This window comes from Crinia signifera, chromosome 5, assembly GCF_055691185.1.
Source record: "Crinia signifera chromosome 5, ASM5569118v1, whole genome shotgun sequence".
Lineage (NCBI taxonomy): Eukaryota > Metazoa > Chordata > Amphibia > Anura > Myobatrachidae > Crinia > Crinia signifera.
In genome coordinates, this window is record NC_139221.1 from 125311340 (window position 1) to 125455518 (window position 144179).

Here is a 144179-nt window from a genome sequence, read left to right on the forward strand (position 1 = left end):
TCATACATATAAACCATGCATTAAGCACTCTAAAACAAAGCTCTTGTTCCCTAAATAGATTGGGTCTCATTGTGCTATACTGTATTACTAAAGGCATTGGTAGCAAATCATTTACCAGAATACGAACTGCCTGCCATCTCCCAATATCCATGTGTGCCAATATTCAGTACCACATATTAACCTATTGCCAAATAGCATTTGCTTTGCGTAACACATACAGTGTATAAGATAAACTGTTGCATACATTCATTGCTCACAATCCGGAGTATTTCCCCACTGAATTATACAAGATTTCACCATGACTAATTATCAAAGTGAAAAGTTCTACAAATAAAACTTGCTCTTTCACCCCAATGTAGCATTGTCCTTTAGTTGAAATTGTCCCAATCACTTTCACACAGTTTCTAGACTTGAGTTATAGTGACGGACGAGGGGATGCTTTGAACTATTTTAGAACAGACAGGCAGCAGCAGCTGAGATTGCAAGGTGCTACCAGAGCTGGGGACCCCCCCACTCGTCCTGCTCAGGGCTTGAGGAATGGACTTCGGGAAGCTGATCTTGCTGAAAACTCACAGTGTAATTCACCCCCTTGTTGTTGTCCCACAGTTCTTGTCCATCCCCTGCATTTAAGCATATGGCAAAATGTAAGCAGGAGGTGGAGGGTGGGTAGTTCAGATTAAAGTGGAAGCGCTGAATCCCTGGGACTAGAAATGGGGCACTTTCTTCTGCGGCAAAGGCCAAGCAGTCCAAAAAAGACAGCCATTCATTAAAAGTGTATCGGATTTTAACCTGGGTCTTTTCTTCTGGGGCCTTCACTAAAACAGATCCACGCACCCCCCAACTAGATGTGGATACTTGTTCCAGACACACCCCCTGCTCATCCAGCTTGGTTAGTAACTCTGCAGGGATGATGGATGGAGGAACCCATTCTGCACAACACATTTCTTCATTTGAATGTAACTCTGCCCTTTGCGCATACACAGTGGGAGGGTAACTCTGCAGTCTGGCTAGCACTGCCTTTGGTACAAGTGGCTCATCAGAAGCCAGGAAGTGTTTCACACTGGCCAGAGTGAGCCCAAAAGAGTCTGCAAACTTCACTTTCTTTTTTAATTTACAACAGCACATAAGTGAGTCTTCGTCCTCTTCCACATCGGCCTCAGGAATAGTGTTCCATGGCAGGGACAGGGCTCTCCTGCGGGGTGACTCTTCTGTGGACAGGGCCTCTGGGTATTTGATGTCAGTAGAGAACAGTTTTTGGCTACCATGAGTTGGGTGCAGCTGATGTTCCTCATTAGAACTGTACACATCTTGCTCCCCCAAGTTTAGCTCATGCAATTTCCTCAGCAGTTCTCCCTGTGGATCTCCCATGTGGGGACCACTTTCCTGCAATGTTGTCAACTGCACATTATTACTCACAGCTGTTGGGCCAAGCTGGTGATCAGCTCCTACTCCTGCTCCTTGCAGTAAGTGTCCAAGTTCTGGTGAGGGCAGTGCAGCTCGGAATATCCGTTCCTCTTGGTCAGCAATGGAGGAGAATTGCAATAGGAGAGGTCTGCAATGCTGCTCATGCACATCAGACTCCTGCTCCTGAAGATCGTTCCCTGCTGAAGTCATATCCTGGGGCTGCTGCTGCAGATCAAGGGGGTGCAGCACTGGTGGGGCGGGTTGTCGGTACTGCCAAGTGTTCTGGAGTTGCTCTGTGCACAACTCACAAGCAGAGCTGATCTCAGTTTTTGGCTGCCCCACGGGCATCTCACCATGCAGGAACAGCTGCAGCTCCAAATCAGACATTTATATACCATGCACATTACCTGCATGCACTTCTGTGGTATCTGCCACGGCCATTTGCAGCTCCTGTTGCCCTGTGAGCACTAGCTGCTGCCTGCGCCCAGGCAGAGTGACAGCCTGTGTTTCCATGTCATCACTAGGCAGCTCCTCTGTACGTACACTGCTGTGTGAGCGGGTCCCCACCCCCAGCCTGGCGGCGTCCGTGCAGCTCGGCATGGAGGCAGAGAGAGCAGCAGCCTCTTCAAACTTCCTTTCTGCAACAGGAAACTTTCTCCCGCCCCTCCTGCGCCGCACACACCTCCCAGTTCTCCCGCCCCTCCTTCGCCGCACACACCTCCCGGTTCTCCCGCCCCTCCTGCGCCGCACACACCTCCCGGTTCTCCCGCCCCTCCTGCGCCGCACACACCTCCCGGTTCTCCCGCCCCTCCTGCGCCGCACACACCTCCCGGTTCTCCCGCCCCTCCTGCGCCGCACACACCTCCCGGTTCTCCCGCCCCTCCTGCGCCGCACACACCTCCCGGTTCTCCCGCCCCTCCTGCGCCGCACACACCTCCCGGTTCTCCTGCGCCGCTGCCTCATCTGTCGTCTGCACCATTCGGTTCTCTCGCTACTCGCTACTCTTGTGCCGCACGTCCCCTCCTGGTTCTCCCGCATCTCCTTCGCCGCTGCCTCACCGGCTGCACCTCCCGGTTCTCTCGCTACTCCTGTGCCAGTGTGCCGCACAGTACAGCATAACGGCACACCTGCAGGACTCAGGGGAAGCCTAATCGCTTATATTACTAGTAGGCACCGAGATTAGTCCCATCTCTGTATTATCACCGAGCTTCCAAGAAGAGAGGACAATAGCCGCACCTCTCTTTATCAAATTTAAGGGGCCAATTTATCGCATTTAGGGCAGGATGTACTAAAGGGAAAATGCGGTAAAACGGGGGTTTTACCGCATTTTCCTATGTACCATTAGCCGCCTGCCCCGTCTCCGCCTGGCAGGGTATCGTGGCGATACCCTATAGAAGCCTAGGCTTCTATTGCCTCCGCGTGACCCCCCCCCCTCTTGTCCACCATCGATCTCCTCCTCCCCCAGCAGGTGTCACAGCTGGGAGGACATCCGGCTGCAGGGGGGAGGAGGAGACGCAGGGGGACACTTGTGGAATCCCAGAATTGGGGGTACCCTTGTCTTTATGAGGAACACCAGGTAACGGGCGCACACTTGCACGCAGTCTGACAACATCACACACTGACAGCTGCCGGGATGTGACGGAGACCCCCGCAAACCACATTACAGGTATCGCGGGGGTCTCCGTCACCGCAACCCGATGCCAGCCGCATATGTTATTACATATGCGGTAGCATCGCGGCGTCTGGCCAATGTATATTAATAAATCCCGCCCTTACAATAAAATCTGGGCGGAATGTTACTGCCCAGTGCCCAGGATCGTATTGTAAACATTGTAAAATGCAAGCCTACGCTGGGATGTATTATCCCACAAGCCCAGGCACAGGGCTCTGAAAGGAGCCTGTCCCTGCAATGCGCTCAGCCAGAAGCCGGGGGGGTCTGCGCATGTGCTGTTAGCGCTGACACCCTGCTGACCACACTGCAGTGCGGTGTATAGCCCATAGACTACAATGGGCTAGTGCTATCTCAGAATGGTGATAGCCCAGGGATGCGAACCGTTGCTGCTCGTTGATACATCGAGCAGCTTTGCATCCCCCATAGAAACCTATAGTCCGGCAGCAATACAGGGGGGATTGCAGCAAGGATTAGAGATTTGGTACATTCGGGAGATAGTTAATATTTGCGGCTAACTCTGGAATTTAGCCGCAAATATTGTTTGATAAATGTGGCTCTAAAGGAGAGAGTAAGGCCTGCTGCATCCTTGCTAAACTGACCCCAGCATACTACCAACTGAAATTGTACTCTGAGATGAGATCAGGGATTAAATTGTTGCCCGCAGTTTTATTACATAGTTACATAGTAGGTGAGGCTGAATAAAGACTTGCGTCCATCTAGTTCAACCTAGGTTAATAATAGTTTATCCCTTGCTGCATAGTATGTTCTGATATTTTAAAGACAGATTATGTTTCTTATTTGTACCCATGGATGTTTTTAACCAATAAGTGTTTGTCCAACCTTATTTTAAACATATTTATTGAGTCAGCCGACACCACCTCTCCAGGAAGAGAGTTCCAGAGTTTGACTGCTCTGGCCGTAAAGAAATGTTTTCTTCTAATCTATACTCTCCTAGATTCCTTTCTAGTAGAAAAGAGGGTGTGTGACAGTTCCTTATATTGGCCCTTGATATACTTGTACATGTTGAGCATGTCCCCCCTTAAACGTCTCTTCTCTAGTGTAAATAGTCCCAAATTGCTTAATCTCTCCTCGTAGCTTAAATTCTCCATTCCCCTAATAAGCTTTGTTGCTCTTCTTTGGATTTTTTCTAATTCTATGATGTCCTTTTTATACTGTAGTGCGGGGCCCAGAATTGTACTCCGTATTCGAGGTGAGGTCTAACCAATGCTTTGTACAGAGGCATAATTACTTTTGAGTCCCTAGATTCAATGCCCCTTTTAATGCATGCTAGAATTTTGTTGGCCTTTTTTGATGCTATATTACATTGAGCACTACACCGCAGTTTGCTGTCTATTTGGACTCCTAGATCCTTTACGAGTATTGAATTACCCAATTCCTCTCCGCTAAGGTTATAACTAGCACACTGGCTGTGTCTCCCAAGGTGCATATGTGATCCCCTACTAAGTAGGAATTTCCTTTCCAATAGCCGTAGGTTGGACTTCTCACTAAGGTAAGTATTATTCTTCTCGTCTTCTCAGAAAAGCTCACGTAGAGAATTTTAAATGATTTATTTCATCCTAGTTTTGCATACAATATATATAGAAACAATATTTCAAAACAGTACATACACTGCAACTCTTATCAATATGAACAGTTTCACCTGGTATCTCCTCCGGCCCAGACTGCCTCGGCTTAAAGAATGTATTACCTTACCGTATACACTATAAACAATGCCTTAAAGTATAACACTGTTAATGGTAACAAACACTTTTATACACAGTGAACCTCAGGATTTCTCTTCTATACTACTTTTCAGTTATACTAAACTCATCTATGTTCTATGTGTTAATTAACACCTTATCATTGCGCAATAATAATATTAACTTATACTTTATCTATACTCTACACAGTAAGCGCTTTTTCTCCCCTTACAGAGCTCTACCTAGTGGCCACAGTCCAGGAAAAAAGTTCAGTCTATAACACGGATCAACAGACCAGGAGAAGGTAGGTACAGTATGATTAATTTCCACAGACGTTGCAATAAAGTTATCACATAAATCAGTAGGCGTGGTGCATCCTGCTAGGCTGAAGCAACACTGTATCCTTGAAGGTCCTTTTCCATTACAATGAAGCTTACTTGTTAGTGAGATGTATCCTTTCCTGTCACACTATCGCCGCTGCAGATTATTAAGTGACTTCCCTGGACTGGCTGCCTGCTTTACCAGTCTCCCGTATGCTGCTGGGTTCCTAGGCAACCAGGATTGCTACAGGATAACTAGAGCACTTGATTGCAGTTAAGAAATATCTTTCCTCTGTTGGCCTTCCCCTGGCTCACAAAGCCGGGTTTCGCCTATTCCCTGCACTGTAGTGTAGATATGAGACTCTCTGGTTAAGATCTTTTCCTTTGGGCGTCCCCTGACTGAAATTCGTCGGGTTTAGCCCGGATTATTCTGCGGATTTTCTATGCCTGAGCCTGCTGCTGCGCTGTGTGTCCACTCACTAAAACGCCTCAGACTATCTGTTGATTTCACACATCCATCCTCTGACGGACTCTGGCAGGGTAACGGTTACTCTTTGCTGTACCGTGAGCTTGGAGATATGCTGGTATGCCTGCCTAGAACTGCACTGAGGGTGTCAGCTTCACTATATTGTTATAGTGGGGAGGACAGGCTGCTACAGTAACTAATGTGGATGCTGGGGATCTGATATATCTTTCCTAGTTCATCTCTGTCTCTCTCTCTCTCTTGGGGCTGCTAGGGAGACGTGCAGGGGAGCTGGCTGTACTGAAGTATATTGCTCCCTATATGGTGCTGGGCGGTTCAGAGCTGTCTAGAAGTTGAACTGTCACTGTATATTGTGACTCTTCGTTTTAATGGGTATCCACTAGGGGGTGGGGGTTGTGTTTTGGTCGTTAAACCCTCCTGTGTAAGTCTCTGTGGGTGGCTGTGCCTGGTATGGGGCCGTACTGGGGACGTGCTATGCTGCTGCAGGGGTTGGGTTTTTCACTCACCACTCCCCATGGCATTCTCCAGGATCTCCTTTTTCCCGGCTCCGACCCCTCCTTCTCCGTCACTCTCCGCCTCCCGTCCGGCCTCTCTGGGCAGCGACACTCTCCCCCTTTAGTCCGACCTCCGGGCTTGGCGCCGCCTTTCAATGACGCGGCCGCTGTCCAGCAAGATGATGCGGCCTCCTGTCTCTCTGCGTCACTCCTCCGGCGCCGCCTACCTCCGTCAGTCCCAGGCTGGATTCTCCGGCCAGCGTTTACCTGAGCTCTCGCCGCCTGTCCCCGCTCAGCACCCGATCCACCGAGACAGCGCGCCTCAGGACTCGTAAGTTTCCCTCACTTCCCAGCAGCGCTGTCCGTCCTTCCTGCTGCGCAGCTCTGCTCGATCTCCCCCTCTCCTCAGGAATCTCTCCCTTATTTATAACTATAGGGCACGCGATCCTCTGCCTTCCCGCTCCCAGCGCGTGCATAAAAACTTTATTAAAACAGTGTTTTGCGATAGTTTATCTTCTCCCCTCAGTGCAGGGCATTTGGACTTGCCCTCCATTAGTCCCTGCATCTGGGCAGCTCAGTCCAATCTTTCCTGGGGGGACACTGCAGTGGGCCACGACTACAAACATATTTACAGTATTTTTTCATGAAAGTTTATCTTGCCTTCTGTGAAGGCATCCATGGATATACATTTACAGGTGTCCATTAAACATGCAACGTCCCCTATGGGGATAACAGATAGGTACACAGTAACCATGTTTGATAATACAGTATACAATAGGGCATCCTAGGCACACAGCACAAATACTACACAGGATATTACAATTCTTCCCGGTTGGAATATTGCATGTCCCCATGCAACAAGTTATGCTGCCTAATAACTCCAATGGACTTAAAATATAGTCTTCTCACTTTCCAATCGAGTATCTGCATCCCAATAAAGTGCTTTCCGTTTGTTCTTTTCTTCAGGACCTCGACCGCTCCGGGACCACCCAGCCTCAGGGGGTCACACCTTTTGGTGGACCAGCGCAATGCCCTGCACCGGTCACCGGCTTTCCACGGGAAGTCCACTTATTTCTACGGAAAGTACCTAATTGTGTCTGTCTAAACACGATAACGTAGGGGCAATACTCCTCGAGTGCTTCGCAATGGTCTTTCCGTGAGACGGGTGGACGCCTCCCTCTCGTCTCGTTCTGGCGGTGCTACTTGATCCATTGCTGAACTCGGGGTAAACTCTTGTCTTGACGAAGGGCAATTACTTTGTTGCTTTATTTTAATACTTGGGCGGTTTTAAGGGCGGTTAGCGATTCCTCAATCCTGGGTAATGGATACGCATCCTTGTGTGTTACATTATTTAACTTGCGATAATCCACACAGAACCGCAGACTCCCGTTCTTCTTCTTGACCAAGACAATGGGGGCCGCCCATGGACTATGACTTTCGGTGATCACTCCGGACTCCCTCATGTCGGCCAGCATTTCCCGTACTGGCTGGTACAGTGCAGGGGCTAACGGACGATGTCTTTCTTTAATAGGTGGGTGGTCTCCTGTGGGTATGTAGTGAACCACATTTTTTGCTGTGCCGAAATCTGAGGGGTGCTGGCTAAAGGCTTGAGAGAATTCTTTCACCACCTGTATCACACCGTCTTTCTGTTTGGTTGAAGTACTCTGGTCCCCAATCTGAATGGGATCCCACCATCGTTTCTCTTCAACCCCTGTTGGCGGAGGTGGATCCGTTACTCGTTGTGTGGTAGTGAAGGCCTCCCCGTCAAAGACATCCTCGAAGTTGACTTCGGTCAATCTAGCGACTGGGCAATTTTTCTTCAATTTGATTGGGAAGCTATGCGGATTGAGTACTCGCACAAACACTTGACCCTGGTGGACTCTGGTGACGGCCCTCGCTACTGCGAATGGATATTGTCCACTCGGGTCGTGGGGTTCTACCATAGCATCATAGTCTGTTCCGCCTACTCCGAAGCGGGCCTTGCATTGTAGCATCACTTCTGAGTTCGGCTGGATGAGGAGGGCGGTCCGATCGCTAATTCGAGCTTTCCCAACTTCTCCACGGTCGTTAGCGAAGCTCCCCACTCCCTTTAACCATCTGACCGTCTGGAGCAGAGCCTTTCGTTCTTCTCTATCTGCCCGCCCTAGTTCCTGTTGTAAGGATTCTACTAGTTCTCCTGGGCAGTTTTTAAGCACGTTCATCCCTAATATCATGGGTGGGAGGTGTTCGTTATATTCCTTGGTGATCAGACACCCTTGACGGATCAGCCGTGCTTTCCCGATCGTCAGTTCGGCTTCCCAGTACCCGCAATATTCAATGGCTTGTCCGTTGCTGGCCAACAGTTGCAGCCAGTTGTTTGGCGGCGTCATAATTTCCTCCCTTGGCCAGTACTTGTCAAACTCGGTGAGACAGATGGTGGTGACCTGGGATCCCGTGTCCAATAGTGCCGAAATCTCCACACCATTGATAGCGATGGTTACGTGTGGGCAGGCTCCTACGTATCGGGAATGCCAGGTTGGCGGGGTCGGACCTACTGGGGGGAATCCTCCCGAGGGTGGGTCCGCGACCTCGGGGCGTCTCCATTTAAATCTTCTTCTCTGCAAAAGCGTTCGATGTGCCCACTCTTGTGGCATCGTCTGCAAATCGGGCTCCCTTGGGCATCGAAGCGGTCGGTGGCCCGTCTCCCTCTTCCGACCGGGGTCGTCCAGGGTGTTCGGCCTCGGCCCGAAGCTCCGGCGTTGTTTCCCTTATTTTTGAGCAGTAATTGCTCTTGTCGGAGGTCCTTCAATTCTTTTCCCATTTCTGCCAAGCTTTTGGTAATCATATCCAGCTTCTCTGCCAGAGGCCCAGACACCTCTCGTCCGGTCTGTACTTGCTGGGTGACAGCTCCTTTCCCTGCGCGGATGGAAGTCTTAGGTGCCGGTTCTTCATCCACCTCATCCTCTTCATCTTCCGTATCGGTGGTCGCTTGGCTCTCCTCGTCGTCACACTGGTTCAGCCCTAATATGTGGAAGATTGCCTCTTTGAATTTTGAAAAAGTGCCGCCCGGGTTCTGTTTCCTCCACATTCTGAGTTGTGCTCGTATTGTTTTTTCCCGAGCTCCTTCCACGAAAAGGTTAATCAGAGTTTCATTTTCCTGATCCTTGTCTCCTGGCTCGATCGCCTGAATAGCATGCGAGGCCTCTTGCAACGCCAGGGCGAAGTCTCTCAATGACTCTTGGGGTTTTTGTTTTCTTGCGTATAGCTGTCCCTTTAAATCTGCCGGGGTGCGTGCGTTAAATACGCTGGCCAACTTTTTGAAAATGTCTTGTACTGTGACCTTTCTTTCCCCCATCCACGCCTTCACCTCTCTCCTCGCCTGTCCTTTCAATTGTCCTAGCAGCATTTGTACTTGCTGTTCATTGCTTACATGCCCCAAGTCGAACATAGACTTCATCCTATCTTTAAAATCTCGGAATGTTGTCGTCCCCGCCGTGCGTTTATTTCCCGAGTACACAGGCAACCATGGGGCCCCGAAGTAATAAGGCATGGTAATGGTCGAGTTCTCTGCCATTTCTCCTCTTCTTCTTATCCCAATGTCGTTCGGGGATGGGAGGACTCTTCTTTTTACTGATTTGGGGGTTTGGGGTTCCGACTCCGCCATTTTCCTATCCTGTCCGTAGACGCCAATTGTGATCCCCTACTAAGTAGGAATTTCCTTTCCAATAGCCGTAGGTTGGACTTCTCACTAAGGTAAGTATTATTCTTCTCGTCTTCTCAGAAAAGCTCACGTAGAGAATTTTAAATGATTTATTTCATCCTAGTTTTGCATACAATATATATAGAAACAATATTTCAAAACAGTACATACACTGCAACTCTTATCAATATGAACAGTTTCACCTGGTATCTCCTCCGGCCCAGACTGCCTCGGCTTAAAGAATGTATTACCTTACCGTATACACTATAAACAATGCCTTAAAGTATAACACTGTTAATGGTAACAAACACTTTTATACACAGTGAACCTCAGGATTTCTCTTCTATACTACTTTTCAGTTATACTAAACTCATCTATGTTCTATGTGTTAATTAACACCTTATCATTGCGCAATAATAATATTAACTTATACTTTATCTATACTCTACACAGTAAGCGCTTTTTCTCCCCTTACAGAGCTCTACCTAGTGGCCACAGTCCAGGAAAAAAGTTCAGTCTATAACACGGATCAACAGACCAGGAGAAGGTAGGTACAGTATGATTAATTTCCACAGACGTTGCAATAAAGTTATCACATAAATCAGTAGGCGTGGTGCATCCTGCTAGGCTGAAGCAACACTGTATCCTTGAAGGTCCTTTTCCATTACAATGAAGCTTACTTGTTAGTGAGATGTATCCTTTCCTGTCACACTATCGCCGCTGCAGATTATTAAGTGACTTCCCTGGACTGGCTGCCTGCTTTACCAGTCTCCCGTATGCTGCTGGGTTCCTAGGCAACCAGGATTGCTACAGGATAACTAGAGCACTTGATTGCAGTTAAGAAATATCTTTCCTCTGTTGGCCTTCCCCTGGCTCACAAAGCCGGGTTTCGCCTATTCCCTGCACTGTAGTGTAGATATGAGACTCTCTGGTTAAGATCTTTTCCTTTGGGCGTCCCCTGACTGAAATTCGTCGGGTTTAGCCCGGATTATTCTGCGGATTTTCTATGCCTGAGCCTGCTGCTGCGCTGTGTGTCCACTCACTAAAACGCCTCAGACTATCTGTTGATTTCACACATCCATCCTCTGACGGACTCTGGCAGGGTAACGGTTACTCTTTGCTGTACCGTGAGCTTGGAGATATGCTGGTATGCCTGCCTAGAACTGCACTGAGGGTGTCAGCTTCACTATATTGTTATAGTGGGGAGGACAGGCTGCTACAGTAACTAATGTGGATGCTGGGGATCTGATATATCTTTCCTAGTTCATCTCTGTCTCTCTCTCTCTCTTGGGGCTGCTAGGGAGACGTGCAGGGGAGCTGGCTGTACTGAAGTATATTGCTCCCTATATGGTGCTGGGCGGTTCAGAGCTGTCTAGAAGTTGAACTGTCACTGTATATTGTGACTCTTCGTTTTAATGGGTATCCACTAGGGGGTGGGGGTTGTGTTTTGGTCGTTAAACCCTCCTGTGTAAGTCTCTGTGGGTGGCTGTGCCTGGTATGGGGCCGTACTGGGGACGTGCTATGCTGCTGCAGGGGTTGGGTTTTTCACTCACCACTCCCCATGGCATTCTCCAGGATCTCCTTTTTCCCGGCTCCGACCCCTCCTTCTCCGTCACTCTCCGCCTCCCGTCCGGCCTCTCTGGGCTGCGACACTCTCCCCCTTTAGTCCGACCTCCGGGCTTGGCGCCGCCTTTCAATGACGCGGCCGCTGTCCAGCAAGATGATGCGGCCTCCTGTCTCTCTGCGTCACTCCTCCGGCGCCGCCTACCTCCGTCAGTCCCAGGCTGGATTCTCCGGCCAGCGTTTACCTGAGCTCTCGCCGCCTGTCCCCGCTCAGCACCCGATCCACCGAGACAGCGCGCCTCAGGACTCGTAAGTTTCCCTCACTTCCCAGCAGCGCTGTCCGTCCTTCCTGCTGCGCAGCTCTGCTCGATCTCCCCCTCTCCTCAGGAATCTCTCCCTTATTTATAACTATAGGGCACGCGATCCTCTGCCTTCCCGCTCCCAGCGCGTGCATAAAAACTTTATTAAAACAGTGTTTTGCGATAGTTTATCTTCTCCCCTCAGTGCAGGGCATTTGGACTTGCCCTCCATTAGTCCCTGCATCTGGGCAGCTCAGTCCAATCTTTCCTGGGGGGACACTGCAGTGGGCCACGACTACAAACATATTTACAGTATTTTTTCATGAAAGTTTATCTTGCCTTCTGTGAAGGCATCCATGGATATACATTTACAGGTGTCCATTAAACATGCAACGTCCCCTATGGGGATAACAGATAGGTACACAGTAACCATGTTTGATAATACAGTAAACAATAGGGCATCCTAGGCACACAGCACAAATACTACACAGGATATTACACATAACCTTACATTTATCCACATTGAACCTCATCTTCCACTTTTTAGCCCACTCATCTAGATTTGCAAGATCCTTTTGAAGCGTGGTGACATCTTCTGACATGATCTGACAGGTTATTCACATTACCTTAGTTACATTTTACAGGGTAAGGGCAGAGAACAGTGGGCAAGGCACAAAAACCTATCAATGCTGATCATTGATTTACGATGGGGCATGCCACATACCTACGCTGTAGGCCCTCAACAACGCCTTCGCTATGGAGCCTTCTTCCTGCCACTGAGGTTCTCGGGCCTGCCCGGGTACCGAAAACCCCCAGCCTGCAAAATGCTCTTACTGAGACCCCAGCACTTCCTGCAGTGCATTTTTATAAACAAGTCGTGCCAATGTCTGACAAATGAACGCTGTCCTGTACATGCCCTTGATTTTATGAGTGTTACTTGCCCCCACTGTCATTGCGCACTTGGCTACCGCCACATTTACCTTTTACGTGGCACCTTTCTATGGTGCCCCCCTTCTTCGCCCTGCACCATGCTAACCTAGTCTATGATGGAGAGCCTGGGGCAATTGTCATAGATTGTACTGTACACTATATTTGTTCTTGATTGCTAGAAGTGGGGGAGAGCAATTGCATGGTAATTTGTGTTGTTCAGCTTGCGCAATTGTGATAGAATTAACAGGACCCTTGGCTCTTTTGTACATGATACAATTGGCTAAGAGATAGTATATGCATTGGGATTATTTAATTTGTCTCAGCCCTCACTACATCAGGATTTGGTGATCTTAGTACAAGAGGTGCCATCCATGGATAGATACCAGCAGATCATATGGTGGATCAATTATACAGTCTGCTGGGAGGAAGGCAAAACTGAGAGCCGCAGTACCACCGGTAGAGTCGTGGGTTCAACATTGAGGCCAAAGCTTCATCTTCAGCTGGGCTACTTCTCAGCTGAGTGCTTAGTGCCTAGTCCTGCCCGGCTGAAACTGAATGTACATGCGCATTGTAATCCCGGAAATCAAATCCCTGCAGTTTTCAGCTAATATCCCAGGATCCCACAAATGACTATCCTGGGATTTTCCACACTAGTGCTGATTGGTGAAAGTAGTCAGTGCCATAGCAACCATTATGGCACTCTCAGTCAATAAGCAATTCTAGAGAATACAAATTGTATGGAATAGCTAAGTATCCAGTGCCAGAATGGTAGTTGTCAAAAATGAAGATGTCAACAAAGACATAAATGTAACTTTATGTATCTTTTCCCAGCAGCGTCGGTGTTCCTTGAACTTCCAGGAAACGCTATATGCGCAGTGGCATAACTTTTCATTTTTTGAACCAGCATTTTAGTGCTACTTACACGATCACTCGCCTCTCCCCCGCCAAGCGAATCCCTGCATTTAGATGCAAGGGGATGTGTACATTTACACATTCCTTTAGAATGCGGTTGAACGGAGCAGAGATCATTCGATGGTCGCTGACCATTTATGCAGCCTTCGGTCTGAAAAGTAAGTCAATACGTACCGAATCCAGGGGGGATGCTGACATCATGTAACGTCATTTGTGCGTTCTGGCAGTCATCGACGCGCTTTCATACCCAGGGGAATGCCCAGCTTTTTAAAGCAGATGCCCATAAAACGCTGGAATTTCCCCTGCTCCTGTCCCCTGCCTGCCCCCTTCTCTTCCCTGACAGTGCGAACGCCTCGACAAGTGTGATACTCACCGAAGGCGTTTGCACATGCACATATTCCCGCTGCGCAGACCACCACCATCAACAATGGGGCAGAATTTGGGTCTGAATCGGCCCCATAATGACCACCAGTAGTGCCATTTATATATAATACCCCCAGTAGTTTACTCTGCCTCACCTCCGCTGCTGCTACTGCTGTAATGCCGCTGCTGTTTGCAGCTACCACCAGCGCTGTCTGTCTCTGAGGGGAGCACAGCATGACTCTTCTGACCCTCACTGAGGGCCTTATTTTGGTTCATTCTTTCTGACAAAATCCTTCTTAGATGGACAAAACCATGTGCACTGCAGGGGGGGGCAGATGTTACTTGTGCAGAGAGAATTAGATTTGGGTGAGTAATTTTGTTTCTGTGCAGGGAAAATACTGACTGCTTTATTTTTACACTGCAATATAGATCTCACTTTGAAGTAAAACCCCACCCAAATCTAATTCTCTCTGCACATGTTACATCTGCCCCACCTGCAGTGCACATGGTTTTGCCCATCTAAGAAGGATTTTGTCAGAAAGAATGAACCAAAATAAGGCCCTGAGTCCAGTAGCCATTTCAAATACATTAGGCTGGTTTCACACACTCCGGCTCCTGCCGGACGGTGAAATCCCGCACGGCCAGGGAGCCGTGCCGCACACATTAGTTGTGAATGGACACTATTGTGTCCATTCACACGGGACGGCCACGACCCGGCCGCACGGTTGCAGCCGGATCCCACCACTGGAAGGGACGGCTGCCGTGCTGTGGCCATCCCCTCCATGATAAACTAATGTGTGCGGCACGGCTCCCTGGCCGTGCGGGATTTCACCGTACGGCAGGAGCCGGAGTGTGTGAAACCAGCCTTACCGGTTCGTGAGCCAGTCAGAGGTTGCGGCCCAGCAGCCAATCACAAACTGTGGCTGCCGGTATGTGATCTCTGGTAGATGGCATTTGAAGTGTCACAAGTGCATGGAGCCGGCCATGGTGTGAGCAACCACTGCACCCCCAAGCCAACGTGGACAGCAGGGGCTATTGTGTATACCTGCTGTAGAGGTTTCAGTCATAACCTCACATGGATGCAAGCATGGGTGTGTGGGAGGTGGGGGATTTACTGGCTGACACGTCTGGGCCTCATGGATAGTGGGGCCCTTGGGCAACTGCCCCATGAGCCCATACAAAGAGACATCCCTTCTGATAGTATCTAGTTGCTTGGTGTAAACTCATTCTGTTATCCCTGTGTGCATATATAGGCATCACATACATAATCAAACTGCAGGGAAATCAGTGCTCTTCAGGCTCACTACTTTAAATGAATGAAATAAGTATATACATGTAAATAATATTGAAATTGGAAAAGGCGCTGGCATGTAAACCTCTGGTGCTATAAAGCAAATAGTATATCAGGAGTACAGTATGTATCTAAATATACATCAGTAGGAATTTTCATGCACAGAATAACTATTCTGGGGAAACTCAGGCATGTGAGCTTTCATTTTCACACAATCAGCAGGGAAAGTCAGGGACTGTGCTAGCACGGAACGTGTGAGGCTCAGCTACATCAGCATAAACATCACCAGTCTGAAAATAAAACAAAAAAATATATACCTGGATACCTCTTTTTTTGCAGCACAGCCTTTTTATTTAAATTATATACAGCACATACAGTAGATACTTTTGGACAAAATAACTAAATTGACTTTAGTATTGCACTTATACTTACAAATAAAATCATTATTATACAATTTCCTTCTTTACGATTCTTTATGTGCAGACATAAAGGGCCTTATTTTGGTTCATTCTTTCTGACAAAATCCTTCTTAGATGGACAAAACCATGTGCACTGCAGGGGGGCAGATGTAACATGTGCAGAGAGAATTAGATTTGGGTGAGTTATTTTGTTTCTGTGCAGGGAAAATACTGACTGCTTTATTTTTACACTGCAATATAAATCTCACTTTGAAGTAAAACCCCACCCAAATCTAATTCTCTCTGCACATGTGATATCTGCCCCACCTGCAGTGCACATGGTTTTGCCCATCTAAGAAGGATTTTGTCAGAAAGAATGAACCAAAATAAGGCCCAAAGAATTGTGGCCCTTATTCTGGTTGGTGCAGTAATGTCCGCGTGCGGTCGGTCCGCCGATGTTTTGTGTCTGCGCATGTGCAGAGGCGTCTCTGCGCATGTGCGAGCGGGGCGTACGGCCAATCCCGCATGAAATGTGAACACTCCGAACAGGGGGTGGAGAGGGGCGTGAAGGGCTATTTGGGCTCATTACCATATGCATACGCCCCGCGTTTCATGGGCGTTCCCATGCAAACGCTGGGCGTATGTATGGTAAAGCAGTCGTGACGCACGTGTAGGGGGCGGACATATGACATCGCCGGATGTCAGCTGCCCGCCCAGATCCCTGCTTTTGCACGGAAAAATGTCCGTGTGGTCTGAGGTTGCGGGAGCTGGCGGACCACTCGGCCCTGCATTCGATGTTCTGCGACCATCGAATGATGGGGGAGGTTCCCTGAGATGGAGGAGGTGTATTCATGAGAAATACACGTGCGGTCCGTTCTTCCAGCTTCTTACTGCGTACGGACGGAGTTGGCGATCCGTATGGAAGGCGGGGTTTCGCACGCACGGTCCTGGCCGCATATTCGGATCCGGCCGCACCGATCAGAATAAGGCCCTGTATTAGGCTGCGTCTACATATTGCATTTTAGCAGAATGCAGTCGAACAGGATCCTGTTTAGCAGGATGCAGTTTCTTGCATCTACACATTGCGTTTTAGCAGCTCCTCGTCGACTACATCCTGCTAAAATGCAATGTGTAGACACAGCCAGAGTTCAATGTGCAGGCTCCTTCCTGCCAAACATGTCCGTTTAAAAGGGACCTGTCAAAACGCAATGTGTAGATGGTCTATCTAGGCCAGTGAAATGTACACTATCCACAAAAGACAGCACAATTGTAATTAAATCCTCCAACTGATTTCAAATTTAAAATGTTAACAGTTTTTGCTACCCACAGAACAGCCGCACACGGACGGTCACAGAAACAGACAAAGGGGAGTGGCGTTCACTTGAGCGTACGCCACCGTGCACGGACAGATCTCCCTCTTAGCCACCGATACCTGGCGTACATCTGAGCGTATGCCACAGTGCACGGACGGATCTCGTCCGTTTTCCCACCGACACCTTCTGTATATCTGAGCGTATGCTACATGCAAACATGTTCTAATATTGTTCAAAATAAGACTTTAGAGTGTGATAGGCAGATGTTGGGATCCTTTGTTAGAGATATGTGATTGCAATAATGTGCTTGGTGGCATCTGACATAAGGAGTGTGCTACATAAAGTTCAGAGCAGATATGAAAGTGCATAATGTATGTTCTTGGGAAAAAAAATACAGATTGTGTGCAAAATAGTGGCCATGGCCTTAGGACATTGCTCCACCATTGCAAGTAGAAATTGAGTCTAAAAACATGATTGTTGCTCTTAGACATGGTTTACGTGTCTTTTTCATAATAAAAAACTGGTATGTTTGTGTTACAGTGAAAAAGTTGACACATGTCGACTCCTGTGAATTGAGTGTCCTGCTTTTTAAAGTATAAAAAAACACTTTCTGAATGGGTGTAGATGGTTATAAAATAACTACCTGGACATATATAACCAGGTATTAGAATGAATATTACCTAAAATTAAACCAACCTTTACATGTTGAGAAGTGTAGAAAGATAAGCTTCCAATGTGTTTGAGGGCTGTGAGTGGCTTGCAGGTAGTGAAATAATGGTTTTCACTTAATAGCCTGCAGCATTGCTTATTACATTCAGGTGTATGTGTTTGTCTAGTTATCAGCGTAATTAGCAGACCCAGGCGTCCGCTCTCATGCGGTATCTTTGGGCCAAAATGCACGGTGCATTCTCCGATCTAGGTGGTTGTGGCACCGTGCATTTTGTGTGCACACCCCCGTGTATGCCCATGTTTACACCCAGTTTTCCTCCTTATTCCGGCCGCTCCCATAAAAACGCCCACATGCCGCCCACAATGACAGTGTTCTTGTGGACAGGTTTTTTTGCACGGAGAGACCCGTCCATGAGCGGTGTGAGGTCGCTGCACATGCGCATTGCGAAAGATACGCATGTGCAGATGAAAAAAAAAGCCTGATCTGCCCGTATACGGTCCCACCGTATCAAACAGAATAACCCCCTATGTCCCTCTAGTCTTGTAAATCATGTCATTAAAACTTCTAGGATCCAGGAAATTGGTCTACTTGCATGGTGTCACACACAGCAGTGCGCGGCGGGCATACTACTCACCCGTCCGCGCCCGCCGTCGGCTAGCGTGTAGTGGTCTCCAGGTCAGCGGCAGCAGGCAGCGGCAGTCTGGTGGGCAGCAGGCAGCGTGGGACGCTGGCAAGTGTAGCGGTGTGTGCTGTAGGGGCGCCGGGAGGCCGGCGCCGCCATCTTGGTTAAGGGCAAATAGCAGATTGGCTCATGTCTGAGGTTTCCGCCCATACTGACCTGACAGCTAATGGCAGCCGCCCTCTAGGGATATAGGGGATCTGCCTAGGCCTGTTCAGTGTCAGTACAAAGAGTCTCCAGAGGCGTTCACAGCTCCCAGCTGACTTCGGCTCTCTGACTCACCTCTCCTGACTTGGTGCCTTGCTTCCAGTGCTCTGTGGTTGATCCAGGTTCTGCTTAACCCCATCGCTGCCAGTTCTCTCCACAGTCTGGTTCCTGCCTGCATCCCTGAGCTCCCTGGCCTCGCTCTTCAAGTCTTCTGCTTCCAAGCAAATTCTTCATTCTTCAGTCATCATCCATCTTCTTTCAGTCTTCAAGGATCCTTCATACCATCAAGTACATTCTCTTTCCGGATCCTCTCATTCTTCAAGACCCCAGCCTGCCGTCCTCAGTGCCTTGAACTGTCATTATTTAAATTAACTTTTCTTCTTTCAAAGTGCCGTGCTGGCTCAATTATTATTTCCACTAACTGCCACTTAAAGAAAGTATTCAAGTGTGTATTGTTCCATTTATGAATTCTATTATTAAACCTGCACGATTTAATCCTTCCTCCTCTGGTCCGTCTCCGGTTGCTACACACCACACGACTTCATCCAGCTCTTCAGTTGTGACAGTTTGTACTGACCCGATGGAGTCGGGTGAAGAACAGGCTTCCATGGCGGACGCATTTCACAGCATCGTGGCTCGTCTGGAGCAAGTAGAGGCTACCCAACGCCAAGTGGCTCAATTTCTTCAGGCCTTGTCTCAGTTTCTGTGGCTACAGCACCAGAGGTTCCAGTTCCTGTTCCTATACCTGGACCCGTAGTTCCTCATCATATGCAATTACCAACCCCCAGCAAATATGATGGTTCACCGAAGGGATGCCGTGGGTTTCTGAACCAATGCGATGTTCATTTCACCTTACAGTCATCTCACTTCCCTACCTCCAAGGCAAAAGTGCATATATTGTGTCTCTCCTTGCAGGGTCAGCTCTGGACTGGGTGTCCCCTCTCTGGGAACGCGCTGATCCCCTGCTCAATGACTATGAAGCCTTCATTACCTCTTTCCGTCACATCTTCGACGAACCTGGCAGAGTGTCTTCTGCCGCTACTGAGATCCTGAGGATTCGCCAGGGTAGTCGTTCAGTGGGACAATATGTTGTGCAGTTCCAGACTCTGGCTTCGGAATTAAAATGGAACGAAGAGGCTCTCGTCTCCGCCTTCTGGAATGGGCTGGCAGGTCGTATCAAGGACGAATTAACTACCCGTGACTCTCCTGCTACTTTGGTTGAACTCATCTCCTTGTGCAACAAAGTAGATCTACGGATGCAGGAGCGTCAACTAGAGAGAAATCGCTCCGATCGTCTCCGCCCTCGTTTCACCACCAACGCTGTTTCTGTTCCTAGGCCAGGTTCCTCCACAACTACTCCACCAGATGAACCCATGCAGATCAACCGCTCCCGGCTCTCCTTAGAAGAAAAATCCCGTAGACGTTGAGAGAATCTTTGCATGTACTGCGGTTCTTCCGCTCATCTGTTGTCTTCCTGTCCACTGCGTCTGGGAAACGACCGCTCCTAACCTCCCCGAGGGAGGCCAGGTTAGGAGTCCTGCTTTCATCTCCCTCCTCAACTGTTTCCACCATTCCGGTTACCCTTGTGTGCCCTCAGGGGAAAATCAAGATTCAGGCCTTACTAGATTCCGGAGCGACTGGAAACTTCCTTTCTTCTTCTTTCGTCTTTCAACATTCCTTGGCGGTGCAACCTTTGGTCCATCCCTTGGTCCTCACTGCAGTAGATGGGAGTCGCATCAGCAGTGGGCAAATCACTCTTCAAACCAATCCTGTGACGGTTCTCGTGGGTGCTTTACATCAAGAGACTCTAGAGTTTTTGGTCCTTCCTCAGTCGTCACACCAGGTAGTCCTGGGCCTACCATGGCTTGCTAAACACAATCCTCATATTGATTGGTCCAGTATGGAGATCAAAGCCTGGGGTACGAACTGCCTAACTACTTGCATGCCTCGTGTCATTCCACTCCATCAAACTAATCCTCAAGAAGAGGGAGGCCCCAGTCTTTCGTCTTCACCAGCTTCACCCTTGTCGATACCCACACCATATTCTTCTTTTTCGGACGTCTTCAGCAAGGGAGGTGCCGATACCCTGCCGCCTCATCGTCCCTGGGACTGTCCGATTGAGTTGATGCCTGGGAAGTTTCCACCTCGGGGCCGCATCTACCCCTTGTCTCTACCTGAGACCAAGGTTATGTCTGACTACATTCGGGAGAACTTGAATAAAGGGTTCATTCGCCCATCTACTTCACCAGCCGGAGCGGGGTTTTTCTTCGTAAAAAAAAAAAGATGGAACTCTCCGGCCGTGTATCGACTACAGGGGTCTGAACGATATCACGATCAAGAACCGCTATCCTTTACCCCTTATCACCGAACTTTTTGACAAGATCCGAGGGGCTTCTATCTTTACTAAACTGGATCTAAGAGGGGTGTACATCTTGATCCGGATCCGTTCTGGAGATGAGTGGAAGACGGCTTTCAACACCCGCGACGGCCACTACGAATACCTGGTGATGCCATTTGGTCTTTGCAACGCTCCAGCCGTCTTCCAACAATTTGTAAACGACATATTTTGAGATTTTCTGTATCATTCCATTGTGGTGTATCTCGATGACATCCTCATCTTCTCGTCTAACCTCCATCTCCATCGTCAAACAGTATCTGAAGTCCTACGGCGTCTTCGCCAAAATAAACTATACTGCAAGCTAGACAAGTGCGTCTTTGAGGTCACCTCCATTCCATTCCTCCGCCACATCCTCTCCAGCACTGGGATAGAGATGGATCCAGAAAAAGTAAAAGTCATCTTAGACTGGACAGCCCCCACCACGCTCAAAGGCATCCAAAGGTTCCTGGGCTTTTCAAATTATTATCGTCGCTTCATCTGGAACTTCTCCACCCTTGCTGCACCTCTTACTGCTCTAACCCGTAAGGGGTCAGATCCAAGTCAGTGGTCACCTGAGGCCTCCCAAGCCTTCCAGCAACTAAAGAATGCTTTTATCTCCGCCCCAATCCTTCTCCAGCCAAACCTAGACAAGCCCTTCATTCTCGAGGTGGACGCAAACCTCAGAAGGGGTAGGGGCAATCTTGTCGCAGAGAGGGGAGGACCAGGAACTTCATCCATGTGCCTTCTTCTCCAAGAAGTTTCTTCCCGCGGAAAAGAATTACCCCATTGGGGAGCAGGAGTTACTGGCAGTCAAATCAGCATTGGAGGAGTGGCGGTACCTCCTGGAGGGGGCACGACATAAAATCACTGTATATTCCGACCATAAGAATCTCTCTTTCCTCAAGCACGCCCAATGTCTTACAGCTCGTCAAGCCCGCTGGGCCATGTTCTTCGAACGTTTCAATTTTCAAATCAGATTCCGACCCGGGACGATGAATGCCAAGGCCGATGCTCTTTCACGCTCTTTCGAAACCCCAGCAGACCTTGAGACTCCGCCTCATCCAATCCTCGACCCACTGGTCTTTGCTCAAGTAAGAGTCCAGCCTTCACCCCCACCAGGCAAGACCTTCGTTCCTCTCAATCTCCGCAAGAGAGTGCTGTCCTGGGCACACGCTTCCCGTTTGCAGGGCATACGGGGGCACAGAAGACCTTAATGTTCCTGCTGCGTTCAGCATAAGTCCTCCAGAACGTCCCCTGCCGGTCCTCTTCTACCTCTAGCCATACCAACAGAACCATGGTCCCACCTGTCTATGGACTTTATCTGCGAACTTCCTCCCTCCAAAGGGCATACGGTAATCTGGGTGGTAGTTGACCGGTTTTCTAAAATGGTGCACTTCTTCCCATTGAAAGGCCTCCCATCCGCTCCAGTTTTGGCTCAGCTCTTCATTTCCACCATCTTCAAACTCCATGGGTTGCCCAAAGAGATTATATCCGACCGTGGAGTACAGTTCGTCGCAAAGTTTTGGAGGGCCCTCTGTTCCTCTGTACAAGTCAAGCTCAAGTTCTCCACTGCTTTCCACCCACAAACCAACGGACAGACAGAACGTGTCAACCAGGACTTGGAAGCCTTCATTCGTTTGTTCATCTCTTCCTCTCAAGACGACTGGGTAGACCTTTTGCCTTGGGCGGAATTTGCGCACAACAATTCCTATCATTCATCCTCCGGCACCACTCCCTTTTTTACTGTCTTTGGCAAACATCCCCGATCTCCAGAGTTCTCAGATTTATCGTTGTCCGATGTCCCTGCAGCTGCTTCTTCTCTACAACGGTTTGCAAAAATCTGGTCAGACGTTCATACCGCTCTCCTCAAAGCATCCGCTCGTTATAAAAGGATGGCGGACAGAAAAAGAAGAGCGGCTCCTAAATTGAAGGTTGGAGATCGAGTATGGCTGTCTACCCGCCATATACGCCTTCGGTTACCCTCCATGAAGCTGGCTCCCCGGTTCATCGGGCCGTACCCAATCACTCAAGTGATTAATCCGGTGGCCTACAGACTACAGCTCCCTTCTTCCTTAAAGATATCGAATTCTTTCCATGTGTCTCTTCTGAAGCCTTTGAGATTGAACTTATATCAGAAGAAGGTGCCTAAGCCGCCCAAGATTGGCTCAGAGAGAGAGACAGAGTTCGAGGTGAGGCGCATTATCGACTCACGTTGTCGCAATACCCATCTTCAGTATCTGGTAGAGTGGCTTGGATTCGGTCCTGAAGAGAATTCCTGGGTTGATGCTGCAGACCTCCATGCTCCCCGTCTGGTGAGACAATTCTTTCAAAGGAATCCACACAAGGTGCGTAGGTGCCCTGGGGTCACCCAGAAAGGGGGGGGGGGTACTGTCACATGCAGCCGCGGGGGTGCGTGGTGGGCATACTACTCACCCGTCCGCGCCCGCCGTCGGCTAGCGTGTAGTGGTCTCCAGGTCAGCAGGCAGCGGCAGTCTGGTGGGCAGCAGGCAGCGTGGGACGCTGGCAAGTGTAGCGGTGTGTGCTGTAGGGGCGCCGGGAGGCCGGCGCCGCCATCTTGGTTAAGGGCAAATAGCAAATTGGCTCATGTCTGAGGTTTCCGCCCATACTGACCTGACAGCCAATGGCAGCCGCCCTCTAGAGATATAGGGGATCTGCCTAGACCTGTTCAGTGTCAGTACAAAGAGTCTCCAGAGGCGTTCACAGCTCCCAGCTGACTCCGGCTCTCTGACTCACCTCTCCTGACTTGGTGCCTTGCTTCCAGTGCTCTGTGGTTGATCCAGGTTTTGCTTAACCCCATCGCTGCCAGTTCTCTCCACAGTCTGGTTCCTGCCTGCATCCCTGAGCTCCCTGGCCTCGCTCTTCAAGTCTTCTGCTTTCAAGCAAATTCTTCATTCTTCAGTCATCATCCATCTTCTTTCAGTCTTCAAGGATCCTTCATACCATCAAGTATATTCTCTTTCCGGATCCTCTCATTCTTCAAAACCCCAGCCTGCCATCCTCAGTGCCTTGAACTGTCATTATTTAAATGAACTTTTCTTCTTTCAAAGTGCCGTGCTGGCTCAATTATTATTTCCACTAACTGCCACTTAAAGAAAGTATTCAAGTGTGTATTGTTCCATTTATGAATTCTATTATTAAACCTGCACGATTTAATCCTTCCTCCTCTGGTCCGTCTCCGGTTGCTACACACCACACGACTTCATCCAGCTCTTCAGTTGTGACACATGGAAGTCTCCCTGGATATTTTCTAGGAGAGTAACCAAGTATATGTAACTCTCTATAGGTACTGTAGAAATATACACTCTTCTTAAAGTTACTTAAAATGTATACAATGCTGTTGTTACTTAAGATGTCTCTATCCCAGCAGACATCCAGATTGTGACAACTCCAAGCTGCAGAACTCCAATAAGCCCAGATCTCCCTGTATCTTCCCGTTCTTTTCCTGGTTCTTAGTGTGGGCAGCCATTTTACCCAGCTCTTTTTACAAGGCTATTCTCCTGATCCTCATCTAGCCTTGGACAGCGGACACTGTATTGCCCTGCATATCTGTGTTTATCTCCAGTTGTACTTTATACAACTCAGCTGCTGGCTTTGGGCTACATACCTTTCAAAGCCCTCCACCCACTTCAGTTATTGCATAAAAGCAGGGCCGAAACTAGGGTTTCCGGCGCCCGGGGCAAGGCAGTCTTTTGGTGCCCCCCCCTCCCAGTGATGCTGCTGCCGAAATTTTCGGGGGGGGGTGGCCTAATTTGGGGGCGTGGCCTATAATCGCTGCTCTCCCGCGAGGCCACGCCCCCATTTTGCCGCTATGGGGGCATGACCCAGAGGCTCTGTGAGCCTCTAGCCATGCCCCCAGCCCCCTGGCTGCGGGAATAGACGCTGTGCGCATGCGCACAGCGTTTATTCCCCGCTGCTTAGTTAGCAGCTGACAGGGGGGACCGACCAAATGACGCCTTGTCTCTGGCGCCGGAGACCCCCCCCTCCCCGCACAGCCGGAGACCCCCCCCCTCCCCGCACAGTCCTCTCACCGTCCATCTCCTACTAGCGCGGCTGCAGGAAGCGCTGATGACTTCAAAAAGACCTCTTGGACGCTGATTGGCTGAATTCAGCCAATCAGCGTCCGGCAAGCCTTTTCGAAGTCATCAGAGCTTCCTGCAGCCGCGCTAGTAGGAGATGGACGGACTCCGACGGAGTCAAAGTAACATGCCCGCCGCTACACTACAGCGTCCACATACACCGGACCTCACAGCGCCCCTCACCTCCAGCGCCCGGTGCGCGTGACCCCCCAGCCCCCCCCTAGTTACGGCCCTGATAAAAGCCATCCCATCCCATTCCCTGATACATAAGACGTAGGTTTCTGGCTATACCTCTTCTTGAACATTTGGTTATAGTGTGAATATTCCTGCCTCTAATACCTGAGCAGAGACATTGCACCTCAGTTTGTACATCCTATGGGCCTCTTATTTAGAACATTGTTCGACTTGTGCCAGATTTCAATCTTCCCATTTATGGATTATTATCCTTACCTGTGTTCTACAGAGGTCTGCAGTGACTCTCCCTGCCTAAACATGTTCATGGTGGTGATAGAACATCCATACACTATTTCTACACTACTTATCGACTGAGATTGACCCCCATTGGATATTTGTCACTTGGGAGCTATTTGGCGTGTTCTCTCCTTCTTTTGTAACTATACAGTACATTATTTTTTCCAAATCAGAATTTCTGCAGTGTTACAACTGGGAAGTTTTGCTACTTCTAACCATAATATTCTCAGATTTTGAAAAAGGAGGGCTCTTATGTTAAAGCAAAAGCATTTCCTCCTTGCACTGCCTCAGACTGCGATGCCAGAATCCTGCTTAACAACCAACTATATAGTAGCCACTGCCAAAAATTCAATCCAGTCGGATCTTCTATCTACTGTATCATCTCTGTTTTTAAATCGGACAATAAAAAGGCCTGAAACTGTACTGACACAGTTGAACAGAAGATAGACAAGGACCGTCAATGCAAATCTGTTTTGGATAAAGACTTTGCAGACTTGAAATCTAAGTTTAAATCTTATAAGGACCAACTAGAGCACCTGTTCTCAAAGTCGGTCCTCAGGACCCCACTCAGTGCATGTTTTGTGAAATAATTAGCTCCACCTGTGGATCTTTTTTAAATGTGTCAGTGAGTAATGAGAGCACCTGTCGGATCACCTGGAAAACGTGAACTTTGTGGACCAAGTTTGAGAACCACTGAACTAGAGGATATGGAGAACAACTGTTACGACAATATCCACATCAGGAATATGATCTTGTACCTAATAGGCCCATTTCCGCATCTAGTCCATGATCTCACAGCAAATTTATTCCAGTCTGATCTCACTCACCGAGCACTACGGCGGAAATATTCCATTGATCAACCGCCCAGAAATATTATTGCTCAGTATAACTAATATAAAATTGTATCCTCAATTATAAATGTCTTTGCTAATCGGTACTCTGGTTCTAGCAACTACAAATGTTACAATAATTGGCTCTATTCATGTTGAAAAAGAGACACACCTGGTCAATGTCACTAAGGCCCTTCTGAACCACCCAATTAGATATAAATGGGGCATTCCCTTTCAACTGATAGTTACCAAGCATCGTAACTCACATTTCATCAAAACCCCTTTACAAGGAGATGAACTTTGACAACTTTTGCATTCTTACTGAATTCCCCAGATGCTTTGTCACCAAGGGGGTTATTCTAGTCCATTCTTTCTGACAAAATCCTTCTTAGATGGACAAAACCATGTGCACTGCGGGTGGGGCAGATGTAACTTGTGCAGAGAGAATTAGATTTGGGTGGGGTTTTTCTTCAAAGTGAGATCTATATTGAAGTGTAAAATCATGCAGTCAGTATTTTCCCTGCACAGAAACAAAATAACTCACCCAAATCTAATTCTCTCTGCACATGTTACATCTGCCCCCCTGCAGTGCACATGGTTTTGTCCATCTAAGAAGGATTTTGTCAGAAAGAATGAACTAGAATAAACCCCCAAGTTATTTCTCCCAGAAGTGCCTCCAGGTACTAGGTTCTGCTGAATCTCTGCATTTCCATCAGGACAGTATTATTCACTATAGAAAAGAACTGGAAAGTAGTTCTTCCCATTGGGGTAAATATTATGGTAATATAACAACCACAAAACAAAAAGAATGTCTCACTTAGAAACGATAATAAAATGTTCTTAATTCAGGAGTTTCCACTCAGAAGTCAAAGATTTGGATACCTCAAAGACATCATAAAAATATCACTTCCCTTAGTGTACATCAGTGCATAGGTGCCGATTTATGTTTTTGCTGGTGGGTGCTCAAGCCAAAAATATAGAGGAGTGGCTTCATGGGGAAGGGCTGTGGCCACAAAATAATACCAATTTATATTATGGAGCACAGTTGTCTCCAATATTCAAATTATGACAACAGAGTTCCACATACATAAATGCCCCCCACAGTGCAGGTACATAAATGCCCCAACAGTGCAGGTACATAAATGCCCCCACAGTGCAGGTACTCCGAGGACAGAATACACTCTTCCCAGCATACTGTTTCCCAGGTGGCGGGTCCGGCAATGTGGGTGCTGCAGCCGCAAATTAGCAAGTTAATATGGCGGCCCAGCAGCGGGACTCGGGCCCGTGGGTGCTCATCAATTTCCATGGGTGCTCGGGCCCTTGTGCACCCACAGAATCGGCACCTTTGCATCAGTGGGTCATAACAATCATCAAAGCCACAGTTTCAAACAATGGGCTGAATTGAGACCTGATCACACATCTGCAAATTTGCACAGTGGGTGATTATTGATACACTGCACATGAATACGGTTCACAGTATGCATGTGTGGCGCCATACTGCGAAGAATTCCTGCAACTAGTTCTGTTCCCTTGCCATTCCCAAGGTGATTGACAGGAAGTGGGTGTGGGTGTGGGTGTGTGTGTGTGTGTGGGGGTTCGGAAACATGACTATCTTTTGTTTGTGACTTGTGCCCTATGCACTATGTAAAAATCATTTTAAGGTAAACTTGTTACGAAGGATTTCGGACAAATTTTCACGGGTGCGAACGAATGTGCGCCCATACACATCCATTCACACAGAAAGCACATTAATTCGCAAATCTGAATTACACTGGAGCAGGGCGGTGGCTTAACTGATCACTAGCTCCTGCGAAATCACAGCCATGTGATCAGGGATGATTTACCCCCTATGTTTTAGTAATCTGTACCCTTGTACTAGACATCTTGATATGTCATTTTTCTCTGATGATTTGTGCCCCATGCTTATTTGCTACTGTGCCAGTGTGCTTGGCATGTAGCCAGGGCTGCCACCAGAAATTGTAGGGCCTGTGACTGACAAAATAGGCAGGGCCCCACTGGGCAGAGCTCAGCTGTGAATATTATGGGTGGAGTTACAAAGTGGGTGGTACTTAAAAAATACATTAATTTATTTATAGTTTCTTATAGCAAATGCAACAAATTCTATTGTGCTGTCACACTTTGGGCTTTGGGGGTATGTGTTATTATTTTAGCACTACTACACTGTGTAATAATTAGATTGGGGAAAGCCACACACATTTTCTTTATATATGTAGGAGTCTGTGCAGTGTCCAGTACCTCTCCCTGGTTTATTATTATAATTATTTACTACCTGTACCTTTTCATTGGTAACACAGGTGGGTGGGCGGCCACATTCTGATCCAGGTGATTCCACTGCTCCTGAACAGTACGGTGGTGCCGGGCCGGCTCCTTATCCTCCTGGCGCATGTGCTGTGACATCATTCCATCATGTCGTGCGATGGGGGCTTTGTGTGGGGGCTCCCGGCTGGCCTGCTGCACTGCCTGTTTGAATGTGCAGCAGGCGCCGGACCAGTAATTACTGAAGCTCCGGGCTGAGACTGTGCGGCAGGCTGGGGACAACACGTGGCCCGCCGCTATTGAGGGGGAATGGCGGTCAGGCGACCCATCGTGCGCGCAGACCGTGTGGCTGTATAGTGAAGGGAGGTGCTGATAGCTGTTTAGGCTGCGGGGATAGAGTGCCCCAGGCCATATGCCTCTGTAAGATCGGCTGGGCCCGGGACAATTGTCCCCATAGCACCCCCCTCATGGCGGCCCTGCATGAAGCCCTCCAGCTGCTCTTGCCTTGCTACAGTTAAACGATAAGGAAATGCTAAAACTGTGGTAGGGCATGCTGCAAAGTGTAGGTCCACAACAGCTTGAGGGTTGCATGTTGAGAGTTCTTGTTGTTGTTAACTACATTGTTTCTATTCTCCATTGCATTGCTTTTTTTTTTTTTTTAAAGAAAATAAGTAAAAGGTAAGAATAGCATATTAAATTTTCCATACTGTACAGTACTTTAGTATAGAAAGTTTTTCTTCTTGCTAATGGATTTTATTTCTGTAAGCTAAATAAATGTTGTGTACTGATGCTGCAATCCTAACTAAAGGATACTAATCAGTGTCTGACTGCTGCTTTAAGGACAGGACATGAGGAGGCTTTGTGGTACAGCACACTGGCCTCAGAGAGATCCCATTATGAATAATTTAGCAGCGTTTATACATCATCTGGTCAATGAAGTAAAAATGCTTTTAGTATAACCACAAATTGAACTATGATAAATCCTTGTAAACGTAAGCACAGGGGAATCACCTTTAGAAAATGAATGTGATATATTTGTGATATTCATGCACTGCAGATGCCATTAAGCTCAGCGGAGTGTAGTGACATTGTCAATGATCGTGTGCCCTCTGCCTAGACCTAACATAACGATATTGCAATAGCTTGGCAGGAACATTATATTAATTACATTTTAAATACAGTAACCCACTGTATAAATACCCATGATTGTAATAAAACGACTATGACATTTTTATTGATTCATATAAAATAACAATCTTGTAGAGGTGCACTTCTTAGGCTTGAGAAAGGAGGAAGAAATTTCAAACACAAAAGGAACAATTCAATTAGAGCCAGTGCCAGTAATGTCCCATTCCAGAAGAGCACATGGGGCGAAATATTAAGGAGTCTGAGATCATGCCTATTAAATGATTGCCCCTTTAAAAAGGAGTCAGAGATTGTCCAGCATCCCGCAAGTCCAGCGAGCTTGGGCTCCATTGCATACCGCCTATGATGTCTGTCTTTAAAGACATGGTAGGCATTTTCGGTCACCCAGCAGGTGCACAGGTGCATTCATTACTCACTGACAAGTTTTAAAGGATCTACAGGTGGAACTAAATATTTAATTTGTGATACTGGGCCTTATTCTAGTTCACTCTTTTTGACAAAATCCTTCTTAGATGGAGAAAACCATGTGCACTGCAGGTGGGGCAGATGTAACATGTGCAGAGAGAGTTAGATTTGGGTGAGCTATTTTGTTTCTGTGCAGGGTAATTACTGGCTGCTTTATTTTTACACTGCAATATAGATCTCACTTTGAAGTTAAACCACACCCAAATCTAATTCTCTCTGCACAAGTAACATCTACCCCACCTGCAGTGCACATGGTTTTGTCCATCTAAGAATGATTTTGTCAGAAAGAGTGAACTAGAATGAGGCCCACTGTGAGGAGCCCTGCAAAACATGTGGGGACCTGAGGAGACCGAGTTTGAGAACCTGTGATGTAGAGGATACCATTATTGACTTGACTGCAAAGACTAAAACAGTTTTGACTTTTCCTCTTAGAAAGGTAATTTATTGTGCAGACAAGGATGCATTAGCTATTATCAGTTGAAGCATACCTTGATTTCCCATAGAGAATAAATTACTTGATTCTCCCTTCTAAAATCCAGAACAGAGGGATCTTTGGAAGAAATTGTACCCCAAGCACTTTCTTATTAGGGAAGCCAATCCTGGGATTGGGACCAGTGGGATATCAGAATGTAGTTTTGTAAAAAATGCACTTTGACATCTGATATATTTGTGGCCGGGTGGCTATTGGATCTAGCATATTAACCTTACACCTTACCCTAACTGCTGCAGCAAAACCCTAGCTCTAAAACTCTAATGCTGGGTACACACTACACAATGGGCCTAATTCAGACTTGATTGCAGGGTCCATTTTTACTTTAAATGGACAAATCCCCCCTCCAATCCGGGTTCCGCCCTTTACATTCCACTGAAACTGCCCTGACCAAAGTCACTAACGATCTACTATCGGCTAAATCCAAAGGCCTCTTCTCTATCCTCATCCAGCTTGATCTGTCGGCTGCCTTTGACACTGTTGACCACCCTCTTCTGCTCAACACCCTCCGCTCCTTTGGCATCACTGGCACGGTCTTCTCCTGGTTCACCTCATACCTCTCCGATCGCTCCTTCTCCGTCTCCACTCCGAGCTCCTCCTCTCCTACTACCCCCCAGCCAGTCGGTGTTCCCCAAGGATCAGTCCTTGGCCCTCTCCTTTTCTCCCTCTACACCACCTCTCTGGGCACCCTCATCAGCTCCTATGGTTTTCATTACCACCTTTATGCTGATGATACCCTAATCTATCTCTCCTCCCCTGACTTATCCCCATCACTCCTGTCCAAGGTCTCCGAATGCCTCACGGCCATCTCAGCCTGGATGACCCAACGCTTCCTGAAACTAAACATGGCTAAAACTGAACTTCTAATCTTCCATCCCCCGAACATCCCCTCTTCTCCCACTATCTCCATCAGCATTGGTGAAACCGAGATCACGTCCACCGACCAAACGCGCTGCCTCGGTGTCATCATTGACTCCTCCCTCTCTTTCACCCCCCACATTCGTGCTCTCTCACAGTCTTGCCACTTTCACCTACGCAACATCTCACGCATCAGACCATTCCTCTCCACTGACGCGACCAAAATTCTCATTCACTCTCTTGTCATCTCCCGCCTTGACTACTGCAACATCCTTCTCTCTGGGCAACCTCTCACCCGCCTCGCACCTCTCCAATCCATTCTTAACGCTGCTAGGCTCATCTTCCTCTCCCGCCGCTCTACCTCCGCCTCCCCCCTCTGTTTATCTCTTCACTGGCTCCCCATTCCTTTCCGAGTTCTCTTTAAACTCCTCACCACCACCTACAAGGCTCTCTCCTCCTCCACAGCTCCCTACCTCTCTTCACTGATCTCTATCCACACTCCCTCCCGTCCTCTTCGCTCCATTGCTGACCGCCGACTGACCTCTCACCTAATCACCTCCTCCCACTCCCGTGTCCAAGATTTCTCTCGCGCTGCCCCCCTGCACTGGAACAACCTCCCGCCACCCATCAGGCTATCTGATTCCCTTACCTCCTTCAAGCGCTCCCTCAAAACCCACTTTTTTCGACTAGCCTATCCCTCCTCCTAACCTCTTTTGATCCTCCTATCCTGCCTCCGTTCCCCTCCGTTCCTACTTATCCTATTGTATTTCGTTCGTCCACCCACCTATTTTTAGTATGTTAACTCTTATGAGCAGGGCCCTCCTTCCTCACGTACTCACCCTACCTCATTACCTCACCTGTGCTCCTGTCCTGTTCTTCCCTTCCTCTACTTCATCTTCAGTCTCCTTGACAATTTTGACACCTACTTCTGAACTGATGCTGATTTTAGTTCTACCAGCTATACCCCTATTTATACTGTATCTTTCAACACACCCTGTACGTTACCTTGTAATTTGTTTTTTGTTTGCTATGTACGGCGCTGCGGACACTTTGCGGCGCCTTATAAATAAACGTACTACTACTACTACTACAAAACCATGTAAACTGCAGGTGGGGCAAATGTAAAAAGTGCAGAGACACAGATTTATGTGGGGTGTGTTCATACTGTAATCTAAATTGCAGTGCAAAAATAAAGCAGCCAGTATTTACCCTGCACAGAAGCTAAATAACTCACTTAAATCTCTGCACATGTTACATCTGCCCCACCTGCAGTGGATCAGCATGCTTTTGGCCATTTTGCAAACAAATATGTCCTGCAATCAGGTCTGAATTAGACCTAATGTGTGCACCCAGCGAGATCTTTAGAGATGGCAACCGATGCTGGTGGGCCGTATCTCTGGTTGCCGGGCAACCAGAGATGCTAGTTCTCCTTGTGGCTTCCGCCTCCGGTGGGCATCGCGTCTCTGGTGCCGGTCGCTCTTCAACCAGAGACACTCAGGTACTTCCAGACAGCGGTTCTTCCTCCAGGCTGTTGCCAAGGCAACGGGGGATGCCAGGCCGGCTCACCATTACTCATGTGCACCATTAGGCCGGGGGGGGGCTAGTCAGTCTGGCCACTGACTATTGGTCGCTGAATCCCTTTTTTTTTTAATCCCTGCTGGTGATAGTTCTTGCTCCCCTGCAGGTCCTCTTTACTGGCCTGGCCTAGCCAATAGGCGCTTGCGATCCAGCAGCCAATCAGAAGCAGCAGTGGCTGCTGGACTGAGAGCGTCTATTGGCTAGTGGTAGAGCGGGAGACTAATTAATTGAAAATAGCGGTAGGGAGCCGAAGAGCTGGGTGGGTGGGTGGTTGAGTGGGCTGCATTCCCCCTTGGCAATAAGCTATTTCAGTCCCCCTGGAGTCCCCCTTGGCAACAAGCTATTCCAGTCCCACTTGGCATCAAGCATGAAGCCCTTGGCGTCGAACATGCTGTTTCTAGCAATGTAGGTACGTTGCACTTATGTGTCAAATGTGTAATGGGCATTACGGTTTGTTATATAGTATGTAATGGGCATCGTGTGGCACTACGGCATGTGGCTTTATGTGCAATGGGTATTACAAAGTTCCCTAAAATGTGCAATGGGCATTACAGTGTGTGGTATATTTTTAGGCTTTGCCCCCTTTTTGCCGTGCAAAAGCCCTGCCTACTACAAATGGGGGCGGGGGGGGGGGGGGGACAAAACATGCCCTTGCTCCGGGCACCATGGCACCTAGCTACATCACTGATTCTAAGGTACATCATTCTGATGCTGACCTGAATAATACATAGTGCACATTGTATAGTGTGTACACCTGATACGTAGGGCCAGACCTTCGCTTATTAAGTGGTCCCAGTGAATGTGTTGCACACCCAGTGGCACAAATAAATAACTGACTGTGGCATAATGGTTTCCCTGAAACCCTGTGGTGTCCCCAGTCTGACACTTGGAACAGGTCCTGGAAGTCACTATTCACACTTGAGCATAGTCCACAACCTGCACAAGGTGGATATAAAGAATCCGTAGTCCTGTAGCAGTCACTTTGCCTGGGGCCTTAGTAAGAGAACCCTGCTTAATCCAAAATGATGGATACTGCTAGATGCTGATAATACAAAACTAGTAAGTCCGCTCAAAGCAAATGCTTCGAAAGCTACTAAGGCAGCTATATAGGTAAGTTTGCACATTTTAGTAACGACTGTATACTGTTTACAAGCACATTTTTGTGTCTAATTATTTAGCTATAATGTTTGGTGTAGTTTTATTCAGCAGGTTACAAAGAAAATATGGCTGCACATAAATTCCAAGAATACATAACATGAAATGTAGGGGCATGAATACATTCCCAGTGTTATTTTTCAAACAGCCTGGTGAGTGCTGCTACCTTGTGATTGCCTCTGTCAGAGAGAGAAAGAGATGTAGTTTTACTTGCTGCCAAAGAGATGGCGGTGTTTTGTGACACACAGACATTAGACATATCTGTCACAAACTTGGGGTGCACTACCACTCGGGGATTGGCTAGACCTGACACAGGGGCACGGAGTCTAACCGTGCCAGGGGTTTTCTGCCAGTGACCCCTCCAAGCGGGATATGGGCTTCTGCGGCACCCGACACGTCGGTCGCGGCCCCCTGGTCAGGTTCCCCGTATGAGTGGTGGTAGCTTGTGGAATATGGAGCGTGGTTGTCAAGCCGGGTCAGTAACAGGTGGATAGAAACAGTACCAGTGGATGCAGCAATGATTAGTCAGAGTCAGGACGGGTCATACACAGGAAGGCACAGGATGCGGTACACAGGGAGCAGGCAGGAGGATGGTCACAGAACAAGCCAAGGTCATACAAAGGAATCACTGGACACGGTACCGGAGGATCAGGCAAGAGAATGGTCAGGAACAAGCCGAGGACAGATGCTATAATCAGAAGTCTGGAATAGTACAAGGCACTGGAGCACTGGAGCTGGTGTGAACCTATACTCTGGCAGCTTCTGTCTCCCAGAGACTGCCTTTTATAGCAAGCACAGGGAACTCACAGGTGAATTAATCAACAGGCTGAGCATGCTCAGTTTACACTGAACTCTCCTGCAGGAGAGAGTTACCAGGTGTTACTAATTAGCTGAGCTCAGATCTCACAGCACAGTTCAACTATACAGAGCTTGTCAGCAGCATGAGACAAAGCCAGCAGGATTTGACCAGCAGGTAACTGAAATACATGCATATTGTGACATTACCTCCCCCTCTAGGGGTGGGCTCCGAACACCCCACAAGGAATTTTTTTTAGGGTCGTCTGCGGTGCTTCGTCTTTTTGGAAGATCGTTTGGATTTGGTTGATTGAGATGTGGCCTTTGGCTCTACAAAACGGGCAGTAGAGAATATTGGACGTCCCAACAAAGCAGTGACATCATGATCTGAGCCACACTCTGAACTTGTATCCTTGTCCATGATCAGTGTAGGGGGTTCTTGAGGATCCACCACCAACTTGGAAGAACCTACACATATAACTCCACCTCTTAAATCCAAGGAGTCGGGTCTCAAATTTTTTTTTGAGATGCTCTGGGAGTCTTAGAATGTAGTCTAGCTGACTCACCACTCTGACTGACCTCAGGTGCAGAAAGGATAGACCTCTCACCAGGAGTCTTTGGTCCAAATCTTTCAACCACAGCCCTGGAAAAAGAAATTAGGTCCTTTAGCCTGGGATCATGAGTCTCAATGAGTGGACTAACCCACTCCATGGCTTCTCCCTTGAATGACAACACTAAGTACTTGACAATGTTTGCCAAATTAACCCCAGAGGATGGATCAGAGTTCATAGCATCTAAATAATGCTAGGGCTTGGAAATGGGTGAGATCTCCATCAAATTGGACGAACCGAGGCTCTTTAGATGGATCTAATTGAACTGGATTCCCCTGAAGAATGGACTGGGAGGACAGTTTGGGTAGGGTAGGGACTTCCAGCAAGGCAGGTAAATCTTCCTGAATGGCAGGCATTGGAACCTTAGAGACCCTGATGGTACTGGAGACAGGTCCGGAGGCTATGGAGGAAGACCCGGAGACCTTGGAGGCAGGCCCGTAGGCCGTGGAGACTGGCCCGGAGGCTGTGGAAACTGGCCCGGAGGCTGTGGAGGCAGGCCCGTAGGCCGTGGAGACTGGCCCGGAGGCTGTGGAAACTGGCCCGGAGGCTGTGGAGACTGGCCCGGAGGCCGTGGAGACTGGCCCGGAGGCTGTGGAGACTGGCCCGGAGGCCGCGGAGACAGGCCCGGAGGCCACGGAGACAGGCCCGAAGGCCACGGAGACAGGCCCAGAGGCCACGGAGACAGGCCCGGAGGCCACGGAGACAGGCCTGGAGGCCACGGAGACAGGCCCGGAGGCCGTGGCATGTAGGTCCTCATGCCCGGAGGCAAGGGCAGATGGATCTCTACTGGGAGTGACAGACTTGGAACCCCCACCAGAGGTGACATACTCGGAACTCCCGTCTGGAGTGAAGGACTCGGAACCCCCATCTGGGGTGATTGGCTCGGAACCCCTACTTGGGGTGCTGGACTTGGAACCTCCTTCTGGGGTGACTGATTCAGAATCCCCTTCTGAGGTGATTAACTTGGAACCCCCATCTTGGGTGATTAACTGGGAACCCCCACCTGGGGTGAATGACTCGGAACCCCCACCTGGGGTGACTGGCTCGGAACCCCCATCTGGGGCGATTGACTCGGAACCCCCTTCTGGGGCGATTGACTCGGAACCCCCTTCTGGGGCGATTGACTCTGAACCCCCTTCTGGGGCGATTGACTCGGAACCCCCTTCTGGGGCGATTGACTCGGAAACCCCTTCTGGGGCAATATATAGAGCCCCTTCTTGAGGCAAACTGCTCAGTGGCCTAACCTGGGAAGCCACACTCAGAAACCCTTCCTGGGGTGTGGCGACCAGAGGATCCTTTTGGGGTGCAACTCTCGGAGATTCCTTTTGGGGTAATGTACTCAGAGGCCCTTTTTGGGGTACCACTTTCAGAGACCCCTCTTGGGGTGCAGTGCTCGGGAAACTCTCCTGGGGCGCAATGCTCAGAGACCCTGTTTGGGGTGTGGTACTCTGAGACCCTGCTTGGAGTCTGACAGTCTGAGACCCCTCCTGGTGCACGACACTCTGAACCCCGTTCTGCGGCTTGAGAATTTGAGAACCCTCCTGGGAAATTACCCTCCGAGACCCCTTCTGAGGAAAAAGACTCTGTACCCCTTCTTGGGGCTCGCCATTCTGAGACCCCTCTCGGAACTCGACACTGTGAGAGTCCACTTGGGGTGAAACACTTTGGTCCCCCTCTTTGGGCAAGACACTCGGAAGCTCCTCCTGGAGCACAATACTCAGAAGCCCCTCCTTGGGCTGAACTGACAGGACCCTCATCTGGGGCTGGCTAGAAAGAATTCCATCTTTGGGTTTGATACTTGGACTTTCATCTCGGGTCTTGATACTCGGATTCCCTTCCTGGGGCTTGTGACATTCTGAGACGCCCCCTCCTGGGGCTGGAAATTAAGACTGTGGACCCTTACTCTGGGCCTGGATCAAAATTTTACTTGTTTTAGGTAAAAAGATCTTGGTTCTTGGACCCCAGTGATAGCCATGAAACTCTTCCTGAGTGGGCACAGAAGCAATAACCTTATTCCTGGCCTCTCGGAGGGAGCAATCCCCAATCAAATGGTCCTGGCCTCCACAATAAAAACATAAATTTAAGGACCTGCGTCGCTGGCGTTCCTCATCTGACAACTGGGGATGAGGCCGACTCACGTACTTGTCCTTAAAGGGCACAGATGTATTTGCCAATGGGGTACCCGGAGTGAAATCTGAGGGTCTTGCAGGCACCAAGCCCACAGTAGACTCGCCGAGCAGTTTGGTGACAAGGGTGAGGATGTTAGACAGCAGCTCCTGTAACTGCTGTATTAGCAGGTGAGGCACCCTAATGGACTCCGGATCAGAAATCACTGGTGTTGGAGAGGGTGGAGCGAGGTCCAATTGCTGCTGCAGAGTTTGCAAGCTTTGCATAATCAGAGCTTGGTACTGTCCTTGCTTGTCAACCTGGACCAGCAGGTGTTCCAGGAGTTCTTTATGAGACATGCCACTAACAGCATCCATATTCCAGTTGGGACAGAGTATTCTGTCACAAACTTGGGGTGCACTACCACTCGGGGATTGGCTAGACCTGACACAGGGGCGCGGAGTCTAACCGTGCCGGGGGTTTTCTGCCAGTGACCCCTCCAAGCGGGATATGGGCTTCTGCGGCACCCGACACGTCGGTCGCGGCCCCCTGGTCAGGTTCCCCGTATGAGTGGTGGTAGCTTGTGGAATATGGAGCGTGGTCATCAAGCCGGGTCAGTAACAGGTGGACAGAAACGGTACCAATGGATGCAGCAATGATTAGTCAGAGTCAGGCCGGGTCATACACAGGAAGGCACAGGATGCGGTACACAGGGAGCAGGCAGGAGGATGGTCACAGAACAAGCCAAGGTCATACACAGGAATCACTGGACACGGTACCGGAGGATCAGGCAAGAGAATGGTCAGGAACAAGCCGAGGACAGATGCTATAATCAGAAGTCTGGAATAGAACAAGGCACTGGAACGCTGGAGCTGGTGTGAACCTATACTCTGGCAGCTTCTTTCTGCCAGAGGCTGCCTTTTATAGCAAGCACAGGGAACTCACAGGTGAACTAATCAACGGGCTGAGCATGCTCAGTTTACACTGAACTCTCCTGCAGGAGAGAGTTACCAAGTGTTACTAATTAGCTGAGCTCAGATCTCACAGCACAGTTCAGCTATACAGAGCTTGTCAGCAGCATGAGACAAAGCCAGCAGGATTTGACCAGCAGGTAACTGAAATACATGCATATTGTGACAATATCTATATCTATCTATCTATCTATCTATCTATCTATCTATCTATATATATATATATATATATATATATATATATATGGGGTGTACGGTCCGGCACTCTCCCTTGAAATATAGCTGCCCCCGGTGCCCTTCACATGAATGGACACTTGCAAAAATGAAAGCTGGCACTCCAAGGGGACTGTGAAAAAAACTTCCCAGATGCTGAGGGCAGCTAGAATCACTAGTGATCGGACCCAATTGCCCGATGTACTTGATGATTTTGTCTCCAGATTTGAAGACAGAGGATATCACAGAAAAAACCTCCTACAATAAAAGGAGGAAATCCTCAAAATCGACAGAGATGATCTACTTCATCCAAGATGGTCAACCCCACCCAAGAGACCACAGGGATGATGTGATGCCTTTCGTGATCCGTTTCAATACCGCAAGTGCCATTTTACCGGGAGCCGCGAGGGCCTTATGGCCCATTGTAAAGACAGATAAAGAGTTGCCTTGCTTTAAAGGAAGAAGACCCATGCTGTGTTACACTCGAGGTAAGAGTGTAAAAGATTTTAAAGCCCATAATGACATCACAGGCTTTACATCGAGTCCCAGGTCCAACAGTCATTTCCTCACTTGAGCTCCAGGCTGCTATAAATGTGGAAAAAGTCTAAAATGCACAACCTGCAAGCATATGGTCACAGGCACAACTTTCACACACCCCATGGACCTTCGTGAATTTAAAATAAGATCCCATCTATCTTGCTTGTCCACACACGTGGTATATGTAATAATATGCCCGTGTAACCTATTATACGTGGGGAAAACTGTGAGAGAATAAATGGCGCTCCACAGATCGGCCATACATCAGGCACTTCAAGGCAAAGGCAACAATCAACCAGTGGCCAAACATTTTGTCACACACAAACACGAACTAAGGAATTTAAAACACATGGTAATAGACCAGGTTCCTTCTTCCATCTGTAGAGGAAATCGGGATGATTTAGAGGCCACATGGATCCATCGACTCAAGTCATTAAAACCCACTGGATTGAATGACCGTTTGCCCCTCTCTTTGTTTTTGTAGGGACTAGCACAACTTTGGCACATTGATTAACACAGCCCTCTTCTACTAGTTTATGTCCTCCACCAAAGTTCGTGTGGAGCATCTTATGCTTTTTGTAAAAAGGTTATTTTTATGTAGCAGCTCGTTTAAACACCTGTTTGTCTTTACAGTTGAACTATAAATACTTCAAGTCATGCAATTTATGCAAACAGGGAGACATGTGCGAGCCAAGACATCCAGATATACATGTTTTCCATGTATTTGTGCTAATCATAACAAGTGCAACACGCTGAAATAGTGGTATAGGCGACCTGTAACATTTTCAGTATCTTTGATACAACCCTACATTAATTTAACATTTACGTGCCACATCTTTATGACTTACTTCGCCCCCACTTGTTTAAATACATTTATACACTAGCATGTATGACAGTAACACTTGTGTATATAGCTTCCTTTTTAATCATATGCATCATACGATCACCTTCATACACACACATCACTCCAATTCCACTACCTAAAACCGCACCTTTACACGTGTACTTTGTATTTGCATGTACTTTTTTAATATTGAATAATGCATATTGATGTTTCTATAATTTCACTTTGATTGCACTGTTTTTCACAGTCTCTCCCGCAGCCTCCTAAGCCACACGCAGCCCCATATACATCCCGCTGACAGGAGGTGCTGCTTGGAGCCGGCAAAGGCGTGCCTGTCACACCACAGCAACCACCATGCATGCGTTTCACAGACAGGAAGGCCGGGGATGTGTTTCCATCCACCAGGCCCCTTCCGGTGTCTGACACCCAGGGCGGCGTGGCGGAAGGAGGGAGTGGGTCTGACTGTGTCTTCTGTTCACCTTATTTAAACGGTAAGCTCACTATTTGTTATATCACTTCATTTTGTCTTTTAGCCTTAAAAACGGGGTGTGCCAGCCCCGAAACGTTGGCGCAGTCTTTTATGCACTGAATTATAAATTATTACTGCCTGTGACCCCACACTCTAGTAAATACAAACACAGGGGGCCCAGTACTCACTACAACAAACTAACTTACCTTAACATTCAAATAATCAATTAAATAAATAATGGGGTTTTAGTTCATGAATTGATCAAAGCATTTAAGCTTGTAGCCCATCGCCAAGGGACCCCCAATTCACTGCAAGTCCTACACTAACAACTGGTTTTCATGGGAACCTAGCAACTATTTGCACATCATATCTAAAATGAACATATGTTATTTTCCTGGGTTAAAGCTCAACTGCCAAGTACCTTATGGCTTTTAAAGGTGAGACCATCCCAAACACAGCACCTGAATTAGAATTAAAGGGGCAGCTGTCACAGGTTTCAGGTAAATGAGCTTATCTAGGGTGCATGAGAAAGCTATGATCACAGTAACAAAGGTTAATTAAAAATCAACCCAAATATATAGATACAGAAGTACCAACACACTCGCCATTCCTAAGAATGGGGGGCAAACAGCACCCACTTCCAAGGATGGGGTGCTATGGCCTGTGACCACACACTCTAGTAAATACACTCACTACAACAAACTAACTCACCGTAACATTCAAATAATCAATTAAATAAATAATGGGGTTTTAGTTCATGAATTGATCAATGCATTTAAGCTTGCAGCCCATCGCCAAGGGACCCCATTTCACTGCAAGTCCTACACTAACAACTGGTTTTCATGGGAACCTGGCAACTTTTTGCACATCATAGCTAAAATAAACATGTGTTATTTTCCTGGGTTAAAGCTCAACTAAATCCATAGTGAAATAGATAAACCATTCTTGGGTTTGAAGTCGCGCTCTGAAATGTACAAACTCTGACCATATTTCATTTCCCTGCTAGACTTTAAGGGCGGTATTCAGTTGTTTCTCACCAGCATTTCAGCTCGCTATCCCTGGGGGTGGTGAGCTGAGATGTGCCGATGTGTAGCTAATTTTAATTAAATATATAAGCCGAGCCTAATTTTACAACAAAAAAACTGGGAAAACTTATTGACTCAAGTGGGACCCTCACTCGAGTATAAGCCGAGAGGGGGCTTTTTCAGCATAAAAAATGTTCTGAAAAAGTAGGCTTATACTTGAGTATATATGGTAGGTCATGACATAACACCTGTATATCTATATCAGGGTTACACAGTGGTATCAGGGAATACTCAGGATTCCAACAGAACATATCTCAGAAGTATTTCTCTGAGCATGACCAGCTATTGGATATTGCATATAACTTTTACAATAGTTATCCCGCCTGCATGTGGCTGTGCATCTCTAATTGGAAACAGGGATGATCTGAGATTTTCCTTTATATCTATCTTTCCAGTATCTCAGGATTAGGATTGCCTGTGTACACCTTTCTGTCATGAAATAGATCATTTTGCTCTAGAGGTATTTACTCAGAATTACATAGGTTTACATCGTGCCATAGACTATAACTGTACATTATTTAACAAAGCAGCCGGACCATTTTTCAATATCTGAAAACTGTTTTCTCGGCATGTTTTTGGAAAAATAGAATGGTGAACCGATTGGCCTGTGTTTGGACATTGTGCCCAGCTTCACTTTATTTGAAGGAACTGGATTTTATTAATGATAATTTACCATTTGTAATCTCAATGGATCAGATAATATATAGAACATGTTCCGGAAAGTTAGTTAGCCTGGACCTTTACTTTGCTTGGAACCAGTAAAACTATTGAGAGCTTTATATCGGTTATCTATCAATTAGCCCAAATTAGCAAAGCCTTTTATTTTCTTGCTTTAGCTAAAAGGTATTAGAGTCCTAACATCACAGAAGTTCATGAAGGCTATTTAGTCTGCCAAGAGATCCTTATTAGCTGAGGTAGACAACGTCTCTTCAGTATGCTAGGAAACAAAGTGTTCTGTAACATTAAGCAGTCAATGTAAAGTGTTTAACTCTGTAAACAAGTGAATACACTTCAATACATTCTCCTGGGGCCTTCTTTATCTTTTATCTTTTCAAGCTGTAATGAGGCTGTAATGACATTAATAACCCATTTGTATTGAAGAAATCTCAAGTGATATAAAGTCATTGGTAATAGTATTTTTTTTTATGTAATACATTGTTTTATTAATATTTCTAATAGTTTACTGCAGCTAATATGGCAGATTTTTAAAAGTTATGGGGTATTCGCATCCATGTCCTGTAACCTTTGCTGCTGTCGCATCTGCAACTTTAGCTAATGCCTCTACACTGTATAAATCAGCAGGGGGGCCGTTGGGATGGGTAGGGGATGCCAGCATGCGAAGTACAGCATTGGGGTATTTTTTCATGATAAAATATCCCGGTGGTGCTGTGGAGATCCAGGTCTGGATTTACCGCTAAGCAACCTAGGCAGAATATATCACAAAGTCAGTCCGGTGCAGGTGGGGTCGTGGGAATGTACTTTAATGAGTTAACTGACTCATCATACCTCCTACTGTGCTGCGGACTGTAACATCGGAAGATGTGAGAGCCACAGCAGTGTCATCAATCACCAAAAATTAACTGAAGGGTGCTTACTGGCACTTTGCTATGGCCGCACACAGCATGCTGGGAGGAGGGAGGTGGGCCAATCACAGGAAATCTGTACTGGGAGGCAGGGGAGGGCGTGAGCAGCATGCATGAAGAGCCAGGAGCATCGGAGCCAGGGAAAGCCAGTGAGTTAGTAGACATCGATTTTGTGTGTGCTTAATCTTATCTTCATATATCTTCATATATGTACAGTATGTCTATGGTGGAGGAAAAGATTGAACACTAGATGCAGAAGCGATGAGTGGGAACAGGTGCATGCAAGGCTAGTTGTGCTCAAGGCATAATTTTATGCCTGTGTTTTGCATGTGTATTGGGCATTGAGGTTTGTGGCATATTGTGTAAGGGACAATATGGCCTGTGGTTTATTGTGTAGAGGGCATTAATACCTGTGGCATGTTGTAGAAGGGGCATTAATACCTTTGGCAATTGTGTAAGTGGCATTTTGGTCTGTGGCATATTGTGTAAAGGGCATTATGGCATGTGGCATAATGTGTAACGGACAGTATGATGTGTGGCATATTGTATAAGGGCTATACAGTTGGAGCCCCTGTCAACTTTGTTCCTTAGGTCGTGGCTCACCATGGCTAGCCATCGCTAACCTATTGTTCTCAGCACCAATACAATTCATAGAACAATGCAGTAGGGGATTTGCATAGTAATCCTATTACTCACTTAGGGCCAGATGTATCAAGCTTCACAAAGTGATAAAATGGTGAGTGAAAAACAGCCAGCCAATCAGCACCTATCTGTCATGCCACAGGCTAAGTTTGAAAAATGACAGGTAGGAGCTGATTGGCTAGGTGTTTATCACTCTCCGTTTTATCACTTTGTGAAGCTTGCTACATCTGGCCCTTAATCCAATTAACAGGCTAAATGAGGAGGGCTCCATCTGTAATGCATGTGGCATAATGTGTAAGGATCATTACTGTAAGCAGGAGAAGTTACACATAATGAATGGTTCATGAATCAGGAAAGAAAATTGTTTGTGTGTGGGGGGCCCCAAACCGGTATCATGCCTAGGGTACAATGCAGTCTAAATCTGGATCTGTGGAGACCCATTGCAGGGACAGAGCTTTATCACAATCTCTTTCCCTGCCTGTGATAATTTACACATCTGTGCGTTGTATTCAATTATCGCAGCACGGATCCTCACTGCATCCTCAGATGTGGATTGTGATAAATATGCCCCTTATGGGCCGATGTGTGCAGGGCTACCTAGCTATGCTAGGTCGGGCTGTGCTGCGCCGCTATAGCACAGCACACAGAGCTGACAGCCCACACACAGAGCGAGCTGTCAGCTCTGTGTGCTAAGCGAGCAGACAGCGCCAGTGTTCTCCGGTGGGAGAACACTGCCGATGCCGAGATTGATGGACACTGTCCATCAATCTCGGCCAGCGATAAAGACGCGCGGGGACGCGCACGGCTGCCGATACAGCCCCCACACATACACCGATGTGAGGGCATTTGCTAAGCGACTTTGCCAAACTAAGCAAAATCGCTTATAAAATGCCTTGATATCGGCATGTGTGTAGGCCGTATTAGACACAGTGCACAGTACAAAAACATTTGAAATTGGCAGTGGTGAGTATCTTGTCCTATATGTGGTTAGCCTTTAAGATCACTTAGCAAGAACCATATTTAGGGGGGTATTCAATGTCTGTCGTTCTCCCGCAGCCATCTCCCAATGGGGGAGATGGCTCCAGGGCCTTATTCAATGCTGTCTTCCCCGACAGCATTGAACAGGGGTTCTCGGCAGAACAAGCCCGGCATCACAAGCTGTCGGGCTCGTTCTGCAGAGAAAAGCCGGAAATAGGCTATTTCCGCCCTCAACTCGCGACCACGCCCCTTTCTCACCGATCGGCGCCCGGGACATTGAATCAAGTCGAGCAAAGCGAGAACGGGACAGGGGCACGGCTGTCGAGCTTGCTCGACAGCCGTGCCCCTGACATTGAATACCCCCCTAATGGTGTGTACACACGGTCAGATGTGCCTTAAGATCCTATCCACGATCCGATCAGATAGGATCGTGGATAGGATCTTAAGACACATCCGATTTGCATCCAATCTTGACTATATAGTGCAGATCTGCACTATATAGACAAGGCAGCCAAGACTTTCTGGCTTCCGTTACGTGAACGCGCATCGGGATTGCAAGGGTTAAAACCCTTGCGATCTGCATCCGATTCCGATCCTATGCCGATCCGATGTTGACTATATCGTCAACATCGGAAAGGAAATCGGACCGTGTGTACACACTATTAGTGTTTTACAATTATTAGTAACTTTTGACACATTCAAACAGGATATTGGAAAAGCATGTGATGGCCTGATTTTAGAGGTTATTCTGATCGTAGCGGCCAAACGTGCGTACGTTCGCTATTAACGTACGCTATCCGTACGCGGCCGTTGGGGTTAAGTCCACCCACAACTCAGCCGCATACGTACGGCCAGAAACAACGTCAAAGGGGAGTGGCGTACAATTGAGCGTACGCCAACGTACACGGACGGGCCAGCCCTTACACTCCGACAACTGGCGTACAATTGAGCGTACGCCACCGTTTATGGAGTCTCTCGTCCGTCTTCCCACCGACTTCTTGTGGCTATCTGAGCGTACGCCAGCTTGCACGGACGGGTCCCTATTGTTTTCAATAGAAAACTCAGCTTATGTCACCGCTCGTGAGAGTGAGCGTACGTCCGTGTACGCTGACATACCCTTCACATATATGGACCTGCAAATCTTGCCTTTCAACTATAATTATGAAAATTAATTAATTGATTGAATTAATGAATGTGCAAAATAGGGGGCATGGGCTTAAAACATTGCTGAAACATCCTTTGTAGGTGTTAGATGTGGTTTATGTTATTGTATCATAAATACAAAACCTATGTTTGTATTAGAGTGAACACGTTGACACATGTCGACTTGTGTAGATTGAGTGTGCTACTGTGTAAAGTCTATGAAAGCACGTAGTGAATGTGTATAACTGTTTAACAAATACCTACCTTAGCATATATAAGCAGGTCTTAAAAAGATTCTTAGCTTAAATTAAACAAACCTTTAAATGTAGAGAAGTATAGAAAGATAAGCTTCCAATGTGTTTGAGTGCTGTGTGTGGCTTGCAGGTAGTGAAATCATGGTTTGGACTTAATAGACTGCAGCATTGGTTATTACATTCAGGTGTATGTGTTTGAGTAGTAATCAGCGTAAATTAGCAAACCCAGGCGCACGCTGGCATGCGGTATCTGTAGGGGTAGTCTGAGGTGCCGGTTGGCGGCCGCCTGTTCTGTGTCCGAAATGAACGGTGCTTTAGTCGATCGTGCGGTAGTAGCACCGCTCATTTTTGGTGCACACCCCCGTGTACGCCCATGTTTACGCCCATTTTCCCTCATTATTTCGGCCGCTCCCCTCAACACGCCCCTATGCCGCCCCAAATGCCCGTACTCTCGCGTACAGGTTTTTTCGCACGGAGAGACCCGTCCGTAAGCGTTGTGGAGTGTTCGCGCCTGCGCATTAGCGAATGTACGCATGCGCAGATCATGAAAAACCCCGGAACGTACGCGTACGGCCCGGCCGCACCAACCAGAATAAGGCCCTTTATTACTACATAGAAGACTGTAAGGAATGACTAAGTAGGAAACATCTCTAAGTTCTGTGAGAATAGCCATCTTTGCCGGATTTAGGAATCGTCTCCTTTGGATAAATAGTCCCTATGATCTCTAAAATTGGGTAATATGATTATTTGCTGTACAGCAATAAACAAGCAAATGCAGCTTTGAGAAAGTAATACAGGTTGAGTATCCCGTATCCGAGTATCCGTTATCCGAATTATTCCGAAAACCATACATTCCAGAAAGTGAAAAAAAAAATAATTTTTTTTGCTAAAAACTCACTGGGGACATTTGTAACAGCATCACTGGTGACATGATATGTAACTGGCACTATATATGTGCAAGACAATGATTGCTTTGCATTCAAATTCAATATCTGAGATAGTACACAAATTTTGTTTCATGTTTTGAAACCTTGTTTTTTGAACAAATAAAATATATTTGTGTGTATTTTATGTGGTAATAAAATATATTTGTGTGTATTTTATGTGTTTATACAGCAAACATGCAAGATACTTCAAAATACATAATTTAAATATTAAAATATTCCGAAATACGGAATAATCCGTTATCCAAAATTCTCCTGGTCCCGAGCATTTTGGATACGGGATACTCAACCTGTAATAACCTTTCCTGAGTACAAAATGCGCACTCCGCTGTAAAACAATTGTGGTGTAAGTTTACATCTATTATCCAGCAATGAGCCACATTTGGCACCGGTTTTACATCTTTGGTTTACTAAAAAGGCTTTTAAAAGTTTTGTCAATGCACAAAAGTTTGTATCTGACAGATGAGGTACACCTCTTCCTTTATGTGTTGTGAATATTCTATGTAGATTTCCTATTGTTAGTCCATTCCTACTTCAATTGTAGCTGCAAACATTTATCTCTGTCATAATCATTTGCCAGTTTTTGGCACCTCCTACTGTTATTATTTGTATAAATAACATTTCCAATTCTGTGTTTATAACATACTCAGTCTCACATTAGACAGTTGTCAACTGAAATCTAATGACAATCTACCAGTTAACAAGCAGAGATCAAGCTTGAATTTTTTTTCTTTTTTTCCCTTAAATCAACCATGTTTTTTTATTTTTATTTTTAATGTTATATATTTTCTACTACAGATTGTAGTACATTATCATCTTATATAATCAATTTCTGGAGTTCAGCTTGGAAGTTCATTTGAGACCTCTGTACCAGCCAAAATCCATTAAATTCTATGCCAAATTGTTGTACACATTTCTAGCAGTAAGCAGAATAGAAAATGCTGAGGCACACGCTGTTAATGTCCTGCAGGTTATATTGCATATTTGTTTTATTATGTTGCACATATTTAGTTTGCCAACATCTTATTCATGTTAGGTTAAAGGAGATAATGTCAAAATAAATACAAAATCTTTATAGCAAAAAAAGTCACTAAAATACCAATAATAAAAATGTCAAATAACGGCAAATAGAAATATTTTCACAATACTCTACATGCAGTTGAAAGTTAGATTCAGATAGAATCTAGTAAGTAAGCATACTGTGTGATGAACACAAAATAAAACGAATAACGTTTAACAAACTGTAGAAAAAAACAGATCACATTAGCATAAACATTTCACTTGTAGAGACAATTTCATGTTCCTCCACTAGATGTCCTATGTGTTATAGAAAATAATATACAGTCATGGAACCAAATTGTAATATTTATGTACTGTACTGAACACTAAATGAATGTAATTCCCCTATAAAGTTTTTTTTTTCCATTAAACATTAAACATTGGTTCCAATAAGGAAATATTCACTTTGTGGCAGTGTCTGAACAGTAATGTCCCCCATACACACGGTTCGATGTGGTCTTTTTTTCTATTCAATTTTGCTTATACAAGCAATATGGAATTGAAATCGAACGTAAATCAAATGCGCGCATCGATCCTGATGCGAGCCCCCTGGCATTGAAATCTAATAGAAAAATAGACTGTGCAGGCAAGACGGATTATTCCGTATTTTGGAATCTTTTTATATTTAAATGGGGTATGTTGAGGTATCTTGCATTTATGATGTATAAGGGCATCAAACACATGAAATACGCACAAATATATTTTATTTGTGCATGAAACAAGGTTTTAAAACATGGGACAAAGTTTTTATATAATCTCAGACACTGAATTTGAATGCCAAGTAATCATGTCCTTGTACTTATTTACTGCTAGTTACATGTTATTTTACAAGTAGTGCCAGTTACAGATGCATCTAGTAGGTTTTTAGCAACAAAAAAAAAGAAAAGTAAATTTTGGAGACTTTGGTATTTGGAATAATTTGGATAACGGATATTTGGATAAGGGATACTCAACCTGTACTATATAGTCCAAATCAAATGTTTATGCCTTGCCATAGGATTCAATTGGTATCGAATAGCAAGGTAATCACACTGTGTGTACACCAAAGAGTTTTAATGAAATACAGTACAATCAATAAAAAATGCATGTTCTGCCCAAAGTTGATTGTCTAGAGCAGGGCTCCTAAAACTATTTTGCTCTGGGACCCTATCAGACAATAAAAATGATTAATGGAACCCAGCAAGTCACCGCAGAATGGTTGCAAAATGCGTTGTCTTAAACCACACATGCATGGCAGCATTGTGGAGGCACAAAATTATACAAGCATGTGAGGTAACAACCAATTTAAAAGATTTTGCAGATTCCTTGAATTACTGACTGAGAGATCAGAGAAGTTATTAGCTGGTTGGTCAGCAACATGGAGTGGTGACCCCATGCTGAGATGGTCGGGACCCACTTTGGGAACCACTGGTCTAGGGAAAGTCTTTTTTGTTTACCTCTCATCCCAATTTGTGTGGGATGTGTGTATATAGACCATTGGCATCCAATGTCAGGAATGTATTGCCATTGGATGTGCGGGATTTTTGTTTAGAAGATCATTAACATAAGATTAAAAAAAAATCAACATAATGTGATAAATAAGATGTTAACAAATGAATACCCCAAACAATAAGGCGAACAGGTGAAGAAAATAAAAAGTAGAAGTGATAGGATAAGAAGGAAATAAAAATTTGTTCTCTTACATAGATGGCAGATAAGAACCATTTGTCCCATAAAGTTACCTGACCCTATTTAATCCTCAGGTCTATCCCATGCATGTTTGAATTGTTCTACTATCTTAGCCTCTACCACCTCTGACGGAAGGTAATCCCACTTGTCCACTACGCTTTCTCTGAAGATTTGCTTGCGATGTGATGCGATCCGAAGCTAGTTCAAAAAGCACAGACTGAACAGACTTTATGTGCTTTGTGATGGGATGCCGGCGTGAGCGTGTATGGGCATCTTAAGGAGTCATACAACATGATTAAATATTGTGGTTATAATTGTTCAAGTGGCTTTTTATGCAATTGTTCCTATTTATTTGTTGCTATCATATATATATACATATATATATATATATATATATATATATATATATATATATATATATATATAGTGGTCGAAGTGAGGCGGTATGGGACGGTATGTCATACCGTCACTTTTTCTCCCCCGACCTAGAAATGCCTTCCTGCTTAACTGACAAGTGAGGTCCCCTCCCCTTTTGTATTGGCGCCTTACTCACGTGCAGGGCAGCCGAGAGGGGGGGGCGGGTACTAATTACCCGGGCCCAGGCACGCTGGAGGTGCCCTGTTCTGACCCCTCCTTTCCCCCTCCGTCCCTCCCAGGTAGCAACAGCAGCACACACTTCTACAGCATGTGCTATGCTGACAGCAGGCTCAGCATGAGTGTCTCACTGACAGCGTGACAGGTCATGCCTAGCCTGCTCACAAGCACATGCTGTAGGTATGTGCTGCTGCTGAGATTACAGTTTTTGGAGTTTTCTTTCACCCTCCTCTAAACGTTTTGGGGGCGTGGCCTAAGTGTGGAAGGTGCCCACACTTCCACAATTAGGCCACACCCCCAAAAATTTACCGGGGCCCGGCATTCTTCTCGGCTGCCCTGCTCACGTGCCCGGGAGCTACAGTATCTGCCTGCCTCGCTGCGGTGTTCCTCTGGCTGCGCGAGGTGGATAAAGGCTGCCTCACAGTAAATTACTAATACTGCGCGCCTTCTAACATTGTCAGCTGCCGCCCAGCCAACCGCTCCTATCTCCCCCTCCCTCCGCTCGCCATGCCGCCAGGCCCCGGGCGCTATCTGCCTGATTCGCTGGTGCAGCTGCCGCCCAGCTAGCCGCTCCTATTTCCCCCCTCCCGCCACTCGCCATGCCGCCGGGAGCTATCTGCCTGACTCGCTGCTGCAGCTGCTGCCCAGCCAGCCGCTCCTATCTCCCCCTACCTCCGCTCGCCATGACGCCGGGGCCGGGGAGGCTCTGCCTGCCTCGCCAAGCCATCCCTTCCACGTTCCGGGTCCACTCCAGGGAGGGAGGGAAGGCCTTCTGACCTTCCCTCCCTCCCTCCCTCCCTCAGAAGGCCTTCCGTCCCTCCCTGGAGTGGACCGTGGCACCGCACAACACTCCTCCAGTACAGTACTGGAGGAGTGTTGTGTGGTGCCACAGTTTCTGAGCTTCCCTCCCTCCCTCCCTCCCTGGAGTGGACCGTGGCACCGCACAACACTCCTCCAGTACTGTACTGGAGGAGTGTTGTGCGGTGCCACGGTCCACTCCAGGGAGGGAGGGAAGGCCTTCTGACCTTCCCTCCATCCCTCCCTGGAGTGGACCGTGGCACCGCACAACACTCCTCCAGTCACACGGCAGAGTGAGTGTGACAGTTACTGTGCGCCTTCTTAACATTGGCAGCCACCGCCCAGCCAGCTGCTCCTATCTCCCCCCTCCCTCCACTCGCCATGCCGCCGGGCCCAGGAGCTATCTGCCTGCCTCGCTAGCCATCCCTTCCACGGTCTATTGGGCGACGGCAGGTGTGTGAGAAGGTGTAAGGGATGGTTAACTTCATTAGTGGCGTCAGCGACCACTTTGATGGACCACACCCCCTTTGATTGACCACTCCCCTTTGTAAATTGGCCACGCCCCTTCGGAGCGCGCAAAAAATATACTTATTTTGACATACCCCCACTTCAAAATTTCTACTTCGAGCACTGTGTATATAAAAAAAAATATATATATATATATATATATATATATATATATATCACTGTGCACATGTTATTCACTAAGCAACAAGCGCATTGCAATGACGTCCTTACTCCAGCGGAAGTTCGGGTGAGTCGTCCCGTCCTGACACGCTGTGCCTATCACTACAAATCACGATAAAGGTATGTTTTTTATTTGTGTTAGGGGAATCAGTTTGTGGCTGATAGAAAGTAAAGGAACATACAGTGCAGTATGTTGTATTTACAGTATACAGTATTACATGACATTTACAAAGTCTAACTTGACTGATGTGAAGCATAATTACATCATGTGCTGATTATGCAAACATTTTTAGCATCGATAGGAAACTGAACAGCCCTAATGTGTGTTTGCTTAAATATCCATTTTAATTAGTGATCATTAGTAATTTGTATTGAATTTTGGACCAAAATAAGGACACCTACTTTATTCACATAATGGGAAAGTATAATTACTAGTTATTATATATGATTATATTAAAGTAATTACAGTAATTTGTTGTATACCAGTTATCTTTGAAACTAGTAGAGAAAGAATGTATATTAGTTTGAGGAAGGCAAATATAAGAGGGAAAATCCCAAAACACAATTAGCAACTAGCAAAGAGTGTTCAGACACAGAAGAATTAGGTCAGTACAAGCACAGGTTTAGTCTCCTGAATACAAAATGCTTGGGACCAGAAGTATTTGGGATACTTCCGTATTTTATAATTGCATACCATAATGAGATATTGCTGATGGAACCAAGTATAAACATGAAATGCATTTGTTTCATGTTTCATATATACCATAAGTAAATAGCCTGAAAATCATTCCATAACAACTGTTTTAGAGTCACAAAAAAATCACTCCAGATATTCCAGATTTCTGAATTTTGGATATGGGAGTATCAAACTGTACTATTTATTATAACCATATAGTCATAGTAGAGATAAAAGTGTGGCAATTTATTGTAAAATTACATTTGAAATACATTGTAATGGCAGCTGTCACTGGGAACCAGGTGATTCACAGGTAGGCCCCAGGTGTTAGGTAGGGCATAGTTGTTATGTAAATACTAGAATGCTGAAGTGTTACTATTGATTTCAGTATTTACACGACTGGCCCCGTGGGAGCAGCGGATGGGAGGCCAGAGTGTGATATTTACGTTTGATGATTCGTATGTAATAAATCGATACTTGTTCTTTAAATCGCACCCGACTGTTGCCTTCTCAATACCCCGGATGAAGATCTGAACCTGACCGTGCACCTCACAGATGTGCCGACATTTCTTCCATTCATATATGGGGACAGAGCATCGTGGGAGACTCCCCCCATCTCTTCTCCGTGTTTGGTGTCACCGGCTCCCTGACGGCCGACTGCAGCCAGACTTGATGCCACAGCCAGAGGCAGACAGGGTTACATGAGTGTCACTGGGAACCAGGCGATTCACAGGTAGGCCCCAGGTGTTTTAGGACCCCACCCACTTTTTAATTGGGCGGGGTCAGACATAAACCTTTTATACCAAAGGGAAGTCAATAGCGGATGACTGACCAGTGTGCTGCAAAATAATTTTTGACAAATGCACACACCCTTCTCCAAAGTCGCCCCTCCCAGTAATATAAATACCACTGACTGCGCGTGTGCAGGTGCTGGGGAGATGTGTGGCACCCGGCAGCAGGCTCCACTGCAGGAAGCAAGGAGGATTAACCCACCAGCAAAGAGGGGGTTAATCCCCCTCACGGCAGGTGCCAAGGGACAGGAGGCGGGATTGACCTGGGGGATTGACACCCGGAGAGGGAGCCCGGCGGGGATTGGACAAGGGCGTGCGGCGCGAAGAGAGAGCCGGCGCCGGAAGGAGGGGAGAGGGCAGAGGTCGCCAACAGCGTGGGGAGTGAGGAGCCCTGCATTAAGGGGACAGCAGCCGTGGGACCCGTGTGAAGGAGGAAGGGGATGCCTGCCAGGAGAAGCAGAGCCGCCAACTGCCGCACCGCGCATCGGGACTCCAGTAACCCCGGCTGTGATTGACAGGCAGCAGAAGGCATAGACGCTGGAAGCCAGGCAGCGCACCGCACAGGAGCGGGGAGACGCTGCACAGATCTCCAGGAGAGGGAGAGGCCAGAGGAGAGGCCTGCTCGCCCCGACACAGCCACAGAACCGTGAGTCTGGCCCTGGTGGCCACAAGGATGTGTATATGCAAACCCTTAGCCCAGGAGCGTTAGTGAAGTCCCACAGTTGCAGGGCAAGTCACAGTGGGACTTTCTTCCCCCTATCCCTTGAAGAGGGACCCCTTTGTGCCCAGCGTAGCGTGGCCCATGTAAGGCAGCCCAGAGTACATCTTGGTGCAGCCCCACGGCGTAGAGGGAACACCTACCCTCGAATTGACCCCGGAGTGAGGGGCCCTTTTTGCTTAGTATTATCAACCCCGTCCCATAGCCAGGACAAACTAGGTCCCAGCGGTCCACTGCCCATGAAGAAGAGTTTCGCCCCGGTCAGGCCCAGCCAGCTAACTCAGGCTATTGATCCGCAGGAAGGCCTACCTAGTGTTAACCCAGGCTATTGATCCGTAGAAAGGCCGGGTTGTCGCTTAGATACATTGCCCCGGGGAACAGTACATTTGTCCCTGCGCACAGGCCAAGCCCTAGACTTGGGTTCAGGACATTGATTGGGTACCGGAACTATTGTTCACATGGTGTAGGTATAGTATACCTGTTTAACAAGAATAAGTAAGAGATAAAGTGGTGTAGTAGAGTAAGTTCGTATTTGCCTGGAGACGTCCAGAGTAATTATGATGTTGTTTGACTGTGTATGTTTTTGTCTATTATAGCCAAATGTGTGTTTAAATCTCTATTCACGCCTAAGTGTGCTAGGCAGGGCATAGTTGTTATGTAAATACTAGCATGCTGAAGTGTTACTATTGATTTCAGTATTTACACGACTGGCCCCGTGGGAGCAGCGGATGGTAGGCCAGAGTGTGATATTTACGTTTGATGATTCGTATGTAATAAATCGATACTTGTTCTTTAAATCGCACCCGACTGTTGCCTCCTCAATACCCCGAATGAAGATCTGAACCTGACCCTGCACCTCACAGATGTGCCGACATTTCTTCCATTCATACAGTATATGGGGACAGAGCATCGTGGGAGACTCCCCCCATCTCCTCTCCGTGTTTGGTGTCACCGGCTCCCTGACGGCCGACTGCAGCCAGACTTGATGCCACAGCCAGAGGCAGACAGGGTTACATGAGTGCCAGAAAGGCAGCAGTAGCTGCGCCAATGTATCAGCAACTAGACTGCTGTGACCATCGGCGGGATCAAAAATAGGAGCCATGTGGGTGGGCTTGCGTGCTGGCTTAAAGTCATGATGGCATAAAGTCAGTGGGTCTTTACCATGCCAGTTTGACACTGCTGGTGTGTACTTATATCTTTCTAAAGCTGTGTCCTAACTTGATTCCATAGCTACAGTAGTTTGTAGTGTATCCACTGTTCCTGGACACATTCACGTATTTTTTTATGTACTTTAAAGCACATGCAATCGGTCATTTGACGGCTCATTCAACCGGTGTCATTTTTGAGTGGCAGTTTTCAGACAGGTTAGTTGCGTACAAACGATTGTGAGACAACTGGTCATATGCAGCAGCTGGATTGTATGCCTGATTGTATGACACATTGGGTGACATTTAGGGGGAAATTTACCAATATGAAAAACCTAGTTTTTCGTATTGGTATTTTCCCTACGACTGCATACGACTGTTTAAGTCGTATGCAAAGTCGTGTTCCGGAGGGGGATTTACAAAGCAGTCATATACGACTGCTTTGTAACCCACCGATGTCGTAGGAATTCGTATTAGCGGCCGTATATACGGCCGCTAATACGAATTATTTCTAGCAGTCTGCACGGATCAGTCAGATCCGTGCAGGCTGCAATGTGTAAAAAAAAATAGAAAAATAAATAAATAAAAAAAAAACCGGCGTGGGGTCCCCCCCACAGCCGAAACCAGCACCAGGCTGACAGAGCCTGGAGCCGGTAATTAAAAATCAGGGAACCCGACAAATAGGGGTTCCCCGATTTTTAACAACCAGCCCCAGGCTCCTGCTCTGGGGCTGGTTCCCAAAATACGGGGGACAAAATGACTAGGGGTCCCCCGTATTTTAAGAACCAGCCCCAGGCAAAACCAGCCAGCAGGCTAATGCCACAGCCGGGGGGAGACTTTTTATGCAAGTCCCCCCGGCCAAAGCATTAACACTACCGACCAGTCAGCCTGGCCAGGGGCCCTGGGGGAGTGGGGACCCCCCCAATAAAGGGGTCCCCCCCCTCCAGGACTTACCTGACCAGGCTGAAGCCTGGTGCTGTCCTCGATGCCCCTGGGCGGTGGGCATCGAGCTGATAGTTGTGTAAAAAATAGAAGAAACCATTGTTTTTTACTGTGGCACTACAAGTGCCAGCAAGCCTCCCCAGCAAGCTGGGACTTGGAGAACCACAAGTCCCAGCCTGCTGGGCATTAAAGGGCCCGCTGGGTCTTGTAGTGCCACAGTAAAAAAAATAGTTAAATAAAACACACTGACACACATTTTAAATAAAAGTTTAATACATACAAAACACACATACTGATACTTACCTAGCTTGATCCCGTTGGTAGGTCGCTGGCTCCGGTGTCGGCGGCTCCGTGTCGGCGGCTCCGTTGTCGGCGGCTCCGTGTCGGCGGCTCCGGGGTCGTCGGCGTCCTGTCCGAAGATAATCCATGTTGGACCTGTGGAAGGAAATCCTACTCACCCAGGTCCTGCATGGATGGTCTTCGTTCTTCATCCGTCGACATCCCGGTCTTCTGACAGCTGCTGGCGACTTCCAGCAGCTGTCGGCATCTTCCGCGACGCTCCCCGGCTTTCAGAGCCGGAGAGAGAACCTTCCTGGTCGGCGTCTGGGCTCAGAATGAATTCTGGCCAATCAGGAGCCGCCTAGCCGCCTAGCGGCCAATCAGGAAAGACCTTTCCTGATTGGCCGCTAGGCGGCTAGGCGGCTCCTGATTGGCCAGAATTCATTCTGAGCCCAGACGCCGACCAGGAAGGTTCTCTCTCCGGCTCTGAAAGCCGGGGAGCGTCGCGGAAGATGCCGACAGCTGCTGGAAGTCGCCAGCAGCTGTCAGAAGACCGGGATGTCGACGGATGAAGAACGAAGACCATCCATGCAGGACCTGGGTGAGTAGGATTTCCTTCCACAGGTCCAACATGGATTATCTTCGGACAGGACGCCGACGACCCCGGAGCCGCCGACACGGAGCCGCCGACAACGGAGCCGCCGACACGGAGCCGCCGACACCGGAGCCAGCGACCTACCAACGGGATCAAGCTAGGTAAGTATCAGTATGTGTGTTTTGTATGTATTAAACTTTTATTTAAAATGTGTGTCAGTGTGTTTTATTTAACTATTTTTTTTACTGTGGCACTACAAGACCCAGCGGGCCCTTTAATGCCCAGCAGGCTGGGACTTGTGGTTCTCCAAGTCCCAGCTTGCTGGGGAGGCTTGCTGGCACTTGTAGTGCCACAGTAAAAAACAATGGTTTCTTCTATTTTTTACACAACTATCAGCTCGATGCCCACCGCCCAGGGGCATCGAGGACAGCACCAGGCTTCAGCCTGGTCAGGTAAGTCCTGGAGGGGGGGGACCCCTTTATTGGGGGGGTCCCCACTCCCCCAGGGCCCCTGGCCAGGCTGACTGGTCGGTAGTGTTAATGCTTTGGCCGGGGGGACTTGCATAAAAAGTCTCCCCCCGGCTGTGGCATTAGCCTGCTGGCTGGTTTTGCCTGGGGCTGGTTCTTAAAATACGGGGGACCCCTAGTCATTTTGTCCCCCGTATTTTGGGAACCAGCCCCAGAGCAGGAGCCTGGGGCTGGTTGTTAAAAATCGGGGAACCCCTATTTGTCGGGTTCCCTGATTTTTAATTACCGGCTCCAGGCTCTGTCAGCCTGGTGCTGGTTTCGGCTGTGGGGGGGACCCCACGCCGGTTTTTTTTTTATTTATTTATTTTTTCTATTTTTTTTACACTGAAGCCTGCACGGATCTGACTGATCCGTGCAGGCTAAAACGCAAATACGACATGAAAATGGTGTTCTATTTTCCTGTCGTATTTGCGTGGGTGTTTTACACCACTAAGCAGCCGTATTATCAGTACGGCTGCTTAGTAAATCAGAAACCACCATTCTTTTGAATGGTGATTTCTGTCGTATTCTATCGATGGTGTAGACATTCGTATTTGTAAATACAAATACGAATGTTCCATCTTTAGGACTACGAATTTTTGTATTTTTGGGATTGTAAATCCCGAAAATACAAATTCGTAAAAAAAAGGTGTATTTCTCCCTACGAATACACCTTTTTTCTACGAATCCATTTTGGTAAATGTCCCCCTTAATGAGATGTGAAAATTAGATTTTTTGTGATTTTTAGGCCAAAAACGTCCAAAATCGTGTTCTTTTTACCGCGAAATAGCACATTCTGAAATGTGCGGTTTTTAGTCGCGCCGGAACTCGCATCCAGATGTTTCCCATTGAAAAGTATACAATTCGCATATTTAATTAGATGCAAATTCGGGAAAATGTGTCTAAAAATCGCCACACATGCAGACCAGGTTCTGACAGGCGAATTAGCCAGAACCCTGCACAGATCATTGAGATCTTTGCATAGTCCTGTGTAAAAAAATGTGTAAAAGTGTTTTTTTTTTTTTTAAATGGCGTGGGGTCCCCCCTCCTGAGCATAACCAGACCGGGCTCATTGAGCTGGTCCTGGTTCCAAAAATACGGGGGACAAAAAGCTTAGGGGTCCCCCGTATTTCTGAAACTAGCCCTGGACTCTTGGACTGGTCCTGGTTCCAAAAATCTGGGGGACAAAAAATCTGGGGGTCCCCCATATTTTGAAACCAGCACTGGGCTCCAACAGCCCGCAGTGTCATGCCAGACTGGGTACACTTTTTACATAAGGTTCCCCGGCTGAAACATGAGCACTGTAGCTGGTCAGCCTTGGATGGGGTACCTGGAGGAGTGGTGACCCCCCCAATAAAGGGGTCCCCCCAGGCTTAACCCGTCCAGGGCTGAAGCCCTGGGCTATCACCAGCCCTGATTGGCTGAGCTATGCATCTCCATGGAGATGCATCCGCCAACCACACTAGCAGCCTCTGTAGCGCTGGGACAGCGCTATGGAGGCTGTTATCTGCGCAGGAGAAAGCCGGCTCATCCTGCTGTCAGTGCGGGGTGAGCTGGCTCTGCAGCAGAGAGACCAGCGCTGGACCCTGGATTGGTAAGTATGTTGGTGTAAAAGTGAGTTGTGTGTTTGTGTGTGTAATAAAGTTATACTTTTCTGTATGTGTGTCTTTTATTTTAACATTCGGTACTCTTTACCGCAGCGAGCCACCGAGCCCGAAGCGTGGCGAGCGCAGCGAGCCCCGCGAGGGGACGCGGATACCTTCACAGTAATACGCGTCCCCTCACGCGCTTCACAGGTGTCCGTGGCGACGCGGACACCTGTGAAGCCCGCGAGGGGACGCGTTTACCTGTGAAGGTATCCGCGTCCCCTCGCGGGGCTCGCTGCGCTCGCCACGCTTCGGGCTCGGTGGCTCGCTGCGCTCGCCACACTATTCTATTCTCAACTCCACGCCGACGTGGATAGTGGGGGTATGAAAAGGTCGGAGGACGCGTACCGCCGCCCCTCGCGGGCTCGCTGCGCTCGCCACGCTTCGGGTTCACGTTGATCGTGGGGTGGCGTTAAAAATTGTGGGGGCCATTTCACACTTCAGGGGGACTATTAGGGCTCTGTGGCCCATTTAACATTGATTCCTATGTAAAAATCGCGGGCATTGAGCCAATTAACGCTAAAATCGCGACCAATCTGACTTTTAACATTGATCCCTATGGGAAAATCGCGGGCATCGCGGGCATCGCATCGCACCCGTTTTTTAGTGCATGCGATGGTCGCGATGGTCGCGATGGGCGCCGTGCTAGGTAAAGAGTACCTAACATTCTTTTTTACAGGTGGACTACAAGTCCAGGTGGCCCATTAATGCCCCGGATTGCGGGAACTTGTGGTTCTCCAAGTGCCAGCATGCGGGGGAGGCCTGCTGGCACTTGTAGTTCACCTGTATAAAGCAATGTTAGGAATGTCTGATCAGTCCGGCGTCCAATGCCCTGGGACGCCGGTGACAGCCCCAGGCTTCAGCCCTGGACCTTTATTGAGGGGTCCCCACTCCTCCAGGTACCCCGTCCAAGGCTGATCTGCCACGGTGCTCATGTTGCGGCCGGGGGACCTTATGTAAAAAGTATTCCCTGGCTGTGGCATGACACCATGGGCTGTTGGAGCCCAGTGCTGGTTTCAAAATACGGGGGACCCCCAGATTTTTTGTCCCCCATATTTTTGGAACCAGGACCGGTCCAAGAGTCCGGGGCTGGTTTCAGAAATACGGGGGACCCCTACTTTTCTTGTCCCCCGTATTTTTGGAACCAGGTCCGGCTCAATGAACCTGGGGCTGGTTATGCTCTGGAGGGGGGACCCCACGCCATTTTTTTAAACACAAATTCGCAAATTTCCTCAAATTCGCACATTTTCATGCCTAAAAATCGCACATTTTTATGACTAAAATTCACACATTATCGCACTTAATAACACTCAATCACACAATATTTTTTTTTTATTCAGATATAATATATTCAGGTACATGAGGTAAGGTTAGGTTACATATTAAACATAGGTTTCCGTATTATTAGAACATGTGTACTGGATATCTATCTTAACAGAAGAGGAGAACACTTTATTCTAGGATTAGCGGAGGATCATTAAGTAACATCTGTTCTTCGTACCAGCGGGTATTTTGGAAACATTGATGGAGAGTTTGTTTAGTCGACATGGATAACATTTCCATGTAGCTGTTCCAGGTAGCAAAGAACTGTTTGGTACGTGAGTCCTTTTGGAGGGAGGCCTCCAACCAATCCATGTGGAAAATAAAAAACAGTTTATCTTTGAACATTGCCAGGGCTGGAGGGGAGGTTTGGATCCATACTTGAAGGATCGTTTTGCGGGCAGCCGAGGAAATTGCCAGCATTAATTTTTTGATGGGTTTAGGGGCTCTAGTTTCCTCCGGTAGGATGCCAAATATGGCCCATTCCGGGGTGAAGGGAGTATAATTTACCAAATGCTCGTTGGCAAAGTCACGAACATCTGTCCAGAATCTCTTAACTAACGGGCAAACCCAAAAGCAGTGGTATAGGTCTGCTTGAGGGTTATTACATCTGGGGCATCCTGGGGAGTCTAGAATTTGCATCTGGTACCCTCGTGAGGGAGAAATGTATGATCGGTGGAAAATGTTTAGGTACATTTCCGAGAATTTGGCCATTGGGAATGTCGTGATTGAGGTCTGTAGGGTCTTTAACAAAGTGTCTGTTGTTAGGGAAGGGAAGTGTTCTAACCATTGGTTAAGGCCTGTGCGTTGTGATGAATAGTCAATAGGCTTTCGAAGGAATTTGTAGTAAGTGGAGATCGCTTTTTTAGGTAGGGGGGGAGCCAAGAGTACATTGTCAAGATTGTTGTTCCAATCTCTTTCCGGGATAAGTTTTGAAATTTTGTCAGTGTATGATTGGGCTTGAATAAAATTTAAGTTAGGAGTGGTTATTATTGTATAGTCTCTTGAGGCTTCCAAGAAAGTGAGTGGTTTGTGAGTTTGGGTGTCTATTAACTGTCCGACTCTATAAAGTCCTGCATTTTTCCAACTCGTAAAGAGGGGTGGAGCATTACCATCATGGAATTGGGGGTTTCGTAAGAAAGGCAGATGTACGGAGTGGTTTGGGTTCAATTTAAAAGTGTGGCGTAAAGTTAGCCATAATTTACGGACAGACATTAGGAGGGGATTGAGGTGTATTTCCGGAGGGATGTCCCTATCTTCTAGGTGTAAAAAGGCGGTTAGGGAGATATGGGGTAAGAAGTTTTGTTCTAGGGTGGTGTTAACATAAGTATGATTCATGAGTAACCAGTCTTTGAGGTATCTAAATACTGCCGCTTGATTATATATCGTTATATCTGGGAAATAGATGCCGCCATTCCATTTGGGTTGAGTTAATTTTATCATTCCAATCAGGGGCTGGCTGGCAACTTTTAGCCTGGGGGGCAAGTCCAGAGCACCGGCCCATAAGTAACAACAGCGTATCGTTAAATGGAGGTTTTTCGTATATGTATTAATATAAAAAAAAACAATAATAGGACACCACAGGCTGCTCCCCAGTATAATATCAGGAGCCCCACAGGATGCTCCCCCTGGCTAGTTATGCCAGAACCAGTGGCATTACTAGCCACTTTGGTACCCTGTGCCAGAAAGGAAATTGGTGCTTGCCCCACCACTACACTAAAAATAGGAGAGTGCGCGCCGAAGGCGCGCGGCAAAATGTAGGAGCGATACTTCATGGGGAAGAGGCGTGGCCCTATAAAAGTACTAATAACATCATAATGCCCATAACACATTATACCACAAACAGTAATGCCCATTATGTATTATGCCACACAGCGTAATGCCCCTTACACAATATGCTGCACACCATAATGCCCATATGATATTACGACACACATTATGCTCCACGCAATGCCCCGAGTACACCTGCATATGACTACATAATGGCCAAGGGCCGACACTAGTAGCACTGATTATACATATGCCCACACCAGTTGCCGACACGATTCGATTAGTCTGAGTATGGGGTCTAATTAGAGGTTAAACAGGATCGGGGAAAGGTGGCATCCCTGCCTAGTCCCTCTGTACATCTGGATGGGTGTACTCTTAGTTCCATTAATAAGTAAAGAGGTGTTTGAAGTGTTATAGAAGAATTTTACCAGATTTATGAAATGAGGTCCAAAAGAGTAGGCTGACAGTGTTAGGAATAAGAAGGGCCACGAAACGGTATCAAATGCTTTATGGGCATCTAGGCTCAATAACATGTGTGGGGCATTGGGGTGGAGATTGGAAGTAATTACCGAGGCAATGGCAGTGCGGATACCCTTAACGGATTGCCGTCCCGCGACAAACCCCATTTGGGTAGGTGAGATGATTTCCGAAAAGAAGGATTGTATTCTAGTTGCCATAATTTTAGATAGGAGCTTAAAATCTACATTCAAAAGGGTAATGGGGTGGTATGAGTCCAACTTCGTGGAGTCACGTCCGGGTTTGAAGATTAAGGTCGTGCATGCCGCCTCAAATGTGGGATAAGAGGGTTGGGACTTATGGATAGTCTGGTAGAGTTCTAACAATGCCGGGATGATGTCTGGTTGTAGTATTTTGTAATATTCCCCAGAAAATCCGTCTGGCCCCGGGGATTTATTTGTTTGAAGGGATGAAATGGCTTGAGTCACTTCCTCAGCTGTGATGTCTTTGTCTAGCATTTCTATTTGGGATTGGGAGAGAGATGGTAGTCTAGAGTCTCTAAGTAATTGGTCCATTTGCGTATAATCTGGGGGGTCAGCCGAGTATAGCGTAGTGTAAAAATTTTGGAATGCATTGACTATGTCATGCGTCTTTGTCAGAAGTGGGGAGTCGCTAGTTTGTTTTATGGATGTGATGTGGCTCCTGCGGTGGAAGGGTTTAGTTAAGTTTGCTAATAAACACCCGGTGCGGTTACCCCATCTATAATACCTATTCTTCGTGAAATGAAGGTGCCTTTGAGCTTGTGAGAGCAGGAAGTCCTCAAGAAGGTGTTTCGCCTGTTGGTAAGCTGTGTGATTGTCATCAGTGGGGTTGGAGATGTAAGCTTTGAGGCAAGAGTTCATATTGGTATGAAGGGATTCGTATTGTGTTCTGGAGGCTTTGTTCCGTTTGGCCACATATGCTATTATGTGTCCCCTCATTTCTGATTTTGCAGCTTCCCAAAATAATACTGGCGTTTCCCAATGTTCTATGTTGGTGTCTATGTAATCCATCCAGTGGTGCTTTAGATATTGGCGAAAGTTTTCTGAGTGAAATAGGTATGAGGGAAATCTCCAAGATCTGTGTAGCGGGTTCGTAGTAGATATGTTGAGGGATATGTTTATGGGGGCGTGGTCCGAGATTAGAATGTCTCCTATGTTAGCTGAGGTAACAGAAGAGATTAGGTGGTCCGCTACTAGGATATAGTCTATCCGTGAGAATGAGTGATGGACTCCCGAGTGAAATGTGTATGATTTGTCCATAGGGTGAAATAGTCTCCATGCGTCTGTCACGTGTGTTTGGGTCAAGAATGTGTTGAATGCTGTCCATATGTTGGAAGAGGTAGTTCGAATCACACAATATTTAAAAAAGTGCGATAATGGGCGGATTTGAAAATGACTAAAAATCGCATTCTATTAAATGTCACCCATTGTGTGTCCAAAACCAACCTAGGACTGCGAGGGAGTTGAAGGGAAAGTTGGACACAATCATGATTGTAAGCAGGTCTTTCAGATTCTTGGAATTAGTCATAGTTGCTCAAAGTTGGGTACTGTATGCTGAGACAAGGAGCTTGCCAGTGCAAAAATCACAACAACTATACGAAAAGAAGATTATGGGCCTGATTCATGTTTGTAAAAAAAAAAAGCAACTTGGTAAAACCATGCTGCACTGCAGATGGGTCAGATGTAACATGTGCAGAGAGATTTAGAGTTAGATGGGTTGTGTTTAAATTGAAATCTAAATTGCAGTGTTAAACCAAGCTGTCTAACATGTGTGGCCTACATTGAAAAGAAGCCACTATTTACTCTGTATAGAAAAAATATGCCTGTATTTGCTCCCCTTGCATGGCAACATGGTTTGTTCCATAAACAAAGTTACTTGCTTTTTTTTTTTTTTTGCTTTACTTACAAACTTTGTCTAATCATTCAATTTGTATTCCAGAAATGGCAAAAGTCTAAATACTGTATTGATACAAATATTGCATCATACTTGGCAGAAAGTACTTTTCTTACAGCTTTTGAGACGCTAGAAGAAATCCGTTCTAAAAAAATGAATAATTAATGTTGTTGAGATCTATCAGTGTGCATAATCTAGTTGGATGTTGTAGATTACCGTGAATAACAGGACAAAGTGGTAGTGTGATTGTACTGCATGAGAAGTGATACATGGCTACTGGGTGGCTGGTTGTAAAGAAGTCACTTCTGACAACCAATACATATACATCTACAGGATTGCTCTGGGTTTTTAGAGAGATTACATAGTTACATAGGGCCTTATTCTAGTTCAATCTTTCTGACAAAATCCTTCTTAGATGGAAAAAACCATGTACACTGCAGGTGGGGCAGATGTTACTTGTGCAGAGAGAATTAGATTTGGGTGGGGTTTTACTTCAAAGTGAGATCTATATTGCAGTGTAAAAATAAAGCAGCCAGTATTTACCCTGCACAGAAACAAAATAACTCACCCAAATCTAATTCTCTCTGCACATTTTACATCTGCCCCCCTGCAGTGCACATGGTTTTGTCCATCTAAGATGGATTTTGTCAGAAAGAGTGAACTAGAATAAGGTCCATAGTTACATAGTAGGTGAGGCTGAATAAAGACTTGCGTCCATCTAGTTCAACCTATGTTTATAATAGTTTATCCGTTGTTGTATAGTATGTTCCGATATTTTAAAGACAGATTATGTTACTTATTCGTCCCTGTGGATGATTTTAACCAATAAATGTTTATCAAACCTTATTTTAAACGTATTTATAGTGTCTGCCGACACCACTTCTCCAGGAAGAGAGTTACAAAGTTTGACTGTTCTGACTGTAAAGAAATGTTTCTTCTAGATGAACAAAATTTTTTTTCTTCTAATCTAAACTCGTGTCCTGGATTCCTGTCTAGCAGAAAAAAGGGTGTTTGACATTTCCTTATATTGGCCCCTAAAGTATTTATACATATTGAGCATGTCCCCCCTTAAATGTCTCTTCTCTAGTGTAAATAGTCCCAGATTACTTAATCTTTCCTCGTAGTTTAAATTCTCCATCCCCCTAATAAACTATGTTGCTCTTCTTTGTATTTTTTCTAATTCTATATAAAAGCTTTGAATCAGAATCAGTTTATTGGCAGGTGTATCAATACAAGATGCATAATACACAGGAATTTGTGTCCGATAACTACCGCTCGCTGTGACAATACGTTACATTACATTACATTACTTACATTACATTAGAACATACAATAAGACAATATGCAGCATATCAACATGACATAGGGAGGGGGCATGACAGATTAGTTGACTATTTGGTTGGGGATGTGTGAGGGGGGTGTGGTATGCGACTCAGACAGTCGGGATCCCAACAGTCATTATCCCGACGTTGGGATCCCGACAGTCATTATCCCGACGTGGGGATCCAGACTGCCCGGAGTCAGACAGCATGGCGAGCGCAAAAAAGCCCCGTGCGGGCTCCCTGCGCTCGCCACGCTGCGGGCACGGTGGCTCGCTACGCGAGCCACCAATTCTATTCTCCCTCTATGGGGGTCGTGGACCGCCATGAGGGAAAATAGCGGGTGGCCGTCGGGCACCCGGCTGTCTGTGTTTTGACAGTCGGGATCCCGACGTCGGGTAAATGACTGTCGGGATCCCGTCCGGCACCCTGTGAGGGCTACGCTAGTGAGGAATTGACTAGGATGGCCACTTGGGGGAAAAAACTGTTTCTGTGTCTAGTAGTCCTTGTAGGCCTTAAACTGTACCGTCTGCCAGAACAGGTCATGTACACAGTGGGACTTGTCCTCGATGATCCTACCAGCTCGTTGCAGGACCCTTGCATGATAGATGTTCTCAACTGCAGGGAGATTTGTGCCTATGATTTTCTCTGCTGTATTCACGATGCGTTGTAGTCTATGTCTGTCAGGAGCTGAGGCCGAACCAGACTATGATTGAGTAACAGAGAACGGATTGGATGATCGCCGTGTAGAAGAGTATCAGAAGCTCCTGTGGCAGTTTAAGCTTCCTTAGTTGGCGAAGAAAGTAAAGTCTCTGTTGGGCCTTTCCTACTGTGCTTTCGATGTTAGCTCCCCATCTTAGGTCCTTGGAGATCCTTAAGTGGTAAAAAATTCTATAGGTGGATTGCAGTTGAATAGTCTTGTAGCAGTGAGCACAAAGGACAGAGGTGTACTGTAAAGGTCTTTGTTAAAGCTCAAAGAAAAGCAAATTAGAGTACATTTAAAGGGGGGTGTTCAATCCCAGCCAAATTTCCTGACCAGGTAAAAAAATCTGCAATAATTCGCCGCTTAGTATTCAATCACGGGTCCATTAGTCCATTTTCCCTGATGCCGTTTAATTTTTTTGGGAGGGCGAATTGCAATGTGTGAAAACGGATGCAAAAACGGCCACCAAAAATAGGCAAAAACGGCTGCAAATTTGACAAACATGAATTTGTTGCAATTTCTGCCTATCCACACAGTTTTCATCGATGCTGGATTTTTTGCCTAGGTGAAAAATCAGCACTGGGATTGAATAGGGTGAGTAGAATTTGCCCAAAAAACTGTTGAAACATTCGCCCATGATTGAATACCACCCTAAATATGAATGTTGCCCATAGCAACCAATCATATCTAGCTATCACTTCTCTATTGCAGCCTACAAAATGATAGACCAAATCTGATTGGTTGCTATCTGTTATATAGATAAAATATAACTTTTATTTATTATACTTAGAACTTCTCGGCAATATTGAGCTTGTATATTGTTTTAAATTATCATAACAAATGATTGACATACATATGATATCTGACCCCAGTATCCTGATACGGAGAATCCAGCAGGAGCTCCATTAGTAACATAAATCTCTCCCTCTAACCATCCCCCTTGTAAATGCCTTAAATTAACCCTTCCCCTAGCCTAACCGCGGCCTCCTCAGCCTAACCCTAAGTCCGCTTACTAGAGCCTAAACCTAACCCTCCCCCCCCAAACACACGCTAGCCTGCACCACATAATTACCAATCGGGATGCCAGCTTTTGGTATTCTGGCGGCAGTCCTTTTTGAACTTCTGGCTCTAGTGGCAGTTGGGATGCCGGCATCAGTACAATGAACACCACCATCCTGACCACCAGAATGCTGACCGCATCTCCAATGATCATTGTGTATACAGTGGCAAGATGATAATGTGTCGACAGTGGTGTAACATTGGTACCGCAGCCCTAGCGGTGGCGGCGGCGCCACCGGGGCGCAGGGTCAATTTGCTCTGCATTGAGGCTGCCAGTCTGTGCGAGGACGCTCAGTGACCCGCCCCATGAACCACCCATGGGGTGGGTCACTTAGCGTCCTGACACAGACAGCCAGATAGTTCCCCGTTGCACCTTGCGTTGCCCACCTCTCCCTCCCGCCTTCCCCCCTCCTTCCTCACTGAGAGTGTGAGCCTGAGGTATTCTCCCTGCTGCCAGGTCAGCTGCCGCTGCTGCACCTGTCAGTGTATAACAGGCAGTGGCTTCGGCAGCAGAGGGGAGGACAGCTCTCATCCTGACAGCAGCAGCAGGGGATGTCCTTGCACTTCCCTCACTGCGTTGCCAGCCACTCCCCCCTCATCACAGCATCAGCCATCAGGGCTAGGACTGCATGTGCCGAGCTATGACTGGAGGAGCTCAGCACATGCTGAATTGAAGTGCCCCTGATTGGAGGATCGGATCCCTGGCCTGGATTGAAACATGGAGGTTACCCTGTCCCTCACAACATGGACCTGTGTCTGTGAGTATGCCTCCTGTCTCTCCCTGTAGCTTCACTATCTCTCTGTCTCACCCCTCCCTGCCCAGTGTCTACCCCCCACTCTGCCCATCAGCTGTCCTCTACTCTGCCCATTATATTTCCCCCCTTTCCCTGCCCAGCATCTGAACCATCACTCTCTTCCCATCTGTCCCCCATTCCCTGCCCACCATCTGTTCCCCCTCTCCCTGCCCACCATCTGTTCCCCTTCTCCCTGCCTACCATCTGTCCCCCCCTCCCTGCCCACCATCAGTTCCCCCTCCCGCTGCAAACCATCTGTTCCCCCTCTCCCTGCCCAACATCTGTTCCCCCTCTCCTTGCCCATCATCTGTCCTCCTCTCCCTGACAACCATCTGTCTTCCTCTCCCTGACAACCATCTTCCCCCTCCCTGCCCATCATCTCTTCCCCCTCTCTCTGCCCAGCATCTGTCTCCCCATCTCCTTGCCCAGCATCTACCCCCTCTCTCTGCCCAGCATATCTCCCCCTCTACCTGCCCAGCACCTGTATCCCCACTCCCTGCCCAGTATATATCACCCCCTCTCCTTGCCCAGCATCTGCCCCCTATCCCTGCCCAGTATCTGCCCCCCTATCCCTGCCGAGTATCTGCTCCCCTCTCCCTACCCAGTATCTGCTCCTTCTCCCGGCCCAGTATCTTCGCCCCTCTCCCTGCCCACCATCTGTCCACCTCTTCAAGCCCAGTGTATCTCCCCCTCTCTGCGCAGCATTTGTACCCCCTAAGCCTGCCCATAATCTGTCCCCAATCCCTCTCTGCCCAGCATCTGCATCTCTCCCCGCACATCTGTCCCCTCTGCCCAGCATCTGCCCCCCTCCCTTTTCCCACGTCTGTCCCCCCTCTCTGCCCAGCATCTCTCCCTGCACCTGTACCTGCGCTGTCAGTGTGTACGTGCTCTGTCAGTGTGTTGGGGGGGCAGGATTTTTTGGGCAGGGGGAGGTACATTTCTAGTTAGGCCACTGTGTGTCAAACAGGATATACCATATATACTCGAGTATAAGCCAACTTTTTCAGAACATTTTTTATGCTGAAAAAGCCCCCCTCGGCTTATACTCGAGTGAGGGTCCCGCTTGAGTCAATACGTTTTCCCAGTTTTATGTTGTAAAATTAGGTGCCTCAGCTTATATTCGGGTCGACTTATACTCGAGTATGTACGGTATGTAAAATTTATACTGTTATATGTCTATTATTATCACCCTGATATATTTGGTATTATACATTTGGTGAAATATGTCAGAGTTAAGTATTCTTCTATTATAACATAGATTGTTCCAGGGGAGGAGACAGCTCACAACAACTACCCACACCACACTGTAGGGGTTGGAGCTGGATTCAAGGAGGAGCAGGGCACTGGAGGTAGGCAGAGAAGGGCTGTGAGGAGGGAGAAATAAGAACAACCATAAATGGTATTATCTCCATCCTGGCACTGCCCATATTAACTGTAGCTCACACCCTGTGACCTATTACTTTCACTGGTGCCTGAATATTTGAACAAATTAAAATATATGTTTATATTAGTCTAACAACAAAAAACTGTAATTGATGTGCTCATTTAATCCATTGTGTATAATTTAAAAATCCACTCACTCTCCTTCTTCAGGGGCGCTTTTGTGATATAACCTCCCCTAATTCCTAATTTTGCTTGTTCTAAGCTGAAAACTTTGAAGATTCTCTGATGACCCAGAATGATGATTGATCTTCTGCTACATTAATATTCTGTTCATCCTCTGTAGGTGTAGGGGTCATAGGATCAACAGTAATTAGGTCGGCAGTCAATAGATCAACCACTATTGTTGACAGTCAAAAGGTTGACACATGAAAAAGTTTGATATATTGACCCATATTCATGATAAGCACCGCAATCAGACACACTGGTTATTGGCTCAGTGCTCACTCATGCACATACTCCTATAAATACTTATAATTGCTTTCCTTTTTAAAAATAGTCATACTTTACTCATGTATGGGTTAGGTCATTAAAACAACCATCCACGTAGTTACACAGAACATGTATTGCAGCAAATATGAGGTGCCCAGGTTAGGTCACGTTTCCTAACTTGATGCCAAAGTGATGATAGTAAATGGTCCTCATGAGTGAAGTCATTTGGCATTTCTGGGTGGAATCCCCAAGAAACACTTATTACAAAAATTATCAGTTTGATTTACAAAAAAGTAGCAAATAAAATAATAGAGCCGTCCCTTAGTTGAAATCAGAGATTAAAAAGACTATTATAATTCTTGTGCAATATCCAATCCATTTCCAAATGAAGAGCCTCGTATAATTAATTGAGAGCTGTCAGTTTCATGGTCAACTTATATAAACAGGCAATTTGACTACCGGTATTCTGAGTGAGATGAGCCCAATGCCAACAGCATAAATAGAGTATTGTCAGCACTTTTGAAACAGTAATACCTCAGTTATTTAGAGTTAGTTTAGCTCAAATGTGCAGGGCTGGTGCTAGGGTGTTCGGCACCTCCGTACAAACTATAAATTTGCGCCCTCACTCCCATATTTAATAAAGGGATAGCACTCAATTTTGAAGTATGGTCTCAAAGCAAAGGGGTGTGGTCTCAGGAGTACCCCTAAATTCAAATTACACTACACAGTACGCCAATCTTATTTACATTCTATGATGCCTAGTGTCCCTTATTCACTTTATGACACCAAGCAGTACCCCTTATACATACACTGCCCCAATCCTGAGAGCTTCTTAGGCCCCAACACTCTCTCTCGGACTGTAGCAACTGAATGCTGGAAACAGTAAATTAAATAGCATGTGCAGCAAACAACCCCATCACCCCCACCCACTTCCTCTCAGCTGGTGTTCACGACTCCTTTCCCACCTACCTGAGTAATTTTGGGGTTGAAGGGTGCCTGGTTTGTACACTTGGGGGGTTATTCTGGTTGATTCGCAAGGCTGCGAATGCTGGGCCAACATAAAAACATCCATTCGCATCCATGGCGAAGGTGCATGCATATCTAAGTGACTCTCAGATATGTGTGCACCCTCGGGAGGAAGTGGGCGGCCAGCTGACATCTGGAGTTCCCATGGGGAAATTATGCGAATGCATGGGGGAGAGAAGGAATCCTGAATACAGTCCTTTCTGTGCAGTGAAGAGTTGTGGCTGCAGCTGCTGTCTTTCCTGAAGTGGCTGGTGTGTGACGTGCCACACCCTTCTGTTGGGGAACAGCACATTGATTTGTAGGTACTGTACCAACTGATGGCTCTGCCTTCGAGCTGCCAGAGCTAAGAGCCAGCGGCCGCTGGCAGGGCAGCTCACAGTGTCTGCAACTGGAGGGAGGGTTGGAGGGGTGCCGGACGGGTTCCCGACAGTCGGGATCCCGACAGTCATTTACCCGACGTCGGGATCCCAACTGTCAAAATGCCGACAGCCGGGTGCACGACGGACACCCGCTATTTTCCCTCGTGGGGGTCCACGACCCCATAGAGGGAGAATAGAATAGGTGGCTCGCTACGCTACGCGAGCCACCGTGCCCGCAAGGGGCTTTTTTTGCGCTCGCCATGCTGTCTGACTCCGGGCAGTCGGGATCCCGACGTCGGGATAATGACTGTCGGAGTCCCATACCACACCCGGGTTGGAGGTGGAGCATGTGCACAGCCTGGCTGTACATAATAAAGATGCTGCTCTGATCAGGTGGCTAATCACAAGGCAAATCAAGCAGTTGAGCTGTGCCTACCACAGTTGGGAGCATTGAGCAGAGGCACACCTGGAAAATGTACTAGACCCGGTGTGGGCGGAGAGAGGCTGCAGCGGATCCGCATCTGTCAGTCTCATTGGGAGGACATGCCCTGGGTCTGCCTTTCACAATCCCTTAATCTGCTGCAGGAGGCTGGGGATCAGAGGCAGCAGACAGGCAGCTGAACTTCACACCAGACTTCGCAAGCAACAGCAACCCTCCAGGCCCTACTGCAGCCTGCATGTCCTGCTACCATGTCATCAATCTAGTTCATTCCAATGAGGTATGCACAGAGCACTAAGGAGTCACCAAGGTAATTACTTTAGATTTCAATATTGTTTATCTTTGTTTTTTTTTTTTTTCCCTCCATCATCCTTACCATTACAGCCAGAGCTGCTCTACAGGACACTGCAACCACCAACCAGAACCTTACTCCACACAATTCTGTGAGGCGGCACTCGACCAAGAACATCACACCATAGGCAAGGTGACTGCAACGTTTCGATGTATTTTATTTCACATCGTCATCAGGCAACAAAACACAGCATGCACAAGACACACCTTATATCCCCACCCAGATACAAAACACCTGTGTTCCATGCTGATGATTGTAGATTGCAGACACCCTCTCACTGCGTTAGATCACCTCAACCATCCCTATGGAGACAAATACAATATATAATATAATACAATATATATATATATATATATATATATATATATATATATATATATATATATATATATATATATATATATGAGGAAAATATTTTAGAACCCGGCGACTTCAGTTAATATAAATATGTATAAAAGTAGGCTGTATGTTAAAAATAATAGTACATTTATTAGGCTATACAATAATACAATATATAAGAAAAAATGGGGGTAGGGTATCTCGTCAGAGTAAAAAATAGAGAAACTTAGAATAAAAAAAGGGGAGTATAAAAAGTACAAAAAAAAAAAAAAATATCTCTTTAAAACATATGTATCAAGATGGTTGCGAATATACAATAAGATCAAGGTAAAATAAATATATGGAATCGCTTAGCTTTTTAGTGTAGGGAGCAATAAGCTCAGAAGTTGCCCTAGGGAGCAATAAGCTCAGAAGTTGTATATATATATATACACACACACACACACACACAAGGCTAGCTACTCCTCCCCTCTATGATGTGAAGTACAGCCAATGACCATTAGAGGCCACTCGCTGGACCAAATACTCCTTAACAGATAGTGAAAGCAATTTTGGGAAGGATATTGATCTTGCTGGATACGAAGGGGGAAATTGACTAAAAGCCTAATTTGTATAAAATAGACATATTCGTATCCAAAAATACGGCTATTTTATACGTATTACTATTTTCAGGATTTACTATCCCGAAAATACGTCCATTCGTATTCGTATTTATGGCACATTCGTATTTATGGCACATTCGTATTTGTATTTACAAATGTGAATGTATACGCCATCGACAGAATACGAATAGGAATCACCATTCAAAAGAATGGTGATTTCTAAATTACTAACCGTATTATAAATATGGCCGGTAATTATCAGCAATTAGAGGGATACGCCCACTAATTGCCGGCCAAATACGGCTGGAAAATACGCTTAATTTTCCAGGTATATTTGGCTTCAGTCTGCACGGATCAGTCAGATACGTCCAGGCTTCAGTGTAACCAGCACCAGGCTGAAAGAGCCGGGGCTGGTTCTAAAAAATCAGAAAACCAACAAAATAAGATCCTGTGGCCTGTGTTGAGCCCAGGTTACCCAGGTTAAAATGCTAGGTCAATTGGTTATGGTTATTTCAACTAGCCCCTTCAGACAGAGCTGCAAACCAGGCAGTCTTGGGTTCAGGGTCCGGCGATCCTGGGTCCAGGGTCCGTAGAAAACCTTTGGGGGACCCGCGGAAGTAAATCCTACTTACCCAGGTCCTCCAACGAAGATCACGTCCTCTTCGGTCCGCAGTAGTTCCCGGGACTTCAGAACATAACAAACCGGCAGCCCGTAACCGTTTCATCTTCAGCACCTCTCCTCTGAATGATTCTATTGAGAAATTTAGCTCCTATAGGCGGCCAATAGAATGGTGGTACGCCCACCATTCACAAAGACGCATTCCTTCTCACTGGCTGCGAATGGATGTTTTACATAAACGTTCATTTGCAGCATGCAGGGGAACACCCACATCATTCGATGGTCGGTGACCATCGAATGATGTGGAACGTGCACGCATATGTAAGGGTGCTCTGAGGCCCCCTTATATATGTGTGTGCACGTTCAGAAGGAAGTGGGCGGGCAGCTGACATCCGGTGATGTCAGCTGCCCACCCTTGACGCCCACATCACGGCCTCATTAGCATGAAAACGCACAGAGCTCTGATGGAAATGCCCATGAAACGCTGGGAATTCACATACTGTATGTTAATGGGGCCACCCGCCGCCACATAACCCTCTCTATCCCCCGCCCGCTATCCTGAGTGCGTATACCCAGCAATCTGAATATTTGCAGAATGCGCATGTGCGTGCGCAGTGACACAGCATCGGTCCCCGTGCGAACAAACCGCCGCAGCAAACTGACCTGAATAAGGTCCTGTGGCCTGTGTTGAGCCCAGGTTTAACCCTGCTACCCAGGTTAAAATGCTAGGTCAATTGGTTATGGTTATTTCAACTAGCCCCTTCAGACGGAGCTGCAAACCAGGCAGTCTGAAAGGTGTATTATTGGGAACGTGTGTAGCAAAGTCCAATAAAAGCAGATGGGAATTTCTGGTCTTGTTCACTTTATGGTCGTCCATGACAACATGTAAGTGAGAGCGTTGTCAGCGACTATGATTAAATGTAGAATGAGTCTCTGCATGACAATTAAATCCACAGATAAAACAGGTCAGACCTGATTTTTTAAATAAATCTTACATAATATAAACGTCATAGTAATGTAATAGTTCTTATGGGAATTCATTCATTGCACCATTAACTAGTGCACATACACTTGCTGTCAGAGTATGCGATACACGACAGTGGAGGACAAGGGGCGGAGGCCATGATACAATTCTCAATGCATTCTCTATGTACTGTAATTATGTTAACTGTAATTATATATCTTTGTAAATATAAGTACTGTAGTTGTCTGTATGAATCTCTATTCATTCAACATTTTTTTTTATAATATATACAAATTCTTTGTGATGTCATCTAAATAGATTTTAATAATATTAGAGGCCAAATGTAATAGGGTGTGAGAATCAGAAAGTGAGATATTTTGGGAGAGCTTTCCCATCTTTATAAAGCCGCAATCAATTACATGGCAAAATCAACCTGGTTTTGCAGTGTAAATGATTGCTGCTTTAAAAAAAAATTGGGAAAACTCTCCCCAAATATTTGGAATGGGATCATTGCATAGACAGGAACTAGGTCGACATGACTGAAGGTTGACATTGGTTAGGTCGACAGGTCGTTAGGTTGACACAAACATTAGGTCGACATGAGGAAGGTAGATAGTGAAGAGGTTGACATGGTTTTTTTTTTGTCCCGACATGGACACTGAAACGTAGCACCGCCTCCCCTCGCTGCGCTCGCCATGCTATTTTATTCTCCCACCACGCCCTAGTGCAGTGGTTCCCAACCTGGGGTACTAGTAGGGTTACCACCTAGTCCCTTTAATTCCGGACACATGTTAATTACACAGGTTCTGTGGCAGTTTAAAATCAGGTGAAGTGGAGTCTTGAAGTCAGCAAGCCACAGAACCTGTATAATTAATATGTGTCCGGAATTAAAGGGACTAGGTGGTAACCCTAGGTACTAGTACCCCTGGGGGTACTCTGCATACCAGTTGGGGGTACTTGAAAATAATATTGGTAATGGCGGAAGATGAAAAAAAGTATTTCGATGGCAGAAGAAGACCCATTGCCATGGAGAAGAACCATGTTTTGTCACTTACGGTTCTGTCATCAGCGTCATCAGCGTCTCCTGGTTTTGCCTTACCAGCAATCCACGGGGAGCTTCCCATGCTGCCCTCAGACATCAGCAGTCATTTGTCTTGCGCTGACACAGGTGGAGAAAGCAGCAGCATTAATCCTACAGGTGTTAGCGGGAACCCTGGAGACAATACACAGCCAGTGTCCAGACACGGAAGGGCACGATTCCTGTCCGATACGCCTTAGTATAAGGACATGCATAAGGATACGCATACCGCTCACTTCCACTCCACTCATAAGTACTGTCTATATTTCAAATTGAGAGGGGGTACTCTTCAACAAAAAGCCTAATCAAGGGGTACGGTAGAGAAAAAAGGTTGGGAACCACTGCCCTAGTGGATGGTAGGGCACAGGGAATAAAGTGGTCATGCAGAGTTGGAGGAACTCATTAGTCTATGCCACCTAATTACACCCCCTCCCCACCCCCATTAGGCTGAGACAGGATCAGTGGTAGGGATTTTGGCATTTCCGGGCAAATTACAATACTTTTCTGTGAGAATTACTGTGCAGGGCCAATGTGGAGGTTAAAATGTTCCACCTCATTAGAGGTGGTGGAACTCAGTTCCACCCCATTCACCCTCACTTTAAACCTTGGTAGGGCATGGAATACCGCCTGTCGGCACATGTCGGCTAAAAAAAAGTGAAAAACCCCAAGCAGACCTTTTGACTGTCGACATTCCCCATGTCGACCTAATGCTTGTGTTGACCTAATGACCTGTCGACCTAACCCATGCCGACCTTCAGTCATGTCAACCTTCATGCATGTCAACTTTCAGTCATGTCGACCTTCATGAATGTCGACCTAGTGGTCTCGACCTAATGATTGTTGACCTAGTTACTGGAGACCTAGTGACTGTATCCCAAATATCTAACTTTCTGATTCTCCCACCCTTTTACATTTGGCCCCATAAGTATCTCCAGGGTAGATAGAGCTTCTGCATGGCAACTATCCTAAAAATGTTGAACACAGTGTGCAGTCAAGCAGAGAGAGCAGACAGATGTGTGCAAGTGCCTGAAGGCTACCTCACTGTGATATCTACTAACTGTAGAAGTGCTTCAACATACCGTTCACTACATTGGAGTCATTGTTGCCTAACATCTTGGAATGGCTGGGAGGCTCCTGAAAATCTGGTCTGTCCCCCTGTGACCTACATTTTCCCCTGACCCCTGCACCTCCTGCCCACTACCCCACATTACCCTGTGTTTGCTGCAGTTCAGGGAGGGGGTGGAGCAAAAATTATGCAAATCACACAATTTTGCCACATTTTTGGCCCCGCCCCCTTTTCAGTGAGCCATGAATCACGGCATTTGGTTGCAATGGAGGCTGGGCTTAATGATGTCATCTTCCGCTCTGCCCCCGAACTGCAGCTCTTTGCACTGCAAAGAGAGCAGCATAAATCCAATTACCTCCTCACTGGGATGGAATTAGCAAGATCTAACAACCAGACACTGTTATTGATAAGACAAAACATACCACACTCACAGTGCTCCAAAAAAATACTAAATAGTAATTTTTTTATAGATTTCAAAAACAGTGCAGGGTTTTTTTTATACTTGATTGGCATTACTATCACAAAACATTCACATAAGGTTGCGAAAAAATATAATCAGCTTTACTCCATATGTGCCATTGTCCTGTTATATAGAAGGTTGGTAGGACAATACTAGTGAAAAGGTAATGAGGGTTTTCTGTGAACTGTTGTCAGGGCAGACGACAGGGGGGGTCAAAGGGGACACCTGTACCGGGCCCCAAGCTTATGAGGGGCCCCAAAGTTTTGAGTGGCTCAGGGGCTGTAAGCATTGCTGTGGCAGTGCAGTGCCTAGCAATGGTTTATAAAGGCACCTGCCTGGATTTCTGTAAGGGTACCTCCAGTATTAGTTATTATGAATTATGTTTCTTTTGTAACAATAAAAAAAACAGTATACTAAAATTCGCCGGCACAAACCGGCAAATTTTTGGGAGCGTGGCCTGTCTGAAAGGGGGCATGGTCTATACCCGCTCCGCTGCCGCGAGGCCACGCCCCGTTTTTCGCAGCAGTGGGGGCATGCCCAGCAGCTCTGTGAGCTGCTGGCCAGCCCCCAGCCCCTGCAAGAATAGAGCCCCCAGCCCCTCTGCCTGCAAGAATAGACGCTGTGCGTCTATTCACGGACTACAGGTGGGACTCACAACTGCCCCCCCCCTCCCCCGCAGGACACTGCCAGTGGCGGGAGGGATTTGGGAATGTCCCAAAATATTTGGACGTTCCTACCATAAGCAGGACAGTTGGGAGGTATGGTATGTTGGTGTTTACTTTTGCATGTCAAAATATTTCGATTTTCTGTATAGTCATGAATAAGGTTTGATTGCCATCTTTGATCATTTGTGCATTGGTAAGAAATTATTTTGTTTCAGTAACCTGTTTTAGCAAACAGTCATCAGTGGGTGTGAACTATAGTACTTCCTGCAGAGCCTGATAATTATCAGCCTTAGAACCGAGCACCATGGGATGACTTTGTGAACACAGCTGCCCTGATAACCAAGAAGCAGCAGGAGCAGAAGATATTACAGGTTAGTTTTATTACCTTCAGCTAGTAACCATATATATCTGTGACTCTAATACTATTCACTAGCTACTATGCACAGCTTCCTTTTGACTTTCATTTTTGCATTTATACTTCAGACATCTCAAATAATGGTCTACGCTGATTGTTCGTTAAATTTCAGTACAATTACACATTTTTAATATTTAATCTTTATATAGAAAAATCACATTTTATTTAGAATATAAGCACTTCCCTCATGTGCTTTCCCTATATGTAAATCATCTTCAATGGCACCAATTCCTGCCATTTTCTGCCACCCTGATACTGATTTCATTGTCCTCTGCTGATGCATCTACAGCAGAGGTGGCCAAACCTGTCCTCAAGAGCTACCAACAGTTTGTTTTTAAGGCAACCTGTGGATCTATAGTAGGAATGAATGCAGCATGTTTGACAATGTGACAGCTAGTTATGACTACAGCTGTGCACCAGCTAGGGGATTTGGAAAACGTGGACCATTGGTAGACCTCGAGGACCAGTTTGGCCACCCCTGATCTACAGTATGTTTATGTACCCTGTACTTGTCCTCTATTATATTCCACTGTAAACTGTTCTGCTTTTTCGTTTATGTACTCTATAAATGGGTGCTGCAGATCCCTTGTGGTAAAATATAAAGAATAATAATAATGTCAAATCTTCCCCCTCACCAAAAGGAAAAGGTTTGCCATGGCAGTACAAAGTAATGGTACTTGTGTATTATCATGGCGCCCATCACGTCACATCGCATACCACTAATTAAGGTATGCGATGGGACCGGTTTGAGGCTTTCCTCGGGATGAGTATACAATTTTAATATCGCGTCGCATCGCATGCCATTATAATGATGTGACGCGATTTCCATGTTAAATGCCCACCCAGACCCGATTTTTTTATTGTATCCCCACCCTGATGGGTAATGACTATGTTAAATGCCCTCCCATTGTTAACGCCACCCCACTATCAACGCCAACCCGAAGCGTGGCGAGCGCAGCGGTACGCATCATCCAACCTTTTCATACCCCCACTATCCACGTCGGCGTAGAGTTGATTGTATATAGTGTGGCGAGCGCAGCGCGCCACCGAGCCCGAAGCGGGGCGAGCATTACTTCACAAGTATTATGCGTCCCCTCGCGGGGCTCGCTACACTTCGGGCTCGCTGCGCTCGCCACACTGTATAAAATCAACTCCACACCGATGTGGATAGTGGGGGGATGAAAAGGTCGGAGGACGCGTTTCGCCGCCCCACGCGGGCTCGCTGCGCTCGCCACGCTTCGGGTTGGCATTGATAGTGGGGTGGCGTTAACAATGGGGGGCATTTAACAGTCATTACCCATAAGGGTGGGTGTGCAATCTAAAATCGGGTCTGAGGGGGCATTTAACATAGGAATCAGGCACCTGGGTGCCTGTACAATTAAAAATCGGGTACAATCGCGACGCATCGCATCACATGCGATCATATCGCATGCGATGAGACGCGATTTTGTGGTTGTACCAGTGGCGGAAATACCGTAAGGCAGCCCCCGCTGCTGCTTGGGGAAGCGGGGGCTGCATGGGCGCCGGGTACTGGACAAGTGACTACACTTGTATAGAGATGCGGCTGCTTGTGCCACAGCAGCCCGCCTGCCACCTGCCGCTGCCCGTGCGCTCGCTGATCATGGCGAGTCGGCGCGGGCGCGGCCATGACAGTGTGTATCTGTCATTAAAAAAATAAATAAATAATTTGACGGGCGGGTGGGTTGCCCAATGGGAGGGAGTGCAGGCGAGATATCCAATGGGAGCGCTACTTGTGTCAGCAACTGGTGTGGACATATGTACAGGCAGTGTTACTAGTGTCGGCAACTGGTGTAGACATATGTACAGGCAGCGCTACTAGTGTCGGCAACTGGTGTGGGCATATGTATAATCAGTGCTACAAGCGTTGGCAACTTGTGTGGGCATATGTATAGGCAGCGCTACTAGCGTCGGCAACTTGTGTGGGCATATGTATAGGCAGTGCTACTAGCATTGGCAACTGGTGTGGGCATATGTATAGGCAGGGCTACTAGCGTTGCCACCTGGGGTGGGCATATGTATAGATAGAGCTACTAGTGTCAGTAACTGGTGTAGGCATATGTACAAGCAGCGCTATTAGTGTCAGCAACTGGTGTAGGCATATGTATAGGCAGCGCTACGAGTGTCGGCAACTGGTGTGGGCATATATATGGGCAGCACTATTCGTGTCGGCAACTGGTGTGGGCATATGTGTCGGCAACTGGTGTGGACATATGTACAGGCAGCGCTACTAGTGTCGGCAACTGGTGTGGGCATATGTATAATCAGCGCTACTAGCGTCGGCAACTTGTGTGGGCATATGTATAGGCAGTGCTACTAGCGTCGGCAACTTGTGTGGGCATATGTATGGGCAGCGCTACTAGCACCGGCAACTGGTGTGGGCATATGTAAAGGCAGGGCTACTAGTGTTGCCAACTGGTGTGGGCATATGTATAGGCACAGCTACTAGTGTCAGCAACTGGTGTAGGCATATGTACAAGCAGCGCTATTAGTGTCAGCAACTGGTGTAGGCATATGTATAGGCAGCGCTACGAGTGTCGGCAACTGGTGTGGGCATATATATGGGCAGCACTACTCGTGTCGGCAACTGGTGTAGGCATATGTGTTGGCAACTGGTGTGGTCATATGTATAGGCAGCGCTACTGCTGTCGGCAACTGGTGTAGGTGTTACATATAAGCAGCGCTACTACTGTCGGAAACTGGTGTGGGCATTATGTATAAGTTGTGATACTACTACTGTCGGCAACTGGTGTGGTCGTTATGTACAGTATAAGTTGCGCTACTACTGTCATAACTCTGGACATTATGTTGTCATATGTAGGTGTACTCGGGGCATAATGTGTGTCGTAAAAATTATATGGGCATTATGGTGTGCGGCATATTGTGTAAGGAGCATTACACTGTGTGGCATAATACATAATGGGCATTACTGTGTGTGGTATAATGTGTTATGGGCATTACAATGCTATTAGTACTTTTATATGGCCACGCCCCTTCCCCATGAAGCATCGCTCCTAAATTTTGCCGCACGCCTTCGGCGCACACTCTCCTGTTTTAATTGTGGCGGTGGGGCACTCACCAATTCCCTTTCTGGCACAGGGTACCAAAATGGCTAGTTACGCCACTGGTTCTGTTGTGCTACTGTGTGGTGTAATTTGGAATGGGATTACTATTGTGTGACCATGCCCATTCCTTGTGAGATGACATGTCTCTCTTTCGGAGTGCACTGTATTTTTTATATGGGGGGGCGCCACAAAATTTTATGGCAGGGGGGAGCAAAATTTATAGTTACGCCACTGGGTTGTACAATGCCCTGCGATGGAAATTGGGGGCGCTGTGATAATACACAAGTACCCAAGTAATGTCCTAGTTGTGATTTGTTATGCTAATCTTATGCCAGTTTTTTTTTAAATAGAAGTATCAACAATCCAAATGTCTTAGTACAGGTCGAGTATCCTGTATCCGGGCATCCATTATCCGAATTATTCCAAAAACTGTGGTTTTTGGAATCATTCGAATAATTTTTTATTTATTCCCCCCCCCCAACCCCTCTTTTCATACTTACCAAGTCCCAGGGTGTCCACAGCAGGCCTCCGGCATCTTCTCCAGGGTCTCCAGCGGTCCCAGGAATGCATTGCGCGAGTGTGCGCACGCGCCAGTGACGTCACCGATGCGCACGCACACCCGCGCAATGCATTCCTGGGACCCCCTGCGATGCACCCGCGCAATGCATTCCTGGGACCCCCTGCGATGCAATGTGATGAAACCTAAGTACAAAAAGTATGTGCAAGCACATACTTTTTGTACTTAGGTTTCATCACATTGCATCGCATTGCATGCACAACGGATGCACATGCAATGCAATGCAATTTGATCCGTGCTAGTACAGCACGCCCACAAAGCAGCGTGTATGGGCTGCTTTAGAACTTAATCACATCATGTTTGTAGGACCCATAGCGATAGTGATGTGTGGCCCCACGTGTCACTATCGCCTGGAGATGTATAACCAGCCTACTGGATAAATCTAGTCCGATTGTTTAGCAAGAGATTGCACATCTCCCGTGTTTTGTGTAGTGGGCAATAGCAATCAGCAATCTGCATTACCTTGCTTACCCTAAATCTCCCATGCTATGCTTAATCACTAGTGCACATTGCTGGCACTTTCTAGATTCTGGGAACTCTCATGTTGAATCTTCCATGCTTAATCGCTGGCACAAATCTCTATGAATGTAGGCCCCAATAGTCTTTTCTCTTCTTATTTTGAATTTCGAGAGCTCATTTGTTGATTCTCACTTGCACATTTGTTTGGTGGTTTTGGACCATATTTGGGTACATTTGCATTTATAACCCTTATAATTTCTTATTGCTGCATTTTGTAGTGGGCAAGTCTCCCTGTGCCGCCCGTCACTTGGCTGATAAGTGGGCAGTATAGACGGGCTATGAATTGCATAATCCTGGCCCTGCCTCCCTCCCCACTTCGCGATATTGATAATCACGGCATTGTTTAGCAATGATCTAGTTGTGACCGCCCCTCCTAAATCAAATGGATTGCCCCCTCCTGGAATCGCCAGCCTGGGGTCCAGTAAGTATGGAATAAAAGCAGTACTACTGGGCATGCATGGCTTTTACCACTGCGGGAGACAAAGGAAATATTAACTTTTAAGAACTTGCTAAATTGGCTTATCTACAATGGACCTACAACCTGCTGACCAACAAGCCCCCGTTTTGTATAAAATGACTGCTACAGAACATTTTGCTGAAGCTATTATATATACTGTATATCTGTTTTTTTTTAGCTCTAAGCAAAAAGATGTTTGTATACCTTTGGCTGTACAGTAATTGTTCTTCTATTATGTTTGAATACAGGATCAGAACAATGCCCACAGGGGGTGACATGAATCTCACAGATACAAATACCACTGGCCAGAATGGTTCACTAGAAGAGGATAATGGAGGCTATTCACAATATGCTTATATACATTTTACTATAGCAGCTGGTGTTGCATTAGGCCTCTGTCTGATCGGCTTGGTGGGAAACATTATAGTATTTTGGTATCTTTGCTTCAAGATCCAGAGGAACAAATATACTATTTATATCATCAACCTGGCGGTGGCTGACTCCATCTTAATTCTATTCAGTGCTATACTGTTGATGATCTATATCAATGGAATGATTGGTGATCCTAATTTTCAAGGGAATGAGCCATTGGAGTTATTTGTTGAAATATTATACGACAGCATGCAGTATTCCGGAATGCTCATCCTTACAGCCATCAGCATGGAGAGGTGTATGTCTGTCCTGTTTCCCTTATGGTACCAGTGTCATCGTCCTAAGAACTTGTCCGCTATTATATGTGTCTTTCTTTGGGTCATTGGATGTTTGGAAAGTCTCATTCAGAACTTGTTGTGCCAACAAAAAGCATTCACGAGTCAGACCTCACAGTGTACAGCAGTGCAGATAACGACATTTGTTATAGCTATAGGTATCTGCCTCCCAATCATGGTCATTTCAAGTCTCATCTTACTCATCAAAATAAAGAGGACCTTTAGACAGCAATACCCATCAAAACTCTATATCATCATCATCACTGCAGTTGTATTTTTTATCCTATCCGTCATGCCATTCAATTTTTTATGGTTTTTATTTTACTTTAAGCTGCTAATAACAAATTTTCAAGCCATCACTTTATCCTTTGCAAGTATCTTTTGCATACTGCTTAACTGTACCATTAACCCCTTCATTTACTTTTTTGTTGGAAGAAAATGGAAGCAATCATCTAATCATTCTATTCACGATGCTCTTCAAAGAGCCTTTACGATAGAAGGCGAAGAGACGAATGACACAAATAGTAATAAAACAATGAACTCCTCAAGTTAATATTTTGTTGAATCCGTTCTGAACCAACTGGTGTACTAATTATTAGTTCTGCAGGCTTAAATGGTTCACTTTATGAACATATTGTCAACAAAGTGAGATATTGTAGAAATCTACAAAGATTACAGTATGGACTATGGAGAGATGTTTTTAAAAACTTTGCTTTTATATTAAAGTTAATGATGAAGAAGTTCCTGTATATACTGTTCGGCATATTTATTATTGAATGGTCCCAAGTACCTGTAGGTTTGATTTATTGGGAAACTTTCATGTAGACATTTGTTACAATGTAGTATATGTATATGAAGTCATGCCATCAACAATCACATTAGACACAATGGTGCATTAAGGTGTATATACATGTTCATAACAGGTTGAGAAGACTGTTACGTAACTTTCAAATATTGTTGTGTCTATTCCACATAGTAATGACTAACATTGATGATACATGCAGCTATTACTTTGTGACACATTTTCTCTGACTTCCTCTTACCCTATCCTGTTCATTTTAACTGTACTGTATGTCTCTCGCACATATTCTCAACCACCATGCCTAGTTTGGATCACATACTGTATAATAAACCTTACAGTAGCATGTTCTATGTATCCTGTTTCAGTGTTTTTAAGTCATTGGACAGTACACTGCCCAACATATGGTGCCCAACATATGGTGACCAGGGCCCGGCTGGCCATCTGGTTCTTCTGGCAAGGTGGAAGCACCGCCTCCCGATCGGTGCACTCGCAGTGGGTCAGGTGGCTCTCTCTCTCTGTGCCGATTCGGTCCAGGAGGAAAGGGGCATCACATGCAGACATTCCCCTCTCCTGCAAGCTGGGAACAGCAGCGCAGGCATGATCGGTGTGTGCACACGCATGAGTTTACTTTGCACACGAGGACAAATGCCAGGGCCGAAAAAGGCAACATTCTGTCCCTGATGGTGACCATTCACATGCATCTGAATAACTAGCTGGTGCTCATCACAGCATTAAGGTTGTGTCTCCTTTGGTTATGTTTGTCTAATGACTGTGTAAGCTGGTATGGCATAATTGTGGCATGTTCATGTTTTTGCTGACATTATGGAGCTAATATTAGGAGTGAGTGTCCAGACCGTTTATAGGGTGGGTTGTGGTGGCTGCATGATGTCACATGCCACCACAGCAATCTAAAACTGTTGAAGTGCTGTGATGGAACTACCGTAATTGCTGCTGAGGGACTCAGGCAGCCGCAGCGATGAAGCTGATGTAGGAGGAAGAGGCTGGGAGACTCGGTCAGTGCTGTTGATGGATACCGTTTGAATCGGGTGATGATCATCACATTAATTAACTTGCAATCAGACAGGATGAGTCCTGTATAGGTATGACCAGGGCCGTCTTTTCGTATGGGCTTAATGGGCACTTGCCCAGGGGCCCCAGGTGTATAAGGGCCCTATGCTGATAGCTGAGGATCCCCTTTTTCCAGGGATACCAGAATTTTTAAAATCGTCCCTGGGGAACTGGAGATATCCAACTTCAAAGCAGCAGTCCACATCCGACCTGTTAATTGCAGTTCCCCGTCATATTTCTCAGGTTCTCTCTGACTTAGAGTTTTTCTGAGAGTATATTCCAAAAGCTGGGGCTCTCCCCTTTCTGTCGATACTAGAGGTTTGTCTCTATCTTGCCCAGAACCAGAGATATCAGCCTTCCAGCAGCCGGTCCCTGCTCCAGCTCCAAACGTCTGGTGTACAGTTTTATAATTTTGTCAATGGATTGCTCTGGCTCCTGATCTCTGATCCCCAAGTCCCCAGCACCTCCTGAAAGTTGGGACTCTAGGTTTTTATACTATTGAAGGCTAAGACATCTATTTCCAGATAATGGCGATATCTGCAGTCAAACAAGCTGCCCATCCACCGGAAAATGACGAATATTAAGCCCACTCCATTATCCAACCCTCCCCTACGTATAAAACACCCCCTACCTCCCTGGAAGTCATTTACAAGGGACCCTTCATACAGCTCAGTGCCCCCTTCCACATGTTAGTGTTCTCCCACCTGTGCAGTAAAGGAGTAATTAGCAGAAGTTACTGCTCCAGGTCCTACATGTTGAATGGAATATAGAGCACCCCCTGCCACCAGTGGGACATCAAAGCTGCTGCTGATAGCACCCCCCACCCCTAGGAGGGGAGAATGGGTAAGGGCCCGGTGCATTGCTTTGCCCAGGGGCCCACACTGCTGTTAAGATGGCCCTGGGTATGACTTCTTTATGGAGAACTGGGTAACAGGATCAGTGTAATATGACAAAACATCATAACCGCTTATTAAACTCAACATGTCAGCTACATGTGTTCCTCACATCTCTTCGCTAAAACAACACAGACAGGAAGTACTAGAGAGATATCTGAATATACAGCTGACAAACAATACACAGATCAGTATGTTGCCATCTGCTGTCCCTCCAAAGTACATGCATATGAATGAAACCACAGTCTGTTTTACATATTCCAACGAAAACATAGCAGTGCAGGCATGTGGTTATCCTAAAGATGCAAATGTTTTGCTGTTGCAGAATTTTGTAATCGCATCACGGGGAGGGAACCATCATGCGGGATCGGTGTTACCATGCATGTGTTACCATACTCTGGGCAGCTAGTGACAACAGTTGTAGTTTTGCGCATCTTTGTAAAATTACAATTGATGCTGAATTAGGCCCAGAAGACACAGGCGTTCCCTGGCCGTTGGGAGGAAGGGCCGCTGACGTCATCAGCGGCCTCCTCCCCGCGGCCGTTGCAGTGCCGCGTAAGTCCTGGCTTACTCAGCACTGGGAAGGGAGGGGAAAACCATTCACTGATTATTGATTTTGAATGGTTTTACCCCTCATGTACTTGTCTGCGATCGCATTTATTATGTATATAAGTGGCACTGCTACCGTGTGCATTTATTATGTATATAAGCAGAACTACTGTATTATTGTGGGCTTTTATTATGTGTAAGCGGCACTGCTACTATGGGGAGTATTATGGGTAGAAGTTGCACGGCTACCGCGGACATTAATATGTGTATAAGTATCACTACTACTGTGGTCATTAATATGTGTATAAGTGTCATTGCTATCATGTGCATTGCGTATAAGGAGCACTAAGGTGTAGCATGTTGTGAATATGAAGCAGTACTGTGTGTCATAATATAAATAAAGGACACTACTCTGTGGTGTAATATGAAATAGGGGCACTATGTGCGGTGTCATTTATTAACAGTTTATTATATAGAACAGCAAATTCTGTTGAGAAGATTGTGCTACTCTGGCATAATTTGATTTGGGGGTACTATTGTGTTACCATGCCTTCCTTGTGATACCACACCCCTTTTTTGCACCACACGGCTTTGGCGTACAATGTTCCTTTAGACAGTATTGGGTTTAGGCCCCTTGTAAATTTCAGCCCCAGGCCTATGAGGACCTAAGGGCCTTATTCTGGTTGGAGCGGCCAAACGTGCGTACGTTCCAAAACAACGTACGCTATCCGTACGCGGCCGTTGGGGTTAAGTCCACCCACAACTCAGCCGCATACGTACGGGCAGAAACAACGTCGAAGGGGAGTGGCGTACAAATGTGCGTACGCCAACGTACACGGACGGGCCAGCCCTTACACTCCGACAACTGGCGTACAATTGAGCGTACACCACCGTTTACGGACGTCTCTCGGCCGTCTTCCCACCGACTTCTTGCGGCTATCTGAGCGTACGCCAGCTTGCACGGACGGGTCCCTATTGTTTTCAATAGAAAAGTCAGCTTATGTCACCGCTCGTGAGAGTGAGCGTACGTCCGTGTACGCTGACATACCCTTCACATATATGGACCTGCAAATCTTGCCTTTCAACTATAATTATGAAAATTAATTAATTGATTGAATTAATTAATGTGCAAAATAGTGGGCATGGGCTTAAAACATTGCTGAAACATCCTTTGTAGGTGTTAGATGTGGTTTATGTTATTGTATCCTAAATACAAAACCTATGTTTGTATTAGAGTGAACACGTTGACACATGTCGACTTGTGTAGATTGAGTGTGCTACTGTGTAAAGTCTATGAAAGCACGTAGTGAATGTGTATAACTGTTTAGCAAATACCTACCTTAGCATATATAAGCAGGTCTTAAAAAGAATCTTACCTTAAATTAAACAAACCTTTAAATGTAGAGAAGTATAGAAAGATAAGCTTCCAATGTGTTTGAGTGCTGTGTGTGGCTTGCAGGTAGTGAAATCATGGTTTGGACTTAATAGACTGCAGCATTGGTTATTACATTCAGGTGTATGTGTTTGGTAGTAATCAGCGTAAATTAGCAAATCCAGGCGCACGCTGGCATGCGGTATCTGTAGGGGTGGTTTGAGATGGCGGTTGGCGGCCGCCTGTTTTGTGTCCGAAATGAACGGTGCCTTAGTCGATCGTGCGGTAGTAGCACCGCTCATTTTTGGTGCACACCCCCGTGTACGCCCATATTTACGCCCATTTCCCCTCATTATTTCGGCCGCTCCCCTCTTCACGCCCCTATGCCGCCCCCAATGCCCGTACACTCGCGTATAGGTTTTTTCGCACGTAGAGGCCCGTCTGTAAGCGTTTTGGGGTGTTCGCGCCTGCGCATTAGCGAATGTACGCATGCGCAGATCATAAAAAAGCCCGGGACGTACGCGTACGGCCCGGCCGCTCCAACCAGAATAAGGCCCTTAATCTGGAACTGGGGCTGTGTCATAGCTTTTATTGAAACCTTCTGTGTGGACCGCGTTCAACTTGTAAATCCAATACATTTCCTTCCTGGATAGAAAGTTGGTCACCTCCTCTTTCTTCAATAGTTACCAGTCGGATACCTTTGTCAGCACCCAAAATTATGGTGTAACAGAAAGTGTTTGGAGACTGCATATGTCTGTTTTTTTATATTCCTGACATGTTCCTGTATTCTCAGTTTTAATAGTCATTTTATTGCAAAAGCATTTCAGTCCAAAGCTAAATTCACAGAATTAGTTTTTTTTCCTGCGGTATTATTAACCTCAATAGCATTTATTTCTAGTCTATTCTGAACTCCTTACATTGTATAAACGGGTGCTGGACGGGGTCCCAACAGTCGGGATCCCGAAAGTCATTTACCCGACTTCGGGATCCCGACTGTTAAAACACTGACAGACGGGTTCCCGACGGCCACCGCTATTCTTCCTCATGGGGGTCCACGACCCTCATAGAGGGAGAATAGAATAGGTGGCGAGCACAGCGAGCCACCGTGCCCGCAGAGTGGCGAGTGAAGCAAGCCCGCAAGGGGCTTTGTTGCGCGCGCCATGCTGTCTGAGTTTGGCCAGTAGGGATCCTGACGTCGGGCTAATGACTGTCGGGATCCCGACTGTCGGAACCCTATACCACACCCATATAAACAGGAGAAGCATACTTCAACAAGTTCGAAGAGTTGGAGAACCTTGCACAACACGGAAATCATTCTCTACTGCGCTTGAGTCAGGTGCATTTCCCCAATCTTTCCCTATGTCATAGGTGGATGTATAGGCTTGAATGGCCTTTTGCTGCTACTCCATCCTCTGAAGCATATAGAGGGTAGAATTCCATCTCATCACCACCTTCAGGTCATGGCAGGGAAAGTTCAGGAATGTTTGCTTGCACTCCAGCCTCCAACGTGCAGCCACTGAATTTTGAAAACGGCCCAAAAATGTTTGGGTCACCGACAACATTTAATGCACTAGTGAAATATAAAGAGGTGTGCCAGCGCTGGCTGATGATAGAGCAAGACGGTTCTCAAAAAATTATACAAATTTATTATCAATATAAAACACAATAAAATGACTAAATGATTATGAATCCGTGATAGGTGAATCATAGAACAAAAAGTCAATGTGGGTATTAAAAGTTATATCACAGGGATAATTATCTGTTGCAATTTCCAAAAAATTATAGAGCTGACAATGTAATCATATTACCATCCTGGTAGATGTTGTATCCAAATTCGGATGACTCAAGAGTCCATTTTGGTTTGCCCTATAATTTCAAGGGCTCAAGCCTCCCACTAGGACGATTTCCTCCTTCGCTGGATTTTTAGGAACAAGGCAAATATCCCATAGATGATGGATCCAGGTGCAGTGGCGTCAGTGGGAGATGGACTGGTCACTTGGTAGACTGGATGGTGTCAGCAAGGATAAAGATGTTAAGCAGCTCAGCGTGTTTCCCCGGATAGTAAAACTCCGGCTTCCTCAGGAGCAAGAGGCTAATTATAGGGCAAACCAAAAAGTACTCTTGAGTCATCCGAATTTGGATACAACATCTACCAGGATGGTAATATGATTACATTGTCAGCTCTATAATTTTTTGGAAATTGCAACGGATAATTATGCCTGTGATATAACTTTTAATACCCACATTGACTTTTTGTTCTATGATTCACCTATCACGGATTCATAATCATTTAGTCATTTTATTGTGTTTTATATTGATAATAAATTTGTATAATTTTTTGAGAAACGTCTTGCTCTATCATTGGATTAGCCAGCGCTGGCACACCTCTTTATATTTCACTATTGTATTCCTAGGGCCTGACAAACCCTGTGCCAGCAGCTGTTGATTAGCGCACCCACATCTTTCTTATAAACATTTAATGCACGCCCATCATTTTTATAAAAAATTCTACACCACCAAAACATGGGACATGTTGGAATTTGCCGAGCTGTAATGCTCTCACAATGTTGGTGGCATTGTAAGATATAACAAATACCCAGGAGAGTCCAAGTGAGGTATGCCATTGTGCGATGTCCCTCCGTTTCTCTAATAGGTTCTCAATGGTGTGCCTCTTACTGAAACCAGTAATACACAGTGGAGCCTGCCTAGGAATGGGTAGGCATTTGTGAGATGCTACTGGTCCTGCTCCTGTTGTTGCAGCGGAAGGCAATACATCTAGCCAGTGGGCTGAAACATTCATATAGGCCCTTATTCTGATCGGTGCGGCCGGATCCAATTTTGCGGCCAGGACCGTGCGTGCGAAACCCCGCCTTCCATACGGATCGCCAACTCCGTCCGTATGCGGTAAGAAGCTGGCCGAATGGACCGCACGTGTATTTTTCACGGAATACGCCTCCTTCATCTAAGGGAACCTCCCTAATCATTCGATGGTCGCAGACCATCGAATGCAGGACCGAGTGCTCCACCAGCTCCCGCAACCTCAGACCACACGGACATTTTTCCGTGCAAAAGCAATGATCTGGGCGGGCAGCTGACATCCGGCGATGTCATATGTCCGCCCCCTACACGTGCGTCACGGCCGCATTACCATACGTACGCCCAGCGTTTGCATGGGAACGCCCATGAAACGCGGGGCGTATGCATATGGTAATGAGCCCAAATAGCCCTTCACGCCCCTCTCCACCCCCTGTTCGGAGTGTTCACAGTTCATGCGGGATTTGGCCGTACGCCCCGCTCGCACATGCGCAGACACAAAACATCGGCGGGCCGAACGCACGCGGATATATCCGCACCGACCAGAATAAGGGCCATAGTCCTTTGTCTGCCCTTTTCCATTTGTTCACATAGCCATGGTTAAGTGGACAGTGGGTATAAAGGCATTTTGAGGACACAAAGGACATCTTTTTAAATCACCTTGTACAGTCTGGGAATTGCCTGTCTAGTGAAGTGTTGACTGTTTATTACGGTTGACCAAGAATATGTAGGTTGTTCACTCCTAGCAAATCCAACCTGTCTAACTGCTGGGTTCATTTTCATCAGCGTTTTCTATATTAGGTGCATTAGATCAGAGATCTGGTAGGAACTGCATTCAGCCATTCCCTGTGGTTTTATTTGGTGAAGATTGGATTTTGAGGTCTAATAAATCCTCTATTTTTCATATTGCACCATATACATATATTTCTACTATGCGTACACAAAGAATTTTCATCAAAATGAAAGAATCCTTTATGTGCTGGCCCTAAGCAATTTGAAACCCTAGGCCAGTGGTCCTCAACCTTGGTCCTCAAGTACCCCCTACACAGCGGTGTAGCTAGGTAACACAGTGCCCGGAGCAAGGGCATGTTTCATGCCTCCCCCCCGGTTTGTAGTAGGCGGGGCTCTTGCGAGGCGAAAAGGGGATGTGGCCTAACATACCACACACTGTAATGCCCATTACATATTATTGTACACCATTATGCCCATTAGACATTGTTGCATACTGTAATGTCCATAACACACTATAGTGCCCATTACACATTGTTGCACACCATAATGCCCATTACACAGTGGCGCACACCAGAATGCCCTTTACACAGTGGCGCACACCAGAATGCCCATTACACATTGGGGCACACCGTATTGCACAGTACACATTATAACACACATGATAATGCCCATTACACAAATTACCACACACGTAATGCCCATTACATATCATGCCACATGTAATGCCCATTACACATTATGCCACAAACATAATGCCCATGATATATTATGCCCGTAGTAATGTCCCTTACACATAATTCCCCTCGTAGTGCCCCTTAAACATTGCCCATATTTCTGTCCCTCACAGAATTCCCATATTGATTCCATATAAGAGGAGAGACCTCATCGCCACGTCCCTCTATCCCCACCACAAACACCCTGTTCCACCCACAGACCCCCTATAAAGCTTTACTCACATATACACCCTAGTCCCCCTGTTTGTGCCACATTCACTCCATAATCCTCTACACCACTCCCAATTACACACCCTACTCTTTCACTGTCCCCAACATACCCATCCCATACCCTTCCTATCCAACACCAGGGTGGTGAGTCTGGACCTCTTTTATGTTTGTTACACTGGAGCTCGAGCATGGTCCCCCTTCTGATGGCGACAACTTACCAACACATTGGGAGCCGGGTAGGCGGGATTATGTTAGCTGCGGCGGCTGACCCAGTCTGCACTCTCTGCGCAGGCTGCTCAATCAAGTCACTCAGCCGTCACAGCCTGCACTGAATCTGCAGCGGCTGTGATGGCTGTCACGAGAGGTGAGCAGTGCCGCGGATCGGCCTCTGCGCGCGACATCTGACAGTGGGACCCCCAGCTGTCCGCTGTCCATGCTCCGCGCTGTAACGGTGCACTAGTGTGTGCTGCTGCGCCTGCTATTTAAGATTCACATATCCCGCTGGACCGCGCTAGCCAATAGGCGCTCGCGGTTCAGCAGCCACCAGTTGATTGGCTGCTGGACCGCAAGCACCTATTGGCTAGCGGTCCAGCGAGAGACGTGAATTTTAAATAGAATCACGTCTCCCGCACACAGAGAGCCGGGGAGCCGGGAGCTAGCGGGGGAGATGGAGTGGGCGAGCTGGCGGTGCCGGCACGGCTCCGGCGCCAGGATAGCTTCCAGCGCCCGGAGCTGGTGCTCCATCGGCACCGCCCTTGCTACGCCTCTGCCCCTACAGTGCATCTGCTGGGTGAGCTAGAAAATGTGAACTGTTAGGAGGTTTGTGTCATGAACCCCGGTTCTCGCACTGCTCGCATGCGCCCATTACCGGCACGCTGGGGTAGTGTCCTCCGTAGGTCGGCTGCCGGCACAGTCGGCAATCCCTGGCGTGATGTCTTTTGCTTCCAAGTCGCCCCTGCGTCACTGTGAGCTCCAGGTGTATTCCCTGATCAAGCGGCGGGTCACATGATCCAGGTAAGCTCCAACTTACTTCCTGGTCTGTGTGCTGCTGCTGCGGCTAATTCCATCACCTGCGTCTGATTCCCTAATCACCTGGAGGGATAAAAGCCCAGCTCACAGTCTCCTCCTTGTCTTGAACAACTCGTCAGTTTACCTGTGAGTTCTCCAGCGTTAAGCTCCTGTCAAGACTCCCCACGTGCTCCAGAGGTCCGGTTTCCTGAGTCCGCTGTCACCTGTGTTACTCTCAGCGTCCTGGTCATTCCACTCCTGCCAGAAGTCTCCACGTGTTTCCATCTGCCGTGTGATTCTGTCTTCTCGTGCAGCCCAGGTTACTTACTCAGTGTCCGGTTATCCGTGGGTTCCGTGCCCGTCTCCCCTCGGCTCTCAGGCCGCTCCAGCGATCCCCAGTGATCTCCAGTACCGGCTTCCTAGCCGCTCCAGCGATCCCCAGTGATCTCCAGTACCGGCTCCCTAGCCGCTCCAGCGATCCCCAGTGATCTCAAGTATCGGCTCCCTAGCCGCTCCAGTATTTCCCATTGTCTCCAGCGTCTCCCTGTGATACCTTCGTGTCATCCCCGGCTTCCAGGCCGCATCTCATATTCTCAAGTACCCTCCTTGTTGCTGTATAGCATTCAGTGCCATCGATCACCATCGATTGTTTAAGTACCCCATTAAAGACTCTTGTTGTCCAAACTCTGCTAAAGCCACAGGGGAACCTGGGCAGAGGGCCGCGACCTGGTCGGCAGTTGCAGCGAAGTCCATATCCCCTTGCGGGGGTCCCTGGTGAATACCACTGTCGGCTTAGACCCCGCGCCTCTGCTTTAGGTCTCAGCCAATCCTCTGTGTCCCCGGCAGATCATCTCCCTTCAACCTCCGTGCATGAGCTCCAGCTACCTCAAGCCTCCTCGCTTCCAGTTCCCTGCGCCCTCCACTGGCGCACCCAGGTCAGTGCCGGGAACACAGACAGTCCAGGCCGTGACAGATTGTTCAAGACCGATGGACTCGGCACGCGACCACAGTGTGGGGCCAGCGGCTCTCCAAGATGTCACCTCGCGTATAGAAACACAAGAAGCGACGCAGCAGCAGGTGATTACATACCTCCAGGATGTGTCCACTCGTCTGGTTTCCCTCCAGCAGTCCCTCCGGCCACCTCCGCCACCGGTATCTAATCAGCCTGCCACTCATGCCCCAGCATATATTCCTCGTCTTCAGCTGCCTACTCCTAATAAATATGATGGCAATCCTAAAGGCTGTAGAGGCTTTCTAAACCAATGTGACATCCAATTTGAACTTCTACCACAGAACTTTCCGACTGCCAGAACCAAGATAGCATACATTGTCTCCTTGCTGACTGGTTCTGCCCTAGATTGGATATCACCCCTCTGGGAAAGATCTGATCCAATTCTCACCGATTATGACAGATTCGTCTCTACCTTCCGACGGATATTCGATGAGCCAGGAAGGCCTGCATCAGCCTCTACAGAAATTCTCCGCCTCAAACAGGGCTCTCGTTCCATGGGCCAATTCGTGGTTCAATTCCAGACTCTTGCTTCCGAGCTCAAATGGAACAATGAGGCGTTAACAGCCGCCTTCTGGTTGGGCGTCTCAGAACGCATCAAAGATGAACTTGCCACCCGAGATCTCCCAGAGCAGCTTGAAGAATTAATTTCCTTGTGTGTCAAAATAGACCTGCGCCTAAGAGAGCGAGGTTTAGAAAGATTAAAGAAAGTAGTTCCCCGAGTTTCACCTCCGCCTCAGCACCGTCCTGCGACAACCGCTACAGAAGAACCTAGCGCAAATAGGTAGATCTAGGTTATCTACAGAGGAACGGTCCAGAAGGCAAAAGGAAAAATTATGTATCTACTGTGCCGCCCCCGGTCACTTCATTGGGTCCTGTCCCGAGCGTCCGGGAAACGCCAAGCCCTAACCTGCAGTGGGGGAGTCAGGTTAGGTTGTCTCAGTAAAACTCCTCCCACCACTGACTTGATTCTACCTGTTGCCCTTGTGTCCCCTGTGGGTACCCTGCAAGTCTCAGCCCTGGCAGACTCCGGGGCTGCAGGGAACTTTATCTCAGCCGAGCAGGTAAAAAGTGCAAAATTCCAATTCTGCCTCTTTCCCAGCCTCACTACTTAACAGCGGTGGATGGAAGCAGGATTCCCGGAAGTGATATTGTGCATCGGACAGTCCCTGTCTCATTCCACGTAGGGGTGCTTCATCAAGAATGTATGGACTTCCTGGTCATTCCTAAATCCTCCTACGACCTTGTGTTAGGGTTACCGTGGCTACAACTCCACAACCCCCGTATCGATTGGAGATCTCTCCAAATTGTGGAATAGAGCGAATATTGCCAGAAACATTGCTTGACTGAAGTAACTCCAGTTCGATCTTCCACAATTAAAAGCCTTCCGGGTCTTCCCTCAGTGTATCATGAATTCAGTGATGTATTCAGTGAACAAGCCGCTGATGTTCTGCCTCCACACCGCCGGTGGGATTGTCCCATCGATCTCCTCCCTGGGAAGTCCCCTCCTAAGGGGCGTACCTATCCTCTGTCAATCCCTGAGACCAAAGCGATGTCTGAGTATATTCGAGAAAATCTCCAGAAAGGTTTCATCCGACCCTCTACCTCCCCTGCTGGTGCAGGATTCTTTTTTGTGAAAAAAAAAAGATAGAGGGTTACGCCCATGCATAGATTATAGAGGTCTCAATGAGATAACCATCAAGAACAGTTATCCTCTTCCCTTGATCACTGAGTTATTTGATCGTATCAAAGGTGCAAAATGTTTTACCAAGCTTGACCTCAGAGGGGCGTACAACCTAATCAGAATTCGCCAAGGCGACGAATGGAAGACTGCCTTCAACACTAGAGATGGGCATTACGAGTATCTAGTGATGCCCTTCGGTCTCAGTAATGCACCTGCCGTCTTTCAAGAATTCGTCAACGAAATTTTTAGAGATGTCCTATAGCAATATCTTGTTGTGTACCTCGACGATATTTAATTTTTTTCTTCAGATCTCCAGTCTCATCGTTCTCAAGTCAAAGAAGTGCTATCCCGTTTACGTGCTAATAAATTGTACGGTAAACTCTCCAAGTGCACATTTGAAGTCCCCCAGATACCCTTCCTAGGGTATATCGTGTCCGGCTCAGAGTTGCGAATGGATCCCGCAAAACTTGAAGCCATCAACGGTTGGTCCCAACCAACCACTCTCAAAGCAGTCCAGCGCTTTATTGGCTTTGCCAACTACTACAGAAAATTTGTCAAAGGATTCTCCACCCTCATCGCTCCCATCACAGCTCTCACCCAAAAAGGTGCCAATCCAGCTGTCTGGTCCGAAGAAGCCTTGTCCGCATTCCACCTGCTAAAACAAGCCTTCATATCTGCCCTCATCCTCCGGCAGCCAGATACAGACAAACCCTTCCTCTTGGAAGTTGACGCCTCGAATGTGGGTGTTGGTGCTGTGCTCTCCCAAGTTACAGACGATGGCAAACAGCACCCCTGTGGGTTTTTCTCTCGGAAATTCCTCCCTGCCGAGAAAAACTACTCCATTGGCGATCGAGTTGTTGGCAATTAAACTTGCACTGGAAGAATGGCGATATCTGTTAGAAGCGGCCAAGTTTCCCGTGTCCATCTTCACAGATCACAAGAACTTACTGTACGTCCAGACAGCCCAGTGTCTTAACTCCCGCCAAGCTCGTTGGTCCTTATTCTTCTCACGATTCAGTTTTAAAATTTTCTACCGTCCTGGGTCCCAGAACGCAAAAGCCGATGCACTATCCCGTTCTATGGAAGATGACACAGTGCTGCAAGAACAGCGTCCCATCATCAGTCCTACGGCTTTTGCCGCCACCCATGTGTCACCTGTGCCACCTCGAGGAAAGATGCTGGTTCTACCAGAGCTCCAGCCCAAAATCTTATCCTGGGCTCATGCCTCGTCCTTCTCCGGTCACCCGGGCGTTCACAAAACCCTGGAGATTCTTCGCCGGTCATATTGGTGGCCTCACATGAAAAAGGATGTCCAGGATTTCGTGGCCTCATGTCCTACTTGTGCCCAGCATAAAGTCCATCGTCAATCCCCTGCCGGTGCTCTCCTTCCGTTGCCCACTCCCATGCGTCCCTGGACGCACATTTCCATGGACTTTATTTCCGAGCTCCCAAAGTCTCAAGAATGTAATACCATCTGGGTGGTGGTAGACCGGTTCTCCAAAATGGCACATTTCATCCCGTTGACTGGTCTGCCCTCTGCTCCCAAGCTCGCTCAGATCTTCATCCAACATATCTTTCGGATTCATGGACTCCCTGCAGATATTGTCTCCGATCGTGGAGTGCAATTTGTAGCCCGCTTTTGGAGAGCTCTCTGTTCTGCCCTGAAGGTGAAATTTAACTTTTCCACAGCGTACCACCCGCAGTCTAATGGGCAAACAGAGAGGGTTAACCAAGATCTGGAAGCATTCCTTCGCCTGTATGTCTCCTCGTCACAAGATAACTGGGTCAGTCTGCTGCCTTGGGCTGAATTTGCCCACAACTTCAGATACCACACAGCTACTGGCTACTCTCCGTTCTACATAGTGTGCGGTCAACACCCTCGACCACCGATCTTTGAGCCTTTACCAGCCTTGGAAGTGCCTGCCGCATCTTCCACACTCAAGCATTTCTCACAAGTTTGGAAAAATGTGCATGTTTCTCTCAAGAAAGCCTCAAAAAGATACAAATTCTTTGCTGACCGTAAAAGAAGAGCAGTCCCTCAGTTAAAACTTGGTGACAAGGTATGGCTGTCCAATCAAAATCTTCGCCTATGAGTCCCGTCCATGAAGTTCGCCCCCCGATTCATCGGGCCATTCCCTGTGATCCAAAGGATCAATCCTGTAGCTTATAAGCTGAAGCTACCACCATATTTGAAAATCCCAAATTCCTTCCACATATCCTTATTGCGACCTCTTGTTCTCAACCGGTTCCAAAGTGCTACTCCTGAGCTCCCCAGAGTTTATACCCATCGAGGGGTTGAATTCGAGGTCGATAAGGTGGTGGATTCTCGCAGAAGATATGGAAACATCCAATATCTCATCGATTGGAAGGGCTATGGCCCAGAAGAAAGAAGCTGGATCAATGCTGCAGATGTGCATGCTCCCCGTTTGATTGCAGCTTTTCATAAAGACAATCCGAGTAAGCCCAAAGGGTGTTCGGTGCCCACCCTAAAAGGGGGGGTACTGTCATGAACCCCGGTTCTCGCACTGCTCGCATGCGCCCCTTACCGGCACGCTGGGGTAGTGTCCTCCGTAGGTCGGCTGCCGGCACAGTCGGCAATCCCTGGCGTGATGTCTTTTGCTTCCAAGTCGCCCCTGCGTCACTGTGAGCTCCAGGTGTATTCCCTGATCAAACGGTGGGTCACATGATCCAGGTAAGCTCCAACTTACTTCCTGGTCTGTGTGCTGCTGCTGCTGCTGCGGCTAATTCCATCACCTGCGTCTGATTCCCTAATCACCTGGAGGGATAAAAGCCCAGCTCACAGTCTCCTCCTTGTCTTGAACAACTCGTCAGTTTACCTGTGAGTTCTCCAGCGTTAAGCTCCTGTCAAGACTCCCCACGTGCTCCAGAGGTCCGGTTTCCTGAGTCCGCTGTCACCTGTGTTACTCTCAGCGTCCTGGTCATTCCACTCCTGCCAGAAGTCTCCACGTGTTTCCATCTGCCGTGTGATTCTGTCTTCTCGTGCAGCCCAGGTTACTTACTCAGTGTCCGGTTATCCGTGGGTTCCGTGCCTGTCTCCCCTCGGCTCTCAGGCCGCTCCAGCGATCCCCAGTGATCTCCAGTACCGGCTTCCTAGCCGCTCCAGCGATCCCCAGTGATCTCCAGTACCGGCTCCCTAGCCGCTCCAGCGATCCCCAGTGATCTCAAGTATCGGCTCCCTAGCCGCTCCAGTATTTCCCATTGTCTTCAGCGTCTCCCTGTGATACCTTCGTGTCATCCCCGGCTTCCAGGCCGCATCTCATATTCTCAAGTACCCTCCGTGTTGCTGTATAGCATTCAGTGCCATCGATCACCATCGATGGTTTAAGTACCCCATTAAAGACTCTTGTTGTCCAAACTCTGCTAAAGCCACAGGGGAACCTGGGCAGAGGGCCGCGACCTGGTCGGCAGTTGCAGCGAAGTCCATATCCCCTTGCGGGGGTCCCTGGTGAATACCACTGTCAGCTTAGACCCCGCGCCTCTGCTTTAGGTCTCAGCCAATCCTCTGTGTCCCCGGCAGATCATCTCCCTTCAACCTCCGTGCATGAGCTCCAGCTACCTCAAGCCTCCTCGCTTCCAGTTCCCTGTGCCCTCCACTGGCGCACCCAGGTCAGTGCCGGGAACACAGACAGTCCAGGCCGTGACAGTTTGAGGGCTGAGGATGAGAAATGCTGGCATAGGAGAGATTTTTTTTTATATAGAAACATCCTCAGACCATGTTTGATCCTTATTTCTTTGTAAGGATATCAATATGCTATCCCAAGCATGTTTAAATTCCTCTAATCTATTTAACTCTACCACCTCTGATGGGAGGCTATTCCACTTATCCGATATCCTTTCTGTGAAGTAATTCTTCCTCAAATTGCCCCTGAATCTTCCTCCCTCTAGTTTCAGTGCATGTCTTCGTGTTCTGTTGCTCCTCTTCCTGTGAAGAATGTCTCCCACCTGTACCTTGTTAAAACCCTTGATTTATTTGAAAGTTTCTATCATGTCCCCCCTTTCCCTTCTCTGCTCTAAAGTATACATATTAATATATTTTAGTCTTTCCTGGTACGTTTTGTGATGTAGGCCATGCACCATTTTAGTTGCCCTTCTTTGTACAGTCTCTAATGTATTTATATCCTTCTGGAGATATGGCCTCCAGAACTGAACACAGTACTCTAGATAATGTCATACCAATGACCTATACATAGGAGTATAGTTTGGGACGTCAGTCCTTTAGGACGTTAGGGGTCTAGTGTCTGAAGGGTCTAGTTATAAAGGGTCATCTTTAAATTAATAGCAGCGTTATACCCGCGTTATAATATTTATAACTTTCTTGGATATCGATTGTGAATTGACTCCTCTCTATATTCCATCAACAGGTAAACTTATTTCAGATTTCTACTGCAGAACATCGCAGCTGTTTGCACTGATTTAAACGGGGTAAACTTATTTCAGATTTCTACTGCAGAACATCGCAGCTGTTTGCACTGATTTAAACAGGGTAAACTTATTTCAGATTTCTACTGCAGAACATCGCAGCTGTTTGCACTGATTTAAACGGGGTAAACTTATTTCAGATTTCTACTGCAGAACATCGCAGCTGTTTGCACTGATTTAAACGGGGTAAACTTATTTCAGATTTCTACTGCAGAACATCGCAGCTGTTTGCACTGATTTAAACGGGGTAAACTTATTTCAGATTTCTACTGCAGAACATCGCAGCTGTTTGCACTGATTTAAACGGGGTAAACTTATTTCAGATTTCTACTGCAGAACATCGCAGCTGTTTGCACTGATTTAAACGGGGTAAACTTATTTCAGATTTCTACTGCAGAACATCGCAGCTGTTTGCACTGATTTAAACAGGGTAAACTTATTTCAGATTTCTACTGCAGAACATCGCAGCTGTTTGCACTGATTTAAACGGGGTAAACTTATTTCAGATTTCTACTGCAGAACATCGCAGCTGTTTGCACTGATTTAAACGGGGTAAACTTATTTCAGATTTCTACTGCAGAACATCGCAGCTGTTTGCACTGATTTAAACGGGGTAAACTTATTTCAGATTTCTACTGCAGAACATCGCAGCTGTTTGCACTGATTTAAACGGGGTAAACTTATTTCAGATTTCTACTGCAGAACATCGCAGCTGTTTGCACTGATTTAAACGGGGTAAACTTATTTCAGATTTCTACTGCAGAACATCGCAGCTGTTTGCACTGATTTAAACGGGGTAAACTTATTTCAGATTTCTACTGCAGAACATCGCAGCTGTTTGCACTGATTTAAACGGGGTAAACTTATTTCAGATTTCAAACAATATATAAGATGGTGGAGCGCTAATAAATTGCTATGACCAATTGGGTATTACAATTTATTAATGATAAAAACTGATGTTTCACATAAAAAAAGCAATTGCATATAGAAGCAGATTAATATGGCTGAGGTTCAGCCCAGTGCTACATATATAAAAACAATGAAGGTGTACAGCCTGATAATGCGTAATTGGGAAATAGCATTAGATTTAAGACAATTTTCTCACTTGTTCCAGAAGTTAGCTCTCAAATTGGGGAAAAAGGGGTATGCTCCCAGATGTTGTAGGGAGAACTGGAATGGCGGGTGTCCATAAACCTGACCGGAGATGGTTGTAGCCTGATCCTTGTTTTTGATGGAAACAGTGGTCTCAGTCCTCAAGTTAGAGAAAGTTCCGGTGATTCTCAGGTGGTGGTGTCCCTTTATATAATCCAGTCGTTGTAGCCCAAGGGGGGGGGGTCGCTTGGGTGGGAAATCAAAAGAGCGTTTGGTCCAAGTGAGATGATCCTTGTCAAGAGTCCCAGGTAAGTCAGAGCTGTCACACCTTGCCTAACGCGTTTCGTTACCCACAGGTAACTTTATCAAAGGCAAAGACATGCCTTTGATAAAGTTACCTGTGGGTAACGAAACGCGTTAGGCAAGGTGTGACAGCTCTGACTTACCTGGGACTCTTGACAAGGATCATCTCACTTGGACCAAACGCTCTTTTGATTTCCCACCCAAGCGACCCCCCCCCCTTGGGCTACAACGACTGGATTATATAAAGGGACACCACCACCTGAGAATCACCGGAACTTTCTCTAACTTGAGGACTGAGACCACTGTTTCCATCAAAAACAAGGATCAGGCTACAACCATCTCCGGTCAGGTTTATGGACACCCGCCATTCCAGTTCTCCCTACAACATCTGGGAGCATACCCCTTTTTCCCCAATTTGAGAGCTAACTTCTGGAACAAGTGAGAAAATTGTCTTAAATCTATTGCTATTTCCCAATTACGCATTATCAGGCTGTACACCTTCATTGTTTTTATATATGTAGCACTGGGCTGAACCTCAGCCATATTAATCTGCTTCTATATGCAATTGCTTTTTTTATGTGAAACATCAGTTTTTATCATTAATAAATTGTAATACCCAATTGGTCATAGCAATTTATTAGCGCTCCACCATCTTATATATTGTTTGTTTCTCTTTTGTCTGGGGGCCTGACCTCCCCACGGTGGTAGCAGCTTGCCAAATCACTCACCTCAAAGCGCCTGTTATATTACTCCACCTAGGTGGCGTAATAATTGCAAAAGCTGTAAAAGCTGCTATTGTGGTTTTATCCGTGCTATGTGAAGAACTTAGAAATATAGGGATAGTGCTACTGCTCTTACATTGGTTTGGTCTGATTAGCACCTTTTGCTGGTGGGGGAGGTGTATTGGGAGGGGCAGCTAATTCAGGATGGACATATGTTTTTTAGGCTTATATATTGAGTATAGTTTGGGACGTCAGTCCTTTAGGACGTTAGGGGTCTAGTTATAAAGGGTCATCTTTAAATTAATAGCAGCGTTATACCCGCGTTAAACCGAAGGAAACCAGAAGGCAAAGAACAAACCATCATTACTGCTGAAGGACTGCATTATATCCAAAAAACTCAGAAACATCATGTGGCCTCAACTCACCTTTGCAATGAGTGGACCAGGCCCACCACCCCTACGGCTAAAAACACCTGGACTACCCCCAGCCCTACCCCTCATCGTGAGCATGGAGCTGTGAGGGGAAGCAGCAGGGCCAGCCTATGCACCAACACTTCACCCATCAATCCCTTGTAAAGGTGTCAGTCCCCTGCAAATGTGTGTTCATGTCTTTTCTCTCCCCCCCCCCCCTCCTCTCCTGCAGCACACATCTACCTCACCATGTGCTTTTCCTGTAATGTGTACCTCCACAGATTGCACACCCTGCCAGCACTGACCTATGCAGTGCACCAAGCTGGTTGCCTCAGATGGTTTCTCTGCGGGCAGGATGTGGGTCACGTGGATGTTGCTGTGCAGGGTTTATCATACTATTACAGAAGTATTTGCTTTCCAATGTATGCATTGGGTCCTTGTATGGCTCGCCCCTTACAGTGTAACCTTCGTAGTGCGCCCACCATGGCTGCCTCATCTGGTGCACTTGTGAATGGGATGAAAAATACATGGACCTGAGTATACATTGAAATCATCCATTTTGGGTAATTTCTTTTAGGGGTATTCTATTTCACCCTGGGTAATCCTACGCAGAGCGCCTAAAATGGCTGCCGCACTTGGTACCTTGTCAGGGTGGAGTACACAACCCATGGAAGTTATTATCCAAAATGCTGCACCACTCCTGCATTATGCTTACTGTGTGCTCAGGGGTTTCTTTTGTCTGTGACATGTCTGTTACTGTACCACCAACATCCTCTGTATTATGTGCATTGTTTTTTAATGTCTGTAAGCGCCTTGAGTCCTGCTGGAGAAAGTGCGCTATATAAATTATACTTACTTACTTACATATACAGTGGCATTATTACTTCTTTCTTTCTACTGCTGATACCTCTCCCTATGCAACCAAGCATCTGACTTGCCTTCTTCATTGCTTTGTTATATTGCCTACCAGCCTCTTAGTCCCCTGAAATAGTGATACCTAGATCCCTCTTCCTCAGTAGTTTCCATTATAGTGCCATTTATACTATATTTAGTCTTTGGATTTTTGCAACCCAAGTGCATGATTTAGCATTTTTTGGCATTAAACTGTATCTGCCATGCTCTTGACCATTCCTCTCATCTACCTAGACCATCAGTCATTTGTTTTACCCCTCCAGGTGTGTCTACCCTGTTGCATACCTTTGTGTCATCTGCAAAAAGGCACATTTTACCCTCAATTCCATTTGCAATCTCACCAATAAAAATATTAAAAAGCACTGGTACAAGTTGGTGCCCCTAGAAGAAAATACCACCACCAAGCTCACTGTTTATACATGGAGATGAAATATAACACATTGGTTTATAGCTTATTTTTTATTGTTAAAGAAACACGCGATCAATGCACAAAATATACAACTACAGTATAAATATAAATTCTGAGTCTTGTCAATAATTAAAAATGTATTTATTAATTCACGACTATGCTTCAGGTTTTACCTGTCATCAGGTAATAAGGACATGATTAGGTTCAAACAGGGATGTACAGTACATGGTCCAAGGCACATCACTAGCTGAACCTAATCGGGTATTGTAATTCATCAATATATATTGTTTTTTCTCATAAATAGTTTGTGCACCTATGCTCTGTTTCCCTAATGACGGGGTAAAATCTGAAACTTTGGAGTGGATTAATAAAATACATTTTAATTATTTACAAGAATCCAGATTGCAACAGTATATTTGGCCACTATACCCCTGGAAGGCACCGCAGCATATACACTCTTATGGAATGTGAGTTCCAGCATTTTGGATCTATGGGCTTAATTGAGCATGGATTGTTAATATGCTAAATTGCAGATGACTGCGAGTAGATATGCACCGCCCAGACAGAAAGATAAATCCCCCCGAGCAAATCTGCAAATGAATTGCGAAACTTAGTTACATAGTATTTAAGGCTGAATAAAGACTCAAGTCCATCCAGTTCAACCTTGGTGTATTAGCTTCAACCCTTGTTATATGTAGTGTACACTGATATATTTAAGGACAGATTATGATTATTGCTTGTACCTCTGTATATTTTTATCCAATAGATCCAACCTTATTTTAAACATATTTATTGTGACTGTTCAAATCTGAATAGCTCTGAGGATTTCGCAGCTTGAACGGTATAACATCAACACTGGGATGTAAGGGCACCTGAATGTCGGGGGATAGGGGGTCGGGGGGGTTGTGTGTGTGTGTGTGTGAAGAATTCACAATGTGCCGGCTGTTGCTGATAGTGAGATCTGCAGCTGTTACATGCAGGTGATAATGCAGCAGCCAATCAGCTCCTAACTGTCAAGTTACTGATCGTGATTGCAAATGACAGTTGGGGGCTGACTGGCTGCTGCGTTATCACCTCCCACTTTATCACGTCATCAGTCTAAGTACATAAGCACCTGAGTAGGCAGTAAGGTGGTATGGGGGTCCCTTCGCTTGTCAGGCATTCACATATGTTAAGCATGTAGTTCCAGCATCTGCCAGAGGTGGCGCTGTTGAGTGATGATGTCATAATGTAAATGAGACTCAATGGTTTCAGAGCTATGTACAGCTGTTGGGCAGCACTGTGGCACAGTGCTAATGCCCGTGCCTGGGGAAGCCAAGGGCCGCCGGTTCAAGACTGTCTCTCTCTCTCTGTAAGGGAAAGCGCCAGGAATGGCTCAAGACTATGCTTCCCCTCACATCAGATTGCAGGGATGAACCGTAGACCTGAAGCGTCTCAGGCACACTTTTTTATTCCTGACATTTTTTTCATCTCCATATTTTCCATGGTATTAATTTATTATCACTACGTGCCGCTGTATTTAGATCTCATGTTATATGAGTTTGGCTTAGCAGTTGTGACATTTTATTGGAATTAATAAATATAATAGGCATGTTTTCTTGTGTAAATCAGGCTAAATTGATATGTTCTATCTAAGCTTCATTTTTTAAACACACTTTAATGTACTGTTTGGTTTTTATCATTTAAGATCACTTGTCATTTCTGGGGTGTTTCTGGGCGACACGTGGGGAGTGAGGAGGATATTTGTGACAATTGAGAGATTATGTAAGGGATTGTTTGGGGTGTGTGTTCAGTCTCAATGGGGGGGGGGGGGGGTATTATTTGAAATGTGGATGTTTGTTGTTTGCCACAGCAGCATAGGCATGCGCACATAGGGGGACATTTACTAAGATGTGTATTCTACTTCACATGTGCTGTTGCTATGGGCAACCAATCAGATCCTGTCTACTATCTTAGAGGGTGCTAAATAAATAAGAAGTAAATTCTGATTGGTTGCCCAGAGCAACATCACGTGTGGAGTAGAATATACATCTTAGTAAATTTCCCCCTTAGAGTGTTTGGTGTTCACAGTCACACCCTAATGCTGTGTACACCCTTGATCGTGTTTACCACCAGCCGAGGAGCAGTGGGCAAGTTGTGCAGCAATGCAATAGTTGCACTGCGGAGCTGCAAAGGGAGTGGAACCTACTGACCAGATATATCCTGGCAACGACCAGCCGAGGAGAAGTGGGTGATTCGTGCATCACTGAGATCAGCTACGAGGTTCCAACAGAACTGCTTCAACTTTCTTTTTTATAGCACGCTAGGCAAGACTTTCAACCTGACTTACAAGCAAAGTTTAATATCCAATTCAACCCCTATGTGGCTTGTTCATGTTTACCACCAGCCAAGGAGCAGTGGACGATTCGTGCAGCAATGCAATAGCTGCAAAGGAGTGGAATCTTCTGACCAGATATAACCAGGTGATGACCAGCCGAGGAGCAGTGGGGTATAAACAGATTATTTCTGTCCGTTTCTTTCAAAAACAAACATGTATCGATTTTTCCATCACTTAGGGCCAGATGTACTAAGCTTCAAAAGTGATAAAATAGAGAGTGATAAACAACCAGCCAATCAGCTCCTGTCTGACATTTTTCAAACACAGTCTGTGACAGGGCAGATAGGAGCTGATTGGCTGGCTGTTGATCACTCTCCATTTTATCACTTTTGAAGCTTAGTACATCTGGCCCTTAAAGAGATACAGACATCTAGAAAAATGGACTTGGACCGCACTATGAATAAATGTCAATTTTACTGGGCTCAAACTGGCATTATGAGCATTAATGAGAGCTTTAAGGTGGTCCCCTCCAAAATACCAGGCGGTCATCTATGTAGCAGGTGTAGAATACAATTCTACCTGCCACATTAGGATCTGCAAAGAACAATTTAACTTCTACGTCAAACATAAAAATGGGTTCTTGTTTAGTTTCACGGCGGCAGCATGGCGGCCCGCTACTTCCGGGTTCGGCGCTCGCAAAACTTTCTAAAATAAAGTCCATGCCAGCGTGAATAGTTCATACCCCCACTATCCACGTTGGCATGGAGTTGATTTTAGATAGCGTGGCGAGCGTAGCGAGCCACCGAGCCCGTAGCGTGAGCGAGCGAAGAGAGCCCCGCAAGGGGACATAGACGCTGCTGCGACTGAGATGCTGCCACCGTGAAACTAAACAAGTACCTAAAAATGTTTGCGTAGGATGGAAATACTGCAGCTCTCATCGCACATCCCACGTTTTGGACATAAAACTTGTCTTTTAGAGAACATTTTTTTTAGTTAGAATCAGATTTAACAATTCTACCACTAGATCCTAACCATATAAGCATCATTATTGGTCAAAACATTTTAAGGGCTGCCAAACTATCAATACGAGGGATCACTGTTCAATCGTGAACAACCACATATCTTTGCCCCAGTCTGACACTGGAGATAATTTCCGCAATAAGGACTAAGCGTCCGTAATGCCCATTACATATCATGCCACATGTAATGCCCATTACACATTATGCCACAAACATAATGCCCATGATATATTATGCCCGTAGTAATGTCCTTTACACATAATTCCCCTTGTAGTGCCCCTTAAACATTGCCCATATTTCTGTCCCTCACAGAATTCCCATATTGATTCCATATAAGAGGAGAGACCTCATCGCCACGTCCCTCTATCCCCACCACAAACACCCTGTTCCACCCACAGACCCCCTATAAAGCTTTACTCACATATACACCCTAGTCCCCCTGTTTGTGCCACATTCACTCCATAATCCTCTACACCACTCCCAATTACACACCCTACTCTTTCACTGTCCCCAACATACCCATCCCATACCCATCCTATCCAACACCAGGGTGGTGAGTCTGGACCTCTTTTATGTTTGTTACACTGGAGCTCGAGCATGGTCCCCCTTCTGATGGCGACAACTTACCAACACATTGGGAGCCGGGTAGGCGGGATTATGTTAGCTGCGGCGGCTGACCCAGTCTGCACTCCCTGCGCAGGCTGCTCAATCAAGTCACTCAGCCGTCACAGCCTGCACTGAATCTGCAGCGGCTGTGATGGCTGTCACGAGAGGGGAGCAGTGCTGCGGATCGGCCTCTGTGCGCGACATCTGACAGTGGGACCCCCAGCTGTCCGCTGTCCATGTTCCGCGCTGTAACAGTGCACTAGTGTGTGCTGCTGCGCCTGCTATTTAAGATTCACATATCCCGCTGGACCGCGCTAGCCAATAGGCGCTCGCGGTTCAGCAGCCACCAGTTGATTGGCTGCTGGACCGCAAGCACCTATTGGCTAGCGGTCCAGCGAGAGACGTGAATTTTAAATAGCATCACGTCTCCCGCACACAGAGGGCCGGGGAGCCGGGAGCTAGCGGGGGAGATAGAGTGGGCGAGCTGGCGGTGCCGGCACGGCTCCGGCGCCAGGATAGCTTCCAGCGCCCGGAGCTTGTGCTCCATCGGCACCGCCCTTGCTACGCCTCTGCCCCTACAGTGCATCTGCTGGGTGATCTAGAAAATGTGAACTGTTAGGAGGTTTGAGGGCTGAGGATGAGAAATGCTGGCATAGGAGAGATTTTTTTTATATAGAAACATCCTCAGACCATATTTGATCCTTATTTCTTTGTAAGGATATCAATATGCTATCCCAAGCATGTTTAAATTCCTCTAATCTATTTAACTCTACCACCTCTGATGGGAGGCTATTCCACTTATCCACTATCCTTTCTGTGAAGTAATTCTTCCTCAAATTGCCCCTGAATCTTCCTCCCTCTAGTTTCAGTGCATGTCTTCGTGTTCTGTTGCTCCTCTTCCTGTGAAGAATGTCTCCCACCTGTACCTTGTTAAAACCCTTGATTTATTTGAAAGTTTCTATCATGTCCCCCCTTTCCCTTCTCTGCTCTAAAGTATACATATTAATATATTTTAGTCTTTCCTGGTACGTTTTGTGATGTAGGCCATGCACCATTTTAGCTGCCCTTTTTTGTACAGTCTCTAATGTATTTATATCCTTCTGGAGATATAGCCTCCAGAACTGAACACAGTACTCTAGATAATGTCATACCAATGACCTATACAGTGGCATTATTACTTCTTTCTTTCTACTGCTGATACCTCTCCCTATGCAACCAAGCATCTGACTTGCCTTCTTAATTGCTTTGTTATATCGCCTACCAGCCTCTAAGTCCCCTGAAATAGTGACACCTAGATCCCTCTTCCTCAGTAGTTTCCATTATAGTGCCATTTATACTATATTTAGTCTTTGGATTTTTGCAACCCAAGTGCATGATTTTGCATTTTTTGGCATTAAACTGTATCTGCCATGCTCTTGACCATTCCTCTCATCTACAGTACCTAGACCATCAGTCATTTGTTTTACCCCTCCAGGTGTGTCTACCCTGTTGCATACCTTTGTGTCATCTGCAAAAAGGCACATTTTACCCTCAATTCCATTTGCAATCTCACCAATAAAAATATTAAAAAGCACTGGTACAAGTTGGTGCCCCTAGAAGAAAATACCACCACCAAGCTCAGTGTTTATACATGGAGATGAAATATAACACATTGGTTTATAGCTTATTTTTTATTGTTAAAGAAACACGCGATCAATGCACAAAATATACAACTACAGTATAAATATAAATTCTGAGTCTTGTCAATAATTAAAAATGTATTTATTAATTCACGACTATGCTTCAGGTTTTACCTGTCATCAGGTAATAAGGACATGATTAGGTTCAAACAGGGATGTACAGTACATGGTCCAAGGCACATCACTAGCTGAACCTAATCGGGTATTGTAATTCATCAATATATATTGTTTGTCTCATAAATAGTTTGTACACCTATGCTCTGTTTCCCTAATGACGGGGTAAAATCTGAAACTTTGGAGTGGATTAATAAAATACATTTTAATTATTTACAAGAATCCAGATTGCAACAGTATATTTGGCCACTATACCCCTGGAAGGCATCGCAGCATATCCACTCTTATGGAATGTGAGTTCCAGCATTTTGGATCTATGGGCTTAATTGAGCATGGATTGTTAATATGCTAAATTGCAGATGACTGCGAGTAGATATGCACCGCCCAGACAGAAAGATAAATCCCCCCGAGCAAATCTGCAAATGAATTGCGAAACTTAGTTACATAGTATTTAAGGCTGAATAAAGACTCAAGTCCATCCAGTTCAACCTTGGTGTATTAGCTTCAACCCTTGTTATATGTAGTCTACACTGATATATTTAAGGACAGTGTCACACTCTGTTATATTGTGTGAATACCTGGTACTCTGACATCACCTGGTCAGCTGATCTCAGCAGCCTATCACACACCTACAGCTGAGTGATACTCCCTGTGAGAATTCCCACTGGTGCCAGAAGCAAGGTGTTACTTCCCTGAGCTACATGCTGTTCCTTGTCTCTCATGTGCAAGTTAAAGATTCTGTTATCTGGCCCAGAATTGCAGTTGCTGTAATTCCCTGCACTCCAGCTAAGTACTTCTCTGCAAGTCATCAATCCTGCAAATACTAGTTCACCAAGCTCATCCTGCAAACACCAGTGTTACCTGCTTATACAGCTGACTGCAATCACCATCTGCACAGTACCTGGGGAGATCCACTCTCAGTTTGCTCATTCAGTCTCTGTTCACTGCTTGTTGGTTCCAAGCTCACACCTGAAGTCATCCAGTGCTGCATAGTATTATCAGTGTCCAGTGTCTCAGGTACTCAAACCATTTCAGCATTATACCGGTGTGTATCCAGCCTTCTGATTTACTGTTACCGACCTGGCTATTCCTGTGACCTGCAACTGCTAAAACCTTGTCTGCACTACGCTCCGTGATATCTGGTACTGACCTGGCTATTCCTGTGACAAAGAACCTGCTCAATCCTTGTGTACCTCCAGCCATCTGTTATTTGCTACCGACCCGGCTATACCTGTGACAAAGAACCTGCTCAATCCTTGTGTACCTCCAGCCATCTGTTATTTGCTACCGACCCGGCTATACCTGTGACCTGCACCTGTACGAGAAGCCTGGGCAGAGGGCCGCGACCGACGTGCCAGGTGCCGCAAAAGCCCAAATCCCGCTTGGAGGGGTCACTGGCAGAAAACCCCTGGCACGGTTAGACTCCGCGCCTCTGCTCAGGTAAAGTCAAATTCTCACACAGGTAGTGTCCTCCTCTGTGATCCGTGACAGATTGCTTCTGGCCTAATAAAATGGACACTGCTGGTCAGACCCAGGTGACAGACCTTCATGTGGAATTAATGAAGATATGTGAGAAGTCGCAAGCATCCATGCTGCATTATTTAGCCGATTGTTTTACCATGGCTTCTCAGTCCCAAAGACTTTTTTCTGACTCAGTTAACCCCTGCATTCCTCCATTCTTTTCCAAAGAGTTTGCTGGTAATCTGAAAACAGATGACTCAGTTAAAGGGACCACTCACAATTATTCACAGACCTTCCAGTCACCAGGTATCCAGACTTCTGTGAGATTGAGAGTTTTTGGGCAGATGTTAGAGCAGCTGCAAAAGCTATTAATCAGGATTATTCAGTTTCTACCAGAACTTTTTGAAAAAATGCCTGATTCCATTAAAACCCCAGCACAATGCACTGAATTTAAGGAGTCTGTTGATTTAGGAGCCCTAAAAACTGAGGTCTCGTTCTCGGGACAGAAAAGAGAGAGGCATCAGAGCTTTCCAAGGCCCAAGTTGTCTGAAACTGAACGCCAACGGCGCAAGGAATTGCAACTTTGTCTTTATTGTGCGGGTTCTGATCATTTCATAGAGAACTGCTCCCTGCGCAAATCCAGGAATAGGGACAAGTCTCAGAGAAATGGCATCAGCGATAAAACATCTCTAGGGTCCTCATCTGTTCCAGTTTGCACCATTCAGAGTATGGGTGCTAAGGAGAGTGTCCAAAGAGGAAACCAAGTTCAAGATTGGGGTCCTGTGACAAAAGCACCCAATTACAGGTTTGGACTTCAAAAGCGAGTTTTCAAATCTCTTAAAGTCAGTGGGAAATCTGTTCCTGCAACATCAGGAGGAATGACCGATGTTTCTATCGATGATCGGTTCCAAGGCCAAAAATCCGATTCTGAAAACCCTGAAAAGGGTGTTATGTCAATCCAGCCCCAGGAGGGGGCTCTGTCAATCCAGCCCCAGGAGGGGGCTCTGTCAATCCAGCCCCAGGAGGGGGCTCTGTCAATCCAGCCCCAGGAGGGGGCTCTGTCAATCCAGCCCCAGGAGGGGGCTCTGTCAATCCAGCCCCAGGAGGGGGCTCTGTCAATCCAGCCCCAGGAGGGGGCTCTGTCAATCCAGCCCCAGGAGGGGGCTCTGTCAATCCAGCCCCAGGAGGGGGCTCTGTCAATCCAGCCCCAGGAGGGGGCTCTGTCAGTCCAGCCCCAGGAGGGGGCTCCGTCAGTCCAGCCCCAGGAGGGGGCTCCGTCAGTCCAGCCCCAGGAGGGGGCTCCGTCAGTCCAGCCCCAGGAGGGGGCTCCGTCAGTCCAGCCCCAGGAGGGGGCTCCGTCAGTCCAGCCCCAGGAGGGGGCTCCGTCAGTCCAGCCCCAGGAGGGGGCTCCGTCAGTCCAGCCCCAGGAGGGGGCTCCGTCAGTCCAGCCCCAGGAGGGGGCTCCGTCAGTCCAGCCCCAGGAGGGGGCTCCGTCAGTCCAGCCCCATGAGGGGGCTCCGCCAGTCCAGCCCCAGGAGGGGGCCCCGCCAGTCCAGCAACAAGAGGGGATTCTGGCCTTCCAGCCCGAGGAGGGGCCTCAGAGCATCATACCCCAAAAGCGCCCTCAGAGTATGGTGCCCAAAGATGGATCACTGTGCGGCGTGCTCCAAGATGGATCAGTATGCCATGCCCCAGGAGAGGTCTCCAGTCCCAGTAGGGTATCTGGTCTTGTAGACCTAGGAAGGGCATCTGAATTTGTAACTCCAGAAGGGATGTATGATTTTTTTTTCTCCAGGATGGGCAGCTGAGCTTCCAATGCCAGGGGAGATGTCTGAGTTGGCAGTTCCAGGAGGAGACTCTTGTGCCTCAGCCCCACGAGGGGACTCCAGTGCCTCCAGTCCTAGTTCAGTTCTGTCTATACAGTCAAGTGGAAACCTTCCAAAACTGGGTCCCAAAAAAGAAGTAAAGTTTTCTAAAATGAATAATATTCCAGCAGTTTTGGACTCCTCATTTGATTCTCTGCCTAGAAGTTTAGAGGATGGTCGACCATCCGTTTATTTCGATGGAGATCTGGATCAGTTTTATGCATTGGTTCGTCAATATCTTGCCGATGTGGATTCAGGATTGCTGACATCGCTTTCTTCTTCCAATGTGGTGAAATATTTCCTTTTGGCCTTTAGGGGTAAGGCTTTGGAGTGGGCTAACCCACTCATAGAGACCAAGGATCCCATTTTAGAAGATCTCTCAGCTTTTAATGAAGCAGTTCTACAAAGGTTTGCTCCAAAAGCATCAAGATCTGTACCAGGTCCACAGTCTGCTATTTTGAGACTCGGGGTTGCTTCCTTGGTCTCTCTTTATGACGACTCCTCTAGGTATTCTCGTTCTTTGGATTCTTCATCCATTTCTGATACTACTGTCAAAAAGAAAAACATGGTTCTGACACTAGACCAGGACTCTGATTCTGATTTTGATCCCGTAATGGATGAAGCACCGTTTCCTGGTGGTCCTATATTTCGGAAAGCAGTTTTTGTTGAACCGGAGATTTCATCTCTTCCAAGTAGATCAAGACGTTCCCGAGGAGGGAAGAAGAGTCGTCGAAAGCATTAATTGCTACCAGTCCAAGGGGTGTCCGGAGGCCACCCATTCAGGGGGGGTAATGTCACACTCTGTTATATTGTGTGAATACCTGGTACTCTGACATCACCTGGTCAGCTGATCTCAGCAGCCTATCACACACCTACAGCTGAGTGATACTCCCTGTGAGAATTCCCACTGGTGCCAGAAGCAAGGTGTTACTTCCCTGAGCTACATGCTGTTCCTTGTCTCTCATGTGCAAGTTAAAGATTCTGTTATCTGGCCCAGAATTGCAGTTGCTGTAATTCCCTGCACTCCAGCTAAGTACTTCTCTGCAAGTCATCAATCCTGCAAATACTAGTTCACCAAGCTCATCCTGCAAACACCAGTGTTACCTGCTTATACAGCTGACTGCAATCACCATCTGCACAGTACCTGGGGAGATCCACTCTCAGTTTGCTCATTCAGTCTCTGTTCACTGCTTGTTGGTTCCAAGCTCACACCTGAAGTCATCCAGTGCTGCATAGTATTATCAGTGTCCAGTGTCTCAGGTACTCAAACCATTTCAGCATTATACCGGTGTGTATCCAGCCTTCTGATTTACTGTTACCGACCTGGCTATTCCTGTGACCTGCAACTGCTAAAACCTTGTCTGCACTACGCTCCGTGATATCTGGTACTGACCTGGCTATTCCTGTGACAAAGAACCTGCTCAATCCTTGTGTACCTCCAGCCATCTGTTATTTGCTACCGACCCGGCTATACCTGTGACAAAGAACCTGCTCAATCCTTGTGTACCTCCAGCCATCTGTTATTTGCTACCGACCCGGCTATACCTGTGACCTGCACCTGTACGAGAAGCCTGGGCAGAGGGCCGCGACCGACGTGCCAGGTGCCGCAAAAGCCCAAATCCCGCTTGGAGGGGTCACTGGCAGAAAACCCCTGGCACGGTTAGACTCCGCGCCTCTGCTCAGGTAAAGTCAAATTCTCACACAGGTAGTGTCCTCCTCTATGATCCGTGACAGACAGATTATGATTATTGCTTGTACCTCTGTATATTTTTATCCAATAGATCCAACCTTATTTTAAACATATTTATTGTGACTGTTCAAATCTGAATAGCTCTGAGGATTTCGCAGCTTGAACGGTATAACATCAACACTGGGATGTAAGGGCACCTGGATGTCGGGGGATAGGGGGTCGGGGGGGTTGTGTGTGTGTGTGTGTGTGTGTGTGTGTGAAGAATTCACAATGTACCGGCTGTTGCTGATAGTGAGATCTGCAGCTGTTACACGCAGGTGATAATGCAGCAGCCAATCAGCTCCTAACTGTCAAGTTACTGATCGTGATTGCAAATGACAGTTGGGGGCTGACTGGCTGCTGCGTTATCACCTCCCACTTTATCACGTCATCAGTCTAAGTACATAAGCACCTGAGTAGGCAGTAAGGTGGTATGGGGGTCCCTTCTCTTGTCAGGCATTCACATATGTTAAGCATGTAGTTCCAGCATCTGCCAGAGGTGGCGCTGTTGAGTGATGATGTCATAATGTAAATGAGACTCAATGGTTCCAGAGCTATGTACAGCTGTTGGGCAGCACTGTGGCACAGTGCTAATGCCCGTGCCTGGGGAAGCCAAGGGCCGCCGGTTCAAGACTGTCTCTCTCTCTCTGTAAGGGAAAGCGCCAGGAATGGCTCAAGACTATGCTTCCCCTCACATCAGATTGCAGGGATGAACCGTAGACCTGAAGCGTCTCAGGCACACTTTTTTATTCCTGACATTTTTTTCATCTCCATATTTTCCATGGTATTAATTTATTATCACTACGTGCCGCTGTATTTAGATCTCATGTTATATGAGTTTGGCTTAGCAGTTGTGACATTTTATTGGAATTAATAAATATAATAGGCATGTTTTCTTGTGTAAATCAGGCTAAATTGATATGTTCTATCTAAGCTTCATTTATTAAACACACTTTAATGTACTGTTTGGTTTTTATCATTTACGATCACTTGTCATTTCTGGGGTGTTTCTGGGCGACACGTGGGGAGTGAGGAGGATATTTGTGATAATTGAGAGATTATGTAAGGGATTGTTTGGGGTGTGTGTTCAGTCTCAATGGGGGGGGGGGTATTATTTGAAATGTGGATGTTTGTTGTTTGCCACAGCAGCATAGGCATGCGCACATAGGGGGACATTTACTAAGATGTGTATTCTACTTCACATGTGCTGTTGCTATGGGCAACCAATCAGATCCTGTCTACTATCTTAGAGGGTGCTAAATAAATAAGAAGTAAATTCTGATTGGTTGCCCAGAGCAACATCACGTGTGGAGTAGAATATACATCTTGGTAAATTTCCCCCTTAGAGTGTTTGGTGTTCACAGTCACACCCTAATGCTGTGTACACCCTTGATCGTGTTTACCACCAGCCGAGGAGCAGTGGGCAATTTGTGCAGCAATGCAATAGTTGCACTGCGGAGCTGCAAAGGGAGTGGAACCTACTGACCAGATATATCCTGGCAACGACCAGCCGAGGAGAAGTGGGTGATTCGTGCATCACTGAGATCAGCTATGAGGTTCCAACAGAACTGCTTCAACTTTCTTTTTTATAGCACGCTAGGCAAGACTTTCAACCTGACTTACAAGCAAAGTTTAATATCCAATTCAACCCCTATGTGGCTTGTTCATGTTTACCACCAGCCAAGGAGCAGTGGACGATTCGTGCAGCAATGCAATAGCTGCAAAGGAGTGGAATCTTCTGACCAGATATAACCAGGTGATGACCAGCCGAGGAGCAGTGGGGTATAAACAGATTATTTCTGTCCGTTTCTTTCAAAAACAAACATGTATCGATTTTTCCATCACTTAGGGCCAGATGTACTAAGCTTCAAAAGTGATAAAATAGAGAGTGATAAACAACAAGCCAATCAGCTCCTGTCTGACATTTTTCAAACACAGTCTGTGACAGGGCAGATAGGAGCTGATTGGCTGGCTGTTGATCACTCTCCATTTTATCACTTTTGAAGCTTAGTACATCTGGCCCTTAAAGAGATACAGACATCTAGAAAAATGGACTTGGACCGCACTATGAATAAATGTCAATTTTACTGGGCTCAAACTGGCATTATGAGCATTAATGAGAGCTTTAAGGTGGTCCCCTCCAAAATACCAGGCGGTCATCTATGTAGCAGGTGTAGAATACAATTCTACCTGCCACATTAGGATCTGCAAAGAACAATTTAACTTCTACGTCAAACATAAAAATGGGTTCTTGTTTAGTTTCACGGCGGCAGCATGGCGGCCCGCTACTTCCGGGTTCGGCGCTCGCAAAACTTTCTAAAATAAAGTCCATGCCAGCGTGAATAGTTCATACCCCCACTATCCACGTTGGCATGGAGTTGATTTTAGATAGCGTGGCGAGCGTAGCGAGCCACCGAGCCCGTAGCGTGAGCGAGCGAAGAGAGCCCCGCAAGGGGACACAGACGCTGCTGCGACTGAGATGCTGCCACCGTGAAACTAAACAAGTACCTAAAAATGTTTGCGTAGGATGGAAATACTGCAGCTCTCATCGCACATCCCACGTTTTGGACATAAAACTTGTCTTTTAGAGAACATTTTTTTTAGTTAGAATCAGATTTAACAATTCTACCACTAGATCCTAACCATATAAGCATCATTATTGGTCAAAACATTTTAAGGGCTGCCAAACTATCAATACGAGGGATCACTGTTCAATCGTGAACAACCACATATCTTTGCCCCAGTCTGACACTGGAGATAATTTCCGCAATAAGGACTAAGCGTCCGTAATGCCCATTACATATCATGCCACATGTAATGCCCATTACACATTATGCCACAAACATAATGCCCATGATATATTATGCCCGTAGTAATGTCCCTTACACATAATTCCCCTCGTAGTGCCCCTTAAACATTGCCCATATTTCTGTCCCTCACAGAATTCCCATATTGATTCCATATAAGAGGAGAGACCTCATCGCCACGTCCCTCTATCCCCACCACAAACACCCTGTTCCACCCACAGACCCCCTATAAAGCTTTACTCACATATACACCCTAGTCCCCCTGTTTGTGCCACATTCACTCCATAATCCTCTACACCACTCCCAATTACACACCCTACTCTTTCACTGTCCCCAACATACCCATCCCATACCCATCCTATCCAACACCAGGGTGGTGAGTCTGGACCTCTTTTATGTTTGTTACACTGGAGCTCGAGCATGGTCCCCCTTCTGATGGCGACAACTTACCAACACATTGGGAGCCGGGTAGGCGGGATTATGTTAGCTGCGGCGGCTGACCCAGTCTGCACTCCCTGCACAGGCTGCTCAATCAAGTCACTCAGCCGCCACAGCCTGCACTGAATCTGCAGCGGCTGTGATGGCTGTCACGAGAGGGGAGCAGTGCCGCGGATCGGCCTCTGCGCGCAACATCTGACAGTGGGACCCCCAGCTGTCCGCTGTCCATGCTCCGCGCTGTAACAGTGCACTAGTGTGTGCTGCTGCGCCTGCTATTTAAGATTCACATATCCCGCTGGACCGCGCTAGCCAATAGGCGCTCGCGGTTCAGCAGCCACTAGTTGATTGGCTGCTGGACCGCAAGCACCTATTGGCTAGCGGTCCAGCGAGAGATGTGAATTTTAAATAGCATCACGTCTCCCGCACACAGAGGGCCGGGGAGCCGGGAGCTAGCGGGGGAGATGGAGTGGGCGAGCTGGCGGTGCCGGCACGGCTCCGGCGCCAGGATAGCTTTCAGCGCCCGGAGCTGGTGCTCCATCGGCACCGCCCTTGCTACGCCTCTGCCCCTACAGTGCATCTGCTGGGTGAGCTAGAAAATGTGAACTGTTAGGAGGTTTGAGGGCTGAGGATGAGAAATGCTGGCATAGGAGAGATTTTTTTTATATAGAAACATCCTCAGACCATATTTGATTCTTATTTCTTTGTAAGGATATCAATATGCTATCCCAAGCATGTTTAAATTCCTCTAATCTATTTAACTCTACCACCTCTGATGGGAGGCTATTCCACTTATCCACTATCCTTTCTGTGAAGTAATTCTTCCTCAAATTGCCCCTGAATCTTCCTCCCTCTAGTTTCAGTGCATGTCTTCGTGTTCTGTTGCTCCTCTTCCTGTGAAGAATGTCTCCCACCTGTACCTTGTTAAAACCCTTGATTTATTTGAAAGTTTCTATCATGTCCCCCCTTTCCCTTCTCTGCTCTAAAGTATACATATTAATATATTTTAGTCTTTCCTGGTACGTTTTGTGATGTAGGCCATGCACCATTTTAGTTGCCCTTCTTTGTACAGTCTCTAATGTATTTATATCCTTCTGGAGATATGTACTCCAGAACTGAACACAGTACTCTAGATAATGTCATACAAATGACCTATACAGTGGCATTATTACTTCTTTCTTTCTACTGCTGATACCTCTCCCTATGCAACCAAGCATCTGACTTGCCTTCTTCATTGCTTTGTTATATTGCCTACCAGCCTCTTAGTCCCCTGAAATAGTGACACCTAGATCCCTCTTCCTCAGTAGTTTCCATTATAGTGCCATTTATACTATATTTAGTCTTTGGATTTTTGCAACCCAAGTGCATGATTTTGCATTTTTTGGCATTAAACTGTATCTGCCATGCTCTTGACCATTCCTCTCATCTACCTAGACCATCAGTCATTTGTTTTACCCCTCCAGGTGTGTCTACCCTGTTGCATACCTTTGTGTCATCTGCAAAAAGGCACATTTTACCCTCAATTCCATTTGCAATCTCATCAATAAAAATATTAAAAAGCACTGGTACAAGTTGTTGCCCCTAGAAGAAAATACCACCACCAAGCTCAGTGTTTATACATGGAGATGAAATATAACACATTGGTTTATAGCTTATTTTTTATTGTTAAAGAAACACGCGATCAATGCACAAAATATACAACTACAGTATAAATATAAATTCTGAGTCTTGTTAATAATTAAAAATGTATTTATTAATTCACGACTATGCTTCAGGTTTTACCTGTCATCAGGTAATAAGGACATGATTAGGTTCAAACAGGGATGTACAGTACATGGTCCAAGGCACATCACTAGCTGAACCTAATCGGGTATTGTAATTCATCAATATACATTGTTTGTCTCATAAATAGTTTGTACACCTATGCTCTGTTTCCCTAATGACGGGGTAAAATCTGAACTTTGGAGTGGATTAATAAAATACATTTTAATTATTTACAAGAATCCAGATTGCAACAGTATATTTGGCCACTATACCCCTGGAAGGCACCGCAGCATATACACTCTTATGGAATGTGAGTTCCAGCATTTTGGATCTATGGGCTTAATTGAGCATGGATTGTTAATATGCTAAATTGCAGATGACTGCGAGTAGATATGCACCGCCCAGACAGAAAGATAAATCCCCCCGAGCAAATCTGCAAATGAATTGCGAAACTTAGTTACATAGTATTTAAGGCTGAATAAAGACTCAAGTCCATCCAGTTCAACCTTGGTGTATTAGCTTCAACCCTTGTTATATGTAGTCTACACTGATATATTTAAGGACAGATTATGATTATTGCTTGTACCTCTGTATATTTTTATCCAATAGATCCAACCTTATTTTAAACATATTTATTGTGACTGTTCAAATCTGAATAGCTCTGAGGATTTCGCAGCTTGAACGGTATAACATCAACACTGGGATGTAAGGGCACCTGGATGTCGGGGGATAGGGGGTCGGGGGGGTTGTGTGTGTGTGTGTGTGTGAAGAATTCACAATGTGCCGGCTGTTGCTGATAGTGAGATCTGCAGCTGTTACATGCAGGTGATAATGCAGCAGCCAATCAGCTCCTAACTGTCAAGTTACTGATCGTGATTGCAAATGACAGTTGGGGGCTGACTGGCTGCTGCGTTATCACCTCCCACTTTATCACGTCATCAGTCTAAGTACTGTGGAAGTCGAGTTGCACACACGCCATTTTAGGATAGTATGGCCGCCATTTTGGTTCACAGAGTTGCGCAAATAAAGTTTCCATACCCGAGTATGTGTGACAAAGTGGACCAGAAGAGTAGCCATACTATCACACATAAATTCATAATAACATACTTACACTAAATGAAATATAGTTAAAGGTTTAGAACGCCACACATAGCTTAGTTAGCATTTGCAATTATCTGTCTGTATCATGTTTAGTACCGTTACGTTCCGTTTCATGTGCGCAGAATTCCGGTCATTGCGAATATTTCGCAATACATACGGTCCGATAGTTATGGACAAAATCCATAACTCAAAGACAGTTTCTGTTGAAAAGAGTGTAACAAAGGAATCTACTTAAATCCGGTTTTGACTGCTATTTACGATCCCTGCCGACGATACTAACGAACAAAGGACTCCTAAAGTTCACTCCCCTAAACCTAGTCAAACCAGGTGTATCATCTTACCCCCCAATCACAGTGGACCTGACATACGATCTCTGACCAATAGGAATGGCCTTTGACCTCCCCCTTCTGACCCTATAAGATAGGTGACCCAGGGCTGCCTTAGTCACTTCGGCACATCTTTCTTTCCCTGACCTTCAACCGGGCTATAGTTCAATCCTGAACGATAGCGAGCTCTGACCGGACTGCGCTTCGCATATTTGATGAGACGGTAACAGTTGCATTTAACGGTATTTATCCTTATTGTATTGTTGGCTGATTGTATCCTGTATCTGTTTTTCTTCCCTTAGTAGAGCCTGTATAGTATATACATTGTTAGACTATTGTATAACTTGTTATACCTGTATTTTCTATTTCTGTAACCCCCTTTTGTCCATTAGGGACTTAAATACATCTTTTTGTGGAGTTCCTATCTCCTTACTTCTATATCGTGGTTGTGTCTGTTATTCGCATTTAGCGATAAAGGTTTATTACGGACTCTGTCCTTAAAAGGTATATTCGCAGATCAGAGTCAAAGTACTGCGAAAGGATCTCTTATTAAGGTATTGGTTCTTTGGTGTATAATACACGATAAAGGTACGCTACGCTGCGCTACGTTTTGTTCGCACGTAGCTAGGCATAAAGGGTACGGTGGTTACGGACTTAATACGTAACTCGCGCTTTTCACTTATTGTTTCTTTGGTCATATTTAATCGCCATTAACAATTGAGGGCTCGTCCGTCCGTTACACATTCTGGAGCTCAGTACTAGGCGCGCGGCGTGACCTATACCAGCAAAAGGGTGGAAGTATTATTATCCATTGCTGGATAGGCCAGGTCCACGGCGGTGCGGGGTTCGGGAATTGCTAGCGTTGAACCCGAAGCACAATAAGTGAAAGCCACGTGTTTTAAAGCATATCATATCTAAGTGTTTAGTAAACTGTACTTCTGCCTGCCACAAGTAGTTTAACGGAGTATAGTGTCTTGGGTTGCTTGTTTATTACAGTATATGTGCCACGTGCGATAAAATTCGCACACGTGGAAACAAAGGCCTGTGTTTTATTATAGTACATAGAGGATCCCTTCTGTGCGAAACTATAACTTTTATTGTTAGTTACTGCAGGGCCAGGGACTCCGCCAAGTGGCGATAAGTTCTGGGCCTTTTACAGTAACGTAAAGCGTCTATTGTGTATTACGCAAGGTGCGCGCGCACGTGCCCACATCGGGAAATTTTCGCATCTTTGTACGTAATTTACGGATTAAGTGTGGGATTTATTTCGCCTCTTGATACGTAACTTTCGGACGAAGTTAAGGGATTTATTCCACATTTAGGCGCAATTACTGCGTATAGCGAAACCCGAGCGCAACCTTACAAATACACTATAGAACACGTGGGTGGCCGATTTCATCGGCGGCCTGTGAACAACGCACGTACACACGTGGCTGTTCATTGGTACTGCACATGCAGCACACATAGGAACTCAAAGGTGAACAGTATTGAACCACTAGCTTTATTTAAACAGTATAGTAATATACTGTGGATAAGGCGGTGATTAATAAAAGAAAATAAGTTTTTTTCTTTTTGTTCATTTTTCAAAAACAAGCAACTCAAGCATTATTTTAATAGATTCCTATAGCTTATAATAAGGGATTTATACCTGCATAAGTATCTAGTGAAAAGCTACCAGCCTGGGAAGATTTTCTGTACAGAAATATTTCAAAAATAAGCATAAGACCAAGGTGTAACTAGCGCCCAGTGTGAAACATAACTGAGGCGAACGGGTGTGTGACGGCACGACTCAAGCGCAGTGTAGTCCAGTGTAGGACAGTCCAATTAGGACAGGGTTCACGTGACGACGTGCCCATAGGAACTGCCCCTTCAGTGGAACTGATCCGCTAGGAGGGTACAAGAAGATACATCGGAACCCAGTGATCCGATTAGCTACTTTAGAAAATCCAGTTTTTGGGGGTACAGGAAAACAAGTTTGTTGTACCCTGGAAAAATTGTGCCGCACCTTGCAAGTTGACTAGAAGTTCGCTGCTAGTTGAAAGACTTGGTGATTGAGTATCATACCTCGTATCCTTCGCACCCGCTTGATTGTGGGACTGTTCTAGGAAGCTGTAGAAGTGAGTGTTTGGGGAGCTCTCAGACAAGTAATAACCCACCGATATCTATTAAGCTGTGAACGTTTATTCCTGTAATTATGGGTAATAACGGGTCACGCTGTGATAACGTGCATGTTAGGGAGGAAGCAAGCCGACCAAAAGGATCGGCGGCTTTTATTATGTGCTGTAAGCACGGTGAATGGGCAGTTGTTTACCAAAATAAATGGAGAAAAATGACACAAGGCAGCAAGTTAGAATTTCCCAGTGTTGGTAGCTTCGATCCAGAAATCTTATCGGCAGTAAAAGATGAAATATGTTTACTCTCCAGTCGTAAGGAGAGAGTAAAGCACATAGATATTCTTAAATTGTGGCAGAAGGAAGGGCAGGAACAATGGGGAATCAGATGTCTGGCAGTGCCAGATACAATCAGCCACAATAAAAATGCAACCGTAGCCGCAACAGCTCCCCCACCCCCATATGTGCCGAAGGGGTTAATGACTAATAAGCGAGACGGTAGTAATAATGTAACCGTTGCTAACTTGTACCCTGTTTTTTCCCCTTATAAGGAACGAGAGGAAAACGAGCAGCTGTTGGCACTAGCCGTCTCCCATGCAATTAACATGCGTGAGGGAAAAGCTGAACCGGCTCAACCTGCACAGGAAGAGGAGACGGCTGATGCCAACAGCATAGTCATGGACTCAGGTAAGATAGCACCACACAGCACAGACACAGACGACTCCCAAGCAGGTCCCAGTAATGCAGATGTGGTACAAACATACCCCGTACGCACACTGGAAGTTCCCTATGGTAAGGCAGACAGAGAGGGTGTGATACCTACCAGAAAGATGACCATGCTAAACCCATGGACACGGTTAGAGCTGCGGTCCATCATTGCAGATTTCCCTGATCCTAGGAAAGATCTGGCATTGTGCCGGAAATTTGTAAGGGATCTGGGAAACTCTGATGAGCCCACCAACAAGGATTGGAGAATCATGTTGAGGGCCTGTCTCCCCACTCACATAGACATCCCGAAATTCATTCAGGACAGTGGATTGAAAGTGGATAAGGAGATAAATGATGAGATCAACCAGGAAAATATACGCCTAATCAACTTACAATTGGGAGTATATTTTCCTGCGGCAGTGGAATATAGCAAGATTTTCACCATCAAACAAAAGGATGGCGAAACTGCTGCAGATTATTTCACTAAGGCCTTACTGGAGGTATCAAAGTACACTGGTGTCTCCGAGCCTAAGGACGACCCCCACCTGAGGGAGATGATTGTCTCTGTGCTGGTGGAAGGGCTTAGGGAAAACCTGAGAGCCAGAGTCCAAACTTCTTTCCCAAATTGGCGTGGAATGACAGTGGATGCCCTACGGGAATCTGCTGTGGACCACGACCGCAACATTAAGAAGCACAGGGAACTGCAAACTGACAAACTGATGATGGTTAGCATCCAAGCCCTTACAAATGCCCCAAATAAAGCTGCATACCAACGAAACACCAGGGACACAGGTAGAAAGCAAATTATCTGTTACAACTGCAATAGGGAAGGTCACTATTCAGCTCATTGTAAGTCAGGAAACCCCAGGAGTTACAAAACACATAGGCGAGAATGGGAGCCTCACCAGAGTGAGACAAGGAAATACCCAACCCCTAGACAATGGGAGGAGACAGACAGGTCACGCAACATGCCTCCTCCCCATCTGATGGCTGACACTGTACTAAGGGCAACCCAGGTAAGACAATAGGAAACAGGTCATACCTGTATCCTACAGCCAGTTAGATTGACACAACACCTTAGAGAGGAACCTCAGGTAAAGGTTGATATAGCTGGAGTAAGGCAAACCTTTTTGGTTGATACAGGGGCGGCCAGATCTGTTCTCAACACTCCTCTTCACTTGGGTTTCACTGACCAATCAGTAGCAGCAATTGGGGTAACAGGAAAAATACAACATTACCCACTGACGAAACCAGCGGATGTTACAATCGGGCCTCTACATACCAAACACTCTTTCCTGTTGGCTGCAGCGGCCCCGACTAACCTTCTGGGTAGAGATTTACTATGCAAAATGGGATGTGTCATCTATTGCACCACCGATGGGGTATTCCTGGACACTCCTAAAAATCTTACACAAGAAGTGCAAGATATGCTGGACAGTCCTCAGAGGCTAATGTTGTATTCTACTGTTGTAGAGTCAAATCCATCTAGGGTAGCTGAAATTACAGCACAAATACCGGGTTCCCTTTGGACTAAAGATGGACAGGATGCTGGGCTGATGGCAAATGTAGCTCCAGTAGAGATCCGCTTAAAAGAAGGCAGGATAGCCCCAAAAATACCGCAGTACCCTTTAAAACCTGAAGTTGAGCTAGGAGTATTCCCAGTGATCCAACGATTGCTCCAACAGGAAATCCTAGTTAGAACTTCCAGCACGGCCAATAGTCCCATCTTTCCTGTGAAAAAGAGCGGGGGGAGGGGCTACAGACTAGTGCAGGATTTAAGAGGGGTAAACAAAGTAGTTGAGAGCCAATTCCCCGTAGTGCCAAACCCAGCTGTCATCCTAATGCAAATCCCACCTCACTGTACTCATTTCACAGTCATTGACTTGTGTTCTGCGTTCTTCTCTGTCCCTTTGCACCCCGACAGCCAGTATCTGTTCGCCTTTACCTACAGAGGAATACAGTATGCCTGGACACGACTCCCCCAGGGATTCATAGACAGCCCCAGCATCTTCTCCCAGGCCTTGCATGATTGTTTGCAATCCTTTCAACCCATGAGTGGTTCGATACTTATACAGTATGTCGATGACTTATTGTTGTGTTCTGAGTCACTGGAGTCATCTGTGGATGACACTAGACAGCTGCTGATGCATCTCTCAGAGACAGGACATAAAGTATCAAAGGATAAGCTGCAATTATGCCAGACCAGGGTTAAGTATCTGGGCCACTGCCTTACCCAAGGGCTGAGACACCTCACCGACGACCGAATCCAAGCGATTCAGAACATGGTACTGCCACAGACCCAGCACCAGATCCGTACGTTCCTAGGCATGTGTGGATACTGTCGCAATTGGATCCCAGGATTCTCTATTCTGGCATTACCACTACAAGAGATGGTTTCCTCAACTAAGCCAGATCGTGTCTCTCATACTGAGGAATCTGAGCTGGCTTTCGAGGAACTAAAGGTGAGCCTAACAGAGGCCCCAGCACTGGTAATGCCAGATTTTGGGAAACCCTTTGAACTGTACGGAACTGAATCAGCTGGGTGTGCGGCAGGAGTACTTGTACAAAAACATGGTGATGCCAACCGACCAGTAGCGTACTACAGTGGCCAGCTGGACACAGTAGCACGCTCACTCCCAACTTGCTTACGAAGTGTGGCCGCAATAGCACAACTAGTAAGCAAGAGTGAGGACGTGGTGTTGGGACACGATTTAACTGTTCATGCTCCCCATGCTGTCTCTGCCCTCCTAAATTCTGCCCAAACACGTCATGTGTCCTCAGCACGGTTCACCAAGTGGGAACTGGCACTGATGGCCCCAGTAAATATTACCATCAAAAGATGCAACACACTAAACCCAGCCACATTCCTTCCTCATGTGCCCTCCAAGGCACAAAGGGTGGAGAGTGATGGGAATGTTGCTGAAAATGGTAAAGCAGAGTTTAGTGATGGTGAGGATAAGCATGATTGCATGACCTACCTGAATCAGACCTTTACAGCACGTCCTGACATAAGCGACAGCCCATTAAGTGAGGTAGACATAACCTTATTCACAGATGGTAGCTGTCATAGACAGACGGAGACGGGAGAGCTGTGCACAGGCTACGCAGTAGTAGATGGAGAAGGTATTGTGGAAGCTGAACCCTTGGGACCACCTCACTCAGCACAAGTAGCAGAACTGGTGGCACTGACCAGAGCATGTGAACTGGCCAAGGGAAAATCAGTTAACATATATACCGACTCCACATATGCTTTCGGAGTAGTGCATGATTTTGGAGCCCTATGGCGCCTCCGAAATTTCATGACGGCGGCTGGCACACCAGTGGCGCATGCGACATACATTAGGAGACTTCTGGGAGCTATCCAGCTTCCAGACAGAGTGGCTGTTATCAAGTGCAAAGCTCATACATCAGAGAAGGACCCGGTGTCACTTGGTAACAGCCGCGCTGATGAGGCAGCGAAAAGGGCCGCATGCCCTGTAAATATTTTCACCCATCCTACAAACCTTTGTACACTGAACATGGTATCCACATCCAAACTGATAGACATGCAGAATTTGTGTTCCCCACAGGAAAGAGCAGTATGGAAGTCGAAGGGATGTGGCCAAGAGTCCACCGGACTTTGGAGAGATGGACACGGGAAACCAGTGGCCCCCAGGGCATACCTTCCTAGTCTAGCCGAGGCGGCCCATGGGCTGACACATCTTGGGAAGGAAGGTATGTGCAAGCTGGTAAAGGCCTACTGGTGTGCACCAGGGTTCGCTTCTCAAGCAGGTAGAGTGGCAATGTCATGCCTCACCTGTTTGAGGAAGAACGTTGGAAAAGCCATCCCAACAGAGCCATCCCACATCCCTCCTACAGAAGGCCCTTTCCAGGTAATACAAATCGACTTCATACAGTTACCACCCTGTAGAAATTTGAAATATGTATTAGTTTGTGTTGACATGTTTTCCAGCTGGGTGGAGGCTTTCCCCGCTGCCTCCAACACGGCTACCTTTTCAGCAAAGAAAATATGTCAGGAGTTTGTCTGTAGATATGGTATCCCAAAGGTCATTGAGAGTGACAGAGGCACTCATTTCACAGGAGAGGTCTTCCAAATCATGTGTAAACTCCTGGGGATTAATAGTAAACTTCATACTCCATATCGTCCCCAGGCGAGCGCCAAAGTTGAGAGAATGAATGGTACTATTAAGAACAAATTGGGTAAAGTTATGGCTGAAACAGGGTTGTTATGGCCAGAGGCATTGCCTATTGTGCTGTATAGCATTAGGACCACTCCCAGGACTCCGCTCAACTTGTCCCCCTTCGAGATATTGTTTGGTCGGCAGCCACACATCATGATAGACCCACAGGATGATCTCAAATGTAATAATGAGTTAACTGTACAGTATATCCTAAAGCTAAACAAACAGCTAAGGAAACAACAAAAGCAGCTGAATTTACTGAACCCTGATATGCCTACCGAGAATTGTCATAATCTTAAACCAGGAGACTTTGTTATGATCCGAAATTTTTTACGCTCAGGTTGTTTGATAGACCGTTGGGAAGGACCGTACCAAGTTTTGTTGACCAGCACTACATCAATTAAAGTCGCAGAGAGAGAGACTTGGATACATTCGTCCCACTGCAAGAAAGCCAGTAACCCAGAGTCCCAGTGTGCAGAGAGCGAAAGAGAAGAAGTCTCGCTAGAAGCATTGTTCCGGGAAGACTGAGAAGCAGCCAAGGTCAAGCAACCTGAGCGAGCAAAGGTCCAAGAGCAGAGCAAATAAAAGTCCCCTGGTAGAGATGATGGAAGGACTCCAAGCAACAGGTTCACAGTTATGCATCTATTTCCTTGTTTTCTTTCTGTTTTCTCTTCTTCATCCAAGGATACTCGGTGGCTGCCACATACTAGAGCGATCGGAGCGGAGTTCTGACAGTGTAATAATGGACCCAGATATGGGTGAGGTAAAATCCCTAAACCAGCTTGATACTTTGCCCATAACAGGAGAAGGTAAAAGGTATGAGGAAAACGTAGTTCAAGGGCTATGTGATGGGTTATTGTCTGGTGAGTACTGTGTCTGTAGATATTGTCAACCGAAAATGGAAGAAGAATGCATCCAGCGATGTCAGTCGACAAGTAAGGCAACTACAGGCCGACATCCTTTGAGTGATTACCACTCACTAGTGGGTAAGGTCTTAAACCAAACAGAATGCTGGGTGTGTTCACAAGTGCTGCATAAAAGGAGTAGTGTAGGCCTAGTCCCATACCCGCTTAATATTTCTGAGATAAGTGTATTAAATAAGGGGAGGCCATTGGATAAGAGATACCTGTATACCAGGTTCCGTAGTCTTAGACTACACCCATACCAAGTGGATAAATCCCTGGTATGTATGAACTTCTCGAGTTCCAGAACGATTGGTACTTGGGAAGTGACATGGCACAACCAGACAATAACTTACTCCCAGCGTCCAGATGGAGAGCCTATTGATAAGGAATTATTGTTAAAGATCCGAACCAGTGGGAGACACTATAAATATGTCTACACGGTGAAGAAAAGTAAAATGATGGCCGGCAGAGTATCAGCCGGCTACTGTAATATGACCCTACAGCCAGAAACTTGTGAGGAACAAGTCAGGGAGCAGGGGACAGGAATGTTCTTATGGATAATGTGTGACAAAATCATGAAATACTCTGTCCCTTATTTTCTCCCTGACGACGTTTATTATATTTGTGGTAGAAGGGCGTACAAATGGCTCTCCATGAACTACGTTGGAATTTGTTACCTAGGTAGAGTGTTACCTGAAGTAATGACCCTCACACATGATGAGATGGTGAGCATACACAGAGGTATACCTCCTCCTTACACTCATACCCATTATGATCAAATCCACAAAAGAGATTTAACAATCAAGAAAGAACCCCTAGCTTCTGAAATGATACACGAGTCGTTCGGTATCCAACTCCTCATTGCATTAGATATCACCCATACCGCCAGAGGAGTCATAAATTGTAAGTATATACAAGCATTAGCCAGCTTGGTAGATAACATCACTGAGATTTATGATGACACTTTTAGATACACTGGGAAGGAGTTGCAAGCGTATAAAAGAGAGCTAGTCCAACATCGGATGGTGTTGAACTATCTGACAGCTATGACAGGAGGATATTGTGTCACCCTCTCTACACAGTTTGGGGTGAAATGTTGTACATATATCACCAACAATACTGAAGACCCAGAAGAAATCATTGATCATCGGATGGATGAGATTCTTCAGCTTAAATGGGAATTTAGAAGGGAACATAATATCAGCCTGGCAGAAATAGGCAGAATCCAATGCACTGGTTCTCTGGTTTAGGAGAATGGGCGCAAGGGATCATAGCTAGCATAGGAAAACTCCTTCTCTGTATCGGTGGCACCATCATAGTCTTTGTGCTATTGTTCAAATGTTTAAAGGTGGTGACCCGGGGAAAGACAAAACGGACTGAAATCATGAGTGTAAGAACGAGAGATGCAGAGGAAGACCAGGGTTTGGTATATGACCCTAGAATCGAAACCACCTCCCTTTAAAGAAACCATATTTGTGAACGTGTATATGTTGTAACCTCCCTTGTTTTTATTTTTATCCCAAAATTGTACATTATCCTTCGTGACCCTGAGTAGATTGTTCGATAAATGCGGCCCATCGTTTATCCATGATCCTGGATCGGCCGAGAGCAGATGGTTTACTCCCCTTATATGTTTAATTCATGTATCCCAATTTCTCTGTTAGGATTATGAATTTCTGTATTGCTGTGTAAAATGTTTTGTATTGTAACAGTTTTATATTTACTGTTAAAGGGTGGACTGTGGAAGTCGAGTTGCACACACGCCATTTTAGGATAGTATGGCCGCCATTTTGGTTCGCAGAGTTGCGCAAATAAAGTTTCCATACCCGAGTATGTGTGACAAAGTGGACCAGAAGAGTAGCCATACTATCACACATAAATTCATAATAACATACTTACACTAAATGAAATATAGTTAAAGGTTTAGAACGCCACACATAGCTTAGTTAGCATTTGCATACATCTGTCTGTATCATGTTTAGTACCGTTACGTTCTGTTTCATGTGCGCAGAATTCCGGTCATTGCGAATATTTCGCAATACATACGGTCCGATAGTTATGGACAAAATCCATAACTCAAAGACAGTTTCTGTTGAAAAGAGTGTAACAAAGGAATCTACTTAAATCCGGTTTTGACTGCTATTTACGATCCCTGCCGACGATACTAACGAACAAAGGACTCCTAAAGTTCACTCCCCTGCACCTAGTCAAACCAGGTGTATCATCTTACCCCCCAATCACAGTGGACCTGACATACGATCTCTGACCAATAGGAATGGCCTTTGACCTCCCCCTTCTGACCCTATAAGATAGGTGACCCAGGGCTGCCTTGGTCACTTCGGCACATCTTTCTTTCCCTGACCTTCAACCGGGCTATAGTTCAATCCTGAACGATAGCGAGCTCTGACCGGACTGCGCTTCGCATATTTGATGAGACGGTAACGGTTGCATTTAACGGTATTTATCCTTATTGTATTGTTGGCTGATTGTATCCTGTATCTGTTTTTCTTCCCTTAGTAGAGCCTGTATAGTATATACATTGTTAGACTATTGTATAACTTGTTATACCTGTATTTTCTATTTCTGTAACCCCCTTTTGTCCATTAGGGACTTAAATACATCTTTTTGTGGAGTTCCTATCTCCTTACTTCTATATCGTGGTTGTGTCTGTTATTCGCATTTAGCGATAAAGGTTTATTACGGACTCTGTCCTTAAAAGGTATATTCGCAGATCAGAGTCAAAGTACTGCGAAAGGATCTCTTATTAAGGTATTGGTTCTTTGGTGTATAATACACGATAAAGGTACGCTACGCTGCGCTACGTTTTGTTCGCACGTAGCTAGGCATAAAGGGTACGGTGGTTACGGACTTAATACGTAACTCGCGCTTTTCACTTATTGTTTCTTTGGTCATATTTAATCGCCATTAACAGTACATAAGCACCTGAGTAGGCAGTAAGGTGGTATGGGGGTCCCTTCTCTTGTCAGGCATTCACATATGTTAAGCATGTAGTTCCAGCATCTGCCAGAGGTGGCGCTGTTGAGTGATGATGTCATAATGTAAATGAGACTCAATGGTTTCAGAGCTATGTACAGCTGTTGGGCAGCACTGTGGCACAGTGCTAATGCCCGTGCCTGGGGAAGCCAAGGGCCGCCGGTTCAAGACTGTCTCTCTCTCTCTGTAAGGGAAAGCGCCAGGAATGGCTCAAGACTATGCTTCCCCTCACATCAGATTGCAGGGATGAACCATAGACCTGAAGCGTCTCAGGCACACTTTTTTATTCCTGACATTTTTTTCATCTCCATATTTTCCATGGTATTAATTTATTATCACTACGTGCCGCTGTATTTAGATCTCATGTTATATGAGTTTGGCTTAGCAGTTGTGAAATTTTTTGGAATTAATAAATATAATAGGCATGTTTTCTTGTGTAAATCAGGCTAAATTGATATGTTCTATCTAAGCTTCATTTATTAAACACACTTTAATGTACTGTTTGGTTTTTATCATTTAAGATCACTTGTCATTTCAGGGGTGTTTCTGGGCGACACATGGGGAGTGAGGAGGATATTTGTGACAATTGAGAGATTATGTAAGGGATTGTTTGGGGTGTGTGTTCAGTCTCAATGGGGGGGGGTATTATTTGAAATGTGGATGTTTGTTGTTTGCCACAGCAGCATAGGCATGCGCACATAGGGGGACATTTACTAAGATGTGTATTCTACTTCACATGTGCTGTTGCTATGGGAAACCAATCAGATCCTGTCTACTATCTTAGAGGGTGCTAAATAAATAAGAAGTAAATTCTGATTGGTTGCCCAGAGCAACATCACATGTGAAGTAGAATATACATCTTAGTAAATTTCCCCCTTAGAGTGTTTGGTGTTCACAGTCACACCCTAATGCTGTGTACACCCTTGATCGTGTTTACCACCAGCCGAGGATCAGTGGGCCATTTGTGCAGCAATGCAATAGTTGCACTGCGGAGCTGCAAAGGGAGTGGAACCTACTGACCAGATATATCCAGGCAACGACCAGCCGAGGAGAAGTGGGTGATTCGTGCATCACTGAGATCAGCTACGAGGTTCCAACAGAACTGCTTCAACTTTCTTTTTTATAGCACGCTAGGCAAGACTTTCAACCTGACTTACAAGCAAAGTTTAATATCCAATTCAACCCCTATGTGGCTTGTTCATGTTTACCACCAGCCAAGGAGCAGTGGACGATTCGTGCAGCAATGCAATAGCTGCAAAGGAGTGGAATCTTAGAAACATAGAAACATAGAAACATAGAATTTGACGGCAGATAAGAACCATTTGGCCCATCTAGTCTGCCCCTTTTTTACCCTTCAGGTAAACTCAACCCTTTTTAATCCTTATTTCTTTGTAAGGATATTCATATGCCTATCCCAAGCATGTTTAAATTGTTCTACTGTCTTAGCCTCTACCACCTCTGATGGGAGGCTATTCCACTTATCCACTACCCTTTCTGTGAAGTAATTCTTTCTAACATTTCCCCTGAACCTACCTCCCTCCAGTTTCAGTGCATGTCCTCGTGTTTTATTACTTGTTTTCCTTTGAAGAAAATTTCCCACCTGTACTATGTTAAAACCCTTGATATATTTGAAGATTTCTATCATGTCCCCCCTTTCCCTTCTCTGCTCCAAACTATACATGTTAAGATCTTTAAGTCTATCCAGGTAAGTTTTGTGATGTAGGCCATGAACCATTTTAGTTGCCCTTCTTTGTACACTCTCCAATGTATTTATATCCTTCTGAAGATATGGCCTCCAGAACTGGACACAGTATTCCAGATAAGGTCGTACCAATGACCTATAAAGTGGCATTATTACATCTTTTTTTCTGCTACTGATTCCTCTCCCTATGCAACCAAGCATCTGACTAGCCTTCCTCATTGCTTTGTTACATTGCCTCCCTGCCTTTAAGTCACTTGAAATAGTGACTCCTAGATCTCTTTCCTCCTCAGTAGTTTCCATTATAGTACCCTTGATACTATATTGAGCCTTTGGGTTTTTGAGTCCCAAGTGCATAATTTTGCATTTTTTAGCATTAAACTGTAGTTGCCATTCTCTTGACCAATTCTCAAGTTTACTTAGATCATCAGTCATTTGATTTACCCCTCCTGGTGTGTCTACTCTGTTGCATATCTTTGTATCATCTGCAAAAAGGCATACTTTCCCTTCAATACCATTTGCAATGTCACTGACAAAGATATTAAAGAGCACTGGTCCAAGTACAGATCCCTGGGGTACTCCACTGGTAACATGTCCCTCCATAGAATGCACTCCATTTACGACAACTGTCTGTTTCCTATCCTGCAACCAGGTTCTTATCCATTTAATTGTTTTATAATCCAATCCCACACTTTCAAGTTTATTTAGCAGCCTGCGATGTGGGACAGTGTCAAATGCCTTACTAAAGTCTAGATATGCCACATCTACAGCCCCCCCTTCATCTAGTATTTTGGTCACGGAGTCAAAAAAGTCAATGAGACTTGTTTGGCATGATCTCCCTGCAGTAAAACCATGCTGTTTTGGATCCTGTAAGTTGTTTAATTTAAGATATTCCACTATTCTTTCTTTTAATAGTGTTTCCATTATTTTCCCTACTACTGATGTAAGGCTCACTGGTCTGTAGTTACTTGCTTCTTCTTTGCTTCCGCTTTTGTGCAGTGGAACTACATTTGCTTTTCTCCAGTCCTCTGGAACTGCACCTGTATCTAGTGACTGGTTAAATAAATCTGTTAATGGCGCTACCAACACATCTTTTAGTTCTTTTAGTATCCTTGGATGCACTCCGTCTGGCCCCATTGATTTATCCACTTTCAGTCTTGAAAGTTCTGTTAGGACTTTCTCCCTAGTAAATGTACCTCCATCTACCTTATTTTTATAAATGTCCTTGCAACTTAACTGTGGTCCCTTCCCTTCTCCTTCTATAGTGAATACAGAGCAAAAGTAATTATTTAGCTGATCTGCAATTGCCTTGTCTCCCTCCACCAAATTCTCAGTGTCTGTCCGCAGTCTTATTATTCCTCCATTTGATTTTCTCCTTTCATTTATATACTTAAAAAAAGTTTTGTTTCCTTTATCTACCGACTGAGCCATTTTCTCCTCAGCTTGTGCCTTGGCACGCCTGATCACTTTCTTAGCCTCTTTGCGTCTGGCAAGATACACTTCTTTGTCATTATTATTTTGAGTCTGCTTGTATGTCCTAAAGGCCATCTTTTTTGCTTTTACACTAGTTGATACCTCTTTTGTAAACCACACTGGCTTCCTTTTCCTGGTACTTTTCTTAACCCTTTTGATACAAAGGTCGGTTGCCTTTAGTATTGCACTTTTTAATTTTCTCCACCTCTCCTGCACTCCTTTCAAGTTCGTCCAATCCGCTAATGAGTCGCTTAAACATCTCCCCATTTTTGCAAAGTCAGCCTTCCTAAAATCCAACACCTTAGTTTTTGTGTGACTGGAGTTGGACCCTGACTTGATACTAAACCATACTGCTTGATGATCACTGGATCCCAGGTTCTCACCCACATATATGTCTGATATCCTGTCACCATTTGTGAGTATTAAATCTAATATTGAGTCTTTGCGAGTAGGCTCCCTCACCAATTGCTTGAGAGAGGCTCCCTGTAGGGAATTTAGAAATTTGCCACTTGTAGATGATCTTGCAAAAGACTCCTCCCAATTCACATCAGGTAGATTAAAGTCTCCCATGATTATGACTTCTCCCTTTAAAGCCATTTTAGTGACATCAAGCAATAGGCTCCTGTCCAAATCCTGCCCCTGGCCTGGTGGCCTATAGATGACCCCAGTACGAATAATGTCCTTCTCCCCCATTTCTATGGTCACCCAAAGGGCCTCAGTTTTTTCTTCAATATTTTGTATTAAAGTAGCATTTATGTTTTTCTTTACATACATTGCTACCCCTCCTCCGATTCTTCCCATTCTGTCCTTCCTAAATAAATAAATCTTCTGACCAGATATAACCAGGTGATGACCAGCCGAGGAGCAGTGGGGTATAAACAGATTATTTCTGTCCGTTTCTTTCAAAAACAAACATGTATCGATTTTTCCATCACTTAGGGCCAGATGTACTAAGCTTCAAAAGTGATAAAATAGAGAGTGATAAACAACCAGCCAATCAGCTCCTGTCTGACATTTTTCAAACACAGTCTGTGACAGGGCAGATAGGAGCTTATTGGCTGGCTGTTGGTCACTCTCCATTTTATCACTTTTGAAGCTTAGTACATCTGGCCCTTAAAGAGATACAGACATCTAGAAAAATGGACTTAGACCGCACTATGAATAAATGTCAATTTTACTGGGCTCAAACTGGCATTATGAGCATTAATGAGAGCTTTAAGGTGGTCCCCTCCAAAATACCAGGCGGTCATCTATGTAGCAGGTGTAGAATACAATTCTACCTGCCACATTAGGATCTGCAAAGAACAATTTACTTTCTACGTCAAACATAAAAATGGGTTCTTGTTTAGTTTCACGGCGGCAGCATGGCGGCCCGCTACTTCCGGGTTCGGCGCTCGCAAAACTTTCTAAAATAAATTCCATGCCAGCGTGAATAGTTCATACCCCCACTATCCACGTTGGCATGGAGTTGACTTTAGATAGCGTGCCGAGCGTAGCGAGCCACTGAGACCGTAGCGTGAGCGAGCGAAGAGAGCCCCGCAAGGGGACACAGACGCTGCTGCGACTGAGATGCTGCCACCGTGAAACTAAACTAAGTACCTAAAAATGTTTGCGTAGGATGGAAATACTGCAGCTCTCATCGCACATCCCACGTTTTGGACATAAAACTTGTCTTTCTAGAGAACATTTTTTTTAGTTAGAATCAGATTTAACAATTCTACCACTAGATCCTAACCATATAAGCATCATTATTGGTCAAAACATTTTAAGGGCTGCCAAACTATCAATACGAGGGATCACTGTTCAATCGTGAACAACCACATATCTTTGCCCCAGTCTGACACTGGAGATAATTTCCGCAATAAGGACTAAGCGTCCGTAATGCCCATTACATATCATGCCACATGTAATGCCCATTACACATTATGCCACAAACATAATGCCCATGATATATTATGCCCGTAGTAATGTCCCTTACACATAATTCCCCTCGTAGTGCCCCTTAAACATTGCCCATATTTCTGTCCCTCACAGAATTCCCATATTGATTCCATATAAGAGGAGAGACCTCATCGCCACGTCCCTCTATCCCCACCACAAACACCCTGTTCCACCCACAGACCCCCTATAAAGCTTTACTCACATATACACCCTAGTCCCCCTGTTTGTGCCACATTCACTCCATAATCCTCTACACCACTCCCAATTACACACCCTACTCTTTCACTGTCCCTAACATACCCATCCCATACCCATCCTATCCAACACCAGGGTGGTGAGTCTGGACCTCTTTTATGTTTGTTACACTGGAGCTCGAGCATGGTCCCCCTTCTGATGGCGACAACTTACCAACACATTGGGAGCCGGGTAGGCGGGATTATGTTAGCTGCGGCGGCTGACCCAGTCTGCACTCCCTGCGCAGGCTGCTCAATCAAGTCACTCAGCCGTCACAGCCTGCACTGAATCTGCAGCGGCTGTGATGGCTGTCACGAGAGGGGAGCAGTGCCGCGGATCGGCCTCTGCGCGCGACATCTGACAGTGGGACCCCCAGCTGTCCGCTGTCCATGCTCCGCGCTGTAACAGTGCACTAGTGTGTGCTGCTGCGCCTGCTATTTAAGATTCACATATCCCGCTGGACCGCGCTAGCCAATAGGCGCTCGCGGTTCAGCAGCCACTAGTTGATTGGCTGCTGGACCGCAAGCACCTATTGGCTAGCGGTCCAGCGAGAGACGTGAATTTTAAATAGCATCACGTCTTCCGCACACAGAGGGCAGGGGAGCCGGGAGCTAGCGGGGGAGATGGAGTGGGCGAGCTGGCGGTGCCGGCACGGCTCCGGCGCCAGGATAGCTTCCAGCGCCTGGAGCTGGTGCTCCATCGGCACCGCCCTTGCTACGCCTCTGCCCCTACAGTGCATCTGCTGGGTGAGCTAGAAAATGTGAACTGTTAGGAGGTTTGAGGGCTGAGGATGAGAAATGCTGGCATAGGAGAGATTTTTTTTATATAGAAACATCCTCAGACCATATTTGATCCTTATTTCTTTGTAAGGATATCAATATGCTATCCCAAGCATGTTTAAATTCCTCTAATCTATTTAACTCTACCACCTCTGATGGGAGGCTATTCCACTTATCCACTATCCTTTCTGTGAAGTAATTCTTCCTCAAATTGCCCCTGAATCTTCCTCCCTCTAGTTTCAGTGCATGTCTTCGTGTTCTGTTGCTCCTCTTCCTGTGAAGAATGTCTCCCACCTGTACCTTGTTAAAACCCTTGATTTATTTGAAAGTTTCTATCATGTCCCCCCCTTCTCTGCTCTAAAGTATACATATTAATATATTTTAGTCTTTCCTGGTACGTTTTGTGATGTAGGCCATGCACCATTTTAGCTGCCCTTTTTTGTACAGTCTCTAATGTATTTATATCCTTCTGGAGATATGGCCTCCAGAACTGAACACAGTACTCTAGATAATGTCATACCAATGACCTATACAGTGGCATTATTACTTCTTTCTTTCTACTGCTGATACCTCTCCCTATGCAACCAAGCATCTGACTTGCCTTCTTCATTGCTTTGTTATATCGCCTACCAGCCTCTAAGTCCCCTGAAATAGTGACACCTAGATCCCGCTTCCTCAGTAGTTTCCATTATAGTGCCATTTATACTATATTTAGTCTTTGGATTTTTGCAACCCAAGTGCATGATTTTGCATTTTTTGGCATTAAACTGTATCTGCCATGCTCTTGACCATTCCTCTCATCCACCTAGACCATCAGTCATTTGTTTTACCCCTCCAGGTGTGTCTACCCTGTTGCATACCTTTGTGTCATCTGCAAAAAGGCACATTTTACCCTCAATTCCATTTGCAATCTCACCAATAAAAATATTAAAAAGCACTGGTACAAGTTGGTGCCCCTAGAAGAAAATACCACCACCAAGCTCAGTGTTTATACATGGAGATGAAATATAACACATTGGTTTATAGCTTATTTTTTATTGTTAAAGAAACACGCGATCAATGCACAAAATATACAACTACAGTATAAATATAAATTCTGAGTCTTGTCAATAATTAAAAATGTATTTATTAATTCACGACTATGCTTCAGGTTTTACCTGTCATCAGGTAATAAGGACATGATTAGGTTCAAACAGGGATGTACAGTACATGGTCCAAGGCACATCACTAGCTGAACCTAATCGGGTATTGTAATTCATCAATATATATTGTTTGTCTCATAAATAGTTTGTACACCTATGCTCTGTTTCCCTAATGACGGGGTTAAAATCTGAAACTTTGGAGTGGATTAATAAAATACATTTTAATTATTTACAAGAATCCAGATTGCAACAGTATATTTGGCCACTATACCCCTGGAAGGCACCGCAGCATATACACTCTTATGGAATGTGAGTTCCAGCATTTTGGATCTATGGGCTTAATTGAGCATGGATTGTTAATATGCTAAATTGCAGATGACTGCGAGTAGATATGCACCGCCCAGACAGAAAGATAAATCCCCCCGAGCAAATCTGCAAATGAATTGCGAAACTTAGTTACATAGTATTTAAGGCTGAATAAAGACTCAAGTCCATCTAGTTCAACCTTGGTGTATTAGCTTCAACCCTTGTTATATGTAGTGTACACTGATATATTTAAGGACAGATTATGATTATTGCTTGTACCTCTGTATATTTTTATCCAATAGATCCAACCTTATTTTAAACATATTTATTGTGACTGTTCAAATCTGAATAGCTCTGAGGATTTCGCAGCTTGAACGGTATAACATCAACACTGGGATGTAAGGGCACCTGGATGTCGGGGGATAGGGGGTCGGGGGGGTTGTGTGTGTGTGTGTGTGAAGAATTCACAATGTGCCGGCTGTTGCTGATAGTGAGATCTGCAGCTGTTACATGCAGGTGATAATGCAGCAGCCAATCAGCTCCTAACTGTCTAGTTACTGATCGTGATTGCAAATGACAGTTGGGGGCTGACTGGCTGCTGCGTTATCACCTCCCACTTTATCACGTCATCAGTCTAAGTACATAAGCACCTGAGTAGGCAGTAAGGTGGTATGGGGGTCCCTTCTCTTGTCAGGCATTCACATATGTTAAGCATGTAGTTCCAGCATCTGCCAGAGGTGGCGCTGTTGAGTGATGATGTCATAATGTAAATGAGACTCAATGGTTCCAGAGCTATGTACAGCTGTTGGGCAGCACTGTGGCACAGTGCTAATGCCCGTGCCTGGGGAAGCCAAGGGCCGCCGGTTCAAGACTGTCTCTCTCTCTCTGTAAGGGAAAGCGCCAGGAATGGCTCAAGACTATGCTTCCCCTCACATCAGATTGCAGGGATGAACCGTAGACCTGAAGCGTCTCAGGCACACTTTTTTATTCCTGACATTTTTTTCATCTCCATATTTTCCATGGTATTAATTTATTATCACTACGTGCCGCTGTATTTAGATCTTATGTTATATGAGTTTGGCTTAGCAGTTGTGACATTTTATTGGAATTAATAAATATAATAGGCATGTTTTCTTGTGTGAATCAGGCTAAATTGATATGTTCTATCCAGTGGTGTAGTTAGGTGCCATGGCGCCCGGAGCAAGGGCATGTTTTGCGCCCCCCCTCCCCCCCAATATGTCATAGGTGAGGCTCCTGCGCAGTGAAAAGTTTGCACAGACCAACATTATACCACACACCGTAATGCCCATTACATACTATATAACACAGCGTAATGCACATTACATACTATAAAGCACACCGTAATGCCCATCACATACTATATAGCACACCGTAATGCCCATTACATACTATATAACACACCGTAATGCCCATTACATACTATATAACACACCGTAATGCCCATTACATACTATATAACACACCGTAATGCCCATCACATACTATATAACACACCGTAATGCCCATCACATACTATATAACACACCGTAATGCCCATCACATACTATATAACACACCGTAATGCCCATTACATACTATATAACACACCGTAATGCCCATCACATACTATATAACACTCCGCAATGCCCATGACATACTATATAACACTCCGCAATGCCCATGACATACTATATAACACTGCAATGCCCATGACATACTATATAACACAGCGTAATGCCCATTACATACTATATAACACTCCGCAATGCCCATTGCATACTATATAACACACTATAATGTCCATTACACATTTGACACATAAGTGCCACTTACCTAGATGCTCAATGCCAGGGGCTTCATGCTCGATGCCAAGGGGGACTGAATTTGCTTGTTGCCCAGGGGTGCAGAACTGTGCAGCGGCCCGCTCCCGGCCGCTGTGCAGCAAGGTGGGAGGATGGGTGCAGCAGGGTGGTAGGGTCAGTGGGTGGGTGCAGCAGGCTGGGAGGGTTGGTTGGTGCCGCAGGGTGAGTGGGTGCAGCAGGGTTGGATGGTTGGTGGGTACAGCAGGGTGGGTGGGTGTTTGCTTGCAGCAGGGTTGGTGGGTTAGTGCAGCAGAGTGGGTTGGTGCCGCAGGGTGGGACGGTTGGTGGGTGGGTGCAGCAGGCTGGGTGGGTGTGTGCTTGCAGCAGGGTGGGTGGGTAGCTGCTTGCAGCAGGGTGGGTGAGTTTGTGCAGCTGGGTGGGTGGTTGCAGCAGGGTGGGTGGGTTTGTGCAGGTGGGTGGGTGGCTGCTTGCAGCAGGGTGGGTTTATGCAGCTGGGGGGGTGGGTGTTTGGTTGCAGCAGGGTGGGTGGGTTTGTGCAGCAGGGTGGGTGGATGCGCGGGTGATGCAGGGTGGATGCAGCAGGGTGGGAGGGTGCACCTTACCTCACCCCTCCCCCTGCTGTTCTGTGCTGCGCTGCGACGTGCGTCGCTTCCAGCCCTCCCTCCCCTCCCTCCTCTAGGTCCGGGAGAGAGACGCGCTGTGCTGCTGTGTAAAATTCATATCTCCCGCTGGACCGCTAGCCAATAGGCGCTCGCGGTCCAGCAGCCACCAGTTGATTGGCTTTTGGACCGCAAGCGCCCATTGGCTAGCGGTCCAGCGTGCGGGAGACGTGTTGTTACAATTTTACATAGCCGCCGCAGCAGCACGTCTCTCGCGGGGGAGCGGGCAGGGCAACGGCGGAGGCGGGCGAGCGAGCTGGCGGTGCTGGCACAGCTCCGGCGCCAGGCTAGCTTCCTGCGCCCGGAGCGTGTGCTCCGCCGGCTCCGGGCTCGCTACGCCTCTGGTTCTATCTAAGCTTCATTTATTAAACACACTTTAATGTACTGTTTGGTTTTTATCATTTAAGATCACTTGTCATTTCTGGGGTGTTTCTAGGCGACACGTGGGGAGTGAGGAGGATATTTGTGACAATTGAGAGATT

At 46.4% G+C, this 144179-nt stretch overlaps 2 protein-coding genes across 6 annotated transcripts in view; one reads left to right on the top strand and one right to left on the bottom strand.

Moving 5' to 3' along the window:
* PPP1R3G (protein phosphatase 1 regulatory subunit 3G) overlaps positions 1-2073 on the bottom strand; it is a 2639-nt gene extending 566 nt beyond the window's left edge. Inside the window, exon 1 of the mRNA XM_083187994.1 lies at positions 1-2073. This exon is cut by the window's left edge and continues 566 nt beyond it. Within this exon, the coding sequence (XP_083044120.1) occupies positions 490-1791 (1302 nt within the window). The 5' untranslated portion in view covers positions 1792-2073 and the 3' untranslated portion in view covers positions 1-489.
* A 1324-nt stretch (positions 2074-3397) lies between these two features.
* On the top strand, positions 3398-85505 carry LOC146080561 (proto-oncogene Mas-like). Of its 5 annotated transcripts, XM_083187997.1 has the most exons (7): positions 3398-4586; positions 5011-5080; positions 10231-10300; positions 72600-72733; positions 72838-72937; positions 78814-78969; positions 83898-85505. In XM_083187997.1, exon 7 carries the CDS (start codon positions 83908-83910, stop codon positions 84907-84909), a length of 1002 nt encoding a protein of 333 aa, XP_083044123.1. In that variant the 5' UTR covers positions 3398-4586; positions 5011-5080; positions 10231-10300; positions 72600-72733; positions 72838-72937; positions 78814-78969; positions 83898-83907; the 3' UTR covers positions 84910-85505. The 5 variants fall into 5 exon arrangements, with proteins under 5 accessions (XP_083044123.1, XP_083044121.1, XP_083044126.1 ...); XM_083187995.1 differs by having other exon boundaries at positions 3398-5080; XM_083188000.1 differs by having other exon boundaries at positions 3398-5080; positions 78869-78969.
* The last annotated feature ends 58674 nt before the right edge of the window (positions 85506-144179 follow it).

What these genes read in the sequence shown, in the direction of transcription:
- LOC146080561 (XM_083187995.1), top strand. Translation starts at nt 83,908, where the DNA reads ATGCCCACAGGGGGTGACATGAATCTCACAGATACAAATACCACTGGC.